Genomic DNA, 132346 nt, shown 5'->3' with positions numbered 1-132346 from the left:
TTTAGGATAGAGCTTGCTTAAGGTGCAGCTGGTTCCAGGTGACCCAGGGGTATTTGCCCTTGCTTTCCTCTGGGTTGGCTTCATTCCCAGGTGCCTGCTCCCCTCATGGTGGCAAGATGCCCATCAGTAGCCCCAGACTTACATCTTCCTATCACCCAGCCCAGTTCTGGGAGGTCTGTAAGCAGATGGGAGAGTCATTTGACCTCAGCCTTCCCTGTGGCCAGAGCTCTCTGACGCCCAGCAACAGTCCCAGGGCTGACCCTCACTGGCCAGGACATTGTCACCTGCTCATCCCTGAACCAATCACTGTGATTCTGAGCAGCCAGCCTGGATCATGTTACTCCACCCACCCCAAACCAGACCCATGATTCAAATGGGATGAAGGTGGGAGAAACCTGGTTTGCAAAGGAAAATCTGGGCGCTCATAGGCTCAGAGAGGTTAGTTAACTTGCCTAAGGCTACAGAGCTGGTAAGCATGCAAACTCCGGGTCTAACTCCAGAGCTTCTAGGCTTAATCACGGAGTTACTACAGGTCAGTGGGAGCCCCCAAGGGTTTTAAACAGGAGAGTGAACGGTCAGGGATGCAGCCAGAGGGTAAATAGGCGCCGGGTTTTGTTGAGCAGTGAATGGCATGCCAAGGAGGGTGGGGATTGGGGGATGCCCTGCAAGATGCTTGAGCTGAGGGGGGCAGCTTTGAGAGGATGACTCCCGCCTCCGCTGGCTCAAAGGGCTGGGAGCGGCGAGCGCAGAGAGCCACCTGACCGCGAGCGTCTGCGCCGAGACCACCTGACTCGGTGTTTGTAAACTCAGCTCGCCCAGCCACGCCCCTTCCTCCCTCCCTCCCGCCCCTTTAGGGTCAATATCTGCATAATCCCGCCTTCACATGCTGCGATTGGCCATACGCGTTGCCACTCCTTCGTGTGGGCGGGACTCCCGAGGGCCGGAGGGAGGTACAGCTCCGGCTAGGCGATTAGCATAGTCCCGCCTCCCGGCGCAGCCCTCGGGCCGGACGCTGATTGGGCGGGCGGAGACCCACGAGGCGGCGCGGGGCGCGGCGAGTGGCGGGCGCGGGCTGTCAGTCGGCGGGGCGGCCGGCCGCACTTCCGCCTCGGTGTCAGTGGGTCGCGGGCCTGCGGGGCGGGGGCGGGGCGGGCAGCGAGGCTCGGCCGGCGTCGCAGGGACTGCGGTCAGGTGAGTGACCCCGGCCCGGCCTCCGCGTCGCCGGCGAGCGGCGCCCGGCTTCAGGCGGGAGGGCGGACGCGCCTGGGCCGCGGGCGGGCGGGGAGGCCGGGCCGGGCCGGGCTGAGGGGAGCCGGAGCCGGAGCCCCGCGCCCACCGCCCGCCGGCTAGGCCCCGCCCCGGCCCCGGCCCCCGCCCCCGCCCCGGCCCCGGCCCCCGCCCCGGCTCAGGCCCCGTCCCGACCCCGCGGAAACTTGGGAGGAAAGTTGGCGGCCGGCGGCGGGGATGGCGGGTTGGCGGGCCTGGGTTCGGGCGGCCGCCGAGACCCCGCGTCGCCGGGCAACTGCGGCCCCGGGCGCCCGGCCTGCCCGCCCCCCGCCTGCGCCCGGAAGTCGCGTTGGAGCGAACTCGGAGGCGGGGGCGGCCTGCCGCCGCTCCTAGCGGTCAGGGGCCAGTGAGGGTGGGCTCGATGGGCGGGCAGCGTCGGGTGGCGTGCGGACCCCCTGGCTTTTCCTGTGTGTTTAGGGTAACTGGCCCGCGTCAACCAGGAAGAAAGGGCTCAGTAGGAAAAGTCGGTCTCTCACTCGTGGTCCAGCCCCTCCCCTCCCTGAGGCGACCACCTGTGGGTTTATCTCGTCCTGGGAGGTTTTGTGCGGGTGTCCGCCTCCCACCCTTGCTTTGTTTCCAATCTGTCAACCTTAGCTGACCATAGTGCTGTTGAGAGCTCTTTACCTAACACACGTTAGCTACATTAGATGTGTGATCTGATTTTAAAAGGTTCCTTCTTTCTCCAGGGGGGAATAAGTCTTTAGACTTTGTAAGTTTATAAGCCCAGATCAAGACTGTTGGGTACTCACAAATCAGTCTTCCCGCGTTATGCTGGCGGAAAGCTAGGTGGTGGTAGGATGTTCCCGGCACTCATGAGTGTGAGGGTCACCCCCTGGGAGCTGTGCTCGTGTCCGGGGTTCTTATCCTGATCCGTCAGCCTAGGACGGGCCCTGGACTGGGAGCCAGCAGCTTGTGCATTCGTCCCTTTTCTGGGACTGCCCTTGCGCCTCTGGAGACGTGGTCTTGTGCAGTTGGGTTCAACAGACATTGCTGGAATGCCCACTCTGTGCCTGGTTGAGGGCTGCATGCCCTCTCCAACCTACTGGAGATGTTGAGAGGACACAGCTCCAGAGTGGCGGTGTCCTGGGGCCCGCACAGGACCCGCTGTCTTTGCGGTGGGGCGAGGCGGAAGGCCCTCGCTGACTTTGTAGGCTGGGCGCGGTTCTCCCCTCTCTCCCAGCCTCCGTTCCTTCCTCTGTGACATGTGCCGTTGACCCGGCAGGGCCGATGAGAGGAGCAAATGACGCGCTTGTCTCCAACAGTCCCCAGCACATAGTAGGTGCCCCAGATGGTTAGTTCTCTTTCCCCTTGCTGAGGACAGGAAACTTATCGGCTGCACTTCCTCCTTGTCCAGCACAGTGCCTGCCACGGTGTTGTCATTTAAAACCTAACGATGAGCAAATGGATGACTGAGTCTCCGTGGGAGAATTTACCTTTCCTGTTGGCCTCAGGTGTCCTGTTCATAACAGCTTAAGAGTGATGATAATATGTAACAATTGTTGTTCTAGGACTGCGGTAAGATAAGCACATTATATTCACGTTATTCATGAGGTCTTCATGACAACCTACAGGCGGGTGCTAACACTATGCTTAGTTTATCCGTAAGGAAGCTGAGGAACAGAGAGGTTAACTAACTTACTCTGAATCACACAGTAGGAAGTTATGCAGCAGGGATTTGAACCCAGGCTGTCTGGCTCTGGAGTTCACACCCTTAAATACCTCTCCATACTATCTTTAAAACCATGATTTTCATTCACAATATCCCCTTAACATTTTTCTTTAGAACATTCCAATTGTGCTGCATTGCTGTTTGTCAGAACTTTGTTTCTCACAGCATATATAACTAATAGATTTTCATTTTTTGTGAGCATGAGTTTTTATACAACCATTTTATTTTTTCTAAAATAAAGTAAATTTCCATCTGGCTATCCGAGATTTTGCTGCATTACCCCACCTGCCTCCTAGTTCCGCGGTTAGTGGGAATGTCGATGTTCATTGTGTTCAGGGTGAGTTGGAGCAGCGGGGATGATGATGTACATGGCTTCAAGTACCAGGTTGTAGTTTTGAATTCAGTTCTGAGCAGACTTAGTGCAGTTCGCTGTAAAGGGCATGCTTAGGGAGTTCTTTTTCTCCTCTCTAGTGCATTTAGGGGGTCAGACTCTTGCTTTGTTTAACATTTTGATGAGTGTTATTTTAATTTTTAAAAAGTGCCACTTGACTTTCATCCTAGTGTCTCTTATCCGTGCCCTCCAGGAAATGCTGGCGAATGAGTCTTGGCTATGTACTTAAAACTTGCTCAACTTTAAAAATTTTGTTATGTTCAGCCAATTACAAAAGTGACGTTTCTTTTTTTGGTGGCAGTTTTTGAAACATTTCATGCACTCTTTTTTTTTTTTTTTATAATTTTATATATTTATTTTTTTCCCCCAAAGCCCCAGTAGATAGTTGTATGTCATAGTTGCACATCCTTCTAGTTGCTGTATGTGGGACGCGACCTCAGCATGGTCGGAGAAGCAGTGCGTCGGTGCGCGCCCGGGATGCGAACCCAGGCCGCCAGCGGCGGAGCGCGCGCACTTAACCGCTAAGCCATGTGGCCGGCCCATCATGCACTCTTATACTGTCTTCACGCAGGGAGTTAGCTGCCTCTTGCAAATGATTTCTTTAGAATGCCTGTGAAAAGCCAAGGCCTTGTCTTTTCCTAGGAGTTTGGCTGCGGCAGATATAAGGCATATAGGGCTTACATCTTTGAGCAAAAGTAGTGATGATGCTCTTCAGGGTGGCTGATGTGTTCCATTCGAGGCTTGTTCTGAAGGCAGCCTGGCCTGGGAGTTTGTGGGGAGAGCACGGGCTGAGAGCGTTCAGGTTCTGGCCCTGTCTCTCTCTAACTTAGATGGGACGAAAGTTCCTTATCTGCTCTCGCTTCCAGGGTCTTTGCTTGTAAAATGGGTCATTGTGAGGAATATATGTGACAATGACGGAGAGTGTCTGGCACTGTAATAGGTGTTCCGTACACGTTCAGTCCCTCACCTAAGAGCATTGAAATTTACCCCACCCAACAATGACACACAGACACACACAAATGCAATTTAGAAGTGAAACCAAGGCAATCTTTGGTAGGCAGATTTGCATTCTATTGAAATGAGTTACAATAATGCTTTTAAATTATGACTGTTCACATGAAGTTGTACAGTCGCGCTGTATAATCACGTTTTGGTCAACGATGGACCACATATGGCGATGGTCTCATGAGGTTAGTACCATACAGCCTAGGTGTGTAGTAGGCTGTACCATGTAGGTTTGTGCAAGTAGGCTATATGTGAGAAACATGGATGTTTGGAGACTTTTGCCTGGTGTTTGTGTGTGTCTCTCTCTTTGCTTGTTTTCTCTTTTTGTCAGTGGAATACTTGCAGGATTTATTTTGAGACGCAAACTCCAGGCTCAGTGCTGGCTGAGCTCACCCCTGGCTCTATAGCCTGGGGGCCTGAAGATTGAGGGCTGGAGGGAAGGGCGCACACCTGTTGAGGGCTTACGGAGCCTGGCACTCTCTCCAGGGTGTCATGCCCCTGTGCCTCCTTGTCTGTTGAAGAAACCGCCAAGGCTCTGGGTGCTGGGTCACATGTCAGCAGTGGCAGCGGTCTGGGTTGCTCTTGGTTGGGCAGACCTGTCTGATCCCTGAGCTTATACCTTCACCAGAGGGGCAGGAACCACCAGCCCTACAAGGTGCCCAGAGAAGCACTTGTTCCAGGCTGGTGCGGGGGGATTCTTAGGGGAGAGCATGGCGTGGGAACCCTCTGTAGGGAACTTGTGCTGGATCCAGATTCTAGAAAGGATGGTGGTAGCCGTCAGGGGAGGGAAGGGTGTGATACCCAAAGTGAGCAGCTGTGTGTTTTACTGAGCAAAGAAGGCTGATCGGAGGCTGGAGGTGAGCAAAGATCAGCTGTAATCTGACACCTCGTGCCACCAAGCTTGACTGGAAAGCGACTTCCTCTATTGCCTTAAAACCAGTGTGACTATGATTTGATATCCAAACTGGGGAACTTTGGAGAGTGAAAAGGAGCACCATTAAGAATTACAGCGGCGGGCCGGCCCCGTGGCTTAGCGGTTAAGTGCGCGTGCTCCACTACTGGCGGCCGGGGTTCGGATCCCAGGCGCACACTGACGCACCGCTTCTCCGGCCATGCTGAGGCCGCGTCCCACATACAGCAACTAGAAGGATGTGCAACTATGACATACAACTATCCACTGGGGCTTTGGGGAAAAAAGGAGGAGGATTGGCAATAGATGTTAGCTCAGGGCTGATCTTCCTCACACACACACACACACACAAAAAAGAATTACAGCGGTGACACATGTAAACCGGGGCGTGGGGTCACCCTATCAGACACTGTGAAGGAGGAGAAGCACCAGAGCCATCCTGTTCCCGACTTCCTGTAAGTTAGGCACTGGGCCAAAGAAACATTAACGTGGGAAATGTAATAGGAGAGGGAGTGGCAGGTGTGAGGAGGGAGGGAGGTGGGTGGGGCCCCCGTGCTGGGGTGCCAGCTCCTCTAGCGCTGCCGCTGCTGCAGGTTCTGTCTCTGAGGTAGTGTGCTTTGGGTTGAATGCTGTGCTTGTCAGGGTAGAAGGCTCCTTGGTTAACATCACAGGATTTTCAAACCTGGCTTCTCATCAGAAAAACCTGGGGAACTTTGTAAAAAGTGCAAGTGCAAGGGCCAGCCCCAGATCTGCCAGATCCGGGCTTCCAGGAGAGAGGCCCAGGGATGTGTGGGTCACGTGCTCCCATGATTCCAGTGTGGCTGGTGTGCTTGCCAGCTCTTGGGACCCACTGTGGGGTCATAACCCTGTTTTGGATCAAGGACCCCTTTGAGAACTTAATGAAGAGTCTGAGTCATCTTCCTGGGGAAAAATAATGAGCTCAAACAGAATTTTGCAATTTTTTCCTTTTTCTTTCTTTCTCTCTCTCTTTTTTTGAGGGGAGGATTACAAATTCGTGAATTTCTCTGACCTTGGTTTAAACACCCACTCCCATTAGTGCCTGGAAAGTATAGTTGGCAGTGACTGGGGCAGGTCTGATATTAGGATGATAGATTTCTCAGCACAGTGAAACCGGTTAGGGGGCTGAGCAGGTGGCCCTCGGGCAAGAGGTGATGAGGAAGGACCTGGAATGGGAGAGGGAGGCAGGCAAAAGGGCGAGGATGTTAAACTGGAGTCTGCACAGTGATGGAGATGGCATCTGAAGCATCCTGCCCAACTACATAGACGCCATAGGCGGGGTGCCATAGGTGGGGCGCCATAGGCAGGGCAGCGAGCCTCGCTTTGTGGTGGCAGGTGCGGTGGTGGGGTGCCCTGAGGACAGTCACAGGCGCCCTGCAGGATGGCAGCAGGCTCCCTCCCCCGCCCGCTGCTCCCCCACCGCCCAGCCCTCCAGCCGCCGCAGGCACCCCCTTGCTGACCAGGGCCCTTGGTTCTGCTCGTGAGAGACAGAGACGGACAAGCAGCAGGGAAGAGTGGCTCTACTGATTGTCCGCTCTTCCTGGGGCTCTCAGGACACTGCAGGGTGCCTCCCATGTGGCGGCTGCTGCTTGTGGTTTTCTGTGAACACAGGGCCGTAGGCTGTGGACACAGCTCCCTGTCCAGAGCTTTCTCACCCATTCTCTCAGGCTGCATTTGAACTGCTTTTTTCTGTGTTACAGAATGACGAGGTTGATTAACACAAATGTGTTTGTACAAAAGAGCTGACATTCGTCTCATGTGTGTTTGGAAGTACTTTGTGCTGGATTATAAGATCGTGTTCCTCGAAGTGTGTGATATATTTTTGGCACTCACTACTGAAAAATCGGTTTGATCAAGAGGAGGCAAGGGACTAGAGGGAGATTGTCATGGACGGTGGGGCTCTAGGCTCCTGCTTGCCGAGTCTGGTGGCTTGGCCTGAGTCCCCGCAGGAAGTGTGGCTCCCACGACTGCTCCTGGGGCCAGGCTGGTTTACCCTCTGCTGCCTTTCGAGGCCACCCTGTTGGAGTGGAGAGTGGTAAACAGTTGGCGATTACTGCAGCTGTTTGCATAGCATGATAGGTTCGTTTACCTTCCTCAAGTCTAGAAACTTTCCGTTTCTGGCACGAACTCCTAACAAAATCAAACACAGTCCTCATGTGATGACTGGTAGGCTCGCTTGGCTGGTGTGGATGTAATGCAGGGCCTTCTAGGTTAGGGCTGCCACCTGCACAGTCGTGCCAGTTCATTACAATGAAGACCCTTGAGTAAAGAAGTTCCGCAAAGTATCAAGTAGCTGATTTTGTCATGAAGCCCAAGCTAAGGAAGACCACACAGACCTGGAGAAGAAGGCCGAGACACTGTGAAAGCTACACAGATGGAAAACACACGGCTTTCTCGTTTTGCCCTCAAAATGGCGTTCTACCAGAACTCCGTGTACAAGTGGACTTAACCATGTTCTGCTGAAATATAAGGAACTAGTGTCCAAAAGTTCACTCTAGATTCCTTTCCATGGTCACTGAGGCACAGAGTGTGTCTGTAGACAGCGAGCCGGAGACAGACGGTGTGGACACTAAGCTTTCTAGAAGGCTTTATGGATAGAGTAGGACTTGTTTATCTCTTTCTACCGCTGAGCTTTTACAATTACAGGAACATTAAGGCTTGATCTTTCCTCAGCAATTAGCAAAAAGCATGTTTCAGTGAGTATGAGCTGAGAAATCCAAGGTGGTTTTGGAAATAAGAATAAATAGCAGGCTTGGCCTGAGGATCTTGCCTCTGTTCCGTCCAGCGGGTTGAGTTTTGGAAGGCAGCTGCGGGTTGGGCCAGCTCTGCACTTCTGTCCCTCCTCGCCTACGCCTGGGTTTGTGGATGGAGACCAGGAACAGAGACCAGGAATGCCGGCCTACTCCGACCGCTGCCTCCTTTCCATGTCCTCCTTCCGTTTGGTGGGGCCGTGGGAGCTTTCTTTTTTTTTTTTTCCCCCAAAGCCCCAGTAGATAGTTGTGTGTCACAGCTGCACATCCTTCTAGTTGCTGTATGTGGGACGCGGCCTCAGCATGGCCGGAGAAGCAGCGCGTCGGTGCGAGCCCGGGATCCGAACCCGGGTCGCCAGCAGTGGAGCGCGCTCACTTAACCACTAAGCCACGGGGCCGGCCCCGTGGGAGCTTTCTAGGGCTGCCAGGCAGTCAGTGTGGAAGCGCCCTGTGGTGTCTCAGCCCAGCGAGGCCCTAGAGGCCTCTGTCCTGGATGGATGCCACTGCCCCATGCAGCTCTTTAAGTGGAAGGAATTCAATTAATTAGCATTACATAAGAAGAAACATTCCCCTGCTCTCCCGAGCTAGCCACATTTCAAGTGCTCAGAGTCCCCTTCAGCCAGTGGCTGCTGTACTGGACAGAGCCATTAGAACGCGGCTGGAGGCTCCGCAGTGCAGCTGTGGAGCCTGCACAGGTTGAGTCTTTGTTTCCATTAAGTTTTTTTTTTTTGAAATAGGTTTCTTTTTTCTTTTCTAGGAAAGATTTACCCTGAGCTAACATCTGTTGCCAATCTTCGTCTTTTTTTTTTCCCCCTCCCCAAAGCCCCACTGCATAGTTGTATATTCTAGTTGTAACTTCTTCTAGTTCTTCTGTGTGAGCTGCTGCCACAGCACAGCTACTGACAGATGAGTGGTGTGGTTCTGCGACCGGGAACTGAACCTGGGCCACTGAAGCGGTGAAAACGCCGAACTTTAACCACTAGGCCATCAGGGCTGTCTCTGTTGCCATTAATTTTTGTTTTTTTAACAAAAGAAAGAAACTGGGAACAGTGGCATGGTGGGCCTCAGTAGGGCCATGGTGTTTAGGCATCCAGGTAACAGGTAGGTTTCCTTTGCAAAGTGGACATATAAAGACTAAGGGGCTCTGTGCCCCCCTCAAGGCCAGCATTTCCTTAGGGTAAGTTAACATCACTGAGCAGCCTTGGTTTTACTTTCCCCCGTTTAATTTTCCCATCCCCATCCTTCTGTTCTTTAATTCCTACTGATAGCTAATTGTACCCATTATGTGTTAAACTTTGTGGCTTTCATGCTCAGAAGTGACACTTGTTTTACATTCTTAGTGGGCACCCCAGGGAACAGCCCAAGCACTCTGGTAACATTTAAGCATGACTGTAGCATCTTTCTGGGGGTCTGACAGGCCAGCTTCAGGGGATGTGGCTAGGTTGGTCCCTGGCAGGCTGCTCCTGAGGGAGAGGCCTCATGGGGATGTGACGATGCTTCTGTTTGCTCTGTCATTGGCCTTAGGCTCACCGCTGTTCTCTGCACTGTGGACGGGCTTCCTGGATGTGTTTGGCCATGACCTTAAGAGTTGCAGGGCAGTGAGAGCCTTACAGGTGAACCGTGCTCTTGAAGGGTAAGGTGGTGTACGCGGCATACTGCTATCGTGACACGTCTACTTTTCCGTGTGGCTGCTGCTCTCTTGGTTTTGTTTCTGACTTGTTCTTGATGGAAACCCAATTTTATGCATCCAGTGGCTTGAGCAAGTGTCCAGTTAATGAAGCTTGCCTCTCAGCTTAGGCCCTCATGAGGTCTGCAATTCCTTTGGGGATGCCTGCCCTGTGTTCACCTTCTAGGTGTGACCTCTGTGGGGGAAGGACCAGGCCTCGTGGAATCCTTTCTCTGGATTTCCCTGGCCAGTTCTTCCTCATCCCCTGCCTCGGTTTCCAAATCCATCTCCTTCCCTGAGCTGCTGCCCCTCATGGCTCTGCAGTTCCCTGATTTCACCTGACCACGTTGTCCTTCCCTCTGGGCATGAGCCACAGAGTTGATGCTGCTTTACTTTGAACTGTCAGAAGGAGAAACAGTCTCGAAAGCTGGAGTGTTAGATGGGGTTTCAGGGTCCTTTCTAGGAAAGAATCCTATCACTGGTAATAATGAGAACTTTACCATTTCAGCGTAATACAGTGTAAGCTTAGCAGCTAGTGTATTTGAGCTCTGTGCATAATTGTTTATTTCTTGTTTTTACTGCTTGCTAATGTATTTTTTTCCTATTTAAAAAGTTGTGGTAAAATATACATATCATAAAATGTACCATCTTAACCATTTTTAAGTGTGCAGTTCAGTCATATTAAATACATTCACAGTGTTGTGCAACCATCACGACCATCCATCTCCAGAACTCTTTTCATCTTCCCAAACTGAAACTCTGTCCCCATTGAACACTGACTCCCTATCCACTCCCTCCCCCAGCCCCTGGCACCCATCATTATACTTTCTGTCTCTGTGAACTTGACTCCTCTAGGGACCTCATATAAGTGGAATCATACAGTGTTTGTCTTTTTGTGACTGGCTTATTTCGTTGAGCATAACATCCTCAAGGTTCATCCACGTTGTAGCATGTGTCAAGATTTCCTTTCTTTCTAAGGCTGAATAATATTCCATTGTATGGATGGACCACATTTTGCTTATCCATTCATCTGTCAATGGACACTTGGGGTGCTTCCATGATTCAGCTATTGTGAATATGCTGCTATGAACATGGATGCACAAATATCTCTTCCAGATCCTCCATTCAGTTTTTTGGGGTATATACCCAGAAGTGGAATTGCTGGATCATATGGTAATTCTATTTTTAATTTTTTGGGGAACCATCATACTGTTTTCTGCAGTGGCTGCACCATTTTACATTCTTACCAACAGTACACAAAGGTTCCTGTTTCTCCACGTCCTCGGCAATGCTTATTTGGTTTTTGATAGGAGCCGTCCTAATGGGTGTGAGGTGGTGTCTCACTGTAGCTTTGATTTTCTTTTCCTTTCTTTTTTTTTGGTGAGAAAGACTGGCCCTGAGCTAACGTCTGTTGCCAATCTTTCCTCCTTTTGCTGAGGAAGATTGTCCCTGAGCTAGCATCTGTGCCCATCTTCCTCTGTTTTGTATGTGGGTTGCTGCCACAGCATGGCTTGATGAGCGGTGTGTATGTCCATGCCCGGGATCCGAACCTGCGAACCCCAGGACTCCAAAGCAGAGTGCGCGAACTTAACCACTATGCCACTGGGCCGGCTCCTCTTTTCCTTGATGATTAGTGATGTTGAGCATCTTTTCATGTGCTTATTGGCCATGTGTATATCTTCTTTGGAGAAATGTCTATTCAAGTCTTTTGCCTATTTTTGAATCAGCTTGCTTGTTTTCTGTTGTTGAGTTTTAGAAGTTCTCTATATATTCTGGATATTAATCTCATATCAGATGTATGATTTGCAAATATTTTCTCCCATTCTGTGGATTACCATTTTACTCTGCGGATAGTGTCTTTTGATTCATGAATTTTAAAAATTTTCATAAGTCCAGTATGTCTATTTTTTTCTTTTGTTGCCTGTGCCTTTGGTGACATATCCAAGAAATAATTGCCAAACCCAGTGAAGCTTTGGCATTGTCGTGAAGCTTTTGCCTCATGTTTTGTTCTAAGAGTTTTAGTTTTAGGTCTTACATTTAAGTCCTTGATCCATTTTGAGTTAACTTTTGCAGTAGATGGTGTAAGGTAAGGGTCCAACTTCATTTGCATGTGGATATCCAGTTTTCCCAGAATCATTTGTTGAAAAGACTGTCCTTTGCCCCTTGAATGGTCTTGACGTTCTGGTCAAAAATCATTTGACCATATATGCAAGGGTTTATTTCTGGGCTCTCTATTCTATTCCATTGGTCAGTATGTTTATCTTTATACCAATACCACAGTGTTTTGATTACTGTGGCTTTGTAGTGTGTTTTGAAATCAGGAAGTGTGAGTCCTCCAGCTTTGTTCTCCTTTTTCAAGATTGTTTTGGTTACTCGGGGTCTCTTGAGATTCCATATGAATTTTAGGATGGGTTTTTCTATTTATGCAAAAAACACCATTAGGATTTTGATGGGGATTGTATTGAATCTGTAGATTGCTTTGGGTAATATTGACGTCTTAACAATATTAATCTTCCAATCCATGAACATGGGATGTGTTTCCATTTATTTATGTCTTTTTTAATTTCTTTCAGCAGTGTTTTTAGTTTTCATTGTACGAGTCTCTCACCTCTTGTTAATTCCTAAGTATTTTATTCTTTTTGATGCTATTGTAAATGGAATTCTTTTTGTAATTTTCTTTTCAGATTGTTTATTGTTAGCATATAGAAATGCAACTGAATTTTGTGTGTTGACTTTGTATTCTGCTACCTTGCTGAATTTGTTTATTGGTTCTAACAGTTCTTTTTGGTGGAATCATTAGAGTTTTCTATATATAAGATCGTGTCATCTGCAAACATATCATATCATCTGCAGAACATTTTACTTCTTTTCCACTTTGGATGCTTTTTATTGATTTAGTTTTTTGCCTAATTACCCTGGCTAGAAATTCCAGTACTATAATGAATAGAATTGATGAAAGTGGGCATCCTTGCCCTGTTCCTGATCTTAGAGGAAAAGCTTTCAGTCTTTTACCATTGCGTATGATATTCCTGGTGGGTTTTCCATATATGGCTTTTATTATGTTCTGGTAGGGTCCTTATATTGCTAGTTGTTTGTCGAGTGTTTTTATCGTAAAAAGTCGTTGAGTTTTGTCAAATGATTTTCTGCATCAATTGAGGTGATCATGGGTTTTTTCCCTTCATTCTGTTGCTGTGATATATTACATTGATTGATTTTGTATGTTAAACCATCCTTGCATTCCAGGAATAAATCCCATTTGGTCAGGGTGTATAATCCTTTTAATGGGTTGCTGAATGAGTTTTGTTTTTGTTTTTTTTTTGGCTGTGGAAGATTCTCCTTGAGCTAACATCTGTTGCCAGTCTTTCTCTTTTTGTATGTGAGCTGCCACCATAGCATGGCCACTGATAGACAGGTGGTGTATGTCCACACCTGGGAACTGAACCTGGGCCGCTGAAGCAGAGCGCAACGAACTTAACCACTAGGCCACCGGGGCTGGCCCTGAATGTGTTTTAATGTGTTCGATTTGCTAGTATTTTGTTGAGGGTTTTTGCATCAATGTTCATAAGGGATATTGGTCTGCAGTTTCTTTCCTCGTAGTGTCTTTGTTTAGCCTTGGTATCAGGATCATGCTGGCTTCGTAGAATGAGTTAGGAAGTGTTCCTTCCTCTTTAATTTTTGGAAAAATTTGAGAAGAATTGTTGTTAGTTCTTTAAATGTTTGGTAGAATTCACCAGTGAAGCCATGATCAAGTCCAGGGCTTTTCTTTGTCGAGAGGTTTTTGGTTACTAATTCAACCTTGTTATTTGCTATTGGTCTGTTCAGATTTTCTGTTTCTTCATGATTTAGTCTTGGGAAGTTTTGTGTTTTTAGGAATTTGTCCATTTCATTTAGTTTATCCAATTTTTTGACGTCTGATTGTTCATAATACTTTCTTATAATCCTTTTTATTTCTGTAGAATCGGTAGTAATGTCCCCACTTTCATTTTTTTTTTTATAATTTTATTTATTTATTTATTTATTCCCCCAAAGCCCCAGTAGATAGTTGTATGTCATAGCTGCACATCCTTCTAGTTGCTGTATGTGGGATGCGGCCTCAGCATGGCCGGAGAAGCGGTGCGTCGGTGTGCACCGGGGATCCGAACCCGGGCCGCCAGCAGCGGAGCGCGCACACTTAACCGCTAAGCCATGGTGCCGGCCCCCCACTTTCATTTTTGATTTTAGTAATGTGGGTATTCTCTCTTTTTTTCTTAGTCCATCTAGGTAAAAGTTAGTCAATTTTTTTGATCTTTTCAAAGAACCAACTTTTGGTTTCATTGATTTTCTCTATTCTCTATTTCATTTATCTCTGCTCTAATATTTATTACTTCCTTCCTTCTGCTAGCTTTGGTATTTGTTTTCTTTTTCTGCTTCCTTAAGTTGTAAAGTTAGGTCGTTGATTTGAGATCTTTCTTATTTTTTAGTGTGTTGGTAGCTGTAAATTTCCCCCTTAGCATGGCATTCACTGCATCCCATAAGTTTTGATATATTGTGTTTTCATTTTAATTCATTTCTAAGTATTTTCTAATTTCCCTTGTGATTGTTTTCTTTGATTCGTTGGTTAAGCGCATGTTATTTAATTTCCACAATTTTGTGAATTTTCCAGTTTTACTTCTGTTATTGATTTCTAACTCCTCCCCTTATGGTCAGAGAAGATACTTTGTATGGCATTGATCTTTTTAAATCTATTAAGTCACAGTTTGTGGCCTAACGTATAATCTATCCTGGAGAATGTCCCACGTGCCCTTGAGAAGAATGTATGTACTGTGGTTTGTGGGTGGCGTGTTCTGTGTGTGTCTGTTAGATCTAGTTGATGGATTGTGTTGTTCAAGTTCTCTTTCCTTTCTTATCTTCTGTCTGGTTATTGCTTGCTAATGTATTTTTAAATTATTAAATAGAATTTATATCATTTTGGGCAGTTTAAATTCAGAATTGATACTTAGCCTCCAGAGTGGGTTTAGAAGTTTTCATATTATTGGTGAACTTTTCATACTTTGTGAAGATCACATCTAGGCTGCCTCACCCAGTTTTTATAGAGAAGAGAAATAACACACAATTCGACTCTTTAGCGAGTTGACCATGGAGATTAACCCCTGGGTCCCCAGGCTCTTAGCCAGTTGCTTATTCCTAAATGACTAGATCTGTTTTTCTAAGAAAAATGTAAGGATGGATTTGTAAGACTTGAGTGCAAGTATTCATATAAGTGGTGGTGGGACATTTTGCGTTTTGAGCCAGGATCGTGGAAGTACAGGCCGACACAGAGTGGGCAGCTTAAAGAGAGCTGAATGGGGCTCTTTTCAAGGGAGTGGGCGTTTTGTGGGAAACTGGAAGGCATGGTGGGGTGTCCTGGGCTGGCGTCCCCCTGAAGGGTCTGGGAGCGAGCGTTCACTGCAGTCTGCAGGGGGCTCTTGTAGCGATGGTGCCCCTGGCAGGAGGAGCAAACCCCACATAGAGAGAATAAGCCCCCTACCTCCCTCACCCCTTCCCTCATTGGGGCTTGGTCAGCCCCTTGGAGTTGCCCCTGGGACCAAGGGCATGGGGAAGGATGGTGAGGGGACAGGAGGCAAGCTCAATTTTCTGGGTGTTTCTCTAATTAGAAAAGGAAGCAGTTGGGGGCTGGCCCCGTGGCTTGGCGGTTAAGTGCGCGCACTCTGCTACTGGCGGCCCAGGTTTGGATCCCGGGCGCGCACTGACACACCGCTTCTCCGGCCATGCTGAGGCCGTGTCCCACATACAGCAACTAGAAGGATGTGCAACTATGACGTACAACTATCTACTGGGGGGCTTTGGGGGAAAAAAAAAGGAGGAGGATTGGCAATGGATGTTAGCTCAGAGCCGGTCTTCCTCAGCAAAAAGAGGATTAGCATGGATGTTAGCTCAGGGCTGATCTTCCTCACAAAAAAAAAAAAAAAAGAAAGAAAGAAAAGGAAGCAGTTGACCAGAAAGAGCTAATTAAAAAGAAGAAACGAAGTCCTTTCCTGAAATACTGTCTTCATGGATTGTTTTCTGATTGCACAATAAAATCTGCATGAAGAAGAACATATTTAGGAAATACTACATTCTGCCTTTTGGTTGATGCTGTTTACCAGTTGGCTTCCTGTACATTCCTCCACTTTGGTAGAATGCTGAATGACAAGGCCTAACTCTGCCTCATTTTCACAGCCTTCTTCCCTGGGAGGGCTGTGGACACACAGCCCTGCGCCCCGCTCTGAGGGCTGTGTTGGCTGGGCTTGGGGGCGGGGCCCCTGCTGTCCAGGGTCAGAGATGACTCAGCCCGTGGGCTGACCGTGAAGGTGCTGCAGGGCTTCTGGGCAGCTGGGGTCCCCACATGCTGGACCAGGTTTCTGAGGAGAGGTCAAGTGAAAGGGCAGACGTGAGGAGGGACTGAGGACCGGGCCAGGGCTGGGCATTCCTCAACCACATGGGCGTCTGTGGTGCCAGGGAGCCTGAGCTACCTGCCTCCCCCTTCGCCCTGCCTGCCATGCTCACTTTGGCCCAGCTCCAGGGTCACTTGCTTGGGGAGCCTCCCCGGGGGAGGCCCTCCTCTGAGCTCCACCCCGTGAGGCCTGGCACCGGTAGCTCTTGGCAAATGTTTGCTGAATGAATGAATGAGATCACTGTTGTTTTGTGTTGATAGTCTGTAGCAGTGGGTAGTTGTTATTCGGTAAAATGAAGAAGATAAAATGTGTGGTGGCTGTAATGGCAATTCTTTCAGGAATTACCTTAAGACTGTGTTGGAATTAATTATTGAACTTGCAAAGCGTGAGCAAGTCTGATGGCTGCTGTGCAAGTATCGGCGTGACCTCGTGGAACGTTCATGTGGTGTTGTGGGAAAGGGCTCCCTGGGTGGGCTCAGGTCCTTAGTGGGGTGGTTGGACCACATGATCCATGTGGTCATGTCACTGTCCCCGTCGTCAGCCAAGCCTGTGTCTTCAGTGTTTGTCCAACTTAACATCTTACGCCCTCATTTTAAAGACTTTCCGTACGTTTTAATTGATTGACTGTTAGCATTAGGACTTTCGTTATGGGTGATGAAGCATATAAAAAAGCAAACACTGTGGCTTTTAACATGTCTTTTATTATGGGAGGTTTTAAATGTACAGAAAGCAGGCAGAATAGCGTAACGGTCCCCTGTGGGCCCAATCCCAGCCTCAAAAGTTTACCGGCTCATGGCCCATCTTGTTCCACGAATCATCCCCACCCTCTCTTCCCAAGTTATTTTGAAGGAAATCCCAGACATGATGTCATTTCATCCGTACATATTTCAGTGTGTAGCTCTAAAAGATAAGGCCTCTTTTTAAAAATGCTATTATGACACCCATACGTTTTAAGTATCTTTTTTGAGGTATAATCGACACACACTAAATTGCACATATTTAAAGTGTAAAATAAGTTCTGATATATGTATATACCCATGAAACTCAATCAAGATTGTGAAATATCCCTTCACCTCTCTGTCGCTCTCTTTTTTTTCTTTCTAATTTATTTGTTGAAGAAACCAGGTTTATCCTGTCTGGATTTTGCTGACTGTTCCCCAGGAAGTAGTTTGACTTATAGTTCACATGACTAGGTGTGCCACCTGTGAAACCGCCAGCTCTGCCCGCCTCATGACTGCTTCCATCTCCCCAGCACTCTTTCTCTCTCTTTTTGTGATTTATTGCTTGAAGAAACTGGGTTTTGTCTTGTAGACTCCCCCAGAGTCTGGATTTTGCTGACTGTGTCTCCATGGTGAAATTTAGCATGTTCTTCTGTTCTCTCTGTTTCTTAAGTTGGTGGTTAAAGCTGGAGGCTGGGCCGGATTTTGCCTTGATTTTCTCGGCAAGACTGCTTTGGAGGTGGCAGCATGCTCTTCCACCGGGAGGCACATAATGCATCTGGTTCTGGGATGGCAGCAGCCCTTGGTGGTCCGTGCCCAGACGCGGTAATCCATCCGTGTTGTACAGTGGCAATGCTTCTTCATCAGCTTGCTAGAACTCTTCTATAAAGTGACACACCCCACCTCTATCATTTGGCCACACAGTGCTACAGGTGGCCTGCTCAGGAAAGGCAGGTTGAAGGCTTCATGTTTTCCCATAGTTTACTAGTCTTCAAAAGAGTGTGTTGGCATCATCCAGTGGTAAGCAGTTAATTTCTTTTTCAGAATCTTTATGAACTTGAGGACTTAAATATATAGGATGTGTTCCAGTCTATGGCAGTTTATTGGTGCTCAGATTGTTTCATTGTTGCAGTGGAAGCCTCTGTGGGTTCATCCTGAGTCTTTTGACACGATCCAGTAGTCTTGCTGCCTGTAGAGGGGTCCCAGTCCTGCATTCAGCCATTTCTCCTCCAGGGAACTCTGGTTTCTGGATGTTGTATGTGGGACCTGTAGTATCAAAGAGGAATTAGAAGTATGTAACAACAACTTCTCTAACTTGCAAAGGAAAACAAATCATGGACTAGCGAGTGAGGCTTTGTAGGGGTGTTTCCAGAAACTGCAGAAGTGCTTGGTTCTCCTGGGCTGCTTGGGAAGGTGGGAAAGAAAAAGGAAACTCTGCAAGAGTCTTTCAGGGAAGGAGTGATGGAATAATGCCAGTTTGTTTTCTACTGTGGAAGCTCACGTATTTGCAGGACAGAGCCCAGACATGAGCCACACTGGAGGTGTCACCAAGCACCATGTAGCCACTCTGAGGAGCGAGGGCGTGTCCTTCCCTTGGGACTACCTGCTCCTTCACTGCTCTCAGAACTAGGAGGGCCCATCTTTACACTGCTGCACAATTAAACACAGGATTCTACTCATTGTCAGAAAAAGTCCAACCTTTTGGGACAAGGCTGAACTTATGCTTCAATCTTTGCCATTTATAAAATACCGCTCTTCATGATGGCAGAAGTTCATATGCATGAGTTCTACTCAAATATTGAGCTAAAATAATTTTGAGAAAATTTAAGTTGATTTCAGTTTATGCTGATAGCAGCTAACTTACACAGCAGTCTGATTCTCTAGAATTGAAAATTGGTTTAAAGTTGATGTGAAACAAATATTTTATCATAATTTTGCTGGGCCGGCCCCGTGGCTTAGCGGTTAAGTGCTTGTGCTCCGCTACTGGCGGCCCGGGTTCAGATCCCGGGCGCGCACCAACGCACCACTTCTCCGGCCATGCTGAGGCCGCGTCCCGCATACAGCAACTAGAAGGATGTGCAACTATGACATGCAACTATCTACTGGGGCTTTGGGGAAAAAAAAGGAGGAGGATTGGCAGTAGATGTTAGCTCAGAGCCGGTCTTCCTCAGCAAAAAGAGGAGGATTAACATGGATGTTAGCTCAGGGCTGATCTTCCTCACAAAAAAATAAATAAATAAATATCATAATTTTGCATTTATTTATAACCACTTGTTCTAGCTTTTGATAAAGATTTGCAGTGACCTTCGGCAAAACTTGCTGAGATGTGTTTGAGCCCCTGATGTGTGAGCACCTCACTGAAACTAACCTGCCTCTCAAACTGTCGACGTGACTTTCCCCAAATTAATCGTTTTATTGTTTTCTTATTCAACTGTAGATAATGATTTTTAAAAATAACTCTTCAAATAATGATTACTTATTGATCTATTATTTGTTGATGGATATTTATATTATGAATGTTTTCTCTCATTTATATTTTTAGAAATCATGCATCTGTTATGAGATCATTTTATTTCTTTGCTTAGATGTAATTGAGACTGATTTCACGAGTGGTGAATGAGTATTTAAAAAATGTCTCTAAACCATAAAATTTCTGAATGTTAAGTCAAAAATTTTTTTCCTCTTAGATTCCAGTGCCTATTGGATTTTTATCAAAAAAAAAAGTTTATGGTATAAAATTACTTATACTGTCGATGTAGATCCAGTACAATGATTCAGTAGAAGACCACAGATCAGGCACGAAGGAGCCTGGCTACTGAAGGATGAACGGTGAGGAAGAATTCTTTGATGCCGTCACAGGTGAGTGGAAAGAGAAGATGGTTCAGAGACTGTGATGTGAGCGCAGAACCCTCGGATCGAAGTGTCACTTAGCATTTAGAACATGAGGATTGCTCAGGAAAGCCATGCAAGAAAGAGATGACATGTTCCCAGGCACTGACTTTTAGTAAAAGCATATGCCTTCTCCCAGATTTGGGGAAAAAACTCAGCTTTGGACCACAGGAGATAACAAGAAAGGGCAACTGAGTTTTTAGTCTTTAACAGAGTTGCCCTGGGTGTAAATATTTTTATTTGGATCCTAAGTGACATGGTCAGAATTCTTATATTATTTATACCTAATGATCAAAAAATTATTGTCTTATCACTATATCTTGTCTCGCACTGCTTAAAGTATACCAAAAAATAGGCAGTTTATTTGCTTTCACAACAGCTCTTAACTGTCTCAAAGTTCAGGTATTTTGCACTTTCACATGACCACTTTAAGCAGTGGTGTGCAGCCCGTAGTTGGAGAGACAGTGGTGAGTGCCTGATTGAGAAGAGCGTGTTGCCGGGCGGGCGTGTGTGTTTGTACGTGCTGGGGGCGGGTGGGCTCGGCTGGGTCAGTGCACGTCTGCTTAGGACAGCCCCTCCTCCCCCAGCACTGGGAGCAAGCCTTGAACGCCTGAAGGAACAAGTGCGTAAGAACCACAGGAGGCCCCAAAACTCGTAAAGTTCAAGACGGCCATTCATTCTCTACCCTCCATCCCTCATCGTCAACATTTGGAATATCATTTTTTTTTTCTGTTGAGGACTGTTATTGGTGGAAAGGGACTTCAGGAGACTAATCTAGTCCATTCGCTCCTCCTTAGGTATAGGAATATAAAAATAGCAACTTTGAAATATTACTACAGGCAAGGTTTTTAGTGATGATTTTTCCAAGTGCAGTCAGAGGGGCCACCTCTGTAGTTATTGCCGAAATGACATGGAGCCCAGCACAACGAAGGATTCCTCCTGATGGCTCTGACTGCTCCCCCGGATCCGCTTTGCCGTCCCTTAGAACTTCCATTTCACAGACCCTGTCTGAACGCTTGCAGGGGCTGTCGTCCTTCACCAGCCGTGCTTCTCCTCCCAGCGAAGAGGCCTAGCAGGGTGATGGGCTGGCAGCCCGAGATTACTGACTTATTCTTGTCCAAACCCAAGGAGAAGGAGGCACTGCCCTCCTGTGGTTTTCAAAGGCTGCCGTGTTCAGTCATCTGCGTGATTCAGAGCCCATGGAGGTGGGTCTTAGGAGACGAATTTGTCTCTCCACCTGCACAGGCATCAGAAATCGTTTGCAGGTGAATTCCCACCAAGTGGAGTGGTTGTCAGGGAATCAGGCCCTCGGGCCACCTGGCCCTTGCAGGGTGACCACGTCAAGAGAGGCTGGCCTCGAAGTGTCGCTCCCTCCTAGGGGTCTCATGTGAAGGTCCGTTTCTCCCGGAACCAGTGTAGCCGACACTCCTGACCATTCTGAACTTTTCCCAGAGATTTTTCCCTAGAGAGGACTTGAGCTCTAGGTGGTGTGGTGTTGGCCGGACTCCGTCTCTGCCTCTGGGCCTGGCAGCACTTTTCTGCGTGTCCCTGAGATGGAGGCAGAAGAGGTGGATGGCTAGGTGAAAATGAGTTCTCACCTCAGTCCTTTGGTTCCAAAACAAATAATAGAAAGAAGAAAAATATTAAGTCTCCCAGTGTAGTGAAATACCCATATAAGATGCAGAATCCTGACTGCTTCACTGTCTGTAACATTGATCTTACTTTGTAACTCTGATTTCAAAAGTATTTAAACCCAGCAGTTATTACATGAATGGCTTCAATAGGCAATTACTTCCTCCAAGAATCAGTACCATTAAAATGAAAGGTTTTAAAGTATATGAAAAATATGTGCAGATTAAGGACTCCAAAAATTCACAGCCTGACCTGTTAGTAGTGGGTATCTCTGAGAGACCAGATTACAGGTGATTTCAAGTTTCTCCTTTGCTTCTTTGTATTTTCTCTTTTTCTACAATAAATACTTGTTGTATATTAAAATGTTTAACCTGTTTACATAGCGTTGGATTATTTGAGACAAGACTTCAGTGATGTGTTGCCCTGTTTTCCTGGGCACGTATTCGGATTCTAATTTAAATGAATATTCTACTTAACGGTGGCGGCCTGGAATCTCAGCATTGCAGGAGGTCCATGGAGACGGACACTGGGGTAGGGCAGTGGGGCCCAGGTCCTGCAGGACAGAGTTTCCTTAAGGAGAGAACATTTTCAAGCTAACTTTAGACTGGGGATTAACTAGATGTTGCTTTTGGAGTAGATAGCAAAAATTAGAGGTGACATGCTATTTCAGAAAATAGTGATCATGTAAGAGGTTCATTTTTAATATATCCTTTCAAAATCATCGTGTGATAAATCTCAATACCACATTTTGTGACTCTGTCAGTGTAGAAGAATATGAACGAAGATATTTTTGCTTATTCTCAGGGAAGCTTCACAGCAGATTTGGTTACATTTTGGGTCTGACAACAGTTACCTGCCTGGCCTTATGCCCTCAGCCTCGCTTTCCTTTCTGTGAAATGAGGGGCTGTTGTGGGACCCCAAGCTCCTTGTGAACGCTGTGTCTTCACTGAAGTAGTCTAGGAAACCCCTCCCCGAGCTGGAATGGACACACCCTGCCAGCTGCAGCTCCTGCTCTAGCTTGCTCTGGAGCAGAACTTGAGTATTTCAGTGATTGTATTGGCTGAAGTGAAAGGAAGCATGTTTTCCTTTTTCCCCAGTCGGTGGTCCTTCAGGAGAAAGCCCTCCTGGTGGAGAAGGGTCACAGCCCAGTGTGGTATAACTCTTCTTCGGAGAACTGAGTGGTCCAAGAAGACGCACACCTGTATTTCACACAAGTCCTAAACTTTTCTGCAGTTTTCCGTTTACATGGCATGGTCTCTAGGTTCAGACCAGTCATTTGCTATTTCAATTGCTGTTCGCTGCTTTGATAGATTCTGGCAGCGCGTTTGCATGGCGCAGTGTTCTCGTTCCTTAGAAACTACTGCAGCGGGTTGTGTTTTAGAACAAGAGGCAGAGCATGACCGAAAACCTTGTGCAAAGACAGAACACACTGCAGCCTTGAGATAGGTCTGAACGTTGTAGAGGTGGCTCGCCCGGAATGGTATGAGTCGTTGACTAAAACAGTGAACAGTTGTGTTCTAGTGCCTAAAGCTGCACTCAGGGCAGCCGGCAGTCTACACCCGGCATGCAAGGAACCTGCGACATTGGAAATTCATTCTGAGTGGATGTTCTCACTGGGGAAGCTCCCCAAAGTGTTCCTGCCTCCTCTGCCTCCACCTTTAGTTCTCGGGAAGCAGAGTTAATTATTCCGAAGTGTGTCAATTGAAAACAGTTTAGAGCTTCAGGTATTCTGTTTGCGTAGTCGGAGTTCTTGGAGATAGGCTTTCATATCTTCCGAGTCCTGTGAAAATTACCATTCTGCTTGTCTTGTGCAGGCTTTGATTCTGATAACTCTTCTGGGGAATTTTCAGAGGCAAATCAGAGAGTCACTGGAGTGATTCGTGTGGACACCAGCAAAAGTAATGGGATTGGCAAAGTTGGGGAGAGACCCCCTCAAGAGAATGGACTTCAAAAGCACAGGTATGTCATCTCACATACGTGTTATAGATTCTTGCAGTGTATCTGTGATTGCTCCCCCATCTGCTGCAGGGCCCCCCTTCTGCTCTCACAAGTCCCAGCTGGAGGAGCATCCCACCCCTCATCGCCTGGGCCGGCTCTTCTGTCAGGCATTCATCCAGTGCCCTGCTCAGCCACAGCTTTCAAGACTCGATGCCTCTATCCTTGGCTCCTGGAGTTCAGCGATGGCACTTCTTTGACTACTGATTCCTGTCCTCTGTACAATGACGAGGATGGTCATCCCTGCCCCTGGCTTTGCTGGGATGACTGAGCGTGATGGGCGACTGAGCGCTTTGCACAGGGCCTGGCACACAACAAATGGTCTCTTTGCTATCAGATCCTCCTGCTGATTTCACGCAGTCCTCCTGCCTGCGTTCTGTTGCCGCACATTGACCTCTCACCCCTCGGAGTTTAGGAAGGGTTGTTTAGTGCAGCAATAACACATTCCATTCTCCTCCCACCAACATTTCATTTTCATTCAAGTGGATTCTGATGACAGTGACCTAAGTCCTCTCCAACAGAAGTGAGGACACAGGCAGGACAAGCCATCCGTTGGGTGGAGGCCCCGTGAGATGGTGGTGGTGGGAAGGCAGGCCTCCGTCCACCCCACACTGATTTGCATGTTGGTCAGGGAGCCCTCCGGCTTCCCTCTAGACCTCTGCTCTGAGCTTTAGACCCAAATGCCTATCTGCTATGTCCACCTGGAGGACGCAGGTGCCCCCCTCCTGCCAGTATTGGTTCATCCATTTGCTCAGCAGATGTCAGAGTGCCCCCTGCATGCTCACACGGCCTGTCCAAGAGCAGGTTGGGCTCCCCCTGACCAGACTTCTGCCGTCATCGCCTCCTCAGCTCTGACACACTGGCCTCTTTAAATGCGTCTTAGATCCCTTCAGCCCCCCTAGCTCCTCTGTCACATCCCAGTCCAGCCCACCACCATTTCTTCTGTGCCTCTTGCCGTTATCTCTGAACTGCTTCTGCACCCCTTTTCTGCTTTTATTCATGCTGCGGGCAGAGTCCCTTTTTCAAAGGACAGGTCTGATCATGCCCCCTCCACCCTAACTTAAATGTCCTGAGGAATTGCTGACAGCACGCCTTTTTCCTCTCAGAACTCTCTCTGTTTGGACAATGAGCATAAGGTTGCCCACCTCTTAGGATGAGGGCCAGCATCCTCATCTCTTGCCCCAGGGGCCCGGCCCTGCTTACTCCTCACCCCTAGCTCCCTCTCCCCATTGTCTCCGGTCCTAGCCGCAGGTGCCTCTTGCGGGTCCTCAGGTACACCCAGCCTTTCCTACGTCAGGGTGCTTTCTGCCCTGCTCCCTGGGCCCGGGGCCCTCTCCTCCTCCTTCATCTCTTTAGTGCCTACTCTTCCCTTCTCTCTCCATGCAAGGGTCATCTTGGGGCCTTTTCCTAACCTGCCACAGAGCCACGCTCCCTCCTTGGGCACGCCTCGAAGTGTGTGCCTGCCACGCCGTGGCCACTTACGGAGTTCTTGGGATGCCCACTCAAGAGCTGGTGGGGTGGGCTGAGTGTGAGTTGCTGGAAGCCCAGCGTGTGGTGCTGCGTAAATGTTAGTTTTCTTTCCCATTTTGTCTCCAGCTGCCGTGTTCTCCTCTCTCTCTTGCCCCCTAAAATAAACAGCGTGCCCTGACCCAGCTGCCCTAATGTGACATCCCTGTGGGAGGGCCCGGGGTCCTAACTGGGCGAGAACACGTGCTGTCATGGTTCCAAAGACCAGGGTACTAGAGTGGAGGTGGCCGAGTCAAGGCTGTCTGGTGCAAGTGCAGAAACTACCTGAGAGCAGCTTACATAAATCTGGATTCAGAGAAGAATGCTGGACTGTCTTCTGGAACGCAGGGCAGCTGCCGGGACCCAAGGGACCAGGCAGTGCCTTCTCAGACCCCACACACTGCAGCCCCCTGCCCACCGGCTCTATCTTCAGTGTGCATGGGTCCAGCACGCCTCCCCCCAAATCCGGATTTACATCTCAGGCCCCCCTCCCTCCCAGATGGAGACGGTGTCCCATTCCAAATCCCAGCTCCACATTCCCAGGAGGGAGACCAGGGCTCTACCTTGGGTCAGTGGTCCCCCATCCGTTCAGCTGTGACCAGGGTCTCATGTGCAGATGTGACAGCTGGGGGCTCCCCATGGAGCTGTTGGGAAGACAGCCTGAAAAGAAATGTACCTCAGGAAAAACAAACACGTGTTTAAAAGGAGTTTAACAGCTGGTTTCTGAAAAGATTTTCTTTTTTTTTTTTTGAGATCAGTCCTGTACTAACATCTGCCAATCCTCCTCTTTTTTTTTTTGCTGAGGAATACTGGCCCTGGGGCTAACATCCATGCCCATCTTCCTCCACTTTATATGGGACGCGGCCACAGCGTGGCTTGCCAAGCAGTGCGTTGGTGTGCACCCGGAATCCGAACTGGTGAACCCTGGGCCGCCGCAGCGGAGCGCGCGCACTTAACCGCTTGTGCCACCGGGCCGGCCCTGAAAAGGTTTTCTTAATCTGGTTCCCTCTTGGTGGCCTGCTGGCCTCTGTCCGTGGTCCTGCTGTTGCTCCAGGCAGTGGGCCCCGGCTGCCCTTGGGCCAGGTGACCAGTCTCCCTGCTCCTCTGGCGCTCTGTCCCCGGCTCTGTGGAAGGAAGTCGTCCATGTGGTCATCATCGTTTCCCAGGGGACTCTCCAAAAAGCCCATGCAGAAATCTTTCTTTGGGACTTAAACAGTAGTCTAGTCTTTTTTCTTCCTAGGGATGCCAGAATAGAGAAATGCTAATGTTTGATACAAAAATTAAAGAAAAAAATGGTCACTGAGCAGAATCATCGGTTGTGAGTGAATCTCACGTTGGATGAGTAAACACGTGTTACTCTGGTTACTTCTTTACAGGACGTCCTTACCTGCCCCAATGTTCACCAGAAGCGATTTCAGTGTGTGGAGCATATTGAAGAAGTGCATTGGCTTGGTAAGTTCAGATGAACTCATTTTGAAGCATGGAGCTTAAACATTTTTAATTCCTGTGAATTTATTGCACTGCTGGTAGTGTAAGAAAATGTACTCTGCATATTTATAAACAGCATGCAGAAAAGATAATAAAACAAGAAAGGAACAAATCTTTAAAGGGAAGAGGGCAAAAAAGCTAAATTATTTATAGACAGTAGGAAAACAATTCTGTAGGTTAAACTCTTGACGTAAGAAATGTCACATGGGCTTACATTTACCTCAGTGTTCTGTGATATGCTTGTAGTTAGCTGGCTTTGAATAATCTGCATGAAATGGGGGGCCTTCAGCGAGGTTCCTGGCCGCCCACTGACGGTGAGCCACGGGTAGGCCTGCAGGACCCGAGGCTCTGGCTCCGCAGCCCACCCACGCCGGGCTGCAGGCGGAGCTCAGATGCCCAGAATTTGTAACACAAAAAATAGTTGGGTAATTAGTGTCCAGAAGCCATAGGCATTTCCTTTTATGGCCTTTCTTGACTGAGGTATCTAGGCGTGCCTTCTCAGGAGGGTAGAACACTCCCCGGAGTGCTCTGGAGCGTGCTTGTTCACAGGCAGCATTTAGTGACTCAGACTCAAGCTAAGTGATTTTCGGAAAAGTGCCCTTCACTATTGCTCAACGTTCTTCACCCCCATCCTTTGAATGCCGTTTATTTTTTGCCCTTATCCATTTCAGTCCTTTTTTCCAGAGGAAACTTCATCTGTTTTTCAACTTTTTATTCTGAAATAATTTCAGACTTATAGAAAGTTGCAAAATAGTGCAGTGAGTCCTGTATGCCCTTCACCCAGCTTCCCGTCGTTAACATCACACGTGATAACCATAGTACAGTGATTGAAACGAAGGGATCCCTCGTGGAACATTACTGTTAGCTGAGCCGCGCACTTCCCTGGGCTTTCCCCAGTTTTTCCACTGATGTCCTTTTTGGGAGGATGGTATTTAGAAACTAAGACCCAGGGCCGGCCCCACGGCTTAGCGGTTAAGTGCGCGTGCTCTGCTGCTGGCGTCCCGGGTGCGCACCAACGCACCGCTTCTCCAGCCACGCTGAGGCCGCGTCCCACATACAGCAACTAGAAGGATGTGCAGCTATGACATACAACTATCTACTGGGGCTTTGGGGGATAAATAAATAAATAAATAAATAAATAAATAAATAAATAAAATTAAAAAAAAAAAAAAAAGAAACTAAGACCCGGGCACTAGATGTGCTCGTTGCTGGGGAGTGTCACTGCTGCAGGCCTCGGCAGACAGAGCTGGAAAAGGAAGTATGCACGCTAACCCCTGCTTGCACACGTGCCTATTTCTGTACACAGCTCTCCGTTATCTTTTTTTTTTTTTTAATGTGAGGAAGATCAGCCCTGAGCTAACGTCCATACCAATCCTCCTCTTTTTGCTGAGGAAGACCAGCTCTGAGCTAACATCGATTGCCAATCTTCCTCCTTTTTTCCCCCAAAGCCCCAGTAGATAGTTGTATGTCATAGTTGCACATCCTTCCAGTTGCTGTATGTGGGACGCAGCCTCAGCATGGCCGGAGAAGCAGTGCATCGGTGCGCGCCCGGGATCTGAACCCGGGCCTCCAGAAGTGGAGCGCGCGCACTTAACCGCTAAGCCACGGGGCCAGCCCCCTCCATTATCTTTTAAAATAACGTGTTCAGGATTTTTTTCTTTTAGCAGTGTTATCTCCTACTTTTTTGACTGTGTGAACAATTCAGGTCTGGACAGAAGTGTCTGTGTGGGGATATTTGATGAACTCGACAAGCTACTTGATCTTGACTCCAGAAGTCTAATACCAAAAGCATCCATTCAACAAAGTGACGTCATTACATTGCATTCTCTAAGGAACTGACCATAAGATGGACTCAGAGGAAAGCTGAACAGAAACACATGGCATGTTCTCAGAGCCGTGGGGGAAGGTCATCTTGCTGGGTCACTCTGCCCCACGTCACAGCATTCATCAGCTTTGCCCCTTGACATCCACTCTCTTTAGACACTCCTCCAAAGAGGCGACACACCTCTCTCTGTACTGCTCTATCAGCTCACTGAGACAACAGCAACAAACTAGTTAACATGGACAGTTTAGACACATACAGAGGTAGGCAGAATCGTGTGATGACACCACCGTCACCAGCACCACCGCTGTCAGGGCTGCTTCTGCCTCCTCTGCACCTCCGCCGCTTCCCTCCTCCCCTCATATTTTGAAGCAAATTCCAGACATCTTTTCATTTGTAAATATTTCTTATGTATCACTAAAGCATAAGGAATCTTTAACACAACCACAATACTATTATTCTACTTTTAAAATAACGTAATTCTTTAATAGCATCAAATATCCACTCTGTATTCACATTTCCAGTGTCATTGTCTTGTTTGTGTTTTGTGGTCTGTGTGTGTGGATCCTTCCATCAGAAGACCTTTCTGTTGCTTTTCTTGTGAATTTGAGAGCTGCTGATGCCCAGTGTCTAGATCCATTAATTCATTAGGAGTTTCACATTGGAGCCAGACTAATATTCTCACTCTCATTTATGACCTGGGATACTTCTGTATGAGCAAGTTCCCTTTCTCTGCTGTGAATGCAGTTTGCATAAGAAAGTCAGGATCGGGGCGGGCCCGGTGGCGCAAGCGGCTAAGTGCGCGCTCCGCTGCTGCAGCCTGGGGTTCGCTGGTTCGGATCCCGGGCGCGCACCGACGCACCGGTTGTCAAGCCATGCTGTGGCGGCCTCCCATATAAAATGGAGGAAGATGGGCATGGATGTTAGCCCAGGGCCAGTCTTCCTCAGCAAAAAAAGAGGAGGATTGGCAGATGTTAGCACAGGGCTGATCTCCTCACAAAAAAAAAAAAATCAGGATCAATGAGTGCTTCTTTCTCTTTATCAAAGTTTCAAATAATGTATTTGGTTCACTAGCATCACCCAGCATGACCAGTATAACCAACGAGTTTGTCTTTTTTTTTTTTAACTCGTGGAGTTAACCCATTTGATGTGTTTCAGTCCACACGCTGTTCCATTTTTGGCTGGTGATGGCCTCTTCAAGTTGGCTCTTAATCCTTTACAAAAGATGCTTCTGGGTCATCCTGTCTCGGCCACTTGTCCAGGGAGAGAGAACTCGGGACATAGCTGGCTCCGGGAGCGGCTACTGGATTGGTCTTGTTTCTAGGTCTTTTCAGGGGAGAGAGTTAGGAATTGTGTTTTGATTTGTTTCAACGACACTTCAAATTTGGGACAAGATTTATCTAACCTCTTCTGTCTTATGTCTGTGTCTCTTTTCTCCTGCACTGACAAGCCCAGTTTTTAACAACACTGGAGATGATCAATTTAGATTAGCATGTAACTAATGACTCACTTGCTTTATCCCACATATATAACAATTCTGGAGAACAGGATCAACTCCGCTGCCTGCAGTATGTTTACTGAAACAGTACGAGTTTGTTGGCTTTCATAGGTCTTTCTGTCCTTAGGGCGTATCTCAAATCACTGTGCTTTAAAATCACCTGGAGAGGTTTTTCTCCATGTTGGTGCCCCGAGGGGGTCATATGGGTTCATTTGTGTCATTTTATTGATGTTTGGAGATTGCTTTTCTAAATTTAATTTTGTTTTAAAATTGTAAGTCCGAAGTCAAATCTCTCAAACAAGGTATATTCCAAGCATTCTGCTGCCCGTCCCTGTCCCCCCCGTACTCTTCCTTCCCCTAGAGGTGGCCATTACAAATGTTATGGTCTTTCTGCGCGTCTGCACTGTCTCCTCCCCATCTCTTTAGATAATGATCTAAAGGTTTTTCTGCCCATTTTGTGCTCCATGGTATAGCCAGAGCGTATGCAGAGAGCGAGCACAGAGCCACTGGTACTGTTTGGTCACTGCATTGCTCTCCCTTCTGTGGCTGCCCCATCATCTACTAACCGGGCCCATTCTTGGACGTTTGGGTCATGTCTGGCCTTCCACCGTGTGTTTGCCAGAGGACTCGGGGCTAGGCTCCTGGGAAGGGCACTGCTGACCAAAGGATAAGTGCGTGTGCGGTTTTGCTGCTGCGGCCAAATCTGCTGCCCAGCCCCCCGCCCCAGGGCTGTGCCATTTTGCATTCCCACCAGCAGGTGTGGGGGCCTGTTTCCCCACAGCCACCCAGACAGGTGGGGTGTCAGAAGTTTGGAGTTTTGCCACTTGAGCAGGTGAGCAATGGAATCTCCATGTAGTTTTGTTTCCTTTCTCCTGACACCAGCAAGGCCAGCATCTTTCCTGCGCTTAGGGCCAGCTACCTCTCTTTCCCTCCTCTCCCCTCCTCCCCTCCCTCCAGACCAGCTCCTCCTCCTCCTCTTCACCCCCCACCCGCCCCCCACGCCCCTGCTCTAGCCCCTCACACTCTGGTTCTTCCCGTCCGGCCCTGCTCAGCCACGCTTCTCCTGGAGGGGCCTCTGCCTTATCGAAGTCTGTCAGAATCTCCTCCCTAGACACCAGCTCACAGAGTGCCCCCTGTGGGCACTTGTCCCCTAGTGTCCCCCCTTAGCCTCTTCCTGGCTTCTCCCCACTGCACCGTGAGCTCCGTGAAAGCCTGAGCTGCACTGCTCACTTTGTCCACACCATCCTGAGAGCAGGTACCCGAGACACCTTTGCCGATTTTGAAAGGCCTTTGGGCAGAGCCACACGGGGCCACGTTATGGGAGGTCTCACCTGCCAGGCTAAGGAGTTTCCACGTCCTCCTGGAAGTGATGGGAAGCTAATGACTATTTCAAATGATGCTTTGGGGCCACGGATCTGGAAGTGGTGTGAAGGGCGGGCACGCTGGAGTGGGGGGTGGGCCCCTGGAGGTGGCCAGTCTGGGAGCTTTTTTGCAGTCCTTGCAGTCTCCATGTGTGGTGCGGGTCCGGAATGGGGCGGTGAGCACGGAGAAGTAGAGGGGCGACTTGGGGGCCGTTGTGCGGGAAGACCTCTCTGGGCTCAGGGATGGGAGCAGAGCTCTCTGGGCGGGGTGTGGGGGCTGTCCGGCTTTCCCTTCCAGGCCACAGCTCACCCACAGGGGGTTTGAAGATCTGTCCTGCACAGGTGACTGAGGCTCCAAGAAGTGATCCTCAGAGCAGGGGCAGAATGGGGGATCTGGTTTCTGGGGAAAGCCTACAGTAGGGTGATGAGTCTTGGCTGGCTCCCTCCAGGAGCTGTCCAAGATCACGATGCCCATCGCCTTCAACGAGCCTCTGAGTTTTCTGCAGCGGATCACGGAGTATATGGAGCACGTGTACCTCATTCACAAAGCCTCCCGCCAGCCACAGCCGCTAGAGAGGATGCAGGTGGGTGGCAGGCTCCTTTTAGGGGGCGCCAGGTGCTGCGCTTAGTTGGGTGTCAGGCTGTAGTTTTTAATGAATGTGACACCATTTGCCTGGCCGCCACGTTGTGGTTGGGACCCGGCACTTCACCGGTGGGGCATCTAGGAGAAGGGCCGGCACAGCTCACGCTGGCTTTTGGATGCGGTCCCGCCCAGCGACTGAGCCCTCTGTCCTGGGGTGTGTTCACACTGGTTGTGGCATCAGGAGTCCCAGCTGCCCTGTCATAGCAGAGCTGCAGGTGGCGGCAGGCCCTGCGCCTCAGCTCCTCTTGGGTCCTTCCAGCACCACCACCCTGTATGTGTGTGTGTGTGTGTTTGTGTTTGAGTGTGACAGACAGACTGACAGACTGACCTTGCCGCAGAGCCTGCCAGGAGGGACCAGGCCAGGGGGGTGGAAAGCAGCAGAGTTCCTGCTTTTTGTGGCTTTGGGGAAGTGGTGGGTGGTAAGCAGCATTTCCCCGGAAGTTCTGTAATCTCAAAACATGTTACAAGTGGAAGACTGAAATGTCACCCAGGAGTAAATAATGACGGCTCAGGAGCTGAGTGCCGGCCACACCCTCCACCCGCCCTTTCCCGATAGACAGCCCGCTCACCCTCCTGTGCTTTGTTTCCAGTCTGTAGCTGCCTTTGCGGTTTCGGCTGTGGCTTCCCAGTGGGAGAGGACCGGCAAGCCGTTCAATCCACTCTTGGGAGAGACGTACGAATTGATCAGGTAAGGGACAAGGCCTTCGTAAGTGTCTTGTACGTGGGGGTCTTCTGATGCGTTTGGTTCTTTCCCGGCATCGATTTCTCCACTCTGAGAAGAGACCATTTGAATAAGGACTTGAGTGAAGGGCTTGGGATACTGTAGGTGAGAAGATATTTCTCATACGAGGAGTGTCGTGTTAATAACATAAAACCCTAATGATGTGAAACAGAGTTGAAAATAGAATAATGTATTCGATTTGGGAATGGAAATACCATGTATGTGAAAGTGCAATACAGAAGGGTAGGATTATTAGTTTTGAACTAAAATGGAAATAGGTACTAGGTAAAACTATCCCATTTTACCAGAGCATCTTAGTGAATGTTATGGAGAGAGCAGATAAACCTAAAGAGAAGAGTAATTGCAGAGAGGGCTTTACTCTGCAGCCTCCCATTGGCTACTGCACAGCCTCGTGCAGGGTCTTAGAAGTGGCTGATGGTGCTGGTGATGGAGAGTGGGCCAGACCACACCTTATTTTAAATGTGACTGAAATTCCTTCTGATGGAGTTTCTTCCAGGCAGCTTCAGCAGTGCCTCCTACTCCACCATCCTGCCCCTCCATTTCCGTCCTGGTCCTTGAGCCCAGCACAGACACTGAGACTGGACCAGAGGGCAGGCGGGGCCCCAATTTGCACTGGTCTTGATGGGGCCCCTGGAAGGGCTAGGCTGGGCCCATGTGGGGTTCTCTCCACGGACCTCGCTGCCTCAGTGGCTGTGCAGTTATTCAGAGAATTATCTGTGGGCTGGTCCACCCAGGTGAAAGTGCCCCCCCAAACCGCAAGTAAAAGAGGTAATAGACAACAACATTGTAGTTTTTCTGTAATCAGGTCAGCCGGGTTAAAAGAGTGAAATACTCAGCCTGGGCTGGGGTTCCGAGAGCGTGAATGTGCGCAGTGCCTCTGTGGGGCCACTTGGTGACATCTAGAATAACTTTTATCCCATCTACGCTTGGGTCCTGTTGAGAGTCTGTTGGAATATTTTATTAAATAAAATTTGTTTTCAATTACAAAAGCATGCTCTTTTTAGAAAATGTGTGTAAAATCGAGAAAAATGAAAAGGACGAGTTCCACATAATCTTGTAAAAGACAATCAGTGTTAACATTTTGGTAGATTTCCTTGTGTGAGAGTGTGTGTGTTTACATAATGTGATAATGTTAATTTGTATCCTTTTTCATTAACATTATGCCATATTTCTCCATGATATTACAGACTTTTTCTAAATTACAGGATTTCATTGATACTAAGAAACATTTTTCGTGTTTTAGCATTTCTGTATGTCATAGTTTAATTGACAGCACTTTTTCATAAAATAAAATAATGGTGTATTGTGTGATCAGTGGCATCTTGGATTCAAAAAAGTATAGTTTCTTTGAAATTTCAGATCGTGGTTCTCGGACCCTGTATTACATATGCGTTACTAATGATTAAGAGTTTTGTTCGTGGTGAGTAAATGATTGTGGGATTTGAGGATGTTGGTCTGCTTAAAATAGGCGCTGTTCAGGTGTATGAAGAGTTTAAAAGTGTGTGCCGGGGTGTGTGTGTCTGCACTGGTTTCAGACTATTTGGGGAGGAAATGTCATCTTTAGTAATGCGGGCAAGCCTGCACCTATGCATATAAATCACTTACTGTAGTTGGAAAAGCCACATGAATGTTCTAGTTTCAAATTGTAATCTGTTTCTGGCTGGTCCTGGATGGTTCAGCTGCTGGCCGCTTCTCCACAGACGGCTAGTGTGGGAATACCATCTTGATTTTTAGTGTGGTTTAGATGTTGGCTGGTGCTGAGTGGTTGAGCAACTGTTCTCGAAATCTCGTTACCTTGGAGAAAGCTGGACGAGTTAGGAGAAAGCATGATGTGTGCTGCCGTGGGCTTCTTTGTAAATGACAGAGGGGTCAGTAGGTGACTTTGCGTTATGGCATGTCACAGCAAGAGAGAGTGCTTCTCCAATTTAGAAACAGGGAAACTGGGGCTCAGACGAGAGAAAGACTTGCCCGGAGAGTCATTCTTAAGGGACTGTTTTGTTTTGAATTCCTGTAGAATGTTCTTCCTTTTCTAGATATTTCTCTTGAACAACAGTTTCCTCCCTCCAGTCAACATATTTTAGTGCTAGTGTTCGAGGTTCTGACCTTATCTAGCTGTTAGAAAATTATTAGCATTTTTGTTTATTAAAAAGCATCATTAAAATATCTTGAAAAGAGAAATCAAAGCATAATATGAAAAAAGTTCTAGACACTGGGAAATAAGCAATATGGATTAAAAGGATATGAACAACCCAAGAGGCTGAATACAGTGTGACACACCTAATTGTTAATCTTTTTCAGGAACTTAATTCAGGGGTTGAACTAAAGTTTCACACATTGATAGAAAAAACTAACATTCTTTCTAAACTTCAACATACGTCATTTGTCGTGTCTTAATTTGCAGATCATATTTCTGCCGGTGTCTGCTGTATATGATACATATAAGATCCTAAGCATAGAAGATTCCTGTTTGAGGAGCAACATAACTAAATCAAGTCATTCACCAATGTCTTTTTGTCCTTACAGATTGCTCTTGTATAACTAAAAATAACACTTTCTTTTCTTAGACAAGTATTCATTTTGTAAATTACATACCTTAGTAGGCAACCTTTTAAAATCTAATTTTTCAACTTTCCTTCCTCTGTAATGATTAGAAATTCTGATTCCAGTTAAGTTAATAATTATGTAGTTCAGCTTTTATAATTTTTGATGACTACAACTGTAGGTGTATTCACAGTTCTGGAACAATTAAAAACTGACATTTTTATTGAAAAAGAGAATGTACTAAAAATCCTATTTCCTGGCCAGGAATATCTTGGGGCATAAGACATTTCATCACAAAAATTCCAGGAGCCTTAAATGAAGGCTAGAAAGGAACCCCCTTTGGAAAGGCTGTAAAGTCATCACTCTTTTGGTTTATTAGGTAGTGGGTGTCCCTAAAGGACTAAGATGACAGTTTGGTATCAGGGACCTCTAAGTTACTGGTTGTGAGAGATGCTTCTAGACGTGTATGTGCTCAGGGTGGTCCCGTGGAGGGCGTAGGCAGAGGGTCAGGGTGAAAGCCCTCTTCGAGCTGTTGCTTAGTCTGTGTGGTGTTCAGATTTGCCCTGGAGGCACAATTTGTGTGTGTGTGGTCAGTGTTAGGCCAAGTGAGACATCAGAGCAAGTATTGGGTATTTCTGCCCCATGTGGCTGCATGGAGTGGCTCCCGTTTCCCAGCTCCTCTCCCAGCTGTGAGGGCAGCGTGGGCCCTACAGGCCCTCCCGTCGCACGAGCCCACTGGCCCACGGAGCTGTGGGCTCCCCCCGGAGGGGTGTTGAGCCAACTGTTATTGGGTTTTGCTATCACTAATGTGGCTCTTTCTCTGTCCCCCTGGTCCCCTTCTTTTCTCTCTTATTTTTGTACCTAGGGAAGATTTAGGATTCAGATTTATATCCGAACAGGTCAGCCACCACCCCCCCATTAGTGCATTTTATTCCGAAGGCCTCAGTCAGGACTTCCTGTTCCACGGCTCCATCTACCCGAAGCTGAAGTTCTGGGGGAAGAGCGTGGAGGCGGAGCCCCGGGGCACCATCACGCTGGAGCTTCTCAAGTAAGTGGCGGAGTCTTGCCTGAGCCCTGCCTCTCTGAAAAACCAAAATGCGTGCTGTTTATCTGAAAGGAAATCTGTCTTTATTAAGTAGGAAGACTCTTCCTTCTAGTTGAAGGATCAGGCCCTTTCTACTGAGGCAGGCAGCCTTTCCAACAGCAGAAACTTCTTCAAACAAGAACTCCCAATTGGACACCTCACCAGGACGGGGTTGTTACTTGGTGGCACTCCTCTTATGTCTCATCGCTCTTGGAACTCCCCATTTTTTTTTCCCACATGATCTTGATATGCTTTAGTCACTGGTTGTAGTAATAATCTCTTGCTTTGTAACAACCCCAAACTTAGCAGCTTAAAACAACTGCTCTTTTGCATAGTTTCTGTGGGCTGGGAATCGGGAGCAGTATCGCTGGTGGTCCTGGCTCAGGGTCCCATGAGGTTGCAGTCAGGATCTGGTCCAGGCTGCGTCCTGAAGACGGCTGGGGCAGAGCATCTGCTGCTAAGCTTACTTCTATGGCAGTTGGCAGGAGACCTAAATTCCTTGTCACACGGCCTCTCCAGAGGGCTGCTCACCACATGGCATTGGCATACCTCAGAGGGGGCCACCAAGACAGAAGCCATAGGGTCTTTTATGACCTAATCTCAGAAGTGACCACAACCTTACCACCCCACATGTGTGCTGTTGGTCACACGGACCAACCCTGGTTGAGTGTGGGAGGGGATGACGTAGGCTTTGAATTCCAGGAGGTGAGGAACATTGATGGCGCCGTCTTTGAGGCTGCCCACACACCCGTTAAATCTAAATCTAAATGCTTCCTGATCTGATGTTGATCAGAGCCACCTCAGAGCACAGACCGAGCCTCTAGCAAAGCTGTTGTAGACGCCGTCCAGGCCATGGCGTGCAAGCGGTTCTCTGAGGTGTGTCTCGCTAGCTGCAGCCTGCTGTGATGAGGCATTTGACATGATTTTTGCTTCACATTGGCCCGTCCTTGCTGTTTGCTGGAGAACACCATGAGGACCTAGAGCAGCATGGTCTCCCCAGTAACTGCCCCCTTCCCTGCGTTCTTGGAGCTGACAAGCTCACCAGGCCCAATGAGGGCAACCCCTTTCTGGGAAACAGGCCTGTCTTTGCTTTCTTGGGGCAGGGCATGTAGAATTGAAAAGCTGCAAACCTTATTGATTAATGTGTTTGGGTTCCACCTGGGAAATTCAAAGAATTCCAAATATTTGTCATGAAATAATTCTGCATTGTGCTGATTTTTGCCCTCAATTATGGCTCTTGGATGCAGCCTCCCTCAAGACACAGGTCTGGCCATCTGCTCACCTCTCATTTATGGAGGTTTCTTTTCCTCTTGGATAAGTCCATTTGGGGAAAATGAGGAATAAAAGGAAAGGTGTTTAGAGTGTTGTTCCAAACCGTGGACCACTCCCCAGCACCCTGCCGTGCCTGGCTCCCCGGACCGCCAGGACCTCGGGCTCGGGAGCAGGCAGTTCCTGCAGGCTGTTTGCTGAAGTGTTTTTCCTGTTGACAACTTCACAGGAAAGCCATTCTCTTTGTCTCAGTCATCTTTTATTGCTTATTAACTTGTCTTGACATTTAAGTAGAAAGCTTTGTTGATGCTACAAAGGAAAGAAGAAATAAATTTCAAACGAATGCTAAATAAATAGCCACTGTTGGAGGGAGTTCAAAGCGCTGTTGTCCTCTTGTACAGGTTTAAGTCAATTAAGGTTAATTCTGTCTGGTATTTTGTGTTTTCGGCCACACAGTATCTTTGCTGGCCTCTCACTGGCTTGTTTCTGGCGTCTCTCACAGACACGATGAAGCCTACACCTGGACCAACCCTACCTGCTGTGTCCACAATGTGATTATTGGGAAGCTCTGGATAGAGCAGTATGGAACGGTGGAAATTTTAAACCACAGGTAACAGCCCCGGACGGTTGTGTGACAGTCAAAGACTGGGTGGCGATGGACAAGACAACCCACAGGCCGTCCGGAAGCGCTTGCTCAGGACGTGTTTGCACTCTGCTGCCCAGCTTCGTAGGGTTTGCCATGCTGCCCCTGGCTGGCTGCCCCATGCCCCGAGGGCAGGCAGGGCCCCATTCCTGGTCCCCTGTGCCCCTCGGCGTTCAGACAGGCCTCACCGGCCGGAGACCCCATGCCCAGTGGTGGTTGGATTTGATTCTGGCCGGCATTCAAGTCATCATCAGTGCTCCGTTTTGTTTTTAGTCACAGTAGTTAATTTATTTTGAGATTTTAAACTACACTAAAGAGTTGTATGATTACCAGGTGAAAATGTAGCGACCTTCTTCAGACATTGTCCACTGTCCAGTCTGTCCTACCTCGTTCCTGGAAGTTCATGACTGATTGGCTTGGTTTTTTAACAGCTTCGTTGCGATGTAATTACGCATATCATAAAATCCACCATTTAAAGGGGACACAAATGATTTTTAGTAAGTTTGCTAAGTCGTGCAGCCGTCACCACCGGAAGCAGTAGAACGTTTCACCAGCCGTTTGCAGCCCCCCGAGGCCGCCCCAGCCCGGCAGCCTCTAGTCTGCTTTCGCTCGCTCTCGATTTGCCTTTTCTGGACATTTCGTGTCAGAGAACAGAAGCCTGTGTTTGTTTTTCCTGCAGAACTGGAGATAAGTGTGTGCTTCACTTCAAACCCTGTGGATTGTTTGGAAAAGAACTTCACAAAGTGGAAGGGCACATTCAAGACAGAAAGTAGGTCCACGTTGGATGTGTTCACGGTGTGCCCACACGGCATGTGCGCCTTGCAAAAGATGTAGTTATACCAGTGACCTCTGTTCATGGTAGAGAAATTATGACTCATTTTTGTTTAGAAACAACGTTTTGTTACTGAGCATAAAAGGAGATAAAGGATATGTTTCCAGTGTAATTTCTAGGGTGGTGAGTGAGTGGAGCCCGTCTCACCCTCTCTTGAGGGTAAAAGATCTGGGTCTGTTTTCCTGTAATAAAATGGACATGAGAAAATTAGGCATTTTCACTGAGAGATAATACTGCACTTTTACAAACAGAACTGAGATTTTAAAAATTTAACCATATATTTCGTTCTCTCTACTGGAATCCGTTGCATGTTGTCCGCAAAACTCCAACATTAGCTCATGTGAGCATCATTTTCATGTGACTGGTTCACTCCAATCTAAAAATTAGGGACTTTTAAAGTTTTTGTGACCAGAGATGTGGTCAGTAGTGTTTTAACCAGTTTTCTGGGTTCTTTTCCCCCTTAGGGTTAGTTACCGTATATTTTGGGTCTCAAATTTCTTGTTTTGTTTTTTTTTTCCAGTAAGGAATTTGGGCTATATAGGTCAAGAGAGTCCTTCCAGCTCCTAAAATCTATACATTTTCAAGTAGAAACAAGTTGCCAGTGTAAAGTACTGCATGCTTTTGCTCCATCCCTCTCTGTTGGGTACCAGAAGGTCACCCATTCAGACAGCTGAGGAAGCCATTAGACTTAGGACTCTGACCACTTCTCCCACTGAAATGTTAGGACTCAGTGTGCATACATTACTGGACGACAGTCGTGTTAATGAGAATAGCATTGGCCTACACTGTGAACAGCCTCCCCCTTGTACAGACAACCTAGAGCAAGGGAGACTGTGGTCAGCACGTCTGCAGAAGCAGGCTGTAGGAGTGGAGTCCAAGCCATGTGACGTTGAAGCCACACTCACCAGCCCTCAGTGAGCACGTGCAAACCCTGTTCTGATTTTCTGGTTTTCCATCTCAAATTTGAGTGAGCTCTTTCCTAATGCTCTGCCTCTTGGAGACAGAGTGCCCGTCAAGCTGTCTCTGCTGAGGGAGGACGGGATGCATTTCCCCGGCTGGTCCCCGCCTGCCAGCTCCCTAGGCTGAGCCTCTCAGACACAGGTGCCCTCCCAGGATGTCCTGTGCCCAGCAGAGCAGCGTTTCCAGGGAAGGTGTGGCCACTGTGTGCTCTCCCCCAAGGAAGATGCAAAAAAGGAAAAAAAAAGGTCTGACACTATTGGCATTGTACCTTTAGGAGTCAGGCAGAGAGCTCTGGTGGCTGATCTGGAAAGATCTCCAGAGGTTATTAAATGAAAAATGCAGGTGGGTAATGATATGGGGTGTCTGATTTATGGTTATAAAGAAAAAGCAAACAGTATCACCCAAATATGAGAGGGGTTGTTCATGTAATTATAGAAAAAGGGCTGAAGGACACACAGTATATAAAAACATAATGTATTTAAAAAACAGTAATCAGATAGGCACATAGGGTTTTAAATTTAAATATACAACGCTCTCTTTCACCCCATGTTGTCTCCCACCGCCCTGTCATCCACCATTGGGTCTTGTACCTTCATTTTCTCTTCTGCGTTGGTATAAGGAGTATGAATAGTGTCAAGTGGCATGAGGAGAGATCCTAAAATGCACGTTTTCATCTTTGGATTTACGTCCGGAGATATCCTAAAATTTGTAAGAAGATGCGCCAGAACGGGAATTTATTGCATCGTCAAAATTAAGGTGCTGTGGGGGCCGGCCCGGTGGCGCAAGGGGTTAAGTGTGCGCACTCTGCTTCGGCGGCCCAGGGTTCGCAGATTCAGATCCCGGGCGCTCACTGACGCCCCGCTTGTCAAGCCATGCTGTGGTGGCGTCCCATATAAAGTAGAGGAAGATGGGCACAGATGTTAGCCCAGGGCCAATCTTCCTCAGCAAAAAAAGAGGACGGTTGGCATCGGATGTTAGCTCAGGGCTGATCTTCCTCACACACACACACACAAAGAAAAAATTAAGGTGCTGTGTGTTTAGATGGATGGTTTATAATTGCTGTTAACTTGGTTTTTAAAAATTCCCTTTGACTACAGCAAAAAGAAGCTCTTTATGATCTACGGCAAGTGGACAGAGTGTTTGTGGGGCATAGATCCTGTTGCATACGAGTCCTTCAAGAAGCAGGAGAGGAGAGGCGACCACCTGAAGAAGGCGAAGCCCACGGTAAGACGCTGCTCCTCGCGGGCGTCCTGGGGAGCAGAGCCCTGACGGTGGGCCGGGCTGTGGGCGTTGCTGGAGGTGAGCTTGGGGAGATTCGCCGGCTTCCCCGGTGTGCACGTGGGTGCAGTGGACCTTCACGGCCCTGGCTGGAGAAGACGCATGCGTGGAATCTGTCAAAGTGAACTGCTTGTCGGCTTGGATTCTGGATGCTGGTGGAGTTGACCTGCATCCTGAGTCTGCGGAGGCTGCTGTTGTAAACCTCGGGCTCCGGCTTTCCTGATGGCGCAGTGTCCGCCCTACCCCGATCCCGGCAGAGTCAGGGCACACCTCCATTCCTTTCTGGAAACTCCGTATTCTGGATGCTGCTTAAGAAATCTCCTGTCTTCCTGCATGTTGTTAGCTTAGACTTATTAAAAAGAACAAGTGAATGTCATTTCTGCATCTTGAGTTCTGAGTCCCAGGTAGTGTTGCACAGTGGGAGAGCTTGGGGAAGGATACTGCCCCCTGGAGCTTTGGACTGCTTGTTCTCTTAAGACTAGTTCTTTTTTTTTTTTTTTTTTTTGAGGCCACATTGGTTTATAACATTATTTGGGACTAGTTATTCTTGAGCTTAAAACTAGAAGTGATAGTTCAAAAGAGGTGTCATATTTTTCTAGATAATAAATTAGAATTTACCAAGCCTGAAGTGTTCGATATTTATTTAACAACGGTATTCAACCTCTTCTAGGATTTTTTGGTGTTTTTATGTTGTGATATTTCATGTGTGCTGTTAGATAATCTTTTCTAATAATGCTCTTTTACTTAAAAAAAAGAGTTTCACTTAAAGACTATACAGACTTAGAATGTTAAATCCATTTAGTGATGTCTTTTAATGCGTCAGCTTATCTTTGTTGTTCCTTGAGAGAGAGTTTTATGTGAATACTTATCCACAAGCTGTGTCTTTATTTAGCTTCTGGCACCAAAGCAGCAACCTACAGCAGGCGCTAATAAACCCTGGTGCAGTCAGGTGGAAGAATTCTCAAGCTGTGTTTGTCATATTTTAAGTGTTCTCCCTTAACAGCGGCGTGAATAACTACTTTCTGCTTTCTCTGGATCCCACTGATTTTGAAAAATAATGTAGCAGTCATATCTTTTTATTAAGATGTGATGTCCAGTTGGAGTTTAGTCTAGAAATGCTAAGATACCATGAAATCACCAAATATGAACCACTTCTTCATTGACAGCAGAAGTGTAGCATGTAGGAAAGTCTCCCTGTCTCAGAAATACGCCATTTAGGAGAGTTACCCTTACCTTGAACGAAACGTGCTATTTTAGAAGGTGTTGCCATGTCTAATTGTGCTCAGACTCAGGAGAACATCTTTTTATGCTGTGTGTGCTTCTCCCAAAAGGAAAGCAATGCCATGCTGCTGACTTCCCACCCACTCTTTGGGGAGCCCTAGCACAGAGAGCCCCTGTAAAGAGAAGGTGAACACTCCAGAAGCAGGAGGCTCTATCCTCTCCTTCAACTGAGGGAGGGACAGGTCACAGACTGGGAAGAAGTGGTATCTTCTCCTTCACTAGAGAGGCCATCTGGCTCTGCTCAGGGGCTCGGTGATGGGTCTGACAGGTGCTCTGAGAGCAGCTCTCCTTCTGGGCTGACCCTACTGAGGTGTTCTGTGTTTCAGGACAACGGCTCTGAGAAGGCTGATGGCGACGTGGTGGATGCCGTGCCTGAGGTTCAGGAGACTGTGCAGGTCATTCCAGGCAGCAAGCTACTCTGGAGGGTCAACACTCGGCCCCCCAACTCTGCCCAGGTCCGTGCTCCCCCACCCCTGACACTCACTGCTCTGCGAATCTGGGTTTCTCTGCACTCCCTGCCCCCGGCCAGGCCACTCAGCTGTTCCCCGGCCCAGAGTCTAGGCCAGCTGCTGCAGTCCATTGTCCCAAAGCAGATGGAGGGGTCCTCTGTCACTTAATTGGACTGTGCTTCTGCAGCATGACCCTCTGAGGGCTTCCTGCCCTCCCAGAGCCACATCCAGGCCCTGACCTTGGCTTGGCCTTACTTGCAGCAAAGGCCACGCTCTGTCAGTACGTCTGGTGTTGACATGTTGATACACGACTAACGCACATGTCTCTGTGTACACATCACAGTGTCACAGCTGCCCTGGGAAGCTCACCTGGGTGGAGGCGGCCTCTGGACACACTGCGTACCCTCAAAGGTCTACACCAACCACATCTTACTAAAAGGGGTTTCCAAACCAGTTTTGAAAGATTATTTTTCTGACTTGTGAATTTAGATGCTTAAATGCATTTTGATATTTATTTTTGAAAATTGCACTTACAATTTATATTACCTATAATAAATTTATTACATACAATAAAGTATAATACATAAAAATAGTTATATAATGTGTAGTATATTTTATTTTATCTATTAAAATTATATATAAAATATATATATACAACATATTATACAAATGTTTATTGTATTACCATGCCTTATAAACGTAGCAGAGCATGTGTAAAATAAACATTCATCAATAAGTACATTACCTCAACACAGCCACTATTATCATTTTAGTAGAGTATAAAATAGTATAATAGGAAAAAAAGCTTATTTTTTTCATGAGATTCCTTTTAAAAATAACACTCGTTCCTCCATCCTTTGGTTCAGTGAGTATTTATTGAGTTCCCCGGCCTGCCAGGTGCTGGGCAGGCCTGGGTGAGTGGGCCGAGCCGGAGGACAGGATAGGCAGGACCCCTGGCCCTGCAGGGAGGCCGAGGCAGGCTGTGGCCGCACACCTGAGTGACCTGTGTGTGCGTTCGCAGGTGCTGGGGAAACAAGCCAGTGCAGGGGGACCCAGGGTGCTGGCGTCAGTGCTGATGAGGGTGGCGAGGGGGGCCTCCTTGGGATGGTGGGGACGTTTGAACAGGGACCTGAAGGGAGGGTGAATCCAGCCACATGGCCGTCTGGGCCACATTCGGGCAGAGGGACAGCCAGGGCAGAGCCCCCAGGAGCAGGCTGGCATGAGGGCAGCAAGGCCCAGGGGACTGTGGGAGTGAAGGTAGAGGGGAAGGGGGCCAGGGCAGGGGCGCTGATGACTCCACTTTTACTCCGTGTGACTTGGGACACCGTGGGGACTGTGTATGCCTCTCTGGCCACTTGTCGAGATAGACTGTTGGGGGGCAAGAGCAGAAGAGGGAGGCCGGGTAGGCAAGTCCTAAGGTCCAGGCTGCTGGGGAGGCAGCAGGAGGGAGAGCCGGGCTGCAGAGGCCCAGGAGGCCGTGGGTGCAGCGGGCGTGGGGAGCAGACGCGGCAACCGTCTCGGACGTGCTAAATTTGAGATTTCTCTCAGGCATCCCAGAGATGTTGAGTAGACAGATGTGCAAGTTGGAAGTCAGAGTGCGGGGAAAATGCCCAGGACTGAAGCCCAGGGTGGCCCCAGGGGAGACGAAGGGAAGTTCATCTCAGGACAGGGAAGGAGCCCTCTGCCCCTGGGTGACCTTGATGGGAGCATCTCCAGCGAGCAGGTGACACTTGGCCACCTCGAATGGGTTTAGAGAGACCATCTGTGGATTCAGATTGACTGTTGTACGGAAGAGAATGCCATTTATAGTAACAGATTTCTGTGCCTGTTTTTCCAGATGTATAATTTCACCAGTTTTACTGTTAGTCTCAATGAGCTGGAAACTGGCATGGAGAAGATCCTGGCTCCCACAGACTGCCGCCTGCGCCCCGACATCCGAGGCATGGAGAATGGCAACATGGGTGCGTGCCTCCGAGCATTTGGGGAGGGACTTAAGCCAGGGTGCCCAGCCCTGGCTGACAGAATGCTGATCCCCTTTAACTAACCAAGCTTTAGATTTTCTAGAACAATGCTTCTCAAACTATTTGTGGTGAAAGATTTTTAAAAATTTCTAGCCTGTTGCAGACCAATCCTTTTGTAAATACAATAAAATTAAATTACTAGAAAAACAAAATGAGAAAGAATACCTACAAAATACACATCCCCAATTTTTTAGTTATTAGGCTCAATAAGGTTACATTTCAAACAATAAGGTTACATTTCAAAAACCAGACGTGTTGTTCTTTGAAAGTCTGCACAGCCTGTCTGTGTGGGGAACCACTCGGCCTGCAGCTGGAACAAGGCCAAGGCCTGTGCTCGGCACCCGGGCGCATGCTGTGGACAGGCGCCGTGGAGCGCAGCGTGAAGGTTTCCGTGTGACAGTGAGCGTGCGTTGTGCTCATTCACTTACTGTTCTAGTCAGACCAACGACAGACTACTTGCTGGTGTCTCACAGGTGTTCCTGGGTTCTGTTTCAATAGTGTTTTAGTAAAGAAACCATTCTTGGAGGAGTGCTGACAGCAGGGCAGGGGTGGGGAGGGCAAGAGTGAGGTGAGCGGTGCCCGTATTCAGGATTCGTCAGTCATCCTTGGGAACCAGCACAGCAGTTGATCCTGAGGTCAAGGGTACATGTGACTTGTGTTTTGCAAGGGAAATGGCTCCTTGATGTTGGGGTTCCTGTTGATACCGACCCTGCCGGTTAAACTGCCCCACGAGCTTCACACTTGCACATGGTTGGTGCTGTTCTAGAACACCGTTGCCCGGCCCCCGCTCTGCTGCGCTCCTCTGCGTGGCCGTGTGGACATGTACTGCCTCCCGTGCCCAGCCGTGCTGAGGTCTGGGCATCGCTGTCACTGTGCGCTCAGCAGCCGAGCCTCAGCTCTCATGACTGGTTTGGTTCCCTGATAACAAATTTACTATCTGTGGTTTTTTAACCAAAGTGTGACTTCTCATCTTGTGTCGGGGGTGCGAGGGGTGTTCAGCCTCTGCTCTCTGTAGCCCTCCCCACTGCTTGACATAAACTGGAAGCTTCAGTGTAGCCCTGATTCCTTACTCAGCCCTGTCTGCTTGGGCCTAGACCTGGCAAGCCAGGAGAAGGAGCGGCTGGAGGAGAAACAGAGGGAGGCCCGGAGGGAGCGAGCCAGAGAGGAGGCCGAGTGGCAGACGAGGTGAGACCCTGCGGTGGCCATGGGGACACTGAGGAGGGGCCACACACACACCTGGGGACCATGAAGAGGGGCCACATACACACACCTGGGGACGGTGAGGAGAGGGCCATAGGCACACACCTGGGGGCGGTAAAGAGGGCCATACCCACATACCTAGGGACAGTGGAAAGAGACCACACAAACCCACCTGGCGACAGTGAGGAGGGCCACAGACGTACCTGGAGCACGTGAGGAGGGACCACACACACGCCTGGGGACAGTGAGGAGGGCCACACACACACCTGGGGACAGTGAGGAGGGACCACACACACCCAACTGGGGACAGTGAGGAGGGCCACACACACACCTGGGGACAGTGAGAAGGAATCACACACACTTGGAGGACGGTGAGGAGGGCCACACACACACCTGGAGGACAGTGAGGAGGGCCACACACACACCTGGGGACAGTGAGGAGGGACCACACACACCTGGGGACAGTGAGTAGGGCCACACACACACCTGGAGGACAGTGAGGAGGGATCACACACACCTGGGGACAGTGAGAAGGGCCACACACACACCTGGAGGACAGTGAGGAGGGCCACACACACACCTGGAGGACAGTGAGGAGGGACCACACACACCTGGGGACAGTGAGGAGGGACCACACACACCCACCTATGGTGTAGCCAGAACCAAGCCGCTAACTGAAGGAAATAATCTCTCAGAAGGGAAATGCTGTGTACGAAACAGGGTGGGTTTAGGAGCCACCCTGAGGTGCTACGCTGCTGCGTGCATGGCATGCTCTTCTCCCGGTCACACTCCACGTGACACAGTGGGCCTGAGAGCTATGGCCACACCACGTGGGAGGAGAACGGCCCAGCCAGTCCTCCCCATACCCCGTGAGAGGGCTCGTCGTGAGCACCGGGGGCCGTGGCAGTGTGAGATAGGGGTGCCTGCACGTGTGTTTGCACACGCCTTTACCCAGACCCAACAAAATCGAGGGGTTAGAGGACACAAGCTGTGAGGCTCTAGTCCTGTTTTCTTGCTAAAATGTCTTTTAAATTAGTCGTTTGTTCTTCAGTATCATAATGTGAAAATAATACGTTTAATAAGGAGTCAGGTACTGTAATACTTAAGCTATACTATAATTTTAAAAAATATATATAAAAGTTAAATTTTTAGTCTTACATACTGTTTGGGTGGTTTTGAGCTGTTTAATCAGCATATTTTTCCTATCAAGCTAGATAGTTTATGGTAATTGTTTCCAAGGCCTAGTAACAGTCACCTCTCATGACTTTTATGTGACTGATGTTTTAAAACTCATTCTTGATGCTTGGGCTTCCAGTTTCATTTAATATTATGCTTTTAATTGTGTGATATTTAGAATTTGCTTTATTCCAGAAAAAGACAGTTTGAAAATAGTTAACCTTCCTTTTTTTTTAAAGTAGTCAATTTAAAAAATATACTCTGAAAATAATAATATGTTCTGACAAGATAATTACTTCGAGTCCCCCCAAATACACTCCATGGTAAATTGCAAGCGTCCTTAGTTGTTTCATGTCATAAAACAGGAATGCTTCTGTCACTGTGCAGAGTGAAGCCGCAGGTGGTGCAGGCACTCTGGGAGTTCCTGGGACCCAGGGGGGAACCAGCGGGCAGGGACCGCCTTAGGCTTACTGGGACCAGTGCCTGAAATGTGCTGAAGTTGGAAGCCACCGTTAGCTTCTCTTTGCCCATAGTCTCTCCCCTCTTCCCCAGTTAAACTAATAAGCAAGCCTGGTCTGCTTTAAAGGAAAGAAAATGTGAGCACTGTGACTGTCCTGACCTTGAAAGGCACAGGTGTTCAGGATGCAGTGACTGGTCTCAGGTGACAGCCCAGTGTGTTTTCTGTTAAATCCTTGAGGTTTTGTTGGCCAGTGAAGCTGACCTGGGTGGGTATTTGTAAGTGGGAGCATTTGAGTGAAATGTGATTAATAGTTCTCAGTTGAAGTGTACCCTGAGCTGCATTTTCAAAACACGTGTGATGCTGCCTGGTGCGAGGGACACGTCCTGAGCCAAGGGAAGGATGACGGCTGTGCTGTGTCTGTGTCCAGTGCCCCTGACCCTCCTCTGTGTTACAGGTGGTTTCACCAGGGCAGTAACCCCTACACTGGGACCCCCGACTGGTTGTACACGGGGGGCTACTTTGAGCGGGACTACTCAAGCTGCCCAGATATCTACTGAGGGACCGGTGTGGCCCCGGGACCCGGAGACCGAGAGGCTGGACTCCGTCAAGTGGCTACTCAGAGCTTCGGTCTCGGCAGAAACCAGCTTTTCTAAGGACCGTGTTCATGGAGACGGCACCATCCCTGGTCGAGGACTTAATTCTAATTAACTTTTGATTGCCAAACATTTTACTACTGTTGCAGTCTCTTCATAAAGCTTCACTTGGATCATCATGTTTCATTAAGGTTTGAAAAGGAAAATTCTTTGCAGTTCCCTTTTATGTGACGGAAATTAGTTGGGCTTGTTTAGCTCATAGCACCCTCTTAATTACAAAACTTATAACTAAAGGAAGTAACAGGAAGGGTCTGTACTCCTCCTTAGATACAGTGGCAAAGGGCGTCTGAAAGTATTTTAAATTTGGACCAATAACAGGAAAAGATGGATCTTGAAAATAGTCCTGCAAAGAGCTTTATACAGGCCAGGAATTGCTCTCTAAATTATGGTAATACAAAAGTGAAGATTCTCAAAGCATCAGATTGAATGAAATGAAAAGTTGTCAGATTCTGTATTTTTTACCGTTCTCCAATAATGTAAAGATTACTTTTAAAATATTTAAGTTAAAACTACTTGAATAGTGTTTTGCTGAAGAGCAAGATATGCATTAATCACCAATTGTATTCTGTCCAAAATGAAGCATTACCATGACAACCTAGGGTGGCCAGAAACAGAGTTGCTGTCGGAAAGTCCCCAGCTGCTCCCAGCCTTGAAGGGAGCTCCGCCTCTGGCCATGTCTGCTCCTCTTGTCACCAGGGCTTCATTGTCACTGCGGGCCAAGCCCATGTCACAAAGTGAGAGTCATTTCTTAAAACATTTCACCTGCACCCACAGCACTCCTGTGTTTTTGTTTTTCCCAGCATGCATGTTTAAAATAAAAGTGAATCACATCTGGTGTGCACTGTGGGAGGATCAGAAGCAGAATCGACTTACAGTGGTGTAATTAAAGTTATTTAACAAAAAAATAGGTGTATGTCCATCTCAGCATATGTCTTTATCAAGTGACTGTTTTCTTTCTGTAGAAATGTCAATGCCATAGATCATGGTAGAGCCCTTTGAATCGAAGACAGTCTGCTGCGTGTGCACACACATGCATACACATGCATACACACGTGCACACACGCACACCACACACAATTGTATGGAGTGGTGGGTTCTCAATGAGAGCGTCGTCATTGTGTGTCCAGGCTTCAAAATCACGTTTGTAATTAAAACACTTTTAAAAATGAATACTTGTTTTGAAGGCTCAACTCTAGCTTTGGAAACTGGAAGCCATGGTATCTCTGTCGAATCCAAGAGTGTCTACTCGACAGAGTCCTGAACAAAGCCCCCAGCGACATGCAGAGGCATCTGAGGGCGAAGGGATGATTTTGACGTTATTCAGGAGGAGATTTTGAACTATCTGAAGGTTAGATAGGGGACCGTGTGTGCCTCTGGCAGAGGGCCCTGGTGGGCACCAGGCTGGGCTGTGAACGGCACGTTCTCCAGGAAGCAGGGTGCTGGGAATGTGGAAGGCGGAGCTCGAGGACACGTTTAGACTGTGTTGAGGGCAGTTTAACAACTTCTTAGGGATTATTCTACTTCTTGCCGCCTCCAATAATTGGCCAACAAACTTTGCATTTCTAAGTCCTCTCCTGAGGTCAGGTTGCAGGGGCTTGTCCACAACGCAGCTGGTTCCTGCGCGTGTCCACCCAATTCAAGAGTCAGAGAAGGGGCAGGACGGCCACAGCACAGCAAGTCTGCAAGGTGATTTTCATTTTGCTTACAATTTATGAACTGCTGTGTCTGCAAATGCTAACATGTAAGAAAGCTACCACCTCAACTTTGTCACCCTGGTACTGTTGGATGTCAGAAGTTTGTCTCGAATAACGAGTTTTTCAGACCGGTGTGTCTGGTCCCTGTGGCCCAATATGGCTTCTCAGTGGCCACATGTTTGTGAGATTGTGGCTTTGACATAAGGACCCAGGTGCTTTTTAGAGTAATCTTGTAACTTAGAATGTCCTTATGGAAGGAAAGTAGAGCACACTTTCCCCCAAGAACTGCATATTTCGATTTTACTACCCTTTGAAGTTAGGACTCAGTGACGTGTCTGCTGACTGAGCGCATGTTTATCGAGAGCCATGGGAGATTCAGCCGTGAGCAGACAGACCGACATCTCAGAGTATGCTTTATATGAAATATAAATTAATGGTATGGGGCACACTAGTGCTGGCTAGATTTAATAGGCCGCCTGGTTTTGGGGGCGGATGGTCGTATCGGAGTCGCTGGGCCGGCACAGGTCTGTCCTGTGCCGCTGCTCTCCCAGGTGGGGTCAAGGATCAAGGCACTCCCAGCACCCGCAGCTTCTCGCTTGGGTGTGGTTCCCGGTCACTGAAGGTGGTGGAGGAGCAGGTCCTGGTCCCTCCTGAGCATCCAGCATTCTGCCACTTCAGGCTGCTACAAGAGCCAGAACCCTCCGAAGTACTGCTTGTCGCTGTAAGGGGTGTAAAGGAAATGAAAGTGCCAAAAGGGACCTCTCCGTCTTCATAGACACGTGCTCTCAGCAGGGAAGGGACCGTGTGTTATCCTGGCCCTTCATGACAAAGTGGAAAGCCGAAGTGGCCTCAGGCAGGGCCTCCCTGAGGAGCAGCTCTGATGGTCTTGGCCACCATCTCCCTTTCAGACTCTCTCCCCATGGCTCATGACGCTTGTGCTTGTGGAAGCATCAGCCTACGGATCTGCCAGACACACATTCTGGGGCGGGGAAGTGAAGGTCAGACCCAGCGGGCCCAGCACTTGGAGAAGTACCAGGTGCATCCCTGAGGGCCTGTGGGAGCCCCAGGCAGGCCCAGGACCATGCCACTGGCCACTTGTTCAAATGAGCTTGGAGCTGTCCAACTGAGGAGGCGCTTACCGCGAACGCGGGGGACATGCCATGTGCTTGCTGGGTCCTTGTGGGAACGCGGGGTCAGGAAATCAGAACAGGACAGGAGAGACACAGGGAGGCTCTCTGCGAGCCAGCCAGCCTTCCAGGCAGTCCTAACAAGAAGCTTCCTCTCAGGACACCTGCTCTTTGGGAAAAAGTGCTCCCCAACAGAGATGGTGATTTACAAGTTTTACAAGTCTCACGTATCCATGAGGAACAATGAAATGAAGACAGTTAAAAATGCTGATAAGCTTCCAAAATTCAGAAGCACCAGTAGCCCTTGTCCTGTTGGTTGGAAGAGGAGGGGTGGGCGGGGAAAGAGTTTTGTCCTGCATGGAACAATGGGACCCAGAGGAGAGTTCAGTCGATAGAAAGTTCTCACAAGAACTGGTTTCTCTCATGTGAACGTTCAGACTTTCAGATGTCTGCCAAAGGACTTCCCTGTGCGCACAGTGGGTGCAGAGATTGGGCCCCCCTGACAAAAGAGCACGTAGCCAGACGTGCAGCACGTCAGGTGTTTCCCTCACGGTCGTCTGCATTTTCAGGGAAAGGGTTTGCGTTTCGGGTGTCTCTCAGTATGAGTTTACTGGACAGTTGGTCCTTCACTGGATACACTGCTCCTTTGCCTCTTTGAGAACCAAGCTGTCCTGGGCAAGATGCTTACTTAGTAAAGGGCTGCTTGGTCCCTGCCAAGGGTGACAACACAAACACGGTTCCTTCCTCCATCTCTGGCTGGTCTTCAGCAACTCTGTTCATCCTATCAATGTAGCACAAAACTGTCAGGCAAGAAAACATGCTGGTGAAATGGGTTTATTTTTATAATATGTAATATGTAATAACTGTCAATATCCATCTATATAAACAGAATCAACCATTCTTAGATTTTTTTGGAGGACTGGTACAAATCTGTGAAGATAAATGTTAAACCCTAGCTCTGAATAAAGATTCTTTGAAAATGGGTTGTAGTTGACATTTGTTTTGCACTGAACAATTTTTCATTGTCTCAGCTGCTCTGGCCTCTCTGGAAAGGGCTGCACATCAGCTCCGGACGAGTCCTCGAACCTGGGTGTCAGGTGTTGGGACTGTGTGTTCTGTAGGATTGGCCCAGCAAATGGGTTGTTCCAGAACACTGCTTGTCATAGCAGGAGGAGGATTCAGGGACACTTGTGACACCATTGGATGGGCACACTTGATGGATGAAGGTGTCTGGGTTCTCTGAGCAGTGGGGAGCTTTGATTGACCGTCTCTCTTCTCTTCTGGGGATTGGAGCCTGTTGCTGGAAGCAACACAATGCCCAGAACACGGTGTTAGTTTGACTCAAGGGTCCCTGTTGCCTACCTGCTGCCCTAGGTGTCCAGCAGCCGTGTGCGTCCAGGAGGGTGAGCTCAGGAGAGGCAGTCATCCCTGCAGCCACGGTGGCCCTAGGCAGAGGGATAGATGGTCCATGGGATTTTAATGCTCTCATAATGCCCAGGTGCATGGATGTGGGGCTCCCCCATGGCCTACCATGTCTCATGATGCGGACTGTGGAGCACTCAGCCCTGCCAAAGCCCAGGCCTGGTGTCAGGGGTGCCTAATCCCCACAATTACCATCCATCTGACCCACGGAGAAGGAAGAGGATGTTCAGGAAGGTGGGCTTGCCCAAGGTTTCACAGCAGGAAGCGGAGGAAGTAGGATTTAAATCCTTACATACGGTGACACTCACCCCTGTGTGCAGTTGACAAACTCATACCGTCCTGTAACCACCACCACAATCAACATATATAGTCAAATGACAGGGTACCAAGACCAGTGATGCTGGGAAAACTGGATCCCCACATGCAAAAGAGTCACCTTGGACCCTTACCTCACACCACATACCAAAACTAACTCAGAATGGATCCAGGACCTAGACGTAAGACCTAAAACAGTAACTCTTAGAAGAAAACAGGACAGAAGCTTCATGACATTGGGTTTGGCAGTTATTTCTTGGATATGCACCAAAGGCACAGGCAACAAAAGAAAAAACAGACAAATTGGACTTCATGAAAATTTTAAAATTTTATGCATCAGACACTATCATCAGTAAAAAGGCAACCCATGGAATGGAAGAATATATTTGCAAATCATATATCTGATATGAGATTAATATCCAGAATATATAGAGAAGTCGTAAAACTAAACAACAAAAAACAAGCAACCTGGGCTGGCTCGGTGGTGTAGTGGTTAAGTTTGTGCACTCTGCTTCAGCTGCCCGGGGTTTGCAGGTTCAGATCCTGGGCGTGGACCCACACTACTCATCAAGCCATGCTGTGGTGGTAACTCACATACAAAATAGAGGAAGATTGGCACAGATGTTAGCTCAGGGCCCATCTTCCTCACTAAACACACACACACACACACACACACACAAGCAACCTGATTAAAAAAATAGGCAAAGGATTTGAATAGACATTTATCCAAAGAAGAAAAACAAATGGCCAATAAGCACATCACTGATGAAAAGATGCTCAACATCACTGATCATCAGGGAAATGCAAATCAAAGATACAGTGAGACACCACCTCACACCCATTAGGAAGGCTCCTATCAAAAAAACAGAAAATAACAAGTGTTGGTGAGGATGTAGAGAAATTGGAACCCTTGTACACTGTTGGTGGGAATGTAAAATGGTACAGTGGCTGTGGAAAACAGTATGGCATCTCTTCAAAAAATTAAAAATAGAATTACCGTATGATCTAGCAATTCCATTTCTGGGTATTTACCCAAATGAAAGCAGGGTCTCAGAGGAATATTTGTACATACATGTTCACAGCAGCACTATTCACAATAGCTGAATCATGGAAGCACCCCAAGTGTCCATTGACAGAGGAATGGATAAGCAAAATGTGATCCATCCATACAATGGAATATTATTCAGCCTTAAAGAGGAAGGAAATCCTGACACCTGCTACAACATGAATGAACCTTGAAGACATTATACTCAGTGAAATAAACCAGTCACAAAAGGAGAAATACTTTATGACTCCACTTACATGAGGTCCCTAGAGGAGTCAGATTCATAGAGACAGAAGGTAGAATGGTGGGTGCTGGGGCTAGGGGAGGAGGTGGGGAGTTGGTGTGTAATGAGGATAATAAAAAGTCTGAAGATGGATGGTGGTGATGGTTTCACAACATTATGAATTTACTACCACTGAACTCTACACTTAAAAAATGATTAAGGTGGTAAATATTATGTGTATTTTACCACAATAAAAAAAAATGGAAAAACAATTATCAGTGGTTGCCAGAGATTAAGGAAGAGGGAGGGATGAATAGGCGGAGCTCAGAGGATTTTTAGGGCAGTGAAACTACTCTGTCTAATGCTCTAATGGTGGATCCGTGTTATCAGGCATTTGTCTAACCCTTAGAATGTCTCACACCAGGAGAGAACCCTAAGGTAAACTGTGGACTCTGGGTGATATGTGTCCATGTAGTTCATGGATTGTAACAAATGCACAATTGGTGTTGTGTGGTGTTGGTGTGTGGAGGGGGTATGTGGGAACTCTCTGTACTTTCTGCTCAGTTTTGGTGTGAACCTAAAATTGCTCTAAAAAAGAAAGTCTGTTATTAAAGAAAAGAAGGAAAACAACAACAACAACAAAAGCAACCTGCCAAACCGTTTTCTCAGATGGCTGCGCCATTTTGTGTTCTCAACCCTATGGACGCCCCAGCATTTGGTATTGTCAGGTGTTCTTTTTTTAACCATTCTAATGGGTGTGTTTTCATTTGCACTTCCTTTATGAATAGTGATGTGGACCATCTTTTCCCGTGTGTCTCGCCATCTGTATACCTCTTTGGTGAAAGTCGGGGCACATCTTTGCCCACTTTCTTGTTGCGCCCACTTTCTTGTTGACTCTGAACTCTTCAGGCCCCGCAATCACTGCATGCCCTGCTTTTCACTGAGGCCTCGAGGCTCAGGACGAGCTGCTGGATTGGCTTTTTCTGCTGGGCGCGTGGTCGTCAGATGCACACCAGGCAGTGAGGGCTGGCGGTGTCCTCCCCCAGCCGCCCTGTCGCAGCACGTGCAGCACATTTGGAATCCATGCAGCCCACCAGCTGGGGGTGGGTATGCAGAGTGGCCTCCATGATGCCCGTCTACCTGTAGCTTGTTTCCTTATTGTAGATTTTTCACAGAAGTACTTTCTCAGAAAGTATTGAAAGTATAAAGCTTTTTTTGAGCCATGCCAGGACACAGGCTCCCCTGGCTTAAGGAGAGGAAATGCTCAGTTTAGGGCCCCTGCAAGGTCGCTGCCTGGAAGGGAAGTGCTGTCTTCAGGTTCTGGAAAGTTGGTTTCCCCGTGGACTCTGGGGGCAGCTTGTGAACTTTTCATGACTCTGAACGAATGTCACCTGCCTGCTGGCCCCTCCTCAGGGAAGCCAGGTTGGATTTTCTCCCTGTTTTCTCTCCTGGTTTCTCAGATCAGGTACGGTGTGGTGGGCCAGGCTCTGGTGACACTGTCATGGCTTACAGCAGTGCTTCATGTCCACCGTCCTCACCTCTGGTCTTTGGAACCCTGTAGACTCTCAGAAATTATCAAGGACCCATAGAGGTTTTGTGTATGTGGGTTTCATCTATTGATATTTACCACATTAGAAATTAAAATGAAAAATTTAAAAATATTTAACTAATTAGAAAATAACAAACCCATTACTTATTAACATAACATTTTAGGGGCCAGCCCCGTGGCTTAGCGGTTAAGTGCGCGCCCTCCGCTGCTGGCAGCCCGAGTTCGGATCCCAGGCACGCACCGACGCACCACTTCTCTGGCCCTGCTGAGGCCGCGTCCCACATACAGCAACTAGAAGGATGTGCAGCTATGACATACAACTATCTACTGGGGCTTTGGGGAGAAAAAGGGGAAAAAAAAGGAGGAGGATTGGCAATAGATGTTAGCTCAGGGCTGGTCTTCCTCACACACACACACACACAAAATTTAAATGAAAAACTGCTATATTTTCCAAAACAAAAAAAATTAGTGAATCTTTAGATCACAAGACAACAGATACAGAAGTTGTGGTGTTTTCATAATCCGAATATTATACAGGGGCTCAAATGAAGGGGCTAGAGCTACATGTATCAACATGAATAAATCTTAAAAACATGTTCAATAAAAAAATACTTTTCATTTTTATAGTTTTTATAAAAAGCTTAAAAACAAATTTTACGTGTGCATAGATGGCAAATCATCAAGCAGGCCTGGAGGTGGCGGCACCACTCAGGACGACCTTGCCTGTGGAGGGGGCGTGGCCAGCACAGCGCTCCGAGTCCACCGGTGCTCTTGCTCACTTCTGAGCTCTGTCCAAGCTCGGTGAACTGAGCAGCGGAGGCATCCTCTTACATTCCTGGCACAGCTGCTCTGGCTTCAGGGGGAACAGCTGCCCTCGCTGTTCTGACTGCGCACATCAACCTCTGCAGACTTCACACACAGACAGGGAAGCGGGGGCGGGGGGGGGGGTCGTGGGCAGCCAATCAGCGCTCTTATCAGGAGAGGTCTGGGGGACCCCCAGGCCAGGGAGGAGGGCGGGGGGCAGTCATCTCAGCACTGTTATCAGGAGGGGTCTGGGGGATCCCCGGCGACCAGGGAGGATGAGGGGGGCAGTCATCTCAGCACTGTTATCAGGAGGAGCCTGGGGGCGCCCGAGCGGGACCACCATCTAAGCCCCCGCGCTGTGCGCCCCGTGCGACTACGCTGTCCGGCGGGCGCCGCGGCCCACGCACCGTGTCCCGGGCTGTGGTCGGTCCCTTTCCCGCCCCAACCCAGGGACGCGCAGCCGACCCTCCCCAGCGCGGGCGTCCTGAGACACCCCTCCCGTCTCGGTGACTGTTTCCCCTACGTGTCGGGACCTGGCGTCTCGCACTGACAGGGAACCTGAGGGACCCTGCCTCGCGCCCCGCAGGTGTCCCCGCCCGGCCCCGCTGTCCCGCGCTGTCCGGGGGCCAAACGCCCGCCGCCCGGCCCGCGCCCGCCCGCCGTTGCCGGCCCCGCCGCCAGGGGCCGCCGCCGCGCCCCTATGACACAGCAACAATAGGGGCCGCTCTGGCCCGCGCGCCCGCGCGCGCTTCCGCCGGAACAGAGCCGCCGGCGCGGGGGCGGGCGCGGCGGGCGATGGACGGGCGCTCTCGCCAATCGCTCGCCAGCCAGCGCCGGACCCGCGCCTGGCGAGGCCCAATCGGCGGCGAGAGCGGCTGACGGGGCGGGGCGAGCGGGGCTTCCGGCGGGGCCCGGCAGGCGCCGAGGAGGAAGAGCGAGCCCGGACGGCGCCTCTCGGCCGAGTCTCGGCGCGGGCCAGGTGCGCGGGCCGCCGGGGGCGGGGACGGCCACGGGGGGCGCCGGGGGCGGGGCCTGCGCCGTCGGCGGCCCGCGAGCCGGGGCCCCGGTCCGCGGAGCCGGGGGCTGAGGGGCCGGGGAGCCGGGGGTCGTGGCGGGGCGGGGGCCCTCGGGGGACCGGGGCCGTGCGCGGGGCACTCGGGCAGCCCCGGCCCCTCGGCCCAGCGCGAAGCCGAGGGCGCTGGGCTGTAAGGCCTGCGAGGCGGGGGACCGGCTCACCCCGCGCATAGGGTCTTTGGGGTGGTCGGAGGCGCCGCGTTTCCCCCAGGGCTCAGTTTTTCTTTTTCGAGGGGGCAAACCTGCCGGGCTGCAGCGGAGCCGGCCTGTGTCCGACAGAAGCTGGGTGTCAGGCCCAAGTCGTGCCTCCCGTCTGATGCGTTAGCCGTGTCTGCGCCCAGCTCAAGTTTTTATCCTTTGGAGCCCCAGACTGAAAACCAGTTAGGAGTACAGAAGGTGGTGCTGACGAGGGTTCCCAGCCGTAGGCAGTGATGCTGCTTGGATGCAGAGGTTAATTTCGCCCTTGAAGAAACTTGAGCAGAAGCTGCCGAAGGGCCCCGGCGCCTGGCCGCACTGGCGCGGGTGCTGTCAGGCTCTGCGGCCTGACCCGAGCAGTGTTTGCAGCGGGCCCTGGGCGGCTTCCGCGGGCTCCGCTCCTCCCAGCGTCGTCGTGGCCTGGAGGTTGAGGGAGAGGAGCCTTCACTCGGTCCTGCCAGCCCAACGTCTGAGGAGGGAGTTAGGGCTCCACCATACTGACTGGTCTGCGTGCTGGTCCCTCTTTCAGGATGACGACTTCAGGCGCTCTGTTTCCAAGCCTGGTGCCAGGCTCCCGTGGGTCCTCCAACAAGTATTTGGTGGAGTTTCGGGCAGGAAAAATGTCATTAAAAGGAACTACCGTCACCCCAGATAAGCGGAAAGGGCTCGTGTACATTCAGCAGACGGATGACTCCCTCATTCACTTCTGCTGGAAAGACAGGACATCTGGGAACGTGGAAGATGTAAGTGTCTGCGCGGCTGAGCCTCATCTCGAGGACGCCAGCCTGGTCAGCGAGACAGTACGATTTTACAGAAGGACGTGTAGCTGCCAGCACTGCACTCTGGGGGACAGTAGCTGCTTTACCACTTGGAGTGCATTGGTGGCATATGTGGGAATATTGGTTTGGTGCCCTCATCAGCTGTTTTGCTGTGCTTATGGGTCTTCCTGGACTTCACAGTTATACAGATTGCTCGTGTCACTGTATATATACTTTACACTTTGAAGATTAGGTGTCTAGAATCGGAGAAGCCACGTACAAATCCTGACCTTTATCACAGCCCTCCAGAAAGCTTTATCTAGCGGTCATTTTATTTAGTGTTCTTTGTTCCTCCGACTAAATTGTTTTTTGTTAGTTTTGAGAGCAGGTCAGAGTTGACTTTTTAACTCATCTTGGAATGTTGTTCCCAAAACATCTCAATTAAAAATCCTTCAAGAGCTGAAAGCCCCCCTTCCTTGTTGAGCACCGAGCCCCTCTCCTGGCCCTCATGCTCTTCATGGAGTGCCTCTGACCCTGGCTTATCTGTCCTGTGGAGAGCCTGTTGGGGAGGGGCTTGGTGGCTTGTTGGTCTGTGTCCTCTCCACCCACACCCACACCCCCCCCCCCACGCACACTCTGACACAGGGTCCAGCATGTGTCCTGGGAGGTTCTGGGGCTGCTAATGATGTGTACTTATGTGAAGCTGACCGTGTTCTCTTCTCTGGCTCTCTGTAGGATCTCATTATCTTCCCTGACGACTGTGAGTTCAAGCGTGTGCCGCAGTGCCCCAGTGGGAGGGTCTACGTGCTCAAGTTTAAGGCAGGGTCCAAACGGCTCTTCTTCTGGATGCAGGTGTGCAGAGAGTTTTTTTGCGTTTTTCTTTTCTCGCTGTCATAGAATTAAGTTTAGGAACTTGCTCGATGGATGGTAGAACTCGCTTTCACAGACCTGCTGGTGCTGACAGACACGCTTGCTGTGGAACCCAGGATTCCAGGGTGTTGCCTTTCGGTGGGGCCGTTGGAGGAGGGGCCTCTTCCAGAGGCCATGCACTTGCTGCTGGGCTCTGGGGGCCCTTTCAAGGTATGGAATTTCCTGGCAGACAGACAGGAGTGATTTCCAGGCTGGGCCCATCTTGATGCATTGACGGGCACATGGCCTTTGGTTTGCTTGTCTCCCAGTGCCCCTCAAGGGTCATGAGGACCCCGGAGCAGAAGCAAGGATGACCATGTGTAGTGCCCCTGTTGTGTTTTTACGGAAGTGGAGTGTCGTCTCCAAGGTCTTCTGAGCTCTGCCTTTGCCCCCAGTGGTGTGCTTGGGGGTCTCTGGGTGTTGGCGCACCAGGGCTTCCTCGTACCCACCGTGCAGATGGCGCCTGCGGGGCCCACAGTGTAGACGGCACCCTTCGACTTGAGCAGCCGCCACTCCTCCCCCCTTTTGCCAGTGGCCTCTTTTCCGTCTGCTCCGTCACAGGCGGTGTTGTAAAGAATGACCTTGTGCCAACGCTCTGTCCTGTGCATATGAGCGTAGCCGTATGTTCAAATCCAGGCGTGGACGTACTCCTGCAGTGGTGTGCGTGCATTTGCAGTTTTGACAGATGTCGCTGGGTTCGCTCCCCAGAGGTTGAACCTGCTGCTGACCCCCATCACTTTCTAGAGCAGGGCAGGGAGGGCTCTCCTCTTTGGGGCTGGATGGTCTGGGTTGCAGCTGCTTGCCTCTGCCAAGTGCTGTGAAAGTGGCGTGGACGATGAGTGAGTGACTGGGCGCGGCTGTGTTCCGGGACTTGATTTGCCAACACAGATGGGGGCTGTGGTTTGCCAGCCGCTGGCGTAGAGCTTGTTTCTACATGGTTTTACCAAGAAATGTCAGACTTGCACCACGCACTACCCTTTCTGTTCTTCCCCATTTGCTCTGGCGGCTCTCCTCCCCTCTGCCCTGAGGGTGGGGACTGTGCGTCTTATCCCCCTGGCATCCTGCAGGCCCACAGCACATGCTCAGTGACTGTTGGATGAATGAGTCGTGGGTACCTTGTCTCGGGGTTCTAGGGGCGCTTACAGGGTGACGCTGCCAGGTGACCTCCACACCCAGGTGCTCGTTGTCTGGTGCCTGCAATGTGCTTTCTCAAGTTCCCCAATAACCCCAAAGGGCCATGGGCCAGGGCTGGTCCATGGGCAGCGATGTGATAAAAGAGTTATTTCATTGCGTTACGTGTGTTGAAGGAAGGATTCGGGGTTTTAGACTGTCGTGTAAAGAAGCGGGTTCTGGAGGATCGCAGGCCCTGTGCACACTGAGTGCCCTTAGTGCTTTCGTCTCCCCGTCTGTAATGTGGGCATTGTCACATGTCAGACTTCTGTCCTGTCGACCCTGCTGGGTCCTCTCCCGGGTGCTGTGTGACTGTGCACAGGCGACTTCACCTGTCTGAGCCTCAGGTCCCTCGTCTGTAAGCCGGGACAGCAGCGGGCGGGTGCTCAGCTGCGGCTGTTGTCATATCCTCCCCTGCAGGAGCCCAAGACGGACCAGGATGAGGAGCATTGCCGGAAAGTCAACGAGTATCTGAACAACCCCCCGATGCCCGGAGCACTGGGGGCGAGCGGGAGTGGAGGCCATGAGCTCTCTGCACTGGGCGGTAATGGTCACCTTCCAGGATGTGCTGTGTGGTCGGAGGAGGTTTTAAGGATTGGGACCCCTGGTGGTGCAGGCTGGTTGTTCTTAAGTAGAAATAGAAAATTCCAAGCCTTACCATGTCCGAGTCACTCCCCACTCCCATCTTCACCTGATAGAACAGTGTCTGAGCTCCACCCTGTTGGGCCATTTCAGGTGACATTGACTGTACAATTCAGAGGCAGGTGAGTTGGGAGCCAGCCCCTCCGGGGCCATCGCAGTGGGGATGTCAGGGTGCTTGCTCTTTCTCAGCTGGAAGCCCCGGCAGCGCGGGCCCTTCCAAGAGCACCTTCCCACGGTGCTGTGGGTCTTGGTCCAGGCCGCAGGTGGACCCCACATCTGAGCCCCTTCTGTCTTCCAGGTGAGGGCGGCCTGCAGAGCCTGCTGGGGAACATGAGCCACAGCCAGCTCATGCAGCTCATCGGACCCGCCGGCCTCGGAGGACTAGGTAATGCCCCCGTTGGCCCTGGAGCCTCAGGTATAAGTCAGACAGCCCTCAGCTGTGTTTCCTTCAAGCTTCTACCTGGTTCTGTCTGAGCGACGTCTGTGAATGTGTGTTCTCTGTGCCTGCCTCCCTGGGGAACGGACTGTTTCTCTTATGGTTTGAGCTGAGAGCGGGGTGGGCGAGGCGTTCCAGGACCCCCAGGGAGGACCCAGCTCCATACTTGGGGGGAGCACGGCTGGCTGAAGAGCGAGGCCTGGGAACATGCGCTCAGGGCTCCTGCCTAGGGCCCCCTAGTCTCCCTTTGATCGGCCTACCCACTGCCACCTCCTCTCGGGCTCTAGTGGGTGTTTCTCGGACACGGGAAACGGTAGCTGGATTGTACTGGATTTGGACCGCGTGTTCCCTTGAAGCTAAGTGCACCACTGGCGTAACGGGGTGGAGTAGAAGTGACCTGACTTAACGGAATAAGCTTCCAAAACACTGCGACCTGAGCAGTTGCTCCTCTGTAGCCCCCCCGGCCTGCTGTGGTCACCACCTTCCCCTGCTTGTCCCTTGGCCTTAGTGCAGGACGTTTCTGCGCCTTTGGCAGGGGGAGGTGGGCTCTCCAGGTGGGCGTGATGCCTGAGCTCTTGTCTCCTTGCTCCTGGTAGGTGGGCTGGGAGCCCTGACCGGGCCGGGCCTAGCCAGCTTACTGGGCAGTGGAGGGCCTCCGGCGAGCAGCTCTTCATCCAGGTGAGCCTCCCACCCTGCCCCCACTGCACCCTCAGGCACCACCAAGGGCCCCCTTCTTCAAGGAGCCTGGATGTAGGAGGTGCAGGGCCAAAGAGGCACCCAGGGAGGGTCGCTTTCACGGTCTAGACTTTTCCCGGATTCCTGGCAGTGCCGGGACCTTGGGGGCAGGACTGTTGTGTCGTGGGTGCCTGGCCGCTCCAGTGCTGTCTCCTCTTCCCAGCTCCCGGAGCCAGTCAGCAGCGGTCACGCCATCTTCCACCGCCTCTTCCGCTCGTGCCACCCCAGCCCCTTCTGCTCCGGCAGCTGCCTCGGCGACCAGCCCAAGCCCCGCTCCTAGTTCAGGTAATGGAACCAGCACAGCAGCCAGCCCAACCCAGCCCATCCAGCTGAGCGATCTCCAGAGCATTCTAGCCACTATGAACGTGCCGGCCGGGCCAGGAGGCGGCCAGCAAGGTAACATGTGCTCCTGGGCTCCAGGCGGGGGGTAAAGATGCCTGCTGCCCCTGCCCACTCACTCTCTGGCTTTCCAAGGTGTGGGGCTGAGCATGTCCCCGGGCTGAGCTGCTGCTCTGCACGTGCGTCACCTCTGCCCCCTTGCCACACCACACTCAGCAGTTTCACACGTAGAGCCTTCGCTGTCCTCTCACATGGCATTTGGGCCGGCCTCAAGCCGCTGATGGCCATGTGCTTGTGCCCTAGTTGACCTGGCCAGCGTGCTGACACCTGAGATCATGGCACCTATCCTCGCCAACGCAGACGTCCAGGAGCGCCTGCTGCCCTACCTGCCCTCTGGGGAGTCGCTGCCGCAGACTGCAGAGGAGATCCAGAACACGCTGACCTCGCCCCAGTTCCAGCAGGTAGATGCTGGCCCAGTGCCCCTGCTCTGCGCTCGTTGGTGCTCTGCCTGCCTTCAGCACAGCCCCCCGTCACTGAGCGCCCTGCACCTCAGCTGGCCCAAACGGCTCCCCCTCAGAGCCTCCACCAAGCACGTGCTCAGGGGGTCTGGCTTTTCCTTTCAGGCTCTGGGCATGTTCAGTGCGGCCTTGGCCTCGGGGCAGCTGGGCCCCCTCATGTGCCAGTTTGGCCTGCCTGCGGAGGCCGTGGAGGCCGCCAACAAGGGCGGTAAGTACCTGCTCCTCCTTGCAGGCAGAGTTCATTTTCTCCTCGTAATTAAAAGAAAAAGCCTCTCTCTGTTTGTAAAGCCCAGGCTGGCTGTCCCTGCCACAGTGTCTCAGTGGCCCTGGGCCTCGGTCTGATTGTCATCTCCCCTGCCCTCTGGTCAGCAGTCCTGGGCCAGCGTCTCGAAAGCTTGTCTCATGCCTTTTTTAAATGCGTTTTAGATGTGGAAGCATTTGCCAAAGCTATGCAGAACAGTGCCAGATCCGAGCAGAAGGAGGGCGACGGGGAGGACAAGAAGGACGAGGAGGAAGACATGAGCTTAGATTAAATTATTTGGTGTCTTTTAAGGGGGCAGGCTTCTTGGTTGTGCGGTTTCAGTAGTGGCGTTTGTGATCTGTCGCGCACCCTCACCTCTGTTCCAACTTGCTGAGAAATAAAAGGCTTTTCTTCTATCTGCTGACTCTGGTTTTCCTTATGGGTCCAGGACCAGGTGCCACGGCCCCATCCCCTTTTTGGCTGGACGGGAGCTGCCCCTCTGAGGGACAGTCTGGGTGAGGTGATGTACCGGGAAGGGTGTTCCCCACTCAGGTGCTCCACTCTGCCTGGGCCTCCGTATCCGGTTCTAGACCCGTCTCAACTGCTTTACTCGTTTCAAATTTAAAGTCAACACTCAGTTAAACAGAAGTTACTTTTTAATTTTTGTTTTAAGCAGCAGGGACCAGTGATTTACAGAGCTCTCATGCTATTAAAAATTTATGGAGGGGAAAATCTCATATTAAGCTGAAAGATAAAAAGTATAAAAACCCCATTTTACCCGTTCATTTAAAAAGTCAGACATAACTTAAACCATTTCCAGAAATAAGATTTATAACCTGCAGAATCTAGAGCCTAGATAAATATACACAAACTTCATCTATGAAACGGGCTGAGGGCAGTGTCCTCAGCAAGCTGTGTGGAGGGGCCTGGGGTTCTGAGAGGCAGGACCCTGCCTGCCCGTGGGCTCCAGGCCTGGGGGTCCTGCACGGCTGCTGGAGCCTGTGGCTGGGGTCCTAGAGAGGCAGCTGTGCTACGTGGCTGGGCAGCCGCTGGCCCCCACTGCCCCCTGGACACCGGCAGAGCGAGGCAGAGTGACGGGAGCCCGGTTTACCACCAGGTTCCTCATGCAGCCACGGTAGGCTGGAAGCCGAGGGCGCAGCCTGGTGGGGGGCCCAGCCTGTGCGTCTGTGGGCTCTGGGGGTGCAGGGGAAGATGGAGGGAAGACGGGTTGGAGCAGAGACCAATGTCCCACTGCCCCCCCACAAAGCTTCAAACTCCCCAGCTGTCTCAGGAGGGTGCAAAGAGAGTGGGGTGACCCCAGTGCCTGGTCCCTGAGGGGCAGCTTCCCCTTGCATCCCCAGGCAAAGGCCACACTCACCTGGCAGGCCCCCAAGGTGCAGAGGCGCCAGGGTGTCAGCCAGGGTGAGCAGCGCAGGGCCCAGGGTGTGGTTGCTCTGCGTGTCCACTTCCAGCTGGAGCACATTCCCACCTTTGGTCACTGTGGGGCACAGGCTGCTTGTGGCTGGGCTGGGAGGGGCCCCTCTTGCCAGCCGTGGGGCCAGGGGCTGTTTGCCATGTTGCTTTGGCCTCTATCAAGTTCCTCTGCCTGGGGGTCCACAGCTGCCCCCTCCTGAGTCCCTCCCAGGCTCTCTGCTCTGCAGAAGGGGGCGCTCAGGAGTGTCTCTGGCCATGGGAAAGGGGGCACAGCTCACCTGCCAGTCGGTGCCACTGCCCATCACACAGTGCCGCAGGGGGTGTCACCAACGTGGAGAACTCGCCTGCACCATCATCCGCCCGCAGCAGGACCTGGGGTGGGGCCGGTCAGGAGGGTCCTGCCAATTGGAACCCCGCTCTGTGGCTGCGGCCCCCACCCAGCTTACCTGCTTCTCCAACACCTGCAGCTGCAGGTAGGGGGGCACCTGGATCTGGCCCAGGTGGAAGACAAGGCCGCCGGCTGTGTGGGGCCGCACCTCCAGCTCCAGACCCACGTCCGCCAATGTGGCCCCCAGGGTGTCTGCGGGAAAGGGCCGTGAAGGGAGGAAGGCCGAAGGGAGGAAGGCCCGGCCCCAGGCTCCTCCCTCTCTGGGTGTCACTCCCTCCTCCCCTGGCCTGGGGCACCTGCGGGAGTGGGGCCACCAGCACCTGACAGACCTAAAGTGACGACTCCCCCACTTCCTGCAAAGAACAGGCCCCTCTCCAGGGGGCCTGAGAAGCATGGCATGACCCCCACCATCCGCGTGGGGGCCCCCAGGGGCCGCCCGTCCAACTTCAGTCTCTTCACACAACCGCTGAACCTGGAGCTGCTAACGGCTACCTGTGGGGGACAGATGGGTGGGCATGGGATCAGACCGAGGGGGCGGTGAGGAGGGCGGACAGCGTCCAGCTGGGCAGGGGGCTGGAGATGGGGTTGGGGAGGCCAGGGCAAGGTGGTTCTCACTGGGAGTCTGGGGCTGCGGCCACTGGGAGGGAGGCCCCCCACAAAAAGAGTGTGGGGCCGGGGGCCCTCTGTGCCCTGGTACTGCTGGCTGGGCCCCTCCTGGCTCCGGGCACGGACGCCGTCCATCACCAGCTGAATCCGAGTCTTCTGCCATCGCACAGACACCTAGAGGTGCAAAGAGGCACGTCAGGATGGGAGCTCCGGGGCCCTGCCCGTGTCTTCTCTTCAGCCCCTCACCGTGTGCCATCGGCCAGCCCGTGAACGCCGGCGGCTCTGGACACGGAGCCGGGGCCCAGGGCCCTCCGTCTGAGCAACGAAGTGTCCGTGGCTCAGGAAGAGAGCCAGGGAGGGGCTGCTGGCTGTCAGGGGCACAGCGAAGAGCAGGAGCCCTCGGGGGGTGCGAGGGCGGACAAGCATCCAGAGGTGGGACCTGGAAGCGGAGCAGAGGTGTCAGCTGGGCACACCCTCCACAGCCACCCCACCTGGCCCGGCCTTACCAGTCCCCGGTGGCTGCTGGGATGTGTGCGAACTCCAGATAACTGGACAGGGGCCCCCCAAACTGGTAGGCATCTTGGATGGTCCTGAGGGGCCTGGGTAGTGTGCAGGCAGGGTCCTGGGTGGGCTGCCGGCTGCGGCGGGAGGCCTGGGGGGTCGGATGGGGATGCAGGGGTGCTTGGGGGCTGCCTTCTGCCCACCCCAGCTCCGCCCACACACCATCCCTCGGGCGCCCCACCTTGCGAGCCGCTGCAGCCCGCAGTCCTTGTGGTGCCTGCCTCCAGGTCTGGGTGCCAGGGACTGGGGCACAGCCTGAGCTCACGCTGACGCCACCCATGTTCTCCTGTAGGTCAAATACGCGCTGCGGCCCCACGAGCCTACAGAGGGCCCGCGGTGGGCAGTCAGCAGCTGGACACACGGCAGTGGGTCAGTGCCAGCCACCACCCCCCAACACCTGCCCCCGCTCACCGCCTCACAAAAACGTTGCTGATGCAGCCACTGAAGTTTCGGATGGTGTCAGACTCTGGCAAGCCCCCCAGGAGGAGCCGAGGGGGCCCCTCAGGCTGGGGCTGGGGCTGGGGCAGCAGCCCCTGGTGGGGCTTCATTTGCTGAAGCTGGTCGTCCACATAGAGCCAGACCCTGGCGAGGAGAGCACTGTTTCCTCCACCTGCCCTCACCCATCTGCTGCAGGTTGCCCCCAAGGCCCCCAGCTCTGCTGCAACCCCCACCCCTGGAGATGACAGTGAGAGGCCAGGCGGGCCAGACTCACCCTGTGGTGTTGCTGTAGAAAGCTACATAATGGGGGGCACCGTCCGCAAAGCCCCCTTGAGTTTTCACCTCGGTCCTCATAAGCCGGAGTGTCACGTGACCCTGCTGCAGGGACACCTCGCACAGCCCATCCTGGGGACAGTGGCCAGGTCAGTGGGCCAGGCCAGGGGCCCAGACTCACTCCCTCCAGCCACCTGAGACCCCAAATCACTGTAGGAGGTCAGGGAGCGGGCAGGTGGTCAGACTAGGGGAGGGAGGGACCAGAGATTAGACACGGGGAGGGACTGGAGGTCACATACGGGACGGGATCGTCAGGAGGCCAGACACGGGGAGGGATGGACCGGAGGTCAGACACAGGGAGGGATGGTCCAGAGGTCAGACACGGGGAGGGCTGGTCAGGAGGTCAGACACTGGGAGGGTGGGATGGTCAGGAGGTCAAACATGGGGGGGATGGACCGGAGGTCAGACACGGGGAGGGACGGTCAGGAGGTCGGACACGGGGAGGGATGGTCAGGAGGTCAGACGCGGGGAGGGTGGGATGGTCAGGAGGTCAAACATGGGGAGGGATGGACTGGAGGTCAGACACGGGGAGGGATGGTCAGGAGGTCAGACACGGGGAGGGATGGTCAGGTCAGACACAGGAAGGGATGGTCAGGAGGTCACACACGGGGAGGGATGGTCAGGAGGTCAGACACGGGGAGGGATGGTCAGGAGGTCAGAGGGGATGGACAGGCAGGTACTCGAGGTGGCGCAGACGCACCGGGGACGCTCGATGGTAGAGCAGACCACTGTCTCTGGTGCTGCGGAAGCCAAAGCCAGAGTAGACGTCACCCGTGAGGGGCGTGACATCAGGGAGCGCCAGGGGCAGGAAGCCGTGGCCGTGGAAAGTCATGGCCCGTTCCACCTGCAGGGAGGGCAACCGTGAGGACCCCGCGCCGGCCTGGAGGGGGTGCTGTGGGCCGGGGGTTGCTCACCAGCAGGTCAGCGGTGCAGCCGGAGCTGACGCCCGTCGTGTTCAGCCTCTTGAGATCCACGTACTTGCCCAGAGCCTTGATGCCCTTGATGCAGCCACGAATGGAGCCTCCGGAGGGGAAGAGCTGCCGCAGGCTGCAGGGGACGAGCGTCAGGGGGCCGCCGCCTCCGAGCTCCTCGCCCAACCCCAGCCTGGTGTGCTCACCTTGGGGGCAGCTGGTCGGGCGGCACACCCCCCAGGTAGTAGGCATCGGCCAGCTCCAGCATGTTCTCCTGCTCCACACTGAACACGGTGGCCCTCTCCACGCGCACCAGCACACGCTTGCGGATGCCCCCCAGCAGGAACACCTGGATCTGGATGGCACCAGCGCGGGGGCTTCAGGGCGAGCCATGTCCCCCGCCAGCCCTCTCCGCCCCCGAGACCCTCCCCAACCCTGGCCTTACTGCCTTGCTGGCCGCAGTCAGGGGTGGTGGGGGCTGCAGCGGGACGGCCTCCTTCAGGCCCGCACCCAAGTCATAGAGAAGCAGGAGGCTGCCTTCCCTCACAGCCAGACACAGGAACTGGTCCTAGGGGCGAGGGCAGGGTCAGCACGGGCTGGGGTGGGGGTGCGGACGGGTAGGCGGCTGGGGGTGGGGTGGGCGTGCCTGGTGCTGCAGGAAGAAGATGATCCCGCTGGAGGACACGAGCCGCAGCTCCTGGTCAAAGCGTTTGGTGTGGCTGATCTGAGTCTCCACGCTGATGCGGGCGAAGCCAGAACCGTCCAGGTAGGAGCCGTCCGTGAGCCACGGGTCCCCAGTTGACTTGGAGCTGCCAGTCAGAGGTCGTGGGGTCAGCTGAGGGCGGGCCGAGCTGGGGAGAGGGTCGGTCCCCAGGATGCACGTACCGGGCACAGGGCTTATCCGCAGCCGTGTCCAGCTGGAAGGTCTTCTCGAAGTTGTAGAGACTGAGCACCTCCTCGTTGAGTGTGTCCATCTCAATGCAGCCCCGGTAGCCAGGGAAGCGCAGGGGTGCGGGGGGCTGTAGGCACAGCACAGTCAGGGCACCTCCCCACCCAGCACAGACCCAAGGGGAGGAACTCAGATTGCAGTGGGACGGACTGAACCCAGACACCACGCAGGACTTGCTGGGACAAGAGGGCAGGGCAGCTGCTGCCCAGGCCAGGCCAGGCTCACCGTGAAGTTGCTGGGATAGCCCCCCACGTAGAAGACAAAGTCGTCAGGCTGCAGGCTGAGCAGCCCCTCAGCCCCAGGGGCCACCGTGTCACCCTTGGTCTCATGGATCATCTGCTTCTCCACCGTGACGGACATGTGGCCAAACTGGAGGGTCCTGAGGGCAGAGGCGAGGGGGTGAGGAGTGGACATGTGGGCACATCGGCTGGTGGGGGGAGTGCACGGGGGGCCAGGCCTCTCACCTGTCGATGCTGATGGCTGCGAACTGCTCCCCAATGTCCTCATCGATGCTGAGGGCCGCAGGGCCGGCCCCCCCGAGGCGGTACACCCAGTGCACCCTCTGGTTACGCAGAGCCACACCCATGTAGTCGCCAGCGGCCTGCGGTGGTGGGACACTCAGCAGGACAAGGACCCAGCATGGCCCGCCCCTCCAACCGGGTGCCCGCTCCTCCCACCCCACCGAGCCCGCGCGGTACCTGGCGACTGCCCATGTACAGCACAAAGTGGTCCCCAGCGGCCTGGCCGGGGCCTGGCTCCGGGCTCTGTAAGTAGAACTTGAGGGCGGTGTAGGCGGCGAGGTCTGAGAGGTCCCGAGGGGCACGCAGCTGCACCCCCGAGCGTCCGTTGAACTTCATGGACACTTTGACCTGTGCGGGGTGCCCAGCCCATCAGCGTCCACTGCCTGGTCTCCCAGACACCCACCTTCCCTTGGCACTTGCACCCACCTTGCTGGCGGCTCCTCGGGCCTGGGCAATGAGCTCCCGCACACGGCCGATGCTGGCAGACAGGGCTAGGCTGGCGTTGTGCGCCCTGCGGTTTTCCAGGAGGCTCAGCTTGGCCAGGAGCTGGGGCAACGTCTTCTCCAGGGTGGACACTGCAGGGAGGGAATGGAGGGGAGGAGATGGCCCCGAGAGCCTTGCCTTCCCTGCCCCCGGCCCACCCGCTGTCCGGGGCGCTGCACTCCAGGGCCCACCTGAGCGGCCTGCATCGAGCACCGCCTGGCCCAGGTCCTGGCCCTGCAGGCCTCCGTACTGGCCCTGCCACTGCTCCAGGGTTTCCTGCATCTCCTGTAGCCGGGACTGCACGCGGGCCGCCGTGTCCTGGGCTTCAAAGGCCACAGCCTTGGCGTGGGAGATCTTCTGGCTCGTCTCGTCTGTGGCGGGCAGTGCGCAGGCTTGGAGAGGGGCAGGCGAGGACCACCCTGGCCTCACCTCCCACTGGGGAGCCCACAAGTCCCCCCCCGCCAGAGCCAGCAACAGGGATGCCCCCCTACCCCCACAGTTGTTATGAGAACCTCAGAGCAGTGGACACCCACCCTCTGTCCCCTGCCGATGGCTCCTCCTGTGCCAGCCTCTTGGGCCAGAACCTGGTGACCCTGACACCTCCCCCTGTCAGCTCAGCCCCGTGTCCCCACAGCCACCCACCCCAGGCCACCATCTCTCCCAGGGCCCCATGTCCAGGCTGGGAGGTTCTACTCTCAAGGGGTCAGGCAGCCACAGGGACCCCTCCAAATCTGGCTGAGACGCCTCACTCCTCCCCTCCCCCCAGGCCCTCCAGGGCTCCCCGCTCCCCGAGCCGTCCCCCTGGGCCCTCGGCTCCACCCACACCGGCTCCTTGCTTCCACCTTCACCTCTGTGCTTGCCCACCAACTGTACCTGCCCCTGGACGCCCCAATGTCCCCGAGCTCTGGGGGTGAGATGTCCCCACCACACGCTCCCATGCTCGCCCCTGGTTCTTTCTCTCCAAAGCACTTCCTGTCCCTTCCAGCTTTCACTTACTACTCGGGGCTATTTTGTTTGGTGTCTGTCTCCCAACCAAAGGCAGGTCCCCAGGGCCGGGGCTGTGCACTATGGAGCTCCCTCAGCCACCCTGGCCACCGTTCAGGACAGCACAGGTGTGAATGTGTCCCCCATCACAGAGCCCCACTGGGCAGCACTGGCTGGAGCAATGCCCATGCGGGGCAGGTATCCATTCATCTCTGGGGACGAGCAGCGAGAGCGAGGGCAGGGACAAGGCCCGACGTACCCGTGTCCATGGCCAGCATGGCCTGTGCCTCCTGGATTTGGGCTGCTAGCTGCTCCTTTTTGGCCCGGGCATCACGGAGCTGGGTTCCGGTACCCTGGAGGGTGGCCCGCGCTGCGGGGCAGGCAGCCTCAGTTCCAAGGAGCCCCCGCCCCCAGCGTACAGGTGCAGCCTACTTCAGCCCTCCTGACCAGGGAGGACCAAGGCTGACAGGCACGCAGATAGACGGAGACAGACAGACACGAGGGCTCTCGGCTCAGGGGGAGGCGTGGGAGCACCCCGAGTCTGGGGGCAGCCTCCCCCTCCCATGGCAAATATAATTATCCTCATCTTATAGATGAAACGACGGAGGCTCAGAAAAGCCAAGCCACGGCCACGGCCTGCCAGCGCTCCGAGGTTCTAGTGGCAGAGGGTACGCGGCTAGCCCCTCCCTCCGCCTGCCCTTTCTCACATACACGACCCTCCAGCCAGGACAGCAGGAAAACCATCAGCTGCTCCAGTGTCCTCTTCCCTGGGCACCTCCACGGTCCCAGAGCCCCGTCACAAGGCCAGGGTGGGCAGTGGGCCTTTGCAGGGCTCCCAAGGGGCAGACACGCCAAGGCGGTGGAAGCAGGATTCCCACACGGGGCAGCCGCCACCCTGACTCACAATGTGACGACCCAGAAACCCCCTCACACTTGGCTGGACGCTGAGGATCCCCGGAGACCCAGAAGGACCCCGGCACTCACCGCGGCCCAGCCTCCACTGCTCCTCGAGGATAGCCTCCTCCAGGGCGCTGCTATTGGCCAGCAGCTGCCGGGCACGGGGCGCCAGGCCCTGCTGCACCACCATCTGCAGACACAAGGACAGGCTGCAGCTCACACCCAGCTGGCGGGAGCTGTGGGGGGACAGGGGCTCCTGTCGGGGCCCGGGGCAGAGTCAGGGCCTCACCGCCCACGTGTGGCTTGACTGCCGCAGCGCCTGGCCGGCGGCACCCTCGGCAGCCTCCACAGCTTGCAGGATACTGCTGTAGGCGCTGGCGGCCTCGATGGCCCGCTGGATGAAGCGGTCCTGGTTGACTCCACGGATGATGCTGTGGGGGAGGCAGAGGAGGATCAAAGGGCATGTGGGGGGGCCCCGATATCCTCAGACCAGCACGCGGGCCTCCCGCCATCACAGCTGCTGCTGGGCCGGCCTGCCTGCCAGCTCCAGGCTCATACCCTTGTCCTGCTGCCTGCGACAACTGTGCCTTTCCTGCTCTCTGCCACCCACCTGAGCCTGGGCTTCTCCTTCTCGGAGCCCTCCCAGCCCAGCTGCGCCCCCTCCGGGCCCTGATTGTCCTGCAGGGACCTGGGCTGCGTCCTTAGGGCACTCCTCTTCGGGGCCCGCACCTGGACAAGTTGAGCGCCAGTTGGTCCAGCTGCCACGCGTGGGCCTCGGCGGCCTCCACCAGACCCACTTTGCTGCTCGCCGGGGAGAAGACCCGCATCTTCTCAAGCAGTGGTGTCCGGGCCCCGTCCAGGCTGGCTGCGAGGTGCTCATACTCCTGTGGGTGGGCGGGCTTAAGTGGGACCCTCATCCCGATCCCCTCCTCACTCTCCCCTGATCTGGGACCCTGGGGGCTGTGCTCTGCACACAGATGAGTGTCCAAACCCACCTGGTGCGCACCCTGGGAGGGGGTGCTCACCTCCTTGGCCCGGTCCATGCCATGCAGGAGCTCAGAGAGCTGGGCCAGGGTGTCCCTGGCAGCCTGCAGAGTAGCTCTCAGAGTGGCATTGTCCTGGGACAGCTCCTGTTTCCGTTGCTGGAGGTGATGGGGATTGAGGAGGGGGTGACAGAAACAGAGGTGTGACGGTAAAAACAGGGCACAGGGTGGGAGGGAGGAACTTGAAGGAGAAGGGGAGAGGGGGAAAGCGGGAAGGGAAAAGGCAGAGGGGGGAAGAGGGGGAAGGGGGAAAGAAGTGGAGAGGGGGGAAGGGGGATGGGGGAAGGGGGAGGGGAAGGAAGAAGTGGGGAGGGCAGGGCAGGACAAGGCAGGGCAGGGCAAAGGAGGTAGGGGAGAGGACCCTCACCAGGGCCTCCTCCAGGCGTTCCTGGTTGCGGCTGTTGAGCTCCTCGGCCTCCCTCGTGGTGCCCACTGCCTGGTTCAGGGCCTCTCGTAGGTCCATGAGGCCGGCCTCGTGCTGAGCTAGCTGCTCTCGGGTGCGGGCAACCAGCACCTGGTTCCCCTCCCAGAGGCTGGTCAGCTGCTCCTGCACGCGGGCCAGCACTGGCCAAGACCCGATATGGGGTCAGTTGCTTGGGCAGTGACTCCGGTGCCCGCCCGGCCCCCATCTGCTCCCCAAAGCTGATGTGACACAACTCTACGCTGACCTCAGCCCTAGGGCTCCCGGCCAAGCCAGCGCCCCTCCCTGTCCCTGCCCGGCCGGGGCCAACACCACTCACGTCTCTGGGCCTCGCCCAGCTCAGCCTCAGCCGCTGCCCGCGGGGCCCCCAGGTCACGCGCCCGCATCTCTCGGAGCAGCCGCTCCACCTCGGCTACTGTCCGGCGCAGCTGCTCGCCCGACGGGGCCGAGGCGTTGGCTGGTGACAGGCGATCCGTCTGAGACTCGAGCTCTGTGGGGGTGGGGGGAGGGGGCCATCAGGGCCCGGGCAGACTCTGCCCACTAGCTGCCAAGCCCGAGACCCCCACCTAAGCATCTTCAGACCACCAGCACGTAACCCAGCATGCCCTGAACGGCTCCCAGAGACCCTGGCTCAAGGCCACGGCTGTGCTCCGCCTCTAGGCTGGCCCGGCCCTCTCGCCCACAGCCCCCACTCCAACACCCCCACTGCCGTCTGCTCAGCCTGCTCCCTCGGCCTCCTTGCCTGGCCGACCCCTCCTCTCAGGCCAGTGCTCGGCTGAATTTCCACTTCTTCCAAGACCCCTGGGCTGGGCCAGGTCCCCGCTTCTTGGTGACATACCTTAGTTTGTAATTAATGTGCTCACCAGCCAGTTTTCCCAGAGGCAGGGTGCCCACAGTCCACTTGCCTTCTTGCTCTGGCCACACCTGCCGCCTCTCCCACCTCCCCATTCTGCCCTGCTGTTTACTCAGCCGAGGCCCCATCTCCCTCTCTAAACGTCCACACCCTGCCAATTCTTCAAGGCCCAGCCCCCTGGAAGCAGCACCCCTGCTCTGAGCTCTGAGCACTGTTCTGCTTAGGCCCCATCCCCCTGCCTGGCTGAGCCAGTCCCTACCTCCCAGGGCACTGTCCACAGCCCGGATGGCCACCAGCAGCGTCTGCGCCCGGCCCAGTGAGGCCTCGGTGCTGTCCAGCAGCTGGCTGGCCTGGGCTCTCGCTCCTGTGGCCTGTGGACGCAGCATCCCATCAGCCCATAGCCTCTGCTGTTGGGTAGAAGGCTGGGGGCCTAGGGAGGGGCCTTGGGCCTGAGGTGAGGGTCAGAGGTGACAGTGGATGGTCTGGGGCCCAGGGAGAGGGGCCTCTGGGGGAGGAGTCTACTGAGGGGGAGGGGTTTTCTGGAGGAGCAACCCGGGGGTCTCTGGGGGAGGAGTCTCCAGGGGCAGGGGTCCCCAGGGGTCCTGCCTGGTCGTCCAGCCGCTGTGCGTCCTGCCCGAGGCTCGAGCTCTGTCTCTCCAGTATCTCCAGCCTCTGAGCGGTCTCATGGCGGGGGCCCAAGGGGCTCCGCAGCTGGCTCTGTGGGAAGGGGAAGGTGAGGGCCTGTAACCAGGGCAGGAGGCTGGGGGGCCGGGCTGAGAGGTACCTGCAAGGCGGCGATGGAGGCGTTCAGCCTGTGCAGCCGGGCCCAGGCCACAGAGCTGGCACTGACACCACGCAGCTGCTCCCGGATGGCAGGGAGGAGGGCGCCGGCCCGCACCAGGTCGTCCAGGAGCAGGACCACACAGTGGTCACACACTGCAAACAGCACAGGTGGGTCAGCGCAGGGTGTGGGACCAGGGAAGGAGTCATGGGATCGGCACAGCCGGGATAGGTCAGCCAGGGGTCATGGGGGTACTGAGCTGGCCTGAAGGTGACAAGGTTAGTGGGAGTCAGACGTCAGTGTGAGGGTCAGGAGGTTAGTAGGGAACTGGGCAGGTCCCAGGAAGTCAGCACAAGGTCGGGGTGAATACACAGTTAGAGAGGGTCGAGTGGTGGGGGTCCGGGAGGGAGTCCAGGACGTGGGGGTCAGAGGGTGGGAGTGAGGTCAGCATGGAGTCTTGGGGTCAGTATGAAGACAGGTGTGGGGTCCCCTGCAAAACTGAAAGGAGAGTCGGGATCTCAGGGCTCCTCTGAAAGTCAAGGTTAACGTGGGGGTCACCAGGTCAGCGTAGGCTAGGACCCGCACTCCCTCACGTGGAGTTGTGAGGGCTGGGGTGAGACGGATGTGGTCAGGCAAGGCGCAGGTGGGGTGGAGGAAGAGGCGCACCTTCGCAGTGGACACCGTGGCCCCTGGACCCGCCAGGCACAGGCACCTGGTGCTGGTGGCTGCAGGTGTCACAGCGCTCCCCGCTGAGCCCGGGGGGGCACGTGCAGCGGCCCGTGTGCAGGTCACAGTGGCCCCCTCGGCACTGGCAGCCTGGGGTGAGAGAGGTGGGGTGAGGGGTGAGGGTGAGTGGCCAGTGGAGGACCCCAGGTGCCCGCCACCCTGCAGCACCCTACCTGCCCACACTCACGCCTGCAGCCCTGCTCAGGGAGCCCCCAGTGGCCGGGGGCACACTCGCGGCACTGGGGTCCCCCAGTCCCTGGCCGGCAGTGACACTGCCCACTCTGGGGATGGCACTCGGAGCTCTCAGCGGCTGGTCCACAGGCGCATGGCCGGCAGCCCCCACAGCCCTCGAAGCCAAAGTGTCCTTCCTGCCGGGGCATGCTGCAGTCACAGCTCTGCCCAGCCCGAGGCCCAGCCCCCACATTAAGGCCCGCCCCTCCAGCCCCAAGGCCACGCCCAACATATCAAGACCACACCCTTTCAGCTCCAAGGCCACGCCCCCACACCTGGAGGCCCAGTCCCTCCCAGGCAGCCCTACCTGACAGCGGTCACAGCGCAGCCCTGTCACACCTGCCTTGCACAGGCACTGCCCGCTGTGGGGGTCACAGGCCTCAGTTCCACATGGGGAGCAGTCACACCCTGCAGAAAAGGGGCTGTGACACTAGCCCTGATCCCCACTCCAGCCTCTTCCCCCTCCCCCAAGAAGCCCTTACTGAGCTCATACTGTGCAGATTTCCACCCAGCCCCAAAGAAGCCCCAGCCCCTCACTTTTCACCACCTCCGGGCTCCATCCCCATCCAGACCACACAGCTGCCTACTGGCTGTCCCACTTTGCCCTCCTCCCCTGCAGCCCACACTCAGCCCAAGGAACCTGCCAGAGCCCGCCCTAAGCGAGAGCCAGACTCCAGAGCAGCCCTCGGCCTGACTGTGGGGTCGCTGACCGTAAGCCCCGGGGAGCTGACCGTGAAGAGGAGATGTGTCTGACTGTGAGCCCAGGGGTAGGTCTGGGGGCCTGACTGTGAGCCCTGGGGGCCTGGCCAGGTCCACTGTGGCCCTGCTGGGCCCGGTATGGAACACAGCCTGATCCCAGAGGACAGCCAGTGGCCCCACTAGCCCCCGCCCCCTTCGCCTACGGGTGCAGTTGCCGGGCAGCAGGGCATTGCCATAGAAGCCGGGGGCGCAGCTCTCGCAGCGGGGGCCGGTGGTGTGGCGCAGGCAGCCGCGGCAGGCGCCTGTCAGGGGGTCGCAGTCACTGAAGAGCATGTTGGGGTCGCCGTTGCCGCTGCAGTCGCAGGGCTGGCATGAGCTGCCCAGCACCAGCGGGTTCCCGAAGAAGCCGGGCGCGCACCTGGGGCAAGGGCAGGGTCAGTGCCTGCGCCCACGCCCACGTACTCCCGGGCCCCAGGCACTCAGGCCCACCGCCCGCTCACCGCTCGCAAGAGACCCCCGCGTAGCCGGGTTTGCAGAGACACTGGGTGCGGCCACCTCGAAGGGCACAGCCCACGGCAAAGCTGCAAAGATGGAGGTGGTCGTTACACACCTGCGTGCCCTGGGTGAGCACCCTGTGTACTCAGGCTGGGCCAGGTGTCAGGGGTCCCCACCTCATGAGTCCACCCCAGCTGCCCCGGCCTCTGCAGAGGGGACTGCTGGCCCAACCAGGTCGGGGATGGTGGCGTTCCAGACCAGAGCTGTAAGGGCACGTGCCTGCCGGCCAACAGTCGGGACCCTGGAGGGGCTGGCCCAGCTTACTTGTTGGAAGGCACTGAGAGCGGACAGGGGCAGCTGACACAGGGGGCCGCGGGATCCTCAGACCCACTGCGCACGAAGCCGGGCAGGCAGTGCTCACAGTGGTCACCTTCGGTGTTATGCTGGCAGCCCTGGGGCAGAGGGGACAGCTCAGCACCGACAGTGGAGGCCCCGCTTCCACCAGCAGGATCTACTCAGCTCCCCCAGCTCTGCCAGGGATTCTCTATGCACAAGGCCAGCCGGGGCCCTGCCCAGGGCACCTCCCTTCCCCTGGACCTCAGTGTATCCGTAACTACTGACCCAGAGGCCCATGGTCTTCCCTGGTCTGTGCCTCTGGTGGCTGCCCTCCCTCCACCAGGGCCCCCGCTCACCACACAGACGCCCGAGCCAGGAAGGCAGCGGTCTGAGTGGCCATGGCACTGACAGGGCACGCAGCGACCCAAGAAGAGACCTTTGATGTCCCGGTAATAGCCAGGGGCACATTCCTGGGGGGTAGGGTGGGGCATCAGTGCTCAGGAAGGAGGCAGGGCCAGCCCGACGTGGGGGCAGAACAAGAGCCATGCTCACAGGTCAGACCCTCAGAGGTCCTGGCCCTGACCAGCTGGAAGCATGAAGTCACGGCGTGCAAAGCCACACGGATGGCCTGGCTCAGTGACACCCCCCTCCCACGTGGGCCGGGGCCGCCTTCTCCTCCAAACACCCCTTCCGAGTGGGTGGTGTGCAACTACAAGCCGCCTCAGACAGATTAGCTGGTGGACGGACGCACAACAGGAGAGTGACGAGTGGATGGCAGTGAGGTGGACGAGGTCTGGGTGGACCAGCGGACGGGGGTAGACTGGGCAGCGAATGGATAAAGAGCAATTGTATGCACGGAGGGCCGGGCAAGGAGACAGGGTAACAGTGGATTAGCGGACAGATGAGCAAGTGGGCTGGCTGGGCCTGTGGAGGGAAGGCAGGGCTGCTGGGAGGTGATGCACAGCGGGGAGGAGCAGAGACAGATGCGAGGGAGGTGGAGATGGGGATGGAGGGCAAGAGTGGACGCTGGGCAGGACAGACACAAGTGGGTGGGGGCAGACTGACTGGTGGTCGGCCTGGTGTCCGTCCCCACCACCTCACCTGGCAGGAGTCCCCGCGGTAGTTGGCAGGGCACATGCACAGCTCCACATTGCTGGCCGGAGGCCCCCCGCCCACCTCACTGGCCACCTCCAGCGCCACCCTGCGCAGGGAGACGGCCGAGGAGATCTGCGAGAAGAGGGCGCGGATCTGCAGCTGCTCCAGGCCGGCCAGCACCATCATGAGCTCCTCGCGGGACACGGCGCTGTGGGTCTCCGTGTGCCGGAAGTTCCCCTGTGGGGCCACAGGGTCCTCAGCGGGGCCACACACGAAGGGGCAGAACAGGAGCCCAGAAGAGACCTCCCACAGGGGACGGGGCACTCAGATCACGGAGCAGGAAGGGTGACACGCGGAGCTAGAAAACCCGTCACCCATGGGGAAAACTGGCACCTGGAGCCTCCCTCACACCATGTACAAACCCAACTCCACATACGGTAAGAATTCAAACATACAAAGACGCTAGTTTAAGGTTTAAGAAGAAAATATAGAGGAGTACTTTCTGATCTCACAGAGACAAACACTTTCTTAAATAAGACACAAACACAGTAACTGCAAATGGAGGATTGATAAATTTGAGTATGTTAAATATAAGAACTTCTATTCATCAGAAAACGCCTTAGAGAAAGACAGAGATGAGCCACAAACTGGGAGAAGACACTACCACTCTGAAGTCAGACACAGGCTGAGCGTCAAGAATAACACAGAGCTCCTCTAAAAAGACGAGAAAAGACCACAACCTGAAAGAGAGACCGGCAAGAGACACAAACAGGCAGCTCAGAGGGAACCACAGGCCTCTGAGCGTCCGAGGAGCCGCTCACCCACTGAGGATCAGGGTTCACAAGCCAGCACGGGCTGGGAGCGTTGCCCCAGGCACCAGGAAGGAGACGTGGTGATGGGAGTGTGGGAGAAGAGAGCACCCGCCCCCTCCCCTTCCGGGCCCCGTGCAGGCCTTCCCTGAGCCATGCTGGGTCCAGGAGGGACCCGGGCGCCCAGGCCAGCTCCACTCACCTCCACCAGCTGAAGCTGCCCACGGTGCACATGGCCAGGTGCCGGGTACACCGGCTCCAGGAACGTGATGCTCATCTGGTTGCCCTGGGGAGGCACGTGGGCAGGTGAGGGCCGGCAATCAGGCCGCCCACTGTCCCCGCTCAGCCGTGCCCGCCTGCCCCCCAGCAGTGACCACCCCGTCGGCCACCTGCAGCATCACGTCTGGCCTGCTCTCCGTGGGGATGAACACGTCCCCCCGCTGGGTCTCCGAGTGCACTTCGTAGCGGAGGGTCCCGCCATAGGACGACACCTGGAGATAGGACAGAACGATGAGACCTCGCCAGCCCCCGTCCACAGGCCCAGAGCTGACAGCAGTAGTCTTGGGCACCCCTGGGACAGGACACGGGGCTGGGCCTGGGCACCCCCTCTGGCTGCCTTCCCCACCACAGCCCTCTCGGGGGTCCTGGACACCCCCACAGAGCCCCCATTCCTCCTTGGACACAGGCAACCTCACTGCTGCCCCCCCAGGCCTCCAGAGGGTCCCGGACACCCTCGCAGTGAGGGCCCGATGTGCCTGCTCACCCGGTCCCCCAGGTAGGAGGGCGGGGCCTGCCAGTACAGCTCCGGGAAGGCCTCGGGCACATGCCGCAGGTCTGCATGGAGCAGCTCCGCCTCTGCCCGCAGCTCGTGGGGCACCGCCTGCCGGTCAGTGCTCAGCAGCGTCCAGCCCTCCATGTCCACGAACTGCAGGCACATGGATGAGTACCCTCTCACATCACAGGGCCCGTCCTACAGCCCAGACCCGGCTGGCCGGGGAGCAACATGTCCCCTCCCTGAGGCAGCACCGCTCTCAGGCTGGGGGCCCCCTGCCCGCACACCTCCCGGCGGCCATGGGCCGAGCTCCTGCAGCGCTCCGTGGCCCCGAAGCAGAAGCAGCGGGTGCAGCCTTTAGGGTTGGCGGCGTCGAGGGAGAAGGTCCCAAGGCGGCACTGGTCGCACCGCGGGCCCTGCACGTTCTCCTGGGGGCAAGAGGGCAGGGCGGGTCAGTCGGCCGTGTGCTGGGGCACCTGACACACCCTGGTTCCCTGTGACCTGCCTCGCCAACGGCCTGACTCTCCCAGAAGCTTCCAAGAAGCCCCGACCACCCCAAGAGGATGAATCTCAGGATAAGGCAAGAGGAGAGGCAGGCTGGGGTGGCAGGCCCCGGCTCCCCCGGGGCCCCCGGCCCCTCACCTTGCAGTAGCACTGGCCTGTGAGGGGGTCGCACACGCCGGGGGCAGAGCCTGCTTGGTGGCAGTTGCAGGGGCGGCAGGCGGGGTAGCCGTGGAAGCCCGGGGCGCAAGCATCACAGCGGCGCCCGGCCACGTTGGGTCTGCACCTGTGGACGCGGGTTCAGGAGCTGGCCGGGCCTCCCTCCACCCCCACCCCTCATGCTGAAGTGAGAGACCCCCCCAAGATCTGACCGAGAGGGCACTGCTGAGCCAAGAAGCACTAGTGGGGGGAGTGTGGGTTCAGGACCCAGGACTGCCCTGCGGCCATGGAGACACCCCGCCCCTGGCTCTCACTTGCACTGGCCGCTGTCCATGTCACAGGTGGGGTCTGTGAGCTCCTGGACACCGGGGCCCGAGCAGTTACACTCCTCACACCCGACCAAGGGGTGGCAGCCAAAGGTCTGGGGCTGGCAGACGATGCAGTCAGGCGGGACGGTGCGTGGAGGGCAGATGCACTGGCCCGTGAGCTCATCACAGAGGCGGCCGCTACAGTCGCAGGCTGTGGGGAGTGTGCACAGGGCTGGCAGACCTCTCTGCCCCACTCGGTGGCCCTGGACTGCAGTCCTGGGGGCGTGCCACTGTGGGGGCGGGGCCAGGGACACCCCACCCCCTGCCCAGTTCCACCCAGCTCCAGGCCCCAAGCCTCAGGCAGCTCCTCTGACAACGGGTCAGCTGCCCAGAATTGCCATCTAGTCCCCAGAACATTCTGGACAACCCTGCAAGGCCTGGGCCACAAGCCACAAGCTGCCTGAGGTCCCACAGTCAAGAGGTGAAGCGGGCCGGCCCCGTGGCTTAGTGGTTAAGTGCGCACGCTCCGCTGCTGGCGGCCCGGGTTCGGATCCCGGGCGCACACCGACGCACCACTTGTCCGGCCATGCTGAGGCCGCATCCCACATACAGCAACTAGAAGGATGTGCAGCTATGACATACAGCTATCTACTGGGGCTTTGGGGGGAAAGTAAATAAATAAATAAAATCTTTAAAAAAAAAAAAAAAAAGAGGTGAAGGACTGGTCTGCTAGGTTCCAGAATGTTCTCTTGACCACTGTGCTCATACTTCTTGGTAAGCCTCCCTCCACCAGGAAGCCCCCTTGGGCTCAGACACCATGCCCCTTGCTGGCGCTCCCGGGGATGAGCTACTCACGCCTGCAGTTGGGGAAGCCCCAGTAGCCGGTGGCGCAGCGGGAGCAGTCGCGGCCGATGACATGAGCGCGGCAGGGACACTGGCCTCCGAAGGGCTCACATGTGGGACTTGTGGCACCCACATCATGGCAGCCGCACGGCCGAGCCCCGTTGTTATAGAAGAGGGAGAGAGAGGTGGCGGCATCGCGGCAGAACGGGGATGAGCTGCTGGGGCTGGGGTGAGGGGCAGTGGTGAGGCCGGCTCCCTGCCCGGGCCCCCAGCTCTGCCCCCAGCCCTGCCCTGAGCCCGGCCCACCTGACATGGTAACCGTGGATGGAGCAGTGGCTGATGAAGTCGTAAGATTTGTCCAGGGGCTCCTCCCGGAGATAGCTGGAGCTGTAGGCGTCCTCAGGGACCACCAGCACGTACTCCTAGGGCATCAAGGCCTGGTCAGCTCCCCGTGGGCCCAGGAGCGGGCCCGGGTCAGGGGAGCGTGCCAGAGCCTGCCACCGGAGCACATCACCAGAGGGTCCCTGCAACCACCAGGGTCTGGCCCGGCAGCTCAAACAGTGGTGCAGTATCACAGTCCAACGCACACCTGGGCCGCTCCGAAGGGATGTCAGCCTCCGCAGCCTAACAGAAGCTTGGGGAGCGTGAGGAGGCAGCACCGACGAAGAGGCACCCAGCCTCCTGGGGCCCCTCCTAGCCCTGCCTACTAGACACAGTTTCGCCCTCCCTCTCCATCCCTCCCAGCCCCATCTCCTCCAGAAAGGCCACCCTGACCAGCAGGGCCCTAGGGGGCTCATGGCAACACCTGGGCTCTTGGGCCCTCTCTGGAGCCTCAGGTGGTAGGCCTGGAAGTCCCCCGAGGCTGCTGCCCCATGGCACCCAGCATGGGGCTGGGCCGAGGCAGGCAGGGGACACACCCTGGCTGAGTGACCAGTGGTGGTATGACACATGGGAGCAGGTCCCTGAGCAGGTTCAGGACATTCCCACGCAGGAACAGTAGCCCCATGCAGGGATGCCAGCCCCACGCTGGTCCCAATATGTCCACATGCAGGGACACCAGCCCCACACTGGGCCCCGGGATGCCCATACAAAGAGACGTCAGCCTCAGGCCTCACCAGCCAGAGCCACCGGCCATCGGGCACGCGCACGGTCACAGTGAGCTCGCTGTCGGTCACGTCCAGGATCGTCTGGCCTTCACACACCACCAGGGTACGGCAGCCATAGCCGTGTGGGCAGAAGCTGGCGTTGGCATGGCCTAGAGGGGGAAGAAAAGGCAGGTCAGCCCCCCTACACATCGACCACCCCTGGCCCCACAGCCTTGTCCCGGGCCCAGGCAGTCCTGGAGTCACCAGGAAGGAGGGGGTGCCCGTGGGGCAGAGCCCCACCCACCAGGGAGCGTGCATCTGTGACACATGACATGGACACATGACCCGCCTGCAGAGGCCTGCCTGGCCGGGCCCACTCATGCTACATAAACCAGCCGTGGTCACACGCAAGGGCCCACTAAGCACAGGTCCCTGAGCTTGGCTGAGCAGAAGCAAAACAGACAAACGTGGAAGACTACGTGTGCCATCAACCAGTGTCCCCTAGTGAACCCTCGATCACCCACGCGTGTGACGGGGTTAACCTTAATTCGTAAAACAGATGTGAGGAGCAGAGCCTGGAAGGGGGCTAGGAGGCTGGGGCTGCTGCCAGCAGGGGGCCCTGGGGCACCTCGTTTGAGAGCTGACGGCAGGACGTGGATGTGTGGACCTGTCACTCATAGCCAGGTAATGGGGACTGTGCTATGGCCCACGCAAGCTGTGGAAACAGCCCACGATCTGTCCACGTTGTGTGTGGTGACTGCACAATGGGGCCGTGTGGATGAGACCCCCAACAGGCTCCTCGTCCAGGGGTCTGCCCCTCCATCGCCCGCTGCAGCCACTCACCCTGCCAGATGCGGCCCCCATTGATGAGGACCTCCACAGCGAAGGTGGGGTGGACCGGTTGGTAGCCGTGCAGCAGGAAGGCATAGCGGCCCAGGGCAGGCACGTGGGTGGTGAAGACCACCGTGCCCTGCAGGGAGAGGCTCCAGTGAGCAGTGGTATGGGGACGCTGCAGGCGGACCCAAGCCGGCCCCCACTGCCGCCTGGACCACCTGCCGAGGGCAGCCGATAGCAGGGGGCCTGAGTGTCACCAACCCACGGCCCCTTCCCTCCCAGCCTGGGCCCTCACCTGGGGGTGGCGCAGCAGGGTGGGCTCCACATCGGGGTCCACGGCGGTGGGGGGCCGAGGCTGGGGCCCGGATGGGGGTGCGCCCGGCGTGAGCTCCTGCGAGCGGGTCAGTGGGAGGCCGGGCGGCAGCGGGAGCACCTGGCAGTCCCTGAGGATGATGGGCTGGGGCGGCTTCGGGAAGCGGGAGGGCAGGCAGGCGGCACTAGCAGGGAGCACAGGGCTGAGTCCCCATGTTGTGGCGGTGTGCCCCGCCGGCCGCTCCAGCCCCTCCCGGCCCACTACCTGCTGGGGCTGAAGGCACCGTGGCTGCTGATGCAGTGGACCCGGGGCTCCAGGAACTCCGAGCTGAACGTGCCCACAGGCACCAGGGTGATGCTGTGCTGCGGGCAGAGGGCAGGCATGGATGCGGGGGCGCAGGTGGAGCCCGATCCACACCCCGGTGAATGCCCGAGTCCTGCTCTTTGCATCAAGTCCCTGTCTTCGCTCCGGCTGGCCCCTCCCCTAGCTGCACAAACCCCAGCCCTCACCCGCGGTCTCTGGGGCCTGGAGCACTGCCCGTGGGCTCTCCCCCGGCCGCTCCCCCTCTCCACCCCATCGCTATCTGTAGTTATTCAATTGCACGTTGACCTCCTGCCTCCCCCTCAGCTCCAGGATGGGACCCGGCAGAGGCAGGCGCTCAGTAAGCATGGGTTCACGAGCAGGCGTCTCTGCCCTGCACCATCTACCGTGGTGTGGTAACACGCGTGACAAATAGAACAAAACAGGAGACATCACAGCGTGTCTAGAAAAATTCTGCAGCGAAGACAACGCTACGTGACCGCAGCAACACCACAGACCATCTCTGACATGGTATTGGCCAAGGACGCAGCACAGAAGAAGGCCCCGTGTGATCCTAGTTACAGAAATTTCTGGAGCAAGCGAACTAAGCGGTGCTGTCGGTATGGGGGCATGGCTACCCTGGGGGGACTGAGGGCCGTCGGGTGGGGCATGTTGCCTCCTGGCCTGGGTGCTGGGGACGGGGAGAAACGTGCTGGGCTGCACACTGCGGGTACTTTCCCATGTACACGAAATAGCTCCAGGGAAAGTTTAAAATGCTGTAGTCCACGGTGACAGTGCTGTGTGCAAGGGAAGATGCCAGCAATCCAGCATCGACAAGTCAGGAGAAAGCAACGTGGTCCTGACTCTGGAAAGTGGGATTAGAAAAACACGGGGTGGGGCGCAGGCCACTCTATTGCAAGTCTCTTATCAAAGGTGGATGCTTTCATAAAAATACATGCATATATCACCCGTGTAAACTTTTTAAAGGCCCAGGGAAACATAACATAACGACTGTAAGAGACTCTGATGAGAGCAAATGTCATCTGTTTTGTCATTTATTGAATAAACTTTTATGCTTGGTTCTGGGTATCAAAATAATGATGAATACTGTACAGTGTTTAGTGATTACAAAGCAGGTTTGTATATATCTAGTCTTGTGATTTAATTCTCACAACTCTGTGAGGTTGATAAGAAGCAAATCACCACCATGCTGGTGAATCCTAAGCTTCAGGACCCGATGAACAGATTCCTTCCTAAGCCAGGGGAGGGGCTCCTGTTCACATGCTGATGTTTTTGTAAATTATACCAAAAAAATGGTCTTTGATTAAGATCACTTTCTTTCCACTCCAACTCCAAGGCATCATACTTCCCCTTCCATGGCTGTGGGCATTATTTCTAAATAAATATACATTTTGTACTCACAGGGAGAAAAAAAAACCCTGCAGGTCAGGGGGGTTCTAGAAGACTGGGGACAGGAAAGAGCTATGGGTGGGGCTGGTGATGGGCACCTGGGCGCACTGCACTCTTCTCCCCACCTCCGTGCACGCTTAAAATTGGAAAGACCTGACCCCATGGGAGGTTGTGGGGTCCATGCAAGTCAGGGGGCAGGACCTTACCAGGAAGAAGCGCGCCTGCTCGGCCGTGAGCCGGACGCTGGCCTCTCTGTCCAGGTGGAAGACCGCCAGGTGGTGCTGGGCATCCAGGACGGCGCCTCGGCACAGGGCACTGGGGGCCGGGCAGGGGCGGTCAGCGCATGGGGCAGCCTTGGGGCCCGAGCCCTCCCCCCAGCCCCGCAGCCCCCAAATCCTCGCCCTCCCTGAGCACCTGTATGGACAGGGGTGGAGGGTGAGTGCCCCCTGCTGCGGGGCCCGCTGGGGAGTGTGCACGGCCACGCCCACCTCCTGGCGGGCATCCTCGTTGGCGTACTCCACTACCAGGGCATAGCCGCCCGGCTGCGGCACCACAACCTGCAGCTGGACGTCCACCTGGGGGACAGGGTGATCAGAGGCCCCGCCCCAGCCCCCACCTGGAGAACGGGACACCACCTGCTCCCTGGACACTCCTGGTACAGCCCTTCCCACCGTCTTCCCCCAGCCTCTTCCCCCCGGTCTCAGGGCCTGTGCACCTGCTGTCCCTGCTGCCTGGGCCACTCCTCCCAGGACACTGTCTCAGCCGCTGGCCTTCCGACCTCTGCTCACTCCGAGCCTCCCTGCCCACCTGAGGCCCGCCGGCCTCCTCACTGCTGCGTGCCCAGAGGTCTGGCCCGAGTCGTCAGAATGAACAAAGTACCCGCCGCCGCCTGCTGATCAGCGGAAGGCTGGGGCCATGGATCCCCGTTTACAGACGAGGCCCAAGAGTGTCCTGACTCCCAAGGTCAAACTCATGGCCTTGCTCGTGTCTCTCTTGCCCTGCACCTGGGTCCTATCACTGTAACACAGACCCCTGTCCCCCAGGGCAAGGGTACACCTCCCTCCTGGTCTTGACCTCGCCTGCCCGCCCCTCCGTGAGGTCCCAGGCACACGCACGTCACTGCCCAGGCAGGCGGCCAGCAGCGGGTGCGAGGGGCTGAGCTGCTCCAGGGGGCAGGGCCGGGGTAGGCTGTTGTCATGGCGACACAGGGCTTCGGGCCCAGTGGCAGAGGGGAAGCCGTTCAGGGGCAGGTGAGTGTAGAGGAGGCAGCTGGTGGGAGGACACAGTCTGTGGTCAGCACTGGCAGGCGACCTGAGCAGAGTGAGGGTCAGGCCCCACGTCCCGCCTCCCAGGCCGGCCCTCACCTCTCCCCGGCGCGCTGGGCGGTGGGCCGGAACATGCAAGCCTCGGTCACCCGCAGCTGCAGGAGGGCGGCCTCGTAGTAGGCGCTGGGCAGCAGGACCACGTAGTCCTGGGGGCAGAGCAGGAGGTGGGTCGTGGGCACTGCGGCCCTCGCCACGGACCCACCCCACCCTGCTCAGCCCCTGCCTCACCAGGAGCACCCCTGTGGCCTCCACGAGAAGGGCCCAGGTGCCAGGGTTCAGCACGAAGGGCTCCCCGAGGCCTCTCTGGGGCACAGTGACGAAGGCGGGCTCCGTGCTGGGCGGGAAGGCCACAGGCTGGCTCTGCTCTGTGCCTGGGAGCAGGGACAGTGAGACCCCCGGACACAGCCCACGGGGCACCCCAGGCTGCACGTCCCCCAGGGCCAGCGGGACAGGCTTGACTTCCACACCCACCGGTGGACCCAAGGCGGGGCTGGGGCTGGGTGGGATCAAGGCATGGGGGGGGTGCAGGGGAGGGTGGGCAGGAGAGGGCAGGGGCGGACCCCGCCACACTCACAGTTGACACAGGTGGCAAGCTTGCCCTCCTCTCGCACAGAGACCTGCCCGCTCACACTAGTGGGCCCACGGTTGACGTATCGGAAGACCAGCCGGAAGAGGTCAGGGGAGGTCACGTTCAGCCTCGCCACGATCCTGGGCTGTGGTGGAGTGCGGAAAATCGGGGTCACCCCTCCTTGGCCATTCCCAGCCCGGTCCTGGGACCTCAGGGGCCTGCCCACCCACTCTGCCAACTGCCCTGGGAACTTCAAGCCGAGCCCCAGGTTGGGGCAGCACCACACGCACCTGAATGGGTGTCATTTGCGCGTAGCCCCTCCAGCTGAAGTTCTCGAACTCCAGGGGGTTGAAGCCCAAGCGCACGGCGTGGCCCTCGGGCGTGGCCGCCTCCTCCAGCTCCAGGCGCAGGTGGTGCAGGTCGGGGAGGTAGTGGTCCTGCGCTGGCCTAGCACGGCAGGGGTGGGCAGGGGTGGTCAGAGGTGGCCGCCATCCTGGCTGGGCGGGGCAGGCCCTGGCCCTGCACTGCCCACCATGGTCCCCAGGGAGCAGCCCAGTGGACAAGCTGCCACCCCCAGGCCCCGTCCCCTGCCTCGTCAGGGTGGGGGCACCCACTCGCTGCAGGTGAGGCCCTGGGTGTTGGGGCGGCACCGGCAGGCACCCGTCCTCGGTTCACAGCCCTGGCCCAGCGCACCGCCAACGTCGCACCGGCAGCCTGCAGTGGGAGGGAGCGAGGTCAACGCTGCCCAGCCCCCACCTTGCCTCGGTGCTCCTCCCACAGCCCGCGTCAGGACCCTGCTCTGGCCTCACAGACAGGCCCCTGGGGCTCCATCCACCCTCTGTCGAGAGCAACAGGGGCTGAGAAGCCAGCTTTGATCTACCACTGGGGGCTGCCTGGGGCTCTGAACACTGGAGGTTCTGAGTCCAGGCTCAGGGGCAAGGGCACTGGGATTGATTAGTGATGTCTGCCAGGGGTGCGGGTTGGAGAGGAGGAGGATTGAGGGCAGAAATTGTGCCTCATCTCTCCCATGCCCAGCACGGGCCTGGCCAGGCATCCAGAAGCAGCTCCATGAGTGCCAGTCCCATATCTGGGCCTCCCCGTGCCCAGGCCCCGGCCAGGGTCCTCACCCCATCTGCCCCATCCTGGGCCTCAGCCTCCTCCGCGACGTGGCCTGAGGGCTGACTAAGCAAGCACTTACTGCGGCAGCCGAAGTAGTCAGCCTGGTCCAGCCCGAAGAAGCCGTCTTTGCAGGCTGCGCAGGTCTGGCCGCACACATGGGGCTTGCAAAAGCAATGGCCACTGCCCTAGAGACCAAGGGAGAAGGTGGGACCAAGCAGGGGTGGGGTCCTGACGCGCCTGTCCCCACAGCCCCCAGCACCTGGGCCCTCAGACTCACCAGCTGGCACTCAGCAACTCCACCCAACGTGCCCCTGAGGTCACAGCTACAGCCTGGGGGAGGGGCAGAGGGAGCCTGAGAGTAGGGGAGGGGAGGAAGGCCTGGACTCCATCCCCGCCCAGGACTCCATGGGGCCAGCCCTCTCCTCCCTGCCCCCCTAGGCTTCTCCCCCAGCACCCCAATCCCCACTCCAGGCACACTCACGGGTGCAGCCTTCAGGGTTGCTGGGACTCAGCCCCCAGAACCCAGGTTTACAGCGATCACAGCTTGGCCCCTCCACGTGAGCCCGGCATGTACAGGGGGCCTGTGCCAGGGAGAAGATGAGACTGAGGGTCAGAACGGGTCCCTGCCCTCTTGCTCATAACCCTCAGCCCTGGAGCCCTGCCCCTGCCCCATCTCTGGCATGCCCCTGGAGCGGGGACAGAGGACTACTGGGGAGGAGATGGGCCCTGAGGCTGCTGTGACAACCAAGCAGCAGGGAGAAGCGATGGTCTCACTGGGCCCGCTCCCCCCCACCCCCACCCCGTGAGGGCTGACCAGGGCTTACCTCAGGAAGGGTGCGATCGGCCGGGGCCAGGCCGGCAGGGTGGCAGGAGCCAGCTGTGGAGACACCCGGGCCACGGTCATTCCTCAGTCACTGACCCCAATGGCCAAGGGCTTCCCCAGGCCCGGCCAGGACACACGCCTTCCATGCACGCGAACAAACGTGAAAAGATGTGCCTCTGTGCTGTGGTCCCCGCAGCCATGAGGGCACGTGCAGCCCCCCAGAGCACAGGTTGTCAACATGCAACAAGCACACACAGCACGTAAACATATGTATGAACAAGCACCGTGTGAACAGCCACGCAAGCATACGTGTGCACAAAGCACGTGAGCACACATGGATACACACATAGCACATGAACACGCGTGAAAAAGCACCGTGTGAACAGCCAAGCAAGTATATGTGTGCACAAAGCATGTGAGCACACATGGATACACGCACAGCACATGAACACATGCAAGTGAACGTGCACATCCAAGAACATCCACATGAAGATGTGCGTGGACACTCACACGGCACACGAATGCACACACACACAGAGCACGTGGACATTCACAGGGACATGGCACATGAAGAATCACGTGAGCACACATGGGGGCATGCAGGGCATGTGAGCAGTCACGGGAACACTCAGCACATGAAGGCACACAGCATGTGAACAACACACACAGCACAGGACACACACACTGTGCCAGCCTCACCTTCGCAGTAGGGGAAGTTGTAGGCACCAGGCACACACATGTCACACCGCAGCCCCGTCACGTGGGGCCGGCAGCTGCACTGCCCGCTGCGAGGGTCGCAGGCCGCGTGCAGGGAGCCATCGGCGGAGCAGTGGCAGGCTGGGGGAGGAGGATGGGGTGTGGGCACATGGTGGGGACGAACCCGCCCACCCTGCCTCCCACACGGGCACTCACGGGCACAGTCAGGGAAGCCATGGAAGCCGGGGCTGCACTCCTGGCAGGTGGCACCTGTGTAGCCAGGGCGGCAGCGGCACACCCCGCCCGTCCCGCAGAGCTGGTCCAGGGTACCCCGGGGGTCACAGGTACAGGCTGCAGCGGACAGGGGGTCAGGCTCTGGGCACCTGCGGGTGGTCCTCCTGTCCCACTTGGGCCCCACCCCAGCCCTCTGCTCACCTTGGCAGTTGGGGTAGCCGTGGTAGCCGGGGCGGCAGCGGTCACAGTGAGGGCCATCAAACTCAGGTCGGCACAGGCAGTGGCCAGCCTCATCGCAGCCCTCGGGGAGGGTCCCTGCAGGGCTGCAGCCGCACACTGAGGAGTGAAGAGGTGCACAGGGGGCCCTGAGCTGGGCAGGCCATGCCGGGGCCTCATACCCACCTGTGCCCACAGGGGGAGGCCTCACTCACACTGGCAGAGTGGGAAGTGGAAGTAGCCAGGGGCACAGCGGTCACACGCAGCCCCCTCAAAGCCTGCCCGGCACTTGCACTGGCCTGAGTCATGGTCACAGTCACCATCCACCACTCCGGGGCTGGAACACTGGCATGCTGCAGGGAGGGGTGGCATGCTTGGTCAGAGAGGGGTCAGGCTCCCAGTGTCCATGCAAGGACGGGGACAGGGCTGGACTCACGTTGGCAGCCTGGGCCGTAGAACCCTGGGGCGCAGAGCTCGCAGTGGCTGCCCTGGAAGTTGGGTTTGCACACGCAGCGCCCCACCCGCGGGTCCTTCCGGCAGGCGTTGCCCTGGGTCCCGGCGGCACTGCAGTCACAGTCTGAAAGGTGGGGGGCGGGAGGGGAGTCGCAGATGCCCTCCCTGCCAGAAAACCTCCCTTCTCCACAAACTCATTTCCTTACACCTACACTGTATTCGCACAAAACTGAAAGACAATAAAAATCCCAAGAAGGGAAAGCCGACATTTTGGGAAAACAGTGGTGTGCGTGAAATCAGGACAACTGTAAACACATCTGATTAGTTGTTTATAACGCTGATACCAAGTCAACTGCAGGCGTTAACACAACCAGAGAAAACGTAAAAACAAAACACAAGGTGAAAAGAAAATTCTAGTCTTTACAAATAATTCTGGGGGTTGGGAAGAAGAAAAAGTGTGCTAAGTATCTTAACCTATGCATGAAAACAAGGTCATAAATACTATTTAATTTTTGTTACTGATAGAATATAATGACTAGATATTTATCAAAAATGTAAGAGTAGCCATGGGCTTGACTAGAAGATAGAAACAGAACTTGCAAACCCTCTGAGAAGGAAACGCAAACCAACCAACCAAAGCACGTTTTGTTGCTCAATTCAGCAACAGGCAGGAAAGGAGAAATGTAAGCAGACAGGGAGAAACAATACAATAAGGGCAGGAGCAAGCCCAACTGACAGTGGCCACAGTCTCTGTGCCAGGCCATCTCCTTTCAAGAGATAAAACCCAAAGGTGTCAGTTTCACTCTAAACGGAAAATCCAGAAATTATCAGGCTACCAAATCTGACCATGATGCAGTAAAACTAGGACTAAACCATCAAAAAAAAGGACAGAAAGGAAATCTAACCACCTGGAATGACAAGCACTCTTCTAAATAACTCAAGTTGAAAGGAAAATGGAAACTGAAGTGATATACTGTTTAGAAAAGAACAATAGTGACAACTCAGCATATCAACCTTATGGGGTCCACCTAGCCAAAGCTGCACTCTGAGGCAAATTAATAGCTTTAACTCAGCATTTCTCAATGTCAGCACCACTGACATTCTGGGCTAGATAACTCTTTATTGTGGGGGTGGGGGCTGTCCTGTGCACTGTAGGATGTTTAGCAGCATCCCTGACCCCTACCCACTAGATGCCGGTGGCACCCCCAAGTTATAACAACCAAAAATGTCTCTAGACATTTTCCTGTGGATCAAAATCATCCCTGGTTGAGAACCAATGCTTTAAACCTTTTGGTTGCTAATTGAGACTGAAAATAAAAAGCAATTGAAGAAGCTATAAAAACAGTAATAAATCAAAAGAAAGCAGAGAAAGGCAAATACCATATGATCTCACTTATATGCGGAATCTAAAAATAAAACCAAGAAACAAGCTCGTGGATACAGAGAACAGATTGGTGATTGCCAGAGGCGGGGGGTCGGGGTGGGTGAAATGGATGAAGGGGGTCAAAAGGTACAAACTTCCAGTTATAAATAAGTCCTGAGGATGTAATGTACAGCATGGTGGCTAGAGTAAAGAATAACGTATTCCATGACTGGAAGTTACTATGAGAGTAGATTTTAAAAGATCTCATCGCAAGAAAAAAAATTCTGTAACTACGTAAGGTGATGGATGTTAACTAGACTTATTGTGGTGATCATTTCACAACATATACAAATATCAAATCATTATATTGTACCCCTGAAACTAATATAATGTTGTATGTCAACTTTACCTCAATAAAAAGAAAGTATATAGAAGGAATTAAAGATTTTAGTTCAGATTTTTCTATACTAGGAAGTAAAATCTTTCTCCCAAACTTAACAAAGAAAAAACCCCAGCGAATCTTATCAATATAACCTTAAGCTATACTTTGAGAACACCAATAATTCAACAGTCTTCTGTTAGGTCTAATGAAGGAAGAAAAGAAAAGAAAGAAAGAAAATAAAAATAGACAATAATGATAACAAAAGGAAATTTAAAAGTCATGATGGAATGCTGTGTGTAACTTTATGCCAATAATTTTTTTTTTTGAGGAAGATTGGCCCTGCGCTAACATTTGTTGCCAATCTTCCTCTTTTTCTTTTTTCTCCCCAAAGCCCCAGTACATAGTTGTGTATCATAGTTGTAGAGTTGTAGCTCTTCTATGTGGGACGCTGCCTCAGCATGGCTTGATGAGAGGTGAGTAGGTCCGCACCCAGGATCCGAACTGGTGAACCCCAGGCCGCCGAAGCAGAACGCATGAAATTAACCGCTACGCCACTGGGCTGGCCCCATATGCCAATACATTTCAAAATCCAAATGACATATACTATTTGCAGATGACATGATTTTATATATAGAAAACCCTAAAGAATCCACCAAAAATCTATTAGAAATAATAAACAAATACAGTAAAGTTGCAGGATACAAAATCAACATACAAAAATCAGTTGCATTTCTGTACACTAACAACGAAGCAGCAGAAAGAGAAATTAAGAATACCATCCCATTTACAATTGCAACAAAAAGAATAAAATACCTAGGAATAAACTTAACCAAAGAGGTGAAAGATCTGTACACCGAAAACTATAAAACATTTCTGAAAGAAATTGAAGAAGACACAAAGAAATGGAAAGATATTCCGTGCTCTTGGATTGGAAGAATTAACATAGTTAAGATGTCCATACTTCCTAAAGCCATCTATAGATTCAATGCAATCCCTATCAAAGTTCCAACAACATTTTTCACAGAAATAGAACAAAGAATCCTAAAATTTATATGGAACAACAAAAGACCTCGAATAGCTAAAGGAATCCTAAGAAAAAAGAACAAAGCTGGAGGTATCACACTCCCTGATTTCAAAATATACTACAAAGCTGTAGTAACCAAAACAGCACGGTACTGGCACAAAAACAGACACACAGATCAATGGAATAGAATCGAAAGCCCAGAAATAAACCCACACATCTATGGACAGCTAATATTTGACAAAGGAGCCAAGAACATACAATGGGGAAAAGAAAGTCTCTTCAACAAATGGTGTTGGGAAAACTGGATAGCCACATGCAAAAAAATGAAAGTAGACCCTTACCTTACACCATACACAAAAATTAACTCCAAATGGATTAAAGACTTGAATGTAAGACCTGAAACTGTGAAACTTCTAGAAGAAAACATAGGCAGTACGCTCTTCGACATCAGTCTTAGCAACATCTTCTCAAACACCACGTCTGACCGGGCAAGAGAAACAATAGAAAAAATAAACAAATGGGACTACATCAAACTAAAAGGCTTCTGCACAGCAAAGGAAACCATCAACAAAACGAAAAGACAACCTAACAATTGGGAGAAGATATTTGCAAACCATACTTCTGATAAGGGCTTAATCTCCAAAATATATAAACAACTCATGCATCTTACCAACAAAAAAACTACCAACCCAATTAAAAAATGGGCAAAGGACCTGAACAGACATTTCTCCAAAGAAGATATACAGATGGCCAACAGACACATGAAAAGATGTTCAAAATCATTAACTATCAGGGAAATGCAAATCAAAACTACAATGAGATATCACCTGACGCCCGTCAGAATGCCTATAATTAACAAGACAGGAAACAACATGTGTTGGAGAGGATGTGGAGAGAAGGGAACTCTCATACACTGCTGGTGGGAGTGCAAACTGGTGCAGCCACTATGGAAAACAGTATGGAGATTCCTCAAAAAATCAAGGATAGAACTACCATATGATCCAGCCATCCCACTGCTGGGTATTTACCCAAAGAACTTGAAAACACCAATGCGTAAAGATACATGCACCCCTGTGTTCATTGCAGCGTTATTCACAATAGCCAAGACTTGGAAGCAACCTAAGTGCCCATCAAGGGACGAATGGATAAAGAAGCTGTGGTATATATACACAATGGAATACTACTCAGCCATAAGAAACAATGAAATCCAGCCATTTGTGACATCATGGATGGACATTGAGGGTATAATGCAAAGTGAAATAAGTCAGAGGGAGAAGGTCAAATACCGCATGATTTCCTTCATTAAGTAGTAGATAATAACAACAATAAACAAACACATAGGGACAGAGATTGGATTGGTGGTTACCAGAGGGGAAGGGGGGAGGGAGGAGGGTGAAAGGAATAATTCGGTACATGTGTGTGGTGATGGGTTGTAATTAGTATTTTGGTGGTGAACATGATGTAATCTACGCAGAAATAGAAGTACAATGATGTACACCTGAAATTTTTACAATGTTATAAACCAATGTTACTGCAATAAAATAAAAAAAATAAAAAAAATAAAGAATACAATCCAATTTGCAACTGTAACAAAAAGAATAAAATATCTAGGAATAAATTTAACCAAGGAGGTGAAAGACCTGTACACTGAAAACGATAAAAAAAATTGTTGAAAGAAATCAAAGAAGACACAAAGAAATGGAAAGATATTCCATGCTCATGGATTGAAAGAATTAACAGCTTAAAATGTCCATACTTCCTAAAGCAATCTACAGATTCAATATAATCCCTATCAGAGTCCAATGACATTTTTCACGGAAATGTAACAAAGAATTCTAAAATTTACATGGAACCACCAAAGACCCCATATAGCCAAAGCAGTCCTGAGAAAAAAGAACAAAGCTAGAAGCATCACACTCCCTGATTTCTAAATATACTACCAGGGTGGCCTACGCACTGCTCACCAAGCCATGCTGAGGTGGCATCCCACATAGAAGAGCTACAACTCTACAACTATGATATACAACTATGTACTGGGGCTTTGGGGAGAAAAAAAGAAAAAGAGGAAGACTGGCAACAGATTTTTGATAAAAGAGCCAAGAACATACAATGGAGAAAGGAAAGTCTCTTCAATAAACGAACGGTGTTGGGAAAACTGGACAGCCACATACAAAAGAATGAAAGTAGACCATTATTTTACACCATACACAAAAATTAACTCAAAATGGATTAAAGACTTGAATGTAAGACCTGAAATCATAAAACTCCTAGAAAAAAACGTAGGCAGTATGCTCTTTGACATCGGCTTTAGCACTATCTTTTTGAATACCATGTCTCCCTCAGGCAAGGGACAGAAAAGAAAAAATAAACAAATACGACTGCATCAAACTAAAAAGCTTCTGCATGGCAAAGGAAACCATGAACAAAATGAAAAGACAACCTAACAATTGGGAGAAGAGATTTGCAAATCATATATCTGATAAGGGGCTAATATCCAAAATATACAAAGAACTCATACAACTCAACAACAAAAAACCAAACAACTTGATCAAAAATGGGCAGAGGATATGAACATTTTTCCAAAGAAAATATACAGATGGCCAACAGGCACATGGAAAGATGTTCAACAGCACTAATTATTAGGGAAATGCAAATCAAAACTACAATGAGATATCACCTCACACCCGTCAGAATGGCTATGATTATGGGCCGGCCCCGTGGCTTAGCGGTTGAGTGCGCGCGCTCCGCTACTGGCGGCCCGGGTTCGGATCCCGGGCGCGCACCGACGCACCGCTTCTCCGGCCATGTTGAGGCCGCGTCCTACATACAGCAACTAGAAGGATGCGCAACTATGACATACCACTATCTGCTGGGGCTTTGGGGACAAAAAAAGGAGGATTGGCAATGGATGTTAGCTCAGAGCTGGTCTTCCTCAGCAAAAAGAGGAGGATTAGCATGGATGTTAGCTCAGGGCTGATCTTCCTCACACACAAAAAAAAGAATGGCTGGGTCATGGTAACTTCAAAAAAAAAAAAAAAAAAGAATGGCTATGATTAAAAAGATAAGACAGGGGCCAGCCTGGTGGTGTAGCGGTTAAGTTCACGTGTTCCGCTTCTCAGCCTGGGGTTCACAGGTTTGGATCCTGGGCATGGACCTACTCACCGCTCAACAAGCCATGCTGGGGTGGCATCCCACACAGAACTAGAAGGATCTACAACTAGGATATATAACTGTGTACTGGCGCTTTGGGGAGAAAAAAGAAAAAAAGAGGAAGATTGGCAACAGATGTTAGCTCAGGGCCAATCTTCCTCAAAAAAAAAAAAAAAGACATAACAAGTGTTGGAGAGGATGTGGAGAGAAGGGAACGCTCATATACTGCTGGTGGGAGTGAAAACTGGTGTAGCCACTATGGAAAACAGTATGGAGATGGCTCAAAAATTAAAAATAGAAATACCTTATGATCCAGCTATTCTACTTTGGGTATTTATCCAAAGAATACAAAAACACTAATTCGAAAAGATATATGCACCCCTATGTTCACTGCAGCATTATTCACAATAGCCAAGACTTGGAAACAATCGAAGTGTCCATCAACGGATTAATGGATAAAGATGTGATATATGTATACAAAGGAATACTACTCAGTCATAAGAAATAAGACGAAATCTTGCCATTTGCAACCACATGGATGGACCTTGAGGGTATTACGCTAAGCAAAATAAGTCAGACGGAGAAAGCCAGATATCATATGACTTCACTCATATATGGAAGATGAACACACACACACATAGACACAGAGAACAGATGGGTGACGACCAGAGGGGAAGGAGGTGGGGGGAGGGTGAAAGGGGTAAAGGGGCACATGTGTATGGTGACGGATGGAAACTAGCCTTTTGGTGGTGAACACGATGCAGTCTATACAGAAGTTGAAATATAATGACGTACACCTGAAATTTATATAATGTTATAAACCAATATGAAAAAAAGAAAAAAAAGTTAGACCTTAAAAAAAAATCCAAATGACAGAAACAATTTGCTAAGAAAATATAAATAATCAAAACTGACTTAAGATGAGGTAGAAAACTAATAGACACAATAACCATAGAAGAAATGAAAACCATCATCGAAGATCTCCATTGAAAAACAGGTAGCAGGACCAGATGGTTTGATGAGTTCTATCAAACTTTTAAGAAATTGACAATTCCTGTGGTTTTTAAACTGATCTGGAGCATAAAAAAGTATGGATCACTTTCCAAGTATTTTACAAGGTGAATTACAAAACCAAAACAAGATGGCACACACAAAAAACAAACAAGAAAGCTTTCAACCAGTCTCACTCACGATTATAGACACAAAACATTTATGTTCCATGCTGGGCCAACATCAGGAAAGACATTAATAGAATTCATTGTACAATTCAGATTGAAAGTGAAATTCTGCGACGTCATAGGCAATTATTGAGTGCTTACCATGGGCCCGTGGGGACAGGAGGGGTTTTCAACGGTTTACACCAGGGGTTGGCAAACTACAGTCCAAGGGCTCCTCCGCCTGGTGTGTAAATAAAGTTTTACTGGAACACGGCCATGCCCATTCATATACACATGGTCCATGGCTGCTTTCAAGCTATGACATACAACAGCAGAGTTGAAGAGTTACGACAGACCACACGGCCCTCAAAGCCTAAAACATTTACCGTCTGGCCCTTTTCAGAAATAGCTTGCCAACCCCTGGTTTACACCGTTGACAAAAAACTAAACATTTAAAGGCAAAAAGAAAACTGTCAAAAATCCGACAACCATGAGAACAGCTGGGTTTAGGGACCGCACTCTAAACATGACTGAGTCTGAGACCAAGAACAATGTCAACAGATCCACCTGAAGTTGAAAACACCAGCACATGAAAATAAAGCTTCCTAAAAAAGGGGGGGGGGGGGGGGCGGGGGCAGCCAGGTGGTGTAGTGTTTAAGTTGGGCACACTCCACTTTGGTGGCCCAGGTTCATGGGTTTGGATTCTGGTCATGGACCTACACCACTCATAAAGCGGTGCTGTGGCAGCATCCCACACACAGAATAGAGGAAGACTGGCACACGTGTTAGCTCAGGCCCAATCTTCCTCACCAAAAAAAAAAAAAAAAAAAAAGGCAAGTGACCCATTGGGAGAAAAACCAACTTGTGAGGAATGGATAACATAGTTAACATGGCAAGAGTTCACACCAATGAACAAGGAGAAGAAGATTCAATCTTACAAAAAATCAAAGAAATATAGCTGAAAACAATGAAACACCAAATGCAATCTAATCTCCGACACCACCAATTATAAAGCACATCATTTTATATCCTGTTACGAAAGGCAAACACCTGCCAATCAGACTATGACATGCCACCAACCAAAAGAGGCATCCCAATTCCAGAAGTACAGAAAACGGAGAAATGCGTCCCTGAATTGATGAGGTTTTTAGCCAATCCAGCTGACAATAATAAATGTTGCTACTAGTGACGACAATGACTTGATTGATGCGTGTGAATGCTGCTAACGCGACTCTACGCTGGTAGACTATTTTATTTTAAGGGTGCAACTTGGCAAGCTACAGCCAAAAATGTCCCAAAACGTGCACGTCTAGCCTGGGCAGAACCTTCTAGGAAACTGTCCTGCGGAAATAATTAAGCATTTATGGAAAGCTTTAGCTGCAAGGATGTTTATCGTAGCACTATTTAAAAAAAATCTGGAAAGAACCTAAACTTCCAACAATTGGGGGTTGGTTAAGTATCGGCTACATCTGTCTGTGTAACCTAGACCGCGAAGTGACCTGTTTACAGGATTGTGGTGGGTGGAAAACGCAATTACAAAACAGTGTGCACGTGTACACTAGTGTTTGTCACAGCAAAGTGTGCACGTGCACGGAGAGGTTCTCGCACTGGGAAGAGAGGTTATCTGTAAGTGGTACAATTCTGGATAATTTTTGCTTCGACTTTGTGCTCACTTATATTTTTGAAGGTTTTCTAGCTTGAATACATATTATTTGCATAAAAATACAAGAACCAAAAATAAGGTGAATAAAACGAAAATCCTCCCTCTTTGGGGCCTTCGTGGGGCCCCCTCCTGCCCCACTGTTTCAGTGGGGCCCAGGGCAGGACAGGGACGGCGGGGGACACTTACTCACGATCTGTCCGGCTGGCAGCACCTGCTCCCCGGTGTCGTTGGGGAAGGAGGGCACCGCTGAGGGGAGGAGACTGCGTGTCAGCCAGGTCGGCTCAGCACGCCGGCCGCCCTGGGTGTCTCCGCACAACTGGAGATGCAGGCAGGACAAAAGCGTCCACCCTGGGCTCCCCCGCCCCCAGAGCCCCGGTGCCCCCCGGCCAGAGCCTCACGGTAGCAGCGCGGGAAGCCCGTGAAGCCCTCGGCGCACGCGTCGCACCGCTCCCCCGTGAAGTTTGGCCGGCAGTAGCAGCGGCCGGTCAGGTCCTCGCACGTCCCGTCGGTGAAGTCCGACTCGCAGTTGCAGCCTGGGTGGGGCCGGGAAGTCATGAGACCCCAGCCCAGGGCTACCAGGCCCCAGGGGGTCAGCTCCAGGAAGCGGCAGTCTTGCCCCCCCAGTCTGGGCAGTGGGATGAGAGCCGTGACCAGGCCTCCCAGAGTGGTGTGAGGGCCCCGGGGATGCAGACCCTGCTCCCCTGGACACCCCGCCTAGGCCAACCCCACTCACGGCGGCAGGCATAGGGCGAGTCGAGGGGGTGGTCTGAGGCGCGGTAGAAGCCGGGCAGGCAGCGTTCACAGTTGATGCCGGTGGTGTGATGCTGGGGGTGTGCAGGGCCACTGAGTTCAGGAACATTCCCACCCCTAGCCCCAGGTGACACAGCTGTACCCTCAGCCCCACACCTGACCTCGTGCACAGGGCCCCACCCATGCCGAGAGTTCTCGGTCTCCCCTGAGCCCCCATCACAGGCCTGGCAGCAGCCCTGCCCCACCTGGCAGTCGATGCACACACCCCCACCCTGGTAGACGTTGTCCTGGTTCTGGCTGGCATTGCGCTGGGCCACCTCAGGGTCGTAGTAGCAGTCGTGGGCGTGGCCGTGGCAGTTACAGGCTGGAGAGGAGGGGGCTCAGCTGTCAGCAGGCCCTCCATCACCCCGCCCGGCTGGGACCACTGGGACCCCCAGGGGCACATCCCACAAACCGTGGGTGACCCCAGATGTGGGCTGGCTCAGGTGGCAGAATGTGCCACGTTGCCTGAGTGTGCCAACAGCACACGTGTGCATAAGTGTATGTGTGAGCATTGTGCAAGCATGAGTGTGAACGTGTGTGTGCACTGTGTAAGCATATGCATGTGAACGCACGTGTGAATGTGTGGGTAAGCACTGTGTGCAGGTGTGAGCGATGTCAGTGTTATGTAAGCACCTGTGCACGTGACTGCATGTGAGAACATGGTGCCAGAGTGTGTGTGAGTGTGTGTGTACAAGGGGGGCACTCACACTGGCACTCGTTGGCACTGTCGGTGGTTGCGGGCTTCCACGGCTGCTGGTTGAAGCCGGGGCAGCAGCGGTCACAGGAGCCCCCGCACGTGTTGTGCTGGCAGGCGCACTGCAGCCTGTGGGGGACACGGCACAGGAAGGGCTCAGCCCCACCATGGACCGAGGGACACGAGGAGGCAGATGCTGTGCAGGGCCTTTGTGGAGGGTGGCAGCTGGGGAAGGGCTGTGTGTTGGTGGGTGGGCCCTGGGGCAGGGCACTGAGTGGTCAGTGCAAGTGGCCCCTGTCCGCAGGTCGGCCTGGAGCCCTGGGTCCTTCAAGATCGAGCTATGCCCTCCCCACCAGGGCTAGGACCCAAGGCCAAGCTCACAGCCTTCCTGGCCAGCTCTGAGGCCCAGGTCTCGCTCAGCAGGCAGCCCTGAGCTCAGCCAGATGCTCCCATACGTCCAGGGCACCTCCCCAGGGGCAAGTGGCCAAGAACTGCTTCCTCTTCCAACCAGGAGTGGACACCAGGCGGAGGGCTGGAATCCTGCCTGCTGTCTTGGAGAGCAGTTCCTGTTGGCCCAGTGGGCAGGGGGACAGCTGGTCACAGCTGAGGACTGAGGTTGCAGCCACCTACCGCACAGGACGCCCGTGCCAAAGCCCCACCTCCCGGCACACACACCCACAATCAGCGGAGGTGGGGCAGGGATCACAGCCCCGTCCCGGGCTGTTTGCTCTGTGCCCGGGCCAGCACCACGGCTGCAGGGCTGTGCGTGTCCTGAGCCGGACCCCAGGTGCCAGTTGAGGAAGATGAGACCCAGAGCTTCAAATCACAGGGTCTACCTCGTCCCCCACGAGGGTCCCCAAGGCCTTGGGAGTCAACCCTGCTGCCTGTCAGAGTCCAGGGACATCTGGAGGGCCTCAGGGAAAGAGGAAGTGGGAATGACCTGCTACAGCCAGGTAATCACAGGAAACCGGTCTGTGTTCACCCAGTGCCAAGGATCTGCAACCAAGGGCTTGCAGCCTGTGTTTGCTTTTTCAATAATCTACACGGTCAGAGCACCCCTAAGCCAAGAAATTAACATTTAAAGTGGTACCAGGCTGGTGATGCCCTGGGGTGCTTGGTGAAAGCCCTCACAAAACCACTCTGGAGGGATTCTTCCCAATGTAGGGCACATGGACATGACACAGATGAAGCCCTGCTGAAGAACTCGCAGAGACAGCGCAGCAGGGTCGGCCAACACGGCAAACGCGGGACTCGACCCCAGAACTTCACTTAATGGAGCAGTCGAGTAGAAACCGTAAAAGAAGGCTGTTTAAAGATTATAACCAAAGGACTCTAAAACATCAAAAACGCAATGCTATGAAAAATAGGCAGATGTTGACTAAAGAACCAATCAGAACGTCTATAAAGGAAAACAAAATTACTGAAATTAAAGATGCAATCAATGGGCTACCCAGGTCAGACACAGTTGGAGAGATTCAGAGGACTGAGGGAACCGCCCAGGAGGCAGCTCAGAAGACAGAGAGGTGGGAACATGAGAAGTTCTGAGACAGAAGGAAACGAGAAGTTCCCATCTACATAAGGAGAACTCCAGAAAAAGAGAAGAGGCAGAGGAAGGGAGAGCCGACAGTCAGAGAGCTAACGGTCCAGCGTGGTCTTGAATTAATGAAGATGCTTTTCTCAGATTCAAAAAACTTGAGTCCTGAGCAACAGAAAACATGTCCACTCCTCAACACTACAGACTAAATTTGCAGAGGACCAAAAGAAGATCATGGAAACATCCAGAAGAGGCAGACAACGGTGCAGGTGACGGCAGACTCTCCCAACCATCAAGAGACGCCAGAGACAGTGAGATGCTATCTCCGAAGTGTCGGGAGACATGACGTCAACTAGGAACTCAGCAGTCAGCTCCACCATCAGCCAAGGGTGAGGCAAAACAGCTGTTTCCAGACGACTAACAGACTCCCGTGGAAAGAGCAACTAAAGGATGCATTTCAGGCGAAGGAAACCAAGTCCCCAGGGTGTAATGAGAACAAGGGACTGGGGAGACCAGCGGGTGGCTCTAGGGGCAGTGGTGATGGAGGTCTGCTGGACAGAACCCTGCACCCGCAGCCAGGGCTCTCGGGCGGTGTTATAAGGGAGACTGTGGAAGAGCTGGCTAACCCTGGAGCTGGTTAAGTTAGGTATGCCTGCCTACAGTCAACAGAATGAGAAAAGAAACGTAAGGGTCACCAACTGCCACAGACTGAACGTCTGTCCCCCAAAATTCACATGTGAAACCCACTCCCCAAGGTGATGGTGTGTGGAGGTGGGGCTTTGGGAGGTGATTAGGTCATGGGGGTGGAGCCTCATGAATGGCATTCATGTCCTTATAAAAGGACCCCAGAGAACTCCCTCGCCCCTTCTACTACATGAGGACACAGCCAGGAGGTGTCCTCTGTGAACCAGGAAGCAGGTCCTCACCAGCCTCTGGAACTGTGAGAAGCAAATGCCTGCTGTTTATAAGCCACCCAGTCTAGGGTACTTTGTTATAGCAGCCTGAACGGACTCAGACACCGAGAGAAACTTCCAACTCAAGGGAAAGGGGGAGGATGAATGAGGGGTTCAGTACAGAGCTGGGAAGGCAGTCAGCACTCAAAATGATGGTGGGGGTGATGGAGGCGGGAGAGAGGGTGCAGGTGGGCTTGGGGGTGCAGTGATGTTGGAGGAGGTGATGATGAGGGAGGTGGTGGTGGTACAGGTGAAGGTGATGGTGGTTATGGTGGTTATGGAGGTGGTGGTGATGGAGGTGGTGACGGTGGTACAGGTGGGGGTGATGGTGGTGATGGAGGTGGTGGTTATGGAGGTGGTGGTGATGGAGGTGGTGACGGTGGTACAGGTGAAGGTGATGGTGGTGATGATGGTGATGGAGGTGGTGGTGATGGAGGTGGTGATGGTGGTACAGGTGGGGGTGATGGTGATGATGGTGATGGAGGTGGTGGTGATGGAGGTAGTGATGGTGGTACAGGTGGGGGTGATGGTGGTGATGATGGTTATGGAGGTGGTGGTGATGGAGGTGGTGACGGTGGTACAGGTGGGGGTGATGGTGGTGATGGAGGTGGTGGTGATGGACGTGGTGGTGATGGAGGTGGTGACGGTGGTACAGGTGAAGGTGATGGTGGTGATGATGGTGATGGAGGTGGTGGTGATGGAGGTGGTGATGGTGGTACAGGTGAAGGTGATGGTGGTGATGATGGTGATGGAGGTGGTGGTGACGGAGGTGGCGATGGTGGTACAGGTGAAGGTGATGGTGGTGATGATGGTGATGGAGGTGGTGGTGATGGAGGTGGTGACAGTGGTACAGGTGAAGGTGATGATGGTAATGGAGGTGGTGGTGCTAGAGGTGGTGATGGTGGTACAGGTGGGGGTGATGGTGATGATGGAGGGGGTAAAGGGGCAGAGACGCACCAGCTGGAGGGGCAGAGCTCTTCCTGGAGGAGAGGCAGAGGTGGTAGAAGAAGGGTGCAGGGGGAACCTGGCAGACTGATATTTTGGGACGTTGGTGTGTGACGGAGTGCTGGTGTTTGTGGTTCTGGGGAAGACACCCAGCCTGCGCCATCACTCGTGCCCCGCAGGGTGAGCTAAGCTCAGTCCGTGTCCAGATGCAGGTGAGTCACGGTGGAGGCCGGCGCCTTCCCAGCAGGTGAGGCCAGGCCCGCCTCTCCTCCGAGGCCAATTTGGCCGCCCAGTGGGCTCCCTCCCAGCCGTCATGAGTTCCCACTTGGCACCTAATTTCCCAGAGCAATTAGCTACCCCTGAGCTCGGCGCCTGAAGCTGCGGGAGGAACCCAGCCTGCCTGAGCCCTCCAGCCAGGGTGACGGCACCCCTCCCTCCTTCAGACCCGTTGGCCACAGCTGGAGAGATCTGAGGTCTGCCTCTCGGTGCAGCTTTGACCATGAGAATAGGGGTGAGTGTCTGGGCTTCACTCGCCTCCACTATAAGATGGGGTGTGCACAGAGCAATAAAACCCCAGAAGAAGGCTCAGAGCAGGTCCAAAATCCAAACGCATGAAGGGTGGGTCTGCATGATTTCAAGGTGAGGGAAGAACCCAGAGGAGCTTGCCAGCTCCCTGCTGGGGGTGCCCAGGAACCTTGTCACAAGCTCACCATCACAGGCTCTGCTGCGCCTCTCTCAGCACCTTCTGTCCAGCCCCGTACCTGCTTCATGAGCCCACAGCACTCAGCCCTGCAGGACCACTGCGCTGGGTACAGGTTTGCATGTTCCCTGTCTCCCCAGAACAGGTGCTCCTGGGGCTGGACTGTGTCCCCAGAGCAGCAACAGCCCAGGACATGTTAGCTGAACACACGGCTGCTGACGGAAGGAAGGAGGGAGGAACAAACGAAAGAACGAATGAAGGAAGGGACCGCTGCCAGGCTGCTTCGAGGAAGAGGACAGCCCGGCCCAGTGCCAGGCTATGGCTGTGAACTCAGGTGAACACTCGCCAAACTCAGGGCGCCCGGAGCCACTCAGGCACACAACACCTATTGGCAGCCTGTCAGATGCAGACTCCTGGGCTCTGCATTACCGGCCGACTCTGGGTGGGGCCTGGGTCTGCTGCCTTGCTGTGCGGGGCTCCGAGGAGGCAGAACCTTGGGGGCAGGAGGTCAGAGCCGTCAGCTGCCTCCAGCTTCGTGAGCAGAGGGCAAGTCAGACGGGGGTCTCTGGGTGACTGCCCGTCCTAGGCCGCAGCCCCTGCCTGTGGTGGGGGGCGAAGGTCAGGGGTGGGGGCAGCAGGGACTATGTCGCTGTGTCCTGAGGGCAGGTGGAGGAGCTGGGGTGGGCATCCCACCCACCCCTGAGGACCGAGACAGCCAGCCTCAGGCCGATGACCTCCCTCAGTGACTCCCCTCCACAGGGCCCCGGGCTTCTGCTGAGGCGGGAGGGGCAGCTGGTTCAGGGGTCCGGACAAGATCCTCCTTCTACTGGCAGCAGGGCAAACAGGCCCAACCTGGGCACAGGGCACCCCCAGGGAGGCTGCACATGGCCCCTTCCCCCACTGCGCACATGAGGAAACTGAGGCCACAGGCCGGTGCAGGTCACATGGGACCAGGGACACAGTGGGCAATGGAACTCCCCCAGGGTTGGGCAGGGGGTGAGGGGGACAGGCAGGGAGCCGCAGGTCTCACCTGAAGGGGTCTGTGGGGTCTTTGGCATCACAGACATCCGCGTGGCCGTGGCAGACACAGCGGCCGCCAATGCTGATATCCTTGATGCTGTAATAGTACTGCACCCACGGAATGAGCACTGTGGCCCGCCCACACCAGCCCAGCCTGGCCCACCCGGACCACCCACACGGCCAGCCCAGCCTGCCCGCTCACCCGGCGGGTGACGGTGGGGTCCCGCAGCGCCTTGCCCATGAGGTGGCCCAGCAGCGTGTTGGTGCGCAGGAAACGCAGGCGGATGTTGGTGGCTTTGGTGAAGTCGCGCAGCAGGGGTGAGGAGGAGAAGTTCGCGGCCCCGGGGCGCCCATTCACCAGGGACACCACGATCTGCAGACGGGCGGAGGGTCAGGCCGGGGCCTGGTGGCCACCACCAGACCAGCCGAGACCCCACGTGCTGCCCTCCGCCCCGGGGCCCACCTCGCCGTTCTCCAGGGGCACTATCCGAGAGTACTCCGTGGTGCAGACCACATCGTCGTCCCGCGTGACGCGCTCCAGCGTCCGCGGCCCGAATCGCTCAAGGCAGTCCCTCTTGGAGGCTGTGGGAAGCGGGCCAGAAGGTGAGGGCACCGGCCCTCAGGAAAGCCCTGGGACCCTGGGCCCCACGGCAGGGCCCCGGCGTGCCTGGACTTCCTGAGCCCCAAGGCCTCAGCGGTGAGGCAGGAACGCTGCCCCACCAGCCCCGCAGGGTCCTGCTGAAGAGAGGGTGGCACTCGGGCTGACGGAGCAGCCTCCACAGAGGGCACAGCGGGGGACCCGCGGGCCCCTGCCCATGCCCCGAGCCCAGGGACTCTGAACTCGCCCACTGCGCGAGCTGACCCCCGGGGCCTTTGCTGCGCCTGTCCCTCTCTCCACAGAGAACAATATCCCCCTGGATGGCCCTCCTCAGCCCTGTCCTTGGGGGACAGCTCCAGACTGCCCGTTAGAGGACTGCCCCGCCCCCACTCTTGGGCCATGGAGTTTCAGGGGGACATGTGACCCACCCAATTGGAGCATCCTCACCAACACGACTGGTTGGGGTGGCACATGACATGGCCAGCCAGTGAGTGTGGGTGCAGGGCGCCCGTGCTCTCCTGGCCAGGCCAGTCGCCTTCGTCACCTCAGGAGCTGCCAGAGCATGAAGCCAGTCCAGAGGGAGCCAAGAGATGGCACGAAGGACGCCTGGTGCCACCAGCCCCTGGACGCAGCCGTGGCCCACATCAGGGACGGGAGCCGCTCAACCCCACCTGCCTTGGGGAACATGCACCTGACAGTCCTGACATGAGCACAAGCAGGGCGTGAGGGCAGGCCTGGTGTCCAGAAACCTCGCGAGAGCACGACAATGGCAACCCACCCCCAGGGACACCCCCAGCCAGCCCCAGGCTCCAGGAGACTCACAGGCAAAGAACTGCCACGGCTGGTAGGTGTGGCCGAAGTCTGTGGACCGCTCCAGCACCCAGAGGTCCGGCCGAGGGGAGTTGGCAAACTTGATGAGCACGTACGCCACGTGGAAAACCTGTGGGGCAGGGAGAGTGTTGACACCTGAGGCCCCTGCCACACTGCTTGGGCCCGGCACACACACCTGGAGGGCCACTCCACCCTGGAGACGGGCTCCCTTTTCTCACAATGAACATCTGTGGGTTTGCCTGGACCCAGGGGAGAGGGCCAGCTGGCTCAGGGAGGGGCCCATGGCCACTGAGGCCTGACGGGGGACACAGAGATGAATGGTGGGAAGCCGTGGTTTCTGAAGGGCTCCCCTCCTGGGCCTGGGGCCCAGGCCACCTGCCCGCCCCATCAGCTCAGAGAACCACATTGGTCTGTGGGCTCTGAGGCTGTAGACAGGCCTGGTGGGGGCTGGGGCCACATGGGGCACAGGGTAGGGGTAGCCTGTTTACAGGCCCCAGGCGGTGGGGCTGGGCAAGGTGAGGACAGGAGCTCATCCCACTGTCCTCGAAGCACTGGTGGTCAGGCTGGACAGGTGGGCCCCCGGCTCCCAAATGAGCCTGGCCTCCTCGCACAGCCGGCAGGTGAACCCCCTCCTGGGACGGGGGCCTTGTCCCAGCCTCACTCTGGTCACCCTGACATCATTCTCAGAGCCAACTCAGGACCTGCCCCCTTCACCTGCTGATCAGTCCACGGCCAAGGAGGCCCCCAGGGGGCAGGTGGCATGAGCAACTGGGGCCCAGCCCCTGCCATTGTCAGGAGGCCCCAAGAGGGGAGACAGATTGGAAAATGGGCCCTCCCCAAGCCCGGCGGAGCAGACCCTGCCAGCCCAGGAGTCGGAGGCTGGAACTTCACTGGGCCCTGGGTTATGTCAGGGGAGCACCCAGCCAGGGGGACGGGGAAGCTGCTCCTCCAGAGACACCCAGAACCCCCCCAAGCCCCTGCCAGGTGGCCCAGGCCCCCCTCTCCTGCTCTCCTCCTGGGTCTTGGCCTGACCTCACTCCCAGGGAGGTGCCCACACCTCGTCTCTCACCTCTTCCTGGCCAGAGGTCAGCAGCCCTGGACGTCCCCATGTCCTGCACCCCTAGGGGCTTGGTGGGGTACCTCCCTGGCCATCTGCCCCCCTGCCCTGCAGCCTGGCAGGTCCTAGCCTTGGGCCCCAGCCCCACCTGGCACATCCCACACAGGGCACTTCAGACACCTCTTCAGGGAAGCCCTCCTGACTGCAGCCCATCCTCGTTGGCCCAAGGGCCCCAGACATGTAGAAACACGGGAAGGGGTAATTAGGTGCCCCTTTCAAGAGGCAGCTGCCCCATGGAGGCTGGTAGGGCCCTTCCAGATTGGGGAGCAGGGCTCTCACTGCCAAAGGCACCCCTCAGATACTTACAACTCCTGGGGGCATAGCACTAGACGGGGCATCCCCACGTCAGCGCCTGGAGCCCCTACCCCAGGCCACAGCCCCCAGCAAAGGGCTCTGGTCCACTGAGAACAGCCCGTGGACTCAGGCAGAAGCACCTGCCCAGCTTGTGGCCTCGATGACGAAGCTGGGCCATCGAGACCCCCGAGAGGGTGGGCACCTGTGCAGGCTTCACTCTCACATCCCCGGGTGTACACATCCACCGTTCCCCCGCACACACACCTCTGGGGGCGGCCCCCCGCACCCACCCCCGCCTCGGCCACCCCTACGTGCTGACGATGGTTTCCAGGCCTCACAGCTCTGAGGGCCACCAAGCACCCCCCGCCCCCGGCTCAGCCTGAAGCCAAGAGAACAACAGAGCCAGACAGGCCATTTACCAGGCTGGGCTCTGCGGGCTATGTTTGGGCTCCAAGGAGACCCACGCAGGGCAGGCGGGGGGACATGGACGCCCCAGTCTGCATGGGAGGGCAGGCACTAAGGAGGAGTGGGAGGCCCCAGACAAAGGGCAGAGACACAGCTAGTGGACATGCCACATGTAGAGGGCACCCGTGTCCACTCGGGGGCCTAGGATGAGCCACACTCCCACCCCAGGCCCGCTTACAGGGGCATCCCCAGGTGGGCTTTGAACAGCCCACTGGCCTCAAGGGTGATGTCACACCCCAGGCCACCCAATGCACCCTCAGCAGGGCCCTGCCCAGCCCAGGGGACCAGGTCCCCTTCTGGCACCTGCTGCTCTGGATTTCTGCCCCAGACCAGCTGGGCTTCTGTTGGCCAGCCAGGCCCCGGAGCCTAGGGGCCCCACAGGGCAGAGTGGGAGTCCCCTCCAGGGCTGCCAGAGGCCCACAGTCACCCCCCAGCCCTTGTCAGCCTGAGGCCGCTGTGGTGACCCCATACGAGAGACGACAGAGGGACTGTGGATCCCTTGTGGCTCCAGCCCACAGGAGGCACAGGCTACTAAGAATCCAGGCGGAGGGGGAAGAGTCCCAGGACCCGGAGACACACCCATTCTGTGTCCGGCCCTTCCCGGAAGGTCTGGCGTTTGCAGGAGCAGGCCCAAGTGAAGCCAGGAGAGGCCTTTCCCGGGGGTGGGAGCGGGGTGGGCACAGGGCTTTTCACCCACTGCCAGGCTCTGAGGTCATCTTCCATTTTGCCCAGCCCGGTCGGGGGAGGGGCTCAAGCCTCCGGGGGGACGGACCCTACACCCAGGCTGGCACCTTGGCCACTGCTCAGGCATTCCAGGGAGCCCTGGTGGGGTCGGAGGGCCTGGGGGGCCGAGGTGTGTGTGAAACACAAACGCAGGCTGCTCTTGGGGAGCCGACGGCACGGCCCCCACCAAAGGCCCCCGAGGAGATTAAAAGCTCCCGTCAAGCCCCCTGGGACCCACCCCCGCCTTTCCCTGAGTGAGGCCACCAGGCTGCACCCTCCGCTGGCCAGCTCTGTCCCTCCCCCAGGTCGGCGGGCCGGTCGCATTTTTCCCAGCTGAGAGCACTTGCACAAATATTGACTCGAAAACACTGATCAGGCAGGACAAGGGTGGCATGGGACCTCTGCGCCCACGCCCGGCACGCCGGGATGAGCTAATGCAAGACCCTGCCTCTGTCTGTCTGTCCACCTGGTCATCTGTCTGTCTCACAGGGGCCCCGGACGGCTGTCCCCGAGGCCCTGGCCCAGGCCGGAGGGGAGAGAGGGTGTGCACCCAGTGCTCCCCATCTACCCTTGACCTGATCCCAGCTCCCAGGGCCACACAGCCGCCCTGGGCATGACCCGGGGGCGGGCGCAGACCCCTGGCCTCCCTGGACACAGCCCTCCCCCTGCCCCGCCCGCTCCGCTCCGCTGCCAACTCGCGCTGACCTTTCCTGCTGCTACAGATTCTGTGCAGAAGGAAAAAAACGTCTTTTAAAGCAAAAGCCACAAAAGCCTCCGAGCTATTTTTAACAATCTGGCTATTTCGGGGCAGGCACGTCTCCAGGACAGCAGCCGGACCTGCCTCTTGGCCACCACCCCCCGGCCCCCACGCCCTGCCTGACCATGGAGGGCCAGGACTCCCCAGGAGGGGATGTGCCCCCAGGACCACTGCTTGCCAGGGTGGCGAGAGCCCGGAGGGCACGGGGTCGGGTGGGTTCCAGGCTCCAGTGGCCGTGCGGCCCCAGGCGGTCACCTCCCCTCCCTGGGCATGGGGCAGTGGGAAGATGAACACAGTGCAGGTGTGGGTCAGACTCGGTGCCTTTCAAGATGGCGCAACAGTTCCGAGACCCCTGGAGGTGTGCAAGCAGAAGCCACCTGGCAGGGACGCTGCAGAGGACACCCGAGGCCACACCACACACCCTGGTGTCCAGAGGCAGAGTGGGGAAAGGGAGTGTGCAGGGGCCAGGGCTTCGGTCTGGACAGCACGGGGAGGGCTAGAGAGGAAAACTGGTGCTCAGATCCCCCCAGGTCTCTGTAGCCCCTGGGGGGCAGGCAGTTGCAAAGGGTGACTTCCGGGCTCAGGCACCCACGTCACCAAGGGCAGGGCCACGCTGGAACCCCCGGGAGAACAAGGGGGTCAGGGCCAGCACACCCACCTCTGCCTGGGCCCGTCTCAGGGCTGGGGAGACCCAGGCCAGGCCTCGTGCCCCTGTTCTGGGGGAGGGGGGACCCAGCCCCCACCCGCCGGGCTGGGCGGGTGAATCACCAGGCAGTCTGTGACTCAGCCCCGGCCCCTCAGGAAGCAGGGCCCCCTGGCGATTCCTGGGGATGGGCCAGGGTCCCAGGCTGTGGCCGGGTGGAGGCAGGAAGCCCCTCCTAGACTAGGCGTCCGGGCTAGCTCCCTGCCCCTTCCCCTGGGAGTGAGCCCTGGGGCACCCTGACCTCCTGGACCCCCCAGACTGTTGGGCCGGCCTTCGGGGCCATTGTGCTGAATCTGCCCAGCCCAGCCCCCCCCAGGTTTGCCCTCTCCTCAACATGTCCACCCTCTCGGCAGAGACCCCATCTGGAAACCTCGATAAAGATAAACACCACAGCAGGGGCAGCGGGGCCAGGCCGGGGCAGGGCGGGTGTGTCTACTCAGGCCCCCAACTGGGTAAATAAGCATAGCCGTCAGCACAATGAGATCAGGGAGCCCGAAAACAGGCCACACGGGGACCCGGCTCCAGAGAGACAGGGAATGGAAAAGCCACTGCTGGGAAGAAAAACAAAACATGGAAATCCAGAGAGGACAGGCAGAGGCGCTGGGGACCCCCACTCTGTTGGGCAGGGTGCCTAACTGCAGAGCTGGGTGGGGGTACTTTCAGGGAATGGGCGGGGGTAGAAGGGCCCCCGACGGGTGTGCAGGAGCTCACCAACCAGAGTGGAGGACAAATGCCCCATGTGGCCCACACCCTCGATAGAGCTGGGTCTGGGGGGCACTCAGAGGCCCCCAACCACCCAGAGGTGGTCTTGGGCCCCCTGCCTTGAAGGGGAGTTTTCAAGTCCCACCCAGTGCTCCCTGCCCCGTCCCCTCCTCCCTACAGCCCAGCCCAGGTCAGGCCAGATGGTCAGCCCCAGGCCACAGGAAGTGCAGTTTATCCCAAGGGGACCCCGAAACCCAAACAGTTTAGTCTCCGATGAGCAGTACTGCAGGAGACCAATGCCGTGGGGTTTGTTTAAAAACAGATGGAAAACGGGAGCCGCCAGGGCCTGGGGGGTCCAGCGTGAGGTGGTGGGGGGCATCTCTGTGTGCCCAGAGACAAGTGTGCCAGGAGGGCCACGTGCAGCCAACGAGGGCGAGGGTGGCAGCAGTGGGATGTGCAGGGCTGGGGACGGGCGGCCCCTCTGGGCAAAGCACAAGCAAAGGCAGGTGCGTCAGTTCTCGTGAGAGACGGGGTCTGTGTGGGAGGAGGGGGCCCAGCCCAGGGATGCCACCAGGACCCCCATGCTGTCCTCCCCCAGGGAGCCCAGCTCCAGGGGCCACGTCCAGCCCCGCCCCGCACCTGTCCTGGCCACTGGGCTCTGTAACCTGAGCCTGGCCAGCCTCGGTCGCATTTCCTGCCACTTCCCTTGAATAACCCCGCTGACCCTCACGGATGCTGGCCACATGGCTGAGCGCCCAGCCGGACCCGGAGAGCCAGGCCAGCGGCCACGGCCTCGTAACCCAGCAGGCCAGCAGGCACGTCGGGACCAGGAGGCCTGCCCAGAGAGGCCTGAGCCGGCCAGCCTCCGAGGGCATGCCGCCCAGAACTGCGGTGGGCAGAGCTGCACAGGGAAGCCCAACAGCCAAGGCAGCCGGTGTGTCCTGGGGCCCTTACAAGGCACAGGTGCTCTCACTCCCACGGACACAAGAGGAAACTGAGTCCGGGAGGCACGGAACGCAGACAGCCTGGCCGTGTCCAAGCCCAGTGTCTCCTTCAGACACCAACACCGGGGGCCTGGTCACTCAACACTGGCGCTCAATTTCCCCATGTGCCCAGGGAGAACTCAGCCCCCTGTGGTCAGCAGCTTCACCAGGGCCTTGCTCCCTGGCACCCCAAGCTGGTGCCAACACTGGCGCCCTGTCTCCCCAGTGTCCCCCAGGGAGGGCACAGACCCCTCACCCTGGTATTTCTAGGCCCTCAACCAACACTTTTGACTCACATTCAACCACCCCAGCCTACACCCCGATGCCGGCCCCAGGTCCCCCTCTGCACCCCTCCATCTGGCCCTCCAGTCTGCTCCCCTCCACCGGCTCCAGGGCTAGGACAAAGGGCCCTCCTGCCCCATCACAGGGCACAGGAGAAGAAAACAGCCAGAGAGGATCAGCATTCTTCACCTGAAGCCGGATCTAGGGAATGTGGGCTGGGCCAGCAGGTAAGGGGAGGGGTCGGCTGGGGAGAACCCCTCCCCCACGGCCAGGACACCAGGGGGATGTCTGGAGAGGGAGGGGAACACCTTGCCAGCCCCAACTCACCCTGCCCAGCTCCTTACTGCCAGTGGCCTAAGGGGGACAGGGCCTGGGACCCCATGGCAGAGCCCCTTGGGGGGGGTGGGGCACTTGAGTCAGGACCGGCCCTGCTGTGCAGCCTGAGCTGGGGTGGTCAGAAACAGCGCCAACCATTCCCTGGGTGCAGGGAAGGAGGGGCAGGAGGCCCCCGGGGAAGACAGGAGATAAGACGAACCCCCTGGCCCCTGGGAGGACCCCTGGGCAGGTCACCGCTGGACTCAGTCACCAGCCATGGAGCCTTCATGTGCCCCCGCCGCCTCTTCTGAGGCTGGCACCCATCAAGGCCCAGACCAATGACTTGGTTCTCTCAGGCCTGAGCACAGCCGAGGTCCACACTGAGAGGAGGGCAGGGAACCAAGACCTGGGCCTCTCGGTGCCCTTCCCAGTCAGGGCTTTGCTCCTGGAGCCTCGGTTTCTCCATCTGCAAAAGGGGAAGGAGAGGGTCCAACGGCCCCCCCACCCTACTCTGGGATGGGAAAGATCAGAACAGGATGAGGTGTGGTCTGAGGAAAGAAGGAGCCGGCTCACAGAGGCCCCACGGGGCTCCGCATCCCGAGACACCGCAGGGACCAGGCCCTGCCAGCCCCAGCTCCTCCCGCCAGGCGTGAGCCGGAGGCCGCAGTGCAGCTCACTCGCCCCCTTTCTCAGTCCTCCCAGGGGCATGAAGGCCTCCTGTGCCCAGTGCCAGCTGCCCCCGCCCCTCTTCCCGGGGCATCCGCTCCAGATCCCAGAACAAAGGCCGCTGGCAGCGCGCGCAGGGGGAGTGCCCAGACCCACGGCCACTCAGCCTGCTTCCTGACAGAAGCCCCAGCCCCACCCCAGGACCTGCGCCTCAAAGGACTGCCTGGACCCCAAAGTGGGAGAGCCTCAGTCGGGGGTCAGGACCCCTGGACCGTGCTGGCTTAGCCAGGCCCCTCCTGCTTGGCCTTCTCCCATCTGCGTCAGGGAGAGTGTGCACAGGGTCCTCCCTGGGGACATCTCTGACTGTGGGCACCAGCTGCTCCCGTCACCAGACCTGGAGGACTTAGGGCCCACACCCCAGGGTGCCAGTGAGGGCCAGTCAGACACATCCCAGGCCCACTCCTCCGGAACGCTTCTCCCCAGTGCTCCGGCCCTCCCTACCGCCCCTCCAGAGCCCTCGCATCCCTCTTCCTAACCTACGTAGGGCTCCTCGACCCTCAGACTGGGCACCGACGGCAGGACCTGGTCTCTGTCCCCGACCCCGCAGGCAGGGGCACTCTGAGGGACCCAGGCACTGCTGAGCGGCTCAGGGAGGAAGGGGCAGTGGGCTTCCTTTTTCCAAAAGAGAAGGCAGTGAATGCGGGAATTTCCTCTTGAATTCCACAGAGGCTCATCCCCAGGAAACAGACTCCTCTCACCCGAAGGGCTGGAAAGCAGTCCCTCCGCCCCACCAGACTCCAGGGCACACAGGCGGGCAGTCTCTCTGCTCCCCTGCCCACCCCAACCAGGGCTGGCAGCTCCTTCGCCCAAACCAAGACAGGGGCTTTGTGGATTCATCTGCTAAAGGGAGGAGGGAGAGAGGGATAGGCAGATGGGCAGGTGGGTCAATCTCTCCCCACAAATTTCTCCCCTGGAAATGGCCCCTTTCCCCTTTGTGTCATTTTACAGTTGGGGAAACTGAGGCTTGGAGAGGCAGGATGTGCGTGGTGAAACCCTCTCCCTGGCCGAGGACCCGTCTACAATGCAGATGCGCTGCTGCTCCGACATCTCCAGCGCAGTTCACAGATGTCGAGACGGAGGCTCAGTGGGCCACAGGGCCAGGAGGGGGCAGAGCCACAGTGCGTGGGGCAGGGTGACATCCCAGTGCCTCCTCAGCCCTGCCCACTGCACCTTGAGCAGGGACCGCGCCCACCTGGCCCCCTAGGGTTGCCAGGGAGACTGGGCCTGTGCGTCCAGCTAGGGCCATCACCCCTCCCCCAGACTGCCCAGGCCTGTCCCACCAGCTCTGCGTAAGTTCCCTCTGACTGACCCAGGGTGGGGGCAGGCTCCACTTCCCCTCCCACACCCCCCCATGGTGATGCCAGAGAGAAGGGGATCCCGGGGTCACTCAGGGCTTCTGAGGTCCCTCCCAGGCTCCCAGAGACAGGAAAGCAGAGACGCAATGAAAACTCAGTGAGGGAAGGGAAATGGGCAGAGCCCTACCCACACCTGGGCCAGGTAACACCACCAGCTGGGACCCCCAGGCAGGGAGCCCATGATGGGCAGCCCTCCCCAGCCCTCCCCTCACCCACCTGCCGTTCCCCCACCGACTCTGGCTGGTTTTCCCCGGGGCATAACAGCTAATCCACATCCCGGAAATTCCGGGCCACTTGCTGGGACTTGAACCCACTCTCCTCACAGCCCACCCACCCGCTGGGTCAAGCCTGCAGGCCTCCAGGCCGGGGGTAGGAGGTACCTCAACACCATACCCCAAACCTGCCCCCAGCGCCCGCCCTTCCAGCCAGGCTCACGGGAGACACTTCACCCCTCTCCTCTAACACCCTCAGGATTGTAGGGGATGGGGGCTCAGCAAGGAGCAGAGACCCACCAGGTCACACCCCATGACAGTGCCAAAGCTGGCCTGGACTCAGACCTCTGGACTCATGGTCCAGTGTTCCCTCCCCGCCCCTGCCAACAGGGTAGGGGTCTGAAGGATCGACTTTGTAGCCCCGACTCCCAGGCAGGCCCAGTGCTGGCTGCTTCAAGGCTCGGCCTCATCTACCCGCCCCCTCCCCACCCCGTCCCAGGATGCAAGGGGATTGCTGGCCCATTTCACAGGCCAGGACACCAAGGCCAGGCGCCTGGGCAGTCACAGAGAGAGAGGGACACAGCCTGTGAGAGTTGGACCCGGCCCAGGTCCACCGAGGGGGCTCCTTCGTCACTGAGAAATGCCTGCCCCCCTCCCCCCACCCGCCTGCACAGGAGCCTCGAAGGCCAAGGTGGGCCCTGAGCCGGGGCCTGAGCAGGCACACCTGACCCCGGCGGTGGCCTCCACTGCAGCACAGGTATCCCAGGAATGTCCACTTCCTGGCCTCCTCCGCATTCCTGGAGCCCCTCCCACAGGCCAGCAAGAGCCTGGCTCCCTGCAGAGGAATTCCTCAGAGTAAACACGAGGGCGCCAGGCCAGGGACTCACAGCATCTCAGGCCCGCCTCCATGCGGGCCCCTCGGTGCCCCTCACCCGACCCCCCACGTCACCTCTGGTGAGCCCCCCACAGAGCCTGCTCCTTCCCTGTGTGCCAAGGATGTTCAAAGAACCAACAGAAGGGCCCACTGCCATGCCTATGTCCATGCCAGGCCTGCCACCAGCAGCCCGTGTGCCCAGCCTCTGGGCCCCGAAAGCCAGCTCCGCGTGGAGACCTCACGGTCCATGCCCCACAGTAAGCCCTCGGCCAGAGACAGGGTGGGGGCTGCAGCTAGCAAAAAAGGGACTCTACCTGGCCCAGGTCCAGGGTGACGTTGACCTCATTGTACTCCAGGCCACGGGACAGTGGCGGGCTCTGCCACCAGCGTTCTGTACCATCGATGGCGTTGCTCACAGGGTGTGCCCTGTTGCTGTTCGCGGCCGTGCAGATGTCACAGTACTGGCCCTGTGGGGGAAGGAGCAGTCAGATGGCTGACAAGGGCTGGGACTCCCCCGATGCCTCCAGTCACCCTCCCACCCCACCACTCTGGCCTCCACCCCTAACCCGCAGACCCTTGTCCACCATTCACTCATTCGATCGGCAAACACACATCGAGCACCTACTGTATTCTCGACTCGGGATACGGCTCACGTGAGAGATGGGCACACACCCATCACAAAAGCAACAGGAGAGCAGGGAGGGAGAGGGGCACCTGTTTCAGGCGGGGAAATCAAGGCAGGTCTCTCTGAGAAGGTGGCATCTGAGGCCTACACTGTAATGGGGGTGTGCTCCAGGCAGAGGGGCTGCCTGTGCAAAGGCCCTGGGGCAAGAAAAAGCAAGGAGTAAGTAGCAAGAAGGCCAATGTAACTGGAGCTGAGGGGGAAAAGGGGCCAGTGGAGAGGCAAGTCACAGCCCCCTACAGACAGAAGGCCTGGGATCATTTGGAGGCGAGGGGTCCAGGTGGCCAGGATGATGGGAAGAGCCAGACCCTCTCCCTGCCTCCACCAGCCCGTCCCCGACAACCTCCCTGTCAGGCTCTCACGCAGAGCAGTCAGGATTAGGGTCTCCAGAGAGACAGAATTAAGACATTCCGGCAGACTGAGGGGACAGGCTGCAGAGCGGAGGCATGCGGGCAGCCGGCAGGCGAGGCCCGGACCTGCTGGCTCTGCCGCTTCTGAGCCCTGGGACCCAGCCAAGTCACGGCAGCTGTTGAGCCTCAATGTCCCCATCCGAAGAGTGGGGGTAACGCTGGCACCTGCCTCGGCCACTGAAGGATTCACGGATCCCACATGGGGCCTGGCAGCTGCTTCTGTCACGGTCCAGCCACCTGCCAGGGGCCTGTCCTCTGACGGGACAGAGGAGGCTGCCAGCAGGGCCTTGGCCTGCTGTCCCTGTCAGGGGGAGCAGGTGCCGGGAGCCTGGGGTGGGGCTCAGGGGCACAGCTGGGCCCTGGATGAGGGCAGGATGAACCCCCGACCCGGAGGAAACCAGACCTGCTGTCCCTCCGCACACAAAGGCAGCCCTCTGGGACTTGGCACTGATTGAGGCCCGAGAGGCCACGTCTGGGAAATGTGGCCATCCCACCCCTCCCAGCCTCCCAAGGGGCCAGACCTCATCCTAGGAGTCGGAGGTGGGAGCGCGGGAGATTCCCTGCCCCCACTCCCAGGCCTGGCAGCCACAGAGAGCCCCCAGCCTCCACGGATGCACAGTGTGCCCCTGCCACCCCTGGACACATCTGCTTCTGGCTTCCACTGTGAGCCCAGGATGGCAAGACCATAAGGCAGCAGACCGGGCACCCAGCCAGCGGGCTCCCAAGACCCTTGTGTTGGGTGCTTTGGGTCACCCCGTCTCAGACCTTGTTCCTGCCTGGGGGCCTTCGCACCCTCATCTCTTGTCCTCAGTCTCAGCTCAGCTGTCACCTCCTCAGCAGGGCCCCAGAGCCCTAGACCACCCAAGACGCTGACCTGACAACCTGCCCATGCATCACGCTGCTTTATTTATCCTGCGTGAGACCTGGAACTGTCTGCCTGTTAGTGCTTCTCCATCTGCTGCCTCCCTGGCCGAGGGCTCAGCAGTGGGGGGGCCACACCTGCCTCCTCCTTAACTGCAGTCCCTGAGCCCACCACCCAGAGCTGCCATACTGAGAGGCTGGAGCAACAGAAGATACCCAGAAAAAGTGGCAGATCTGTGGGCCACACTGCCAAGCTCAAATGGGACGCCCAAACTGGAACACAGGGCTCTGGCTCCCCAGGCCTGCGGGGGCTCACAGCGGGTGAGCAAGGGAGGGGGCTCGAGGGGGTTCCCGAAAGCACCGCGCATGTGGGTGCAGGTCGTCAGGGGCCTGGCAGAGTGGGGGTGGTCGGGGGTCTTCTTGGAGGAGGTGGCCAGGGCCATCTGGATGGGGTGGCGGGCCATCCAGAGAAGGCTGCCTGTGGTCAGGACCCTCCCAGGGCCGTAAGCACGATGGGGAGGCTGCTCAAGGGTGGAGGCAGCCCAGGGAAGTTTCTGCTCAGGCCACCCCGAGAGTCAGAGAGAGGTGACTCTTGTCCCCACACGGCCAGTGGGGGCCACTCAGTGACATGGGCCTCCTGCCGGCCTCTCCACCTAGCTTTGGCTCACAGCGGACAGGGCTGGGGAAACCAGGCTCCCTCCGCCCCTCCGCTGCAGAGGGTCCTGCCAGGAACAGTGCGAGGAAGCAGGGAGCCGTGATAAAGACTTCCCCTCCCAGTGAGTCACTGCACTGGCAGCCGAGGCCCCGACTTCCCCTGTGGGGCTGGGGCCAGCCCGGAATTCCTCCGATGCCCACCTGAGGCTGCGAGGGCCGGGGTCCCAAGTTGCCCTCTGCCTGCTCCTCTGCCCACAGGATCGCCTCACCCAGGCCCCAGCTGGGACGCCCCGGGCCAGCTTCTGTCCATCTCCTGCAGGGGGCCCCTGGGAGCTGCCGGCCTGCAGCCTTGGGCCCATCTTCCGCGAGCCACCCTCCATGTCCACACAAAACTAGGCTCTCAGGATGGAGAGAAGGGAGGCTTCGCCTCCCTGGCACCTCCTGCGCCCGGCCACTCAGCCGCAGACAGGGCCTGCAGGCAAGGCCAGGGTGGTGAGCAGACCCAGAGCCCCCAGAGGAGAAGGCGGGGGCTCTGGCAGGTTCAGCTCGTGTCCGTCGGACCAGCCGGTCTTCCTACCAGGCCCGGCAGCCTCGGAACAGGGGCGCTAAACACTAAGTGCCAGAGACTCCCAAAGGGAAGCTTCGCCTCTCTGTTGGTAGACCACGAGCAGGGCTGATGGTGCTCACTCAGGGCCGGCTGCCTCGTGTGCAGCACCACGGCCACCGCCATCTGCCAGGCGGTCACTGTGTTTAGGACAGCTTCCCAGGCTCCGTGGGTCAAGCTCATAACTTCAGGGGACCGGGCCCTCACACCGTGCCCATTTTACAGACGAGGAGAATGAGGCTTAGGCAGGGAAGCCTCACAGTAAGGAAAGACAGAGGAGAGGGGTTTGACCACGGCCACCAGCTCCCAGGTGGCTCCTTCAGGCACTAGGAGGGGCAACAAATGGCCTCCCAGCAGGGATCCACGCAGCTGCCCCTCCTCAAGGGCCTGCGGTCCCAGCCCAGGCAACAAGGGCGGGCAGTGAGGAGGAGTGGTCTGGGGTTCAGAGGCGGCCTGGAGCCTCGGCTGCCAGAGCGGCAGATCCCAGCTGAGCAGTGAGGAGGGAGTGAGGAGGGGTGGTGGGGCTCAGCCAGGCTCTCGGGGCAGCTTTGGAGACCCCCACACAAGCTCCTTCCCTCAACCCGGCCCCTCTGACACCAACCAGATGCGCCACGGGCCCATAACAACCACCCAGATTTCCACTGCTCACCCCAGCCAGATCCCGGTCTGGCTGTGCACCTTCAGGGCTCAGCTTCCCCTCTGAAATGCTGGCTTGAGACCTCCCATCTCAGCTGTGCTGGGCTTAGAGGAGAGCGTGCAGGTGAGCCCCGGACCCCGAAGGAGGCGACACCTTTGTCCCAGGATGGCTGCCACACCAGGGACCCCTCTCAGCTCCTCCTTCCACTGCGGGGCCAAGGAGGATGGGGAGGCAGGCAGTGAAGGGGGCCCAGCTGAGGATCCTGCATTCATCGCCCACCCCAGCTCATCCACTCTCCAGCTACCCGCCTCCCCTCCCCCAGCCTCTCCTAGCAGGAAGGTGGCCGCCAGTCCCTGGAGGAGATGGCTCAAGTTACCTCGGCCTTGGGGCCCCCAGACTCTCCCTAAAGTTCAGCAGGGGTGGGAAGAGGGGCCCAGCATGGGGTGTCAGGGAGCCCCTTACCCTCACCCCCAAGGCTGACCCCAGGAGGCCATGCCGGCCAAGGAGCCTCGGGGACCCCGGGGACCCCAGCCCCCAAACTAAGTCCCCTAGTCTCAGCAGCGGTGCTTCCTTGGTCAGGTGTCCATGGGCGGGGCCTCCTAACCCATTCCCCACCCACAGGCTTACGCCTCCGGAGGGCGTGCCTCCCTGAGGGTCTTCAGGGATAGAAACCACGTCTCTCCAGGGCGAGTGAAGCCCACGGACACCACCGACTGTGGAGCAGAGACGCTGCCCCTCATTCCAGCTCCGCGTTCCCACCCCCAGTTAAAAATCCCCTCTTTGCCGCCCCCCTCCTTGAGGGTCCCACCGAGTCCCTAGACCTCCTTTGCTGTGGGGCAGTGAGAGCCTCCTGTGTCTGGCCCCAAACTCGAGAATCCCCGGCCACTCCCGCCCTCATCCCTGTCCCATTCCGACGCCAGCAGGTTCCAGCCTGTCCCAGGGGAAGGCGGAGCGGGCCCGCCCCCTCCCCACAGGCAGCCGGCGGCGGAGGCCAAGCCCCGCCCTCGCCGGGATCCCGGGACTTGGGGCCGCCAGGGACTGGGCACCCGCCCCCCTCCTGCCCCGCCACCGCCGCCGAACTCGACCGGCGCCTGGCCGCCCCCGGGTCCGCGCCGGGGACGCCGCGTCCCGCCTTCTCGGGGGGACGCCGCGTCCCGCCTTCTCGGAGGGACGCGCAGTTATCGGGCAGAGCCTGAGTGGCCAAGTTGGGGTCCCTTCCGTCCCCCGAAATGCGAAACCGAGGCGTCGGGACGGGACGAGCGGCTTCGGCCGGTACCTGGGCTCTCCCGGCCCGTGGCGCCCCCCGCCGAGTCGGGCTGGAGTTCCAGAGTCCGAGCCAGATCTGTCCCTGGCGCAGGGGTCCTCGGGACGGTGTCCCCCTCACCCCTCCAGCTCGGCGGCGACCCTGCCCGCGGCCCGCGCTCACCTGGATGGTCTGGTTGGGGTCTCCGCCGGCCACGGGGCCCCCCACCAGCTTGCAGTAGAGGTCCTCGGTGGGGCGTGGGGCGCCTCGCGCCGGGGCCTCCTCGCCGCAGGTGGCCGAGGCGGTGATGCGGGCGCCCTCGGCCAGGTTGAAGTAGGGCGGGTGCAGGCTGAAGCCGTCGCCCGCCGTCTCCCGCGCCCGCGCCCGCGCCGCGCCCAGCAGCGCCAGCCCGGCCAGCAGCAGCGGCGCGGGGCACCGGAGCCCGCCCGCGCGCCGTGCGCCCCCCGCCAAGTGCCGCGCGCCTGACTTCGCCATCGTCCAGCTCGGGCCGCGCTCCCCGTGCTCCAGGGACGGCGGGCGCCGCGGGACCCCGGCGGGTGTGCAGCGCGGCGGCGGTCCGGCTCGCTCCGCCCGCGGACGTCAGGCCCCGCCCCGGCCCGCCCGGGCGCCCGAGCCCCGCGCCCCGGGGAAGGCGGAGGCGGGGGCGGGGGGGGCGGGGGAAGGGCGGCTGGCGGCCTTAACCCTTCGGACCCCGGCCCGGCCGGCCTCCCGGAAGGGGCACCTGCTGGCCCCGGGCCAGGCCGTGGGAACGCGGCACCGCCGGGCCCCCCAGGGCGTGGCTCCCCGTCCCGGGGGGACCGTCGCGCCCCCAAGAGCCCCCGGCCCCCGGCACCGGCGCGCTGGGCCCGCTCTTCCCAGCCTAGCGGCTCCGCTCTTTGTTTCTCTAACTTCGGGCACCTCGCGGCGGCCGAGCGCCCCCGGCGGCCCGGGCGCACGCGCAGCGGCCGGAGTCCGGCACGCTCGCCCCGGGTCCAGCCCCGGCATCTGCCCGGTCAACCGCCCAGCGCGTCCGTATCCGCAGTCCCAGGACCGGGCCAGCGTCCCGAGCGGCCGCTGCTGGGGAGCCTGGACGCTTGGGTCCCCCGGGCTTGAGGGAGTGACCTCCGGAGACCCGGCGCAGCCTCACCTCCTCTCCCCAGCCAGTTTTTGGGTTTTCTCTCCTAATACTGCCCTCTCATATCTGCCCCATCCTACAGGTGTGTGCGAAGGTGCACTCTGCCAGCAGTGGGTGGTGTGGGTGGGGGCCCTGGAGGGAATGGGACCTGCAGAGGGACAGGGAGACCCCGATTGGGGACCCCATACTTTCCTGGGGCAACCGGGAGAATCAACCCCGCCTGGCTCCGAACTGCCCAGGTTTGGTTTAAAAGTACTCTAAAATAGGGAAATGGATCAGGAGGGACTGGACCCAGGTGCTCAACCATGGGGCCCCCTGGGGCAAGGGGAGGGTGCTCATAGCCCAGTGGGTGACAGGAGGATTGGCCATGAGGGAGGACATCGGCTGGGGGCGGGGGGGGGGGGCTGGTGTGAGCCTGCCCTAGTCCCCGTAGCCCGGTGGGTGCCAGGAGGATTGGCCATGAGGGAGGACATCTGCTGGGGGGTGGGGGCGGGTGTGAGCTTGCCCTAGTGCCACGGGTGCCTGTGCTTTGGGGACTATGGACTCCACCAACTTCGTCTGTCGCCGGAACCCCCTCCCCGCCCCCCGCTCAGGGCCACTCCCCTGCTCAGGGCAGGCACGCGAGGACACCCGGGAAATGGGACAGGACCTAGAGGCCTGAGCTCAGGGCTGTGTCCCAGCTGTTTCTGCATTTGGGTGGCTGTGGCTACGGGGCCTCCTCCCTTTGGGCTCCTGGCCCAAATCAGCCTCCAGGGAAGCCCCGAGGGGGTGGGAGTGGGGCTGCAGCTGCCGGGCTGGCAGATCCCCCATTCTCTGAGCCAGGCCAGCACGGGTGTCTGTTCCACGTGGGACCCCCTGGACAGTCCTGGGGTGCTGGGTAAGTGCGTGGAGCGACGGCCAGCTGGTCCTGGCCGGGGTCCTGCACCAGCAGCTCTTCCCGGAAGGTTTCCCCACCATCCACATCTTCCAGGCTGCCCCTGGCCTCCTGCAAATCCTGACTCCCAAGGGGCTGGGCGGCCCCTTCTCTTCCAAGTTGGGAAATAGGCAGTGGGGATGACCCTCCCTCCCTTCCCTCCTCCGTAATTCTGTAACTTCACTTTTAGTTCTTCCACCTGGAGGAGGGTGACAAGAGGCGGTTCCCTTTGCAGAAGATCCGAGTGGGGGAGGGGCCGGCCCAGAGGGTGGGCGGGAGACGGGGAGGAACCCCGGGGCTGGTGCAGACAGGCCAGCTCGGGAGCTAATTTACGATCCCTTGGATCCCTTGCTAGGGAAAGACGGAGAGCCGCCTCTGGGCAGTAGCAGGGTTCCCAGATGGGGGATTTGACCTGCCCCCGCCCCGCCCTCCCTCCTGCCCAGAGGTCCCCCCCCTCCCCCATCACGCACATCACAGCAGTGCACTCTGGTCCCTGGCGGCCTGGAGGCTGGAGACTGGGAACCTTCCCACCACCCCAAAGGTCTGCTTCCCGATACCCCTGGAGGGGCCAGCCGGCAGAGGTGGGGGGAGCCCTCTGAGCCCCGTAGCGGCCAGGCCTTTGCCTTCAGAGGGCATAGAGCAGGCAGGAGGGAGGGGCGGCTCTCCAAGAATGCGCTGAGTCAGCCGGAGCACCCAGCACAGGGAGGGTTAATCCTGGGCTAGCTGCTTCCCGGCAGACAGCTGCCCCGGGAGCAACTGGTGGCCAGGAGAGGGGTGGGGTGAAGTGGGCAGAGGAAAATGTGGTGAAAGGAGCTGCCTACCCTCTGCCCCAACCTGTGCCGGCTGAGGAGCCTCGGCTGGGGCAGGAGCTGGGGCAGCGTGAGGATGGAGGTGTTGTCCCAGCAGGCTACATGCAGGCCTCTTGGGGGGGCTCTGGAGGGGAGAGGGGCAGGGCAGGGGAAGGAAGACCCATCTCTGCCCCCCTCCACCCCTGCTGCCCAGGTCACATAACCAGCAAGTCATCCCCAACCGGCCCAGCGAGTGTGTGTCCTGTGGCCACCCAGCCCCCTTTCCTACTTACAAATGGGGAAACTGAGGCCAAAAGGTCCAAGGGTCAGTCAAGAGCACACGGTTAGCAAAGGGGAGAGGGTTGGTCAGTCATTCATTTTCTCCCCCACATTCATTGGGCACCAGTCCCTAATGTAGTGCCCCCCTCCCTGGTTTGTCAGGCAGCCCCAGGTTCTGTCCTGAATCCACAGGAGAGGGACCCCCAGTCCTGGGGAGTGCGGGGTGGGTCGAAGGAGTCAGCTTGCCTAAGGGAGGGGCACAGAGGCAGCTGGTCCTCCATCCTACCAGGTTCAGGCCACGCCCCCATGGGATGACCCCAGCCCCAGAGCCCCTCTTCACCCAGTCCCAGGTAACAGGGGCTCTGGGACCTGTGGGAGGTCGGAGGTGGTTGGCAGACCGAGCTGGGAAGGGATGCTCCTGGCCCTGGGTGGGAGGCCAGCAGATTCCCCCTCAGCCATGGGATATGGTCCTCAGGACAGCCGCCTTAACTGAGCCTCTACCCCCACTCCAGTGGTATCCCCAGGAGCCCCCTGCCCGGCCCCATCTGCGCGGCAGCTGTGGGGACCGGCAGGCCAGGCCATGGGCACACCTGACTCAGCCTGAGCCATAAACTCGGGGCCTCTCGGGGAAGCAGCTGCACAGGGCGCCCACTCGCTCCACACTCAGGCCTCGTCATTGCGGTCACAATCAGTAACAGATGACTGTGCTGGACGTCCTGTCCCCAGAGCCCAGCTCCCAGCTCTCCCACTGGGCCCTGCACCCTGGGGAGAAGCTGCAGAGTCGAAGCAGATCCGTGCAGCGCTGTGTGAGGAGGAGGGGCCTGCGGCTCCAGCCGCCGGCAAGTGAGGTGTGTGGCTCTCTGCTCCAGGACGGGGAATGTTTGTCTCGGCAGGAAGAGGGTTTGGGGAGAAGCTAGCGCGGTGGTTTGGAATAGTGGAGGCCACACGCCCTTTCTCAGGGCTGCTCTGATACCCTTCCAGGAACCCAGCTGGCAAGAATGTCTACACTGGCCGTGGGGCAGAGACGCCGGGAGCAGGCAGCAGCCCTGATCGTTGTGGCCACTGTCAGCAGTGGTGGAGCCCCGTCCTATGGGAGGAGGACGCACACCAGCTGGGAGAAGGCCTCCCTGGGAGGTTGCGAGCTCAGCAGGACAAGGCAGAGTTCCCGGCCTCCCTTGCCATTGCTCTGCCTGGAGCAGTCCCATGGCCCTTGGCTGGCACAGTCCACTGCAGGAGCCAGCCCAGCGCCTGAGAGCCTGCGGGACTGGAGGCCAGGGGCAGAGGACAGGCCTCAAGGAATGGGGGCCCAGGGCCTGAGGACTGGCAGGAGGCCCAGAGCAGCAGCTGGACCCCTCCCCCAGGCCAGGAGCACCCTTCCCCTCCTGGGCTGCCTCCTGTCTCCAACCCCCAAGGGCCGTGGGCTGCTGCCCTCAGAAGGATGGGGCCAGGTGAGACCCCTGGCATTTCTGGCTGGAGGAGGGTCTGGGGACAGGCCCTTGTCGCTGCTCTGAAAGAAGTGGTCCCTTCTCCTCCTGCCTGCAGCCCCAGCTGGACTACCGCAGGGCTCTTCCCGGCCTCCAGGGCGCGTGGCTCTGGGTTGACCCCAACCAGGAACAGACAGTTCTGACCCGTGCGCTGCCCAGCCAGGGCGTCTCCTCTGGGAGCCTTCTGACCCCGGAGTTGCAGGAGGGTCCACCTCTGCCTGCTGCATGCCCAAATCACAGGCTGTGCCCACCACATGCCTGACCCTCGAGTGGCCTGATGGGGGTGGTCTGCACGCCAGAGCGGGCAGAGAGGCTTAGGTGTGCCCAGGGCCTGGGAGACCTGGGCTGGCCAGCCCACCAGGTCCTGGGCTCTCCCCAAAGGTCTCCTCCAACTTGGTTTGCCTTCTTCCCAACTGGTGCCCTGGGCAGGCGGGCCTAGCCCTATAAAAAGCACATGAACCCAGGATGCTCAGAAATATGAGGCTCCGTGATGCACCATGGGGTGGTCAGCATGACCTCAATGTGCAGAGTCCTGGGTCCAGCTTGGACGCCCCCACCCGTAGCCTCAGTCTCTCCAGCTGAGTGTAGGAGAACCCCCTCCCGGGCTGACATTGGGACACCTGGCTTGTGAAGTGTGCTACTAGCAAGAAGGAATCGGAATGGTCACCGTTGTCAGAGGCTGTCCCTTGTGGACAGGAACACTTACGATAACAGCTCCAGGTGCCAAGTGCCTGCTGGGTGCTGGGCTCTGGGCTGGCACACAAGCCTCAAACAGGGGCTCTGCTTGTCTTAGGATAAATGCCAGACCCCTCACTGCAGCCCACCAGGCCCCACAGAGCCAGGTGCCTCCCAGCTATGCCCGTCAGTCCAGGCCCCACAGATCCTCCAGCCCTCCCCTCTCTCTCTCACTCGGGACTTTGGCCTTGTTACCTCCACCCGGGACACAATAGAGCCCTTGCCCCTTTGGCCACCTCCCTCTCTCCCCACCTCAGGTCTGGGACCCCCCAGGGACCACCCCCAGAGAGCCAGCAGGTGTTCATTTGGTCTGATTTCATTTTATTAAGTTAAATCCGAGCTGTGTCCTACCTGGCCGCCCTGCCATATCTCCAGGCCTGGCAAAGAGTGGGTGACCAGAGCGTGCCCACTGCATGAGGGGACGGCCTCTAGGATTCACCTCCCCTAGCCCGGCCAAGCTGTGACTTTGAGGGGTGTTTAGAAGAAGCCTGGGGTCCCCAGGAAGAACCCCTCATTGCTCTGCCCCAATGGCCCATTCCAGTCCCCTCCGGTGCCCTTTCCAGCCTGGGGCCTGTGAGCTGGAAGGAGGGGCTCGCCTGGCAGAAGCAGCCCCAGCTGTGGGGGGTGGAGGGAGGGGCTGCTGTTTGTGATGGGCACAGGTGTCTGCATCCTTGAAAGATATCACCCCCCATACTGGCTCGCTACAGGACCCTCCCTGGACCCAGCCCTTGGCTTGAGGGACAAGCCTCAGCAACAAATGGCCGGCCTCAGCCTCAGAGGCGGGGCTGGACAGGGCAAGGGCCCTGGGAACTGGGGAGGGGCCTGGACCTCCCTGGAGATCCAGCTATCTCCAGCATCATTGTTAGTGTGATTGCCTGGGAGAGCAGAAGAAGGAGCTGGTCCAGTAATGAAGTTGGTTTTTGGACCCCAGCCCCATGCACCTCCCTCCAGAGGGGACCCCATCAGGCCCTCCCAGCACCTTGCTGGGTGCGAAGATGGGAGTCTAGGGCTCCTGATCCCAGATCTGTGGGGAGCACATGGGGTGACCCCAGAAGGAGGCCATGACCAAGTTGATGTGTCCACCTTACATCGCGGTCACCCTGGGTGCTGGCATCTCTGCAGGGTCATTCTTTTTTTTAATTTTTTTTTGTGAGGAGGACTAGCCCTGAGCTAACATCTGATGCCAATCCTCCCCTTTTTTCTGAGGAAGATTGGCCCTGGGCTAACATCCGATGCCAATCCTCCCCTTTTTTCTTGAGGAAGACTGACCCTGGGCTAACATCCGTGACCATCTTCCTCTACTTTATATGGAACGCTGCCACAGCATGGCTTAACAAGCGGTGCATCTGTGCGCGCCGGGATCCTAACCTGCGAACCCCGGGCCACCGCAGCGGAGCGCGCGCACTTAACGCACTTAACCGCTGCGCCACCAGGCGGCCCTTGCAGGGTCATTCTTTATCTTATTTGACCTTTGGCCCCTGGGCTCCCCCACCCGCATCCTCACCACCTCCCAACTCCGTACCCCAGACTGGGCAGCCCTGGGGGAAAGAGGTGAGGGGCGGGGGCTCCCCAGCACAAAGGGAGGGGCCCTGAGCCCCAGCCCTGGGGGCCTGGCTTGCCCTGCCCTCCTCCCTCCTGGACGAGGCTCCAGCAGGCCCCTTCCCCCGCCTCCGTCCTTGGGGGCCTGGCCAAGCTCTGGTTCCCATGGGGGCGGGGCGGGGGTGAGGGCTCTGCAGCTTCTCCAAGAGGTGCCCACAGACGGCCTTATATGGCCAGGAGGCCTCGCAGCCCAGGAGGAATCTGATCCCCCAGGCAGGGACCCGGGGCTGTGCCCTGGGCAGGGCCAGGGCTGCCGTGAGCTGACAGCCTCCAAGGGCCCCTAAACTGCAGCCTCCTGGGCCCACAGTCCCTCAAAGGGAGCTGGATTAGATAGCCCCCCTTGCCAATTTTGGGACATGTGGTTGGGGGCCCTGTAATGAAGGGGTTCACCTGCAGCTCCCCAGGGGTCCCCTTGCAGCAGCAGGATGAGCAGGCTCCCCTGAATCCTGCTGGGTCTGCCTCAGCCGCAAGAGCAGCCATTCGAGGTCAGCCTTCCCCTCCCGGCACCATGCGAACACCCACCGGGTATGGTCCTCTCCCTGCCCGTGACTGGCCTGGGTTCCACAGCCCTGCCCTGTGCCCTGACCAGCCAGGCCACTTGCCCTCAGCAGGCTCCCTCCCCTCCCGGGCTGGCGCAGCCTGGCATGGGCTTCTCCCTCAGAGCAGCACTGGGTCCCCGAGCCAAGCCAGGGGGTCTGACCTGTTCCTGGGCTCTTACTGGGACTCAACCCCCAGCCCCTGCCACACCCGCCTAAGTCCTCCATCTTCCCTCCGTCATGGCCCCGCTGCTCTCTCTTCTAACTCTCCCTTTCTGGGTTTCTCATTTTCTGAATGTTCCTTCTCCCCCTCTGTCTGTCGCTGTCTCTTTGTCTCTCTCTGTCTCTCTGTCTCTGTGTCTCTTTGTCTCTGTCTGCTTGTCTGTCTCTGTCTCTTTCTCTGTGTCTGTCTGTCTGTCTCCCCCACCACCACCACCACCACTGCCCTAGACCTGCCAAGCTCAAGCACTCGGGCGGCCCTGAGCCCCTCTCCCCGTGTCTGGCCTTGGAGCGCTGGTATCTTTGGGGGCTTTTGGAGAAAGGATTTGTTTCTGACAAGGGGCAGCAGCAGTGGCAACAGGGCTGCTTCCTGCCTGCCTGCCCGGGAAGCTCTAGCTGCAGGGTCTGGGCAGCCCTTGCAGGCCGGGCTGGGGAGTGGGCTGGCTGGCGAGGACACAGCTCCCCTGGGGCCCCTGAGCTGACAGACCCTCAGCCCCGCAGCTGCCACACGTCCTTGGGCGCAGTAAGCAGAGGTTGTGTCCACCTCGTCCAGGGGGCAAGGAAGTTCCATATCTCACCCCAACATGCACACCACCCATAGTCCACCTGCTGGCAGGTCGGGGCTGCTGTCTGGGGAGGCCCTGGGCCAAGGACAGAGGGAGATAAGAGGTGACAGACCCACTATGTGCTTGCGTGCAGCCACTCCTCGGGCCAGTTGTGAGAGGCAGGGACTCCTGTCACCCCGCTGTCCAGGTGAGCAGACCGAGGTGGAGACCCACAGCGACTGTACCTCAGGGCCAGCCCAGACCACCCTCTGTGCCTCCCCCAAGACACTAGGTTCCACGTGCCCGGCCCGTGTGTCCCGAGGACGCTGTGGGGGCTCCTGGCCCTGCCACCTGTCTGCGCTTTGCAGGCGGGCTCTCAGGTGACCGCGGGGAATCATTATTCCCATTTCACAGAGGGGAAACTGAGGCTCGGGGAGGTGTTGTGGCCCAGGAAAGGCCAGTGAGGCGCATGCCAGCGGTGTCAACAGTTGTCTGTCCGGGATGTGCTCTGAAGGGGACGCAGTGGAAAGGCGAGGGCCGCCAGGCTGGCAGGGCCCAGTGTGGGGGCAGGAGGCCTCGGGCAGCACCTGCCACATCCGTCCCGCTGTGGTGCAGACCAGCACGTCCTGTGGGCCGGCAGGAGCCGCAGCATCTCCCCCAGCACCGAGCAGGAAGGGACTGGGCAGGGCCCTTGGGGAGCCCTGGTCTGGACACTGCCCAGACCTACCTGCCCTGTGGCCCTGGCTGTGACAAGGGGTCCCTCCTCTGCCACACGGCTGTCACCCCAGCTGGCTTTTCGGAGGCAAGTCACCCTCTGGACCCTGCTGGAAACCCTTCAGCTCTCCTCTCTGCCCCAAAGCTTCAGCTCTCCTGCAACCTCCAAGGCCCTCACGCCAGCCCATGCCGCACGGCCCCACCTCAAGCTGCCCCTCGTGACCCCAGGGCTGCAGCCTCACTGGCCTCCTTACAAAACGCTAAGTGCCCCCTCTACAGCACCACCAGGCCTTTGCACGAGCCACACCTCCCACCAGGAATGCTTCTCCCACCCACTCTCAGCCCACCCTTCAGATCCCAGCTCCAGGGTCCCCCTAGCCCCCAGTCTGTCATATATTCTTTTTTTTTTTTCCCTACTGAAACCTTTTATTCTGAATTTGTTGGTGCTTAAGGAAAACAGCTTTGCCCATAATTCACTGTGCCTTGGACTTATGACACCAACTTGTATTGGCCAATTAGGAATGAGGCCAAACTACATTCTTTTTTTTTTTTTTTTTTTGAGGAAGATCAGCCCTGAGCTAACATCCACGCCAA

At 55.6% G+C, this 132346-nt stretch overlaps 3 protein-coding genes across 11 annotated transcripts; 2 read left to right on the top strand and 1 right to left on the bottom strand.

Moving 5' to 3' along the window:
- The first annotated feature begins 1123 nt into the window (after nucleotides 1-1123).
- Nucleotides 1124-52055, top strand: OSBPL2 (oxysterol binding protein like 2). 5 transcript variants are annotated; one of them, XM_087445027.1, is made up of 14 exons: nucleotides 1124-1191; nucleotides 19516-19687; nucleotides 23200-23308; nucleotides 26227-26302; nucleotides 31469-31603; nucleotides 32253-32350; nucleotides 35811-35993; nucleotides 37801-37908; nucleotides 38621-38710; nucleotides 40831-40957; nucleotides 42619-42747; nucleotides 44579-44702; nucleotides 45857-45947; nucleotides 48053-48375. In XM_087445027.1, the coding sequence occupies exons 2-14, from the start codon at nucleotides 19651-19653 to the stop codon at nucleotides 48153-48155; spliced, it is 1410 nt and encodes a 469-aa protein (XP_087301153.1). In that variant the 5' UTR covers nucleotides 1124-1191; nucleotides 19516-19650; the 3' UTR covers nucleotides 48156-48375. The 5 variants fall into 5 exon arrangements, with proteins under 5 accessions (XP_087301153.1, XP_087301152.1, XP_087301151.1 ...); XM_087445026.1 differs by having other exon boundaries at nucleotides 23164-23308; XM_087445025.1 differs by lacking the exon at nucleotides 45857-45947 and having other exon boundaries at nucleotides 48053-52055.
- Nucleotides 52056-57269: 5214 nt separating this feature from the next.
- Nucleotides 57270-63863, top strand: ADRM1 (ADRM1 26S proteasome ubiquitin receptor). 3 transcript variants are annotated; one of them, XM_087445029.1, is made up of 10 exons: nucleotides 57270-57409; nucleotides 58229-58442; nucleotides 59193-59309; nucleotides 60957-61080; nucleotides 61477-61563; nucleotides 62211-62292; nucleotides 62513-62745; nucleotides 62992-63149; nucleotides 63312-63414; nucleotides 63633-63863. In XM_087445029.1, the coding sequence occupies exons 2-10, from the start codon at nucleotides 58230-58232 to the stop codon at nucleotides 63737-63739; spliced, it is 1224 nt and encodes a 407-aa protein (XP_087301155.1). In that variant the 5' UTR covers nucleotides 57270-57409; nucleotide 58229; the 3' UTR covers nucleotides 63740-63863. The 3 variants fall into 3 exon arrangements, with proteins under 3 accessions (XP_087301155.1, XP_014642777.2, XP_087301154.1); XM_014787291.2 differs by lacking the exon at nucleotides 57270-57409 and adding an exon at nucleotides 57638-57954 and having other exon boundaries at nucleotides 62513-62634; XM_087445028.1 differs by lacking the exon at nucleotides 57270-57409 and adding an exon at nucleotides 57639-57954.
- Nucleotides 63864-64085: 222 nt separating this feature from the next.
- LAMA5 (laminin subunit alpha 5) lies at nucleotides 64086-123334 on the bottom strand. 3 transcript variants are annotated; one of them, XM_087445020.1, is made up of 80 exons: nucleotides 122989-123334; nucleotides 118029-118181; nucleotides 108198-108315; nucleotides 107241-107359; nucleotides 106980-107150; nucleotides 106788-106885; nucleotides 101639-101754; nucleotides 101135-101253; nucleotides 100873-100963; nucleotides 100538-100672; nucleotides 100326-100385; nucleotides 91384-91524; nucleotides 91163-91300; nucleotides 90933-91067; nucleotides 90714-90848; nucleotides 90501-90638; nucleotides 89803-89855; nucleotides 89460-89559; nucleotides 89256-89308; nucleotides 89058-89163; nucleotides 88474-88573; nucleotides 88150-88306; nucleotides 87866-88004; nucleotides 87520-87662; nucleotides 87331-87437; nucleotides 87082-87235; nucleotides 86381-86541; nucleotides 86173-86281; nucleotides 84521-84618; nucleotides 84239-84440; nucleotides 83953-84079; nucleotides 83140-83279; nucleotides 82331-82446; nucleotides 82037-82248; nucleotides 81188-81392; nucleotides 80856-81000; nucleotides 80501-80641; nucleotides 80205-80366; nucleotides 79831-79932; nucleotides 79644-79727; nucleotides 78639-78869; nucleotides 77894-78007; nucleotides 77526-77653; nucleotides 77207-77287; nucleotides 76910-77124; nucleotides 76315-76415; nucleotides 75964-76144; nucleotides 75717-75866; nucleotides 75054-75205; nucleotides 74876-74986; nucleotides 74529-74640; nucleotides 73736-73906; nucleotides 73363-73559; nucleotides 72978-73094; nucleotides 72682-72836; nucleotides 72242-72383; nucleotides 72040-72142; nucleotides 71315-71425; nucleotides 70263-70442; nucleotides 70015-70163; nucleotides 69766-69936; nucleotides 69532-69668; nucleotides 69293-69446; nucleotides 69004-69137; nucleotides 68765-68927; nucleotides 68564-68686; nucleotides 68325-68473; nucleotides 68122-68254; nucleotides 67908-68051; nucleotides 67149-67279; nucleotides 66848-67018; nucleotides 66618-66756; nucleotides 66382-66527; nucleotides 66122-66314; nucleotides 65885-66049; nucleotides 65590-65761; nucleotides 65328-65461; nucleotides 65160-65253; nucleotides 64826-64945; nucleotides 64086-64641 (listed from the first exon to the last, which is right to left on the bottom strand). In XM_087445020.1, exons 1-80 carry the CDS (start codon nucleotides 123298-123300, stop codon nucleotides 64478-64480), a joined length of 11133 nt encoding a protein of 3710 aa, XP_087301146.1. In that variant the 5' UTR covers nucleotides 123301-123334; the 3' UTR covers nucleotides 64086-64477. The 3 variants fall into 3 exon arrangements, with proteins under 3 accessions (XP_087301146.1, XP_004430578.2, XP_087301147.1); XM_004430521.3 differs by having other exon boundaries at nucleotides 65599-65761; nucleotides 122989-123333; XM_087445021.1 differs by lacking the exon at nucleotides 91384-91524.
- Nucleotides 123335-132346: the final 9012 nt, after the last annotated feature.

Source organism: Ceratotherium simum, chromosome 21 (assembly GCF_057802395.1).
Source record: "Ceratotherium simum simum isolate JZ-2026a chromosome 21, ASM5780239v1, whole genome shotgun sequence".
Lineage (NCBI taxonomy): Eukaryota > Metazoa > Chordata > Mammalia > Perissodactyla > Rhinocerotidae > Ceratotherium > Ceratotherium simum.
Note: the sequence above shows the minus strand (reverse complement) of the source record. Positions and strands in the feature narration are given on the sequence as shown.

Bases quoted from the DNA above. Each gene is read 5' to 3' on its own strand.
- OSBPL2 (XM_087445022.1), top strand. From the start codon at position 19,651: ATGAACGGTGAGGAAGAATTCTTTGATGCCGTCACAG. The intron at 19,688-23,163 runs GTGAGTGGAAAG...TGTCTTGTGCAG, and splicing joins ATTCTTTGATGCCGTCACAG to GCTTTGATTCTGATAACTCT. The intron at 42,748-44,578 runs GTCCGTGCTCCC...CTGTTTTTCCAG, and splicing joins GGCCCCCCAACTCTGCCCAG to ATGTATAATTTCACCAGTTT.
- ADRM1 (XM_087445028.1), top strand. The intron at 59,310-60,956 runs GTGTGCAGAGAG...CCTCCCCTGCAG, and splicing joins GGCTCTTCTTCTGGATGCAG to GAGCCCAAGACGGACCAGGA. The intron at 63,150-63,311 runs GTAGATGCTGGC...TTTTCCTTTCAG, and splicing joins CCTCGCCCCAGTTCCAGCAG to GCTCTGGGCATGTTCAGTGC.
- LAMA5 (XM_087445020.1), bottom strand. From the start codon at position 123,300: ATGGCGAAGTCAGGCGCGCGGCACTTGGCGGGGGGCGCACGGCGCGCG. The intron at 80,642-80,855 runs GTGAGGGGCCGG...TCTTGCCCCCAG, and splicing joins CAGGCCAGTGCTACTGCAAG to GAGAACGTGCAGGGCCCGCG. The intron at 79,933-80,204 runs GTGAGCAGGCAC...TCCTATCTCCAG, and splicing joins CCTCCTACCTGGGGGACCGG to GTGTCGTCCTATGGCGGGAC.